The sequence below is a fragment of the Ptychodera flava genome, unplaced genomic scaffold (assembly GCF_041260155.1).
Source record: "Ptychodera flava strain L36383 unplaced genomic scaffold, AS_Pfla_20210202 Scaffold_94__1_contigs__length_393698_pilon, whole genome shotgun sequence".
Taxonomy (NCBI): Eukaryota; Metazoa; Hemichordata; class Enteropneusta; family Ptychoderidae; genus Ptychodera; species Ptychodera flava.
The window spans coordinates 146,336-290,514 of NW_027248416.1; the positions used below are offsets into that span (position 1 = coordinate 146,336).

The 144,179-nt window shown below is 37.3% G+C and overlaps 2 protein-coding genes and 5 long non-coding RNA genes across 9 annotated transcripts; 2 read left to right on the forward strand and 5 right to left on the reverse strand.

The window, feature by feature from the left end:
* Nucleotides 1-6,579: 6,579 nt before the first annotated feature.
* LOC139129132 (uncharacterized) lies at nucleotides 6,580-15,255 on the reverse strand. Of its 2 annotated transcripts, XR_011551527.1 has the most exons (4): nucleotides 14,916-15,255; nucleotides 7,687-7,798; nucleotides 7,360-7,483; nucleotides 6,580-6,877 (listed from the first exon to the last, which is right to left on the reverse strand). It is a non-coding gene; the product is annotated as an uncharacterized lncRNA (long non-coding RNA). The 2 variants fall into 2 exon arrangements; XR_011551528.1 differs by lacking the exon at nucleotides 7,360-7,483.
* Nucleotides 15,256-16,993: 1,738 nt separating this feature from the next.
* LOC139129136 (uncharacterized) lies at nucleotides 16,994-22,452 on the reverse strand. The gene is made up of 3 exons (XR_011551529.1): nucleotides 22,360-22,452; nucleotides 21,286-21,496; nucleotides 16,994-17,718 (listed from the first exon to the last, which is right to left on the reverse strand). It is a non-coding gene; the product is annotated as an uncharacterized lncRNA (long non-coding RNA).
* A 1,093-nt stretch (nucleotides 22,453-23,545) lies between these two features.
* LOC139129124 (uncharacterized) lies at nucleotides 23,546-24,724 on the reverse strand. Its single transcript, XR_011551523.1, has 3 exons — nucleotides 24,650-24,724; nucleotides 24,252-24,457; nucleotides 23,546-23,648 (listed from the first exon to the last, which is right to left on the reverse strand). It is a non-coding gene; the product is annotated as an uncharacterized lncRNA (long non-coding RNA).
* A 603-nt stretch (nucleotides 24,725-25,327) lies between these two features.
* LOC139129142 (myosin-IIIa-like) lies at nucleotides 25,328-35,441 on the reverse strand. Its single transcript, XM_070694791.1, has 4 exons — nucleotides 35,336-35,441; nucleotides 33,220-33,390; nucleotides 31,905-31,980; nucleotides 25,328-25,476 (listed from the first exon to the last, which is right to left on the reverse strand). Exons 1-4 carry the CDS (start codon nucleotides 35,405-35,407, stop codon nucleotides 25,433-25,435), a joined length of 363 nt encoding a protein of 120 aa, XP_070550892.1. The 5' UTR covers nucleotides 35,408-35,441; the 3' UTR covers nucleotides 25,328-25,432.
* LOC139129127 (uncharacterized) lies at nucleotides 29,322-30,483 on the forward strand. The gene is made up of 2 exons (XR_011551525.1): nucleotides 29,322-29,877; nucleotides 30,290-30,483. It is a non-coding gene; the product is annotated as an uncharacterized lncRNA (long non-coding RNA).
* A 14,441-nt stretch (nucleotides 35,442-49,882) lies between the features above and the next one.
* On the reverse strand, nucleotides 49,883-64,591 carry LOC139129140 (uncharacterized). Of its 2 annotated transcripts, XM_070694789.1 has the most exons (7): nucleotides 64,451-64,591; nucleotides 63,904-64,048; nucleotides 59,597-59,788; nucleotides 54,227-54,340; nucleotides 53,747-53,836; nucleotides 51,329-51,554; nucleotides 49,883-50,060 (listed from the first exon to the last, which is right to left on the reverse strand). In XM_070694789.1, exons 2-5 carry the CDS (start codon nucleotides 63,919-63,921, stop codon nucleotides 53,813-53,815), a joined length of 348 nt encoding a protein of 115 aa, XP_070550890.1. In that variant the 5' UTR covers nucleotides 63,922-64,048; nucleotides 64,451-64,591; the 3' UTR covers nucleotides 49,883-50,060; nucleotides 51,329-51,554; nucleotides 53,747-53,812. The 2 variants fall into 2 exon arrangements, 1 of the variants encoding a protein (XP_070550890.1); XR_011551530.1 differs by lacking the exons at nucleotides 59,597-59,788; nucleotides 63,904-64,048; nucleotides 64,451-64,591 and adding an exon at nucleotides 54,650-54,753.
* A 28,564-nt stretch (nucleotides 64,592-93,155) lies between these two features.
* On the forward strand, nucleotides 93,156-96,349 carry LOC139129141 (uncharacterized). The gene is made up of 3 exons (XR_011551531.1): nucleotides 93,156-93,375; nucleotides 94,918-95,047; nucleotides 95,787-96,349. It is a non-coding gene; the product is annotated as an uncharacterized lncRNA (long non-coding RNA).
* The last annotated feature ends 47,830 nt before the right edge of the window (nucleotides 96,350-144,179 follow it).

The window sequence follows — 144,179 nt, forward strand, 5'->3', positions numbered from 1 at the left end:
TCGATTTTCAATCGTGCCTTATGCTGTTAGTGCACAAAATTCCCGAAAGAAGCAGCGCACGGGCTATAAAACTTCATTTGTACTGTTAGGCTAGCTTTGGGTCCATAGCTGTGGTGTTTGATGGATCATGGTTTTGACTTTAACGTCACCACCACAGCCATGGAAACATCCATGTTCTGCCCGACAGCACGCTTGTCGCAACTTTGTTTGTCGATATTTCGAAAATTTTCCTCCCAAATTGCCAACACTTTAAACCAGTCACCATCGTTTCTATTCACTCGCTATTATCTCCATGTCTGCCGGTAACATATCGTTATGGAGAAGTTTAGTTACACGAAATTACGTTCCATCATCAGCTGATCAGTGATAACCATATGTCGCGTACGTATAGAACATACGTTCGGAACGGCAAACAACACCTCTACACATACAAAATGTAGTCATAATTACGTGTAGTATTTTTAGATATTCTTGATGTTTTCCGTGGATTTAGACAAGCAACCTTGTAAAATATCACGGAAAACATCTTTGCTATCATAATATTTCGTATAGTTTGCACCAGCGCAAGAAGTACTTGCTATATGATTTCCTTACATGAACCATGGGTCTATTTTTTACATCCATGCATGAACGAAATGTTGTTGTCTCATTCCACTTGTTATCTGACGCCGCCCCAAAGAGTTCTCCAAACCATATAAAAAACTGTATCGGTTGATTTAATTTGAGGATACGAGCTAGAATATTCCTCATATAAAAATCAATGTTTCTTAAAAGTTAAACGAATTTCCAATGTTTGTGAGAAAAAATACAGCAAAATTATCGAGAACGCACAGCTAAACTGAAAGGCAGAGGCCGTTCCTCCACCCACGGACGGTGGGCAGACAAAACCTTAGCAACACCACCCGATTGAGAGAACCACGCTAAACCACACGAACTTTGACCCTAGTCAAAATCAGACTTGTCCCTGGGAAATATGTTACAAGTTTGCCCACATATAAACAACGTAAAGGTCAAAGGTTTCAACTTCCGACTTCCTGCTTTACGGACGTCCTCATGCCATGAACTGCAGGCAAGGCACTGGCAGGGTTTGCACTGTTCGCGACCATTTAAAACGTTTGAAATTAGAGTAGCTGACTCTCCTCGGCCATCGAAATACATTGGCTGCAGTAGATTGTGGATAAAGGTCATGACTGGCCGCAATTTGGTAATTTCTGAACACATTTCAGGAGAGCTTCTTACCTTCCCGTTTTAGTAACCATTCCTATCTTTCGCGATGTTGACAAACCCGTAAAATCCCTGATAAGTCCACGGATTAGCATAATTAGTTGTGTTGACTAATTAATTACAGCATGTGTGTATGAGAGATATACGTCCTTGTAATGGAGTGTAAAATAAATAAAGAGTCACAGGTTAGGTTAGGTTAGGTTATATAACCATTTATTTTATTTATTCCGATCATTCAGAGCATGAAGAAAGAAGAGAAAATGATAGAGAAAACAGTGTGAAAAACTCAGTAATACTTGGGTCGCCTGTGGTTAACAGTGCTTGACTATTGGGTAAAGACTTTGTTTGATTAAGGTAGTACACACCTTGAAATTCAAAACTTAAAGATTTGCTCAAACTTTCTGTAAAAGAACTTCAAGCCTTTCCCTTTTGAACTGAAGACCGAAAATCAGGGGTTCACCAGGCAAAATTTTGTACAAGAGAAAGAAATGACCAAATAGTTCCCAGCACTTGGAATTCAAAATGGCCGCCATCTCTGTGTTAAGTCTGCGCGGAAAAATTAACCTTTCTGTTTAAACCAGTGAAAATGACATGTCCAAGCAGCTTCAAAATTAGCCCGGACAAGTGGTAGACCAAAAGAGGTATCATAAAAGTTTCAAGTCCAAATATCTGTCCCAGAGTTGCTATCATAAAGGATACTCAACCAATGGGTTCAAACTTTGATGATCATAATGAAAAAAGCTACAGATACAGTTCTCAGAGTTAGAAAGACTGAAACCTAGAACCACATAGCCATTTTCACTTCCTGAAAAGGACTTTTTCCAATGCTATCACATCTCCATGCTAAGTTCTATCCATCCACTCATAAATTCCATCTGATGCTCAATTGTGTAATGCTAAAAAATGAGTTTATTTCCTACCATGTGACAATGTACAATGATGAAACTCCATCACACCAAGACATCTTCAGAGTAAGCGAGTCAAGCTTTTCTTTCATTGTCTTTACATTTGACAGAGAACTCTGTATTGGAAAAATACAAAATAGGATTATGATGAGAAACAACGTGAAATGCAAATCAAAACATCTCTCTGATATCAATTCTTTTCTGTTATAATAATATAATAATAATAAAGTACATTTGTAATGCGCCTAATCTCTGAACAGAGCTCTAGGAGCAATAGTAACATCTCAATGAAGTGATCTAGATACAACCTGTATCTGTATAGGCAACTTCAGTCTCACACTGGTCAGTGTTTTTCACAGAACCTGGGTTATACAGGGAGGTAAACTTTGAATACCTTTTAGGGCATATCAAAGTACTGGTACATGTACATTGGAAGTTTTGTCATAAGTTTTAACAAACTGTACATTAAACTTTAAATCCATAAGTGAGTGTTTTAGAAAAGACAATATTTGATAAAAAGCATAACAGTATTATCAAGAGTAAAATGCAGCACATTGGTTTTAATCTAAACAAAGAGGATAAGCTGGTATCTATAACTGATAAAAATTGGTGGCAAAATAAAAAATGGTACATGAAATTGAACTTTATAGATAGTAATAATAATAATTCATTTGAAATTTAAGTTTGAAAATTGGACACATATAAAGAAAAGTTATAACTTTTGTAGTACTAACTGTTAAAATTCTCATTCTTTTATGTGTTGAAAGAATGTATATCAGAAAAATTTCCTTGTGAATGGCTGCACAAATTCATGATAACAAAGTATTAAAAAATACCGTCAATGACGCTGTACCTTCTCTAATGTGTGGCCAGGTCAGGTAATTGGTTGTTGGCATGGAGTTGTTGGTAAATAGTTGATGATGTAGGGGCATGAGGTGGGATATGGACCCAAAGAACCCAAAAGATGATTAAATACATCAATCAAAAAATTCTAAGCTACAGTATAAACTGCCTAAAATAGTTCAATGTGGGAAAAAGTTAAATAATTCAGAAATAAGAATTCACAGTCCAAAATAGTAATGACGCACTTCCTTACTGACCTGAGTGCATGTGATATACACAACCTGGCATCTGTAACTTAAATGTATACCAAGTGATCATTTTAAGTCACTTTTAACTGTTTTTAATGGATTTTCCAAAGAGTCCTGTGAAAATGATGAAAAACGCTTATCTGGTCTTGTGTTTGTATAACCTCATGGCTGATAATTGTCATAGTATTGAAAAAAAATTGAAAGTGAAGAAATTACTGTTTTTAATAGGCATATTTTCCTTGAAATACATGACCGTGTAAAGAATATATGCTAAAAGTGTTTAAGAGTAAATTTCTTTTCAAAAAATAATTTAATCTGTGACCAAAGGATTTTTATTCTTTGAGTTTACAAATTCAAACATTGCAATTTGTTCAATCATCTTGTGCAGTGCAAAATTTATAAAATGACTGAAAACAAAAAAAATTGGCAGAATTACAGTCTTTGTGATGTAAAATTATGGGTTGACATCACGATAACTGTTAATCTGTTTGAAGTACTAATATACTATAATTTAAAAAAGAAGTCATCGTTGATGACACAGTCCCCACTTGTTAATGGTACTTTGATTACAGGTCCTCAGAGAGGATAGAGTCCTCTTCATTAGGTCTGTGATAAAAATACTTTTGAATAAATTCGCTTGATACATGTCTGAGTTGTAGTTCAGGACATGAAAAAATCGTAATAAAATGGCCACATGGTGGCCATAATGGATCGAATCACAAAACAAATCAATGTGCATATGTATGACATACGGTAGGTCAATGTCCTTGTACCAACTTTGATTAAAATTGGTTGAAATATGCCTGAGTTATGGCTTTGTACATGAAAAAATCATAACAAAATGGCCGCACAGCAGCCATATTGGATCGTATCACAAAACAAATTAACATGCATATGTATGACATTGGTCAATCTCCTTGTACCAACTTTGAATAAATTTGCTTGATACATGTCTGAGTTGTAGTTCAGGACATGAAAAAATCGTAATAAAATGGCCACATGGTGGCCATAATGGATCGAATCACAAAACAAATCAATGTGCATATGTATGACATTGGTCAATCTCCTTGTACCAACTTTGAATAAATTTGCTTGATACATGTCTGAGTTATGGTTCTGGACATGAAAAACGTAATAAAATGGCCACACGGCGGCCATATTGGATCGTATAACAAAACAAGTCAATGTGCATGTGTATGACATAGGTTGATGTCCTTGTACCAACTTTGAATAAAATGGTTGAGATATGCCTGAGTTATGCTCTGTACATAAAAAATCGTAGCAAAATGGCCGCACGGCGGCCATATTGGATCGTATCATAAAACAAATTGATGTGCATATGTATGACATAGGTCAATGTCCTTGTACCAAGTTTGAATATAATCGGTGAGATATGCCTGAGTTATGGCTCTGTACATGAAAAAATCGTAACAAAATGGCCGCCTGGCGGCCATATTTGATCGTATCACAAAACAAATTGATGTGCATATGTATGACATAGGTCAATGTCCTTGTACCAAGTTTGAATATAATCGGTTGAGATATGCCTGAGTTATGGCTCTGTACATGAAAAAATCGTAACAAAATGGCCGCACGGCGGCCATATTGGATTGTATCACAAAAAAAATTGACGTGCATATCTATGACATTGGTCAATGTCCTTGTACCAACTTTGAATAAAATCAGTTGAAACATGCCTGAATTATGGCTCTGTACATGAAAAAATCGTAATAAAATGGCCGCCTGGCAGCCATATTGGATCGTATCACAAAACAAATCGACGTGCATCTGTATGACATATGAAGTAATCCTTGTACAAAGTTTGAATGAAATCACTTAGGGCATCTATGAGATATCTGCGTGAACGGACGGACGGACGCACGGACGCACGCACGGACGCACGCACGCACACACGCACGGACATGACCAAACCTATAAGTCCCCCCGGACGGTGTCCGTGGGGACTAAAAAGTTCATGCAGAAACGGTAAAATATATTGTCAGCAATGTAGTGTTAATTTTGACTTTACATCAAAATATGTCTTTGCTGGATACCAAATATATGGCGAAATATTAAAATCAGCCATGTTCGGCAAAATCCACACAACAGCATTGATCCTTTTCTAATTTGATTTGATTTGCTCATGTTATCCTTGTATGACAGTCAGTACAATATGGAACTTGAACACAACACAGTGAATAAGTATGCTGTAAATGAAATGGTGTGGCTGCATCCACATGCAGCAATAGGAGTGCCTTTGTCTCTCACCCCTCATTTCCAACCTGTCCCATCCCTGAAAAAATAGTTTGGTCTTATATTTATAATGTTAATAATTTCTGTATTTGTTAAAATGTGCGCATCTCAAAAACTTTTGATCATAAACATTTTCATTGTTTTTTATAGCTGACCAGTCAGTTAACCTGTTTATATTGAATATTGCGCATTTTTCCGCAGTATTTGACATTTTCTGAATACCTTCTTATTCAGTTTGTCATTTTCTAAAAGTTTAAATGCTCCATTGTGTGGTCAAGCTTTCCACCAGCATCAAATGTGGTACTTCATATAGGAGGGTCTGCCTCTAGATGGAGGGCATCATGAACAGTGTTTGTGGTTAATTCCTCCACGTAAACTTCTGATTGTACTGTAAACATTGAACATGGCGACGTCCGATTTTCCTGTCTAAAACTTTCACTCATTTTCGTTCATATGACTCTGAAACTCCAGGAAACGATTGGGAAGAAAGGGTTATCTTGAAATATTGAGGTACTCGCCGATATTTTGCAAAATTGAATGAGAAAAAATGCAAGGAAAATGCCGACAGGCTTACACAATGACAGTTTTCAGACTCGGAGGCATATGATCATCTCTGCAGATTATGCAACAGGCCAAGATCACGTGAGGCCATGAGGGGATATCCACGCAACTCAGTACCAAACACTAGCGCTCACAGAGTGAGCAACACAAAGTGAGTACCCCTAACGTCAGCTCAGTAGTCTGTAATAGATTGTAGTCAACTAAGATACCTTGGAGAAAGGCTTACACTGTGGCTATGCCGCTAAAGCCCTTTTGATTTTTGTCATAGCTCAAAATCGTTCTCCCACACCTCAACCTGAGCCATGAACACCCCCACCGTTTATGATATGACCCATCACAATGGCATGACGTCAACGGATCTTGACAGACGGAAGTCTTGACAGACGGAAGTCATTGACAGCAGCATACTGGTTTTCAACTCTAATACCTTCTCTGTCTATAAATAGACACGAGAAGGTAAAAATCAGCACTCATTTTGGAATGGCTGCAGTTTTTTTTTCAGATTGCATTGGCGGTTAAAGGCTGTACTGACCTGTAGAAACCTGAAACACCTCGGTCCATGTACTGTCACCTTTCATCGCTAATTCCATGTCAGACATGTCACACTGTGGAATTGGTGACGGATACACGGAATAAACTCTCTTCTCAGGACAACACTGTAATATCAGTTCAAACTGCTGCAATGTGTCCACAGACATGTCTGCCATCTATTTACCATCTCTGATCCATTGACAGACTTCCTTTTGAGATGGAATTGTGTCATATGTCACCACAGCCAAGTTGTCTACAGCTTTTGTTGTACTCTGGACTCATTGAGGATTTTCTAAAGTGCTCAGGTGATTTCTGGAAAAAAAAAGAGATTTTCTATTTAAGGCAGAATGCACCTCAAAGACAGATATTCAGACTCACAACTTTTTACAATTCTCTTCTAATCTACCACTTGTGGGGGATCATTTTCACCTTTTTACACAATGGTTCGGCCTGAACCCATTGTTATCAATGGAGGCTTTGGACCTGATTAAAGGGAATTGGGGTGAACAGGTCACAGCTCTTGGAGGGAAAAAAAGTTTTACTGTCTTAGTTTTTCAGAATAGTGGCAAATTTGAACATCAAGAATTGCTATAAAATGTTGGGCAATTTGTTTCTCTAGTTCCAAACTTTGCATTGTGACTCCTGATTTTATTCTTGATTTAATAAGAGAATGGTTGAAAGTTTCATTGAGGAAAGTTTAAAGAAAAAGTTGAAGTCTTTCACTTTTGAGGCACATACTAACTTAAGATTCATTTAAGACTCATTTAAGGAATAAGACAATGTTGATGTACTACTCTTAGATATTATTGATGTTGCTCCTTCGACAATTTCTGCAAGATCTTCTCTCTGTTTGTGACATAGTTTTATAAGATGTTCTGAAAAGCCTTTACATCTATCAATATTACTGACACCAAGTTCCTGAAATGAGGGACTTGAATTAATGACAGTTCTTCTGGTAACATATTGGCTGTCATTAAAAAATTTATCGTCACCAGAAAAGCTATCGATCTGAACTGAAATACTTATTTCAAAAAAAGATGTCAATATGATTACAAATGTCAAAGTTATGCCTGTTTTATCATCCTGACGATTTAAGTAAGATCTTTTGATGTATTTCCTACCTTTGATGGCGTCACCATTGCAGCATGCATGGTTGCACTGCGTGCAATACATCTGTAGTAATACAACTGGCATCCTTCCCACAATGCAATTGCTTCAGACGTCACTTGATCACTGCAAATACATATCAATACGACATCAAAACGGGTTCTAATAATCAGTATCATTCAAGGTAAACATTATATAATTTACCAGGTCCAAGCAAAAAATAAAAAAAACCGCAATTATACGGTGTCGCTCACATTTGATCAGAATTGGTACATACCAGTATGGGTACCAAAGATCAACAATAAATGTTGTTTCTATCTGTTCAGTGTAGGAAAATTCTACGTTGAATGTTATGACAATGATTTCCGCACAGTACAACCAGAAAAAATACCGTCAAGGACAGTGTGCTCACATTCGGTTTGAATTGGTAAACTCAAGAAATATTTAAACCAGAAAAAGAAGAAAGACTAAAGCAAATAAGGTCTGCAACTTAGGTACTGGAGGTCATCTTTAGGAACATGCATACGTATGAACTTCTATAGCAATGGGACAAGCAGATCCTAAATATAAGCAAAAGTCAACAAAAAAATTAGCCAGAGAAGCTTGACAAAAAAAAAAGGTGGGAGAATGGCGAAAAAATAAAGAGTGGGAAAAAATGTACAAGGGATCTGGTAAAAAGTAATGCTACCTCATCAATCTTCTAGCCCCTACCCCCTCCTGAATATCAAATGTTCCATTCCTTACATAAGACCAGCTGGCATGGCAGGAAATGAAAGTTTCCCCCAGGAAACATCTTTCTGCGAGAACTCCTACTTACCTGTCACTTTTACTTTTGGGTTATCTCATTTGCTGCCTTCCAGAACGAGGCAAAAATTTAAATACACGTGATCTCATCCCAGGCGGAAACCGCCATGAGATTCCATATTCAAACAGTTCTCAACCTCCATAATAGACTATCAAAATAGTGGGGAGGAGGGAGGGAGGAGTGACAGGTAAGTAGGAGTTCTCGCAGAAAGATGTTTCCTGGGGGAAACTTTCATTCTGCTTCATCCTCCTACTTACCTGTCACTATTACTTTTGGGTTACACAGAATCCAAAGCTTAATTGGAGGAGGGTATGTCAAACAAATACTCCCAACCTAGGTAGAACCACACCTCAAAGAACCTAAAGCAAAACTAGCTTCCATAGGCACATCCTTGAGGTAAAAGTTAATAAAGGTATTTGGAGAAGCCCAAAAACCAGCTTTACAAATGTCATCCACTGACACTCCTTTAAACAAAGCCCACGAGGCAGCCATAGCTCGCGTATCATGTGCTCTGATGGAATGTACAAGTCTACAATGGCCATCGGAAGAATCATAGGCAAGTTGGATTGTATCCCTTAACCATCTAGAAATAGTGTCCTTGGACACTGGACCATGTTGACCTGGAGACACCTTAATGAACAACTGTTCTGTATTACCACGAAGTTGTGCAGTCATCTTAATGTAGTAACGAAGAGCCCTACAAGGACAAATAAGTTTATCCTGAGGATCACTTGAAATATTTTCAAGACTCGGAATGAATATCTCTGTACCAACACGAGATACAGATTCATTCTTTGACAGAAAACCTGCCCTAGGCAACAATCTAACACCTGTAGGCTCCCATCTGAGATAAGCACTGTTGATAGACAAAGCATGAATCTCACTACGTCTACGCCCAGATGCCACAGCTATGAGAAAAACAGTCTTCATAGTTAAATACTTCAAACAAGATTCACTAATAGGCTCGTAAGGAGCTGGCTTAAATGAGTCCAACACTAATGGAAGACTCCAAGAAGGCAAAAGTCTCCTCTGAGGAGGACGCTTAACAAAAAACCCTTTAATCAGACTATCCAAAAGAGGATGCTGACCTACACTATGTTCACCATAACTCGGAAGGAAAGAACTCAACGCTGAACGATATGTTGAAATAGTTTGGGGCTTTAGACCTCTAGCCTCAAAAAGAAAAACCAGAAAATCACCCACAGAACTTAGAGGTGGATGCATGGGATCCACATCATGTTCTTTGCACCAATCACTGAATACTCTGAACCTGTAATAGTATGATTTAATGGTTGATGATCTACGAGAGTTCGCTGCATATTCTGCAGCTCTCGCTGAAAATCCCTCTGAGCAAAAACGTTTCTTGACAGTTTCCAAGCAGTCAACTGGAGGACTGATGGATCTGGGTGAAGAAAACCCGACAACGGTTGGCTCAGAATGTCTGGGGTCTCTGGTAGCTTTATTGGAATTTCTATTAGCAACTCCAGCAATCGAGGAAACCACAGTTGTCTTTTCCAATTCGGCGCTATCAGAATGACAACACACTCCTCATGTCTCATCTTGCTAAGAACTCTAGGAATCAGAGACACTGGAGGAAACGCGTACGCAAACATGTTTGTCCAGGGAACTGAAAAGGCATCCACTGCCTCTGCTCTTTGGTCTGGAACTGGAGAACAATACACCTGCAGATGGGCATTGTGTGCGGTTGCAAACAGATCTATATGAGGCCTGTCTAACACCTTGAAAAGGGACTCTACCATCTGATGTTTTAACATCCACTCTGTTGGGATAGTAGGTCGTCTTCTGGACAGAGCATCTGCTATCAGATTGCACCTGCCTGGTATGTGAGCTGCCCTGATCCTGATATTTCTGATAATGCACCAATTCATTAGATGCCAAGTGAGGATGCAGAGAGATGGAGACCGTGTCCCCCCTTGTTTGTTCAAATATGATACTATGGTTGAATTGTCTGACCTTACAAGAACCAATCTCCCTAAGATATGAGGGACGAAGGCCTTTAAACTTTCCCATACTGCCTGAAGCTCGAGAAAGTTTATGTGCTCTTGTCTCTGGGCTACTGACCAAACTCCTGAAATGGAATGTATTGAAGCATCCGTTGTTATTGTTAACTCTGGGGGCTCCAGGGACAGTGAAACTCCCTTGAAAAAATGGACTCTGTTGGTCCACCAATGAAGATGCTGTGTTAACAGAGCGTCTACCCTTATAGGATGACTGAGAGGATTCTGATGTGGTCTCCATTGAGACAGAAGGAAAATTTGAACTGGCCTCATGTTCAACCTTGCCAAAGGAATGAGCTGAACGCAAGATGCCATAAGACCTAGGAGGCGAAGAAAGTGCCTCGCCGTCTGAAAACTGCCGGGCAAGAGATGACTTACCATTTCGCAAATAGCTTGAAAACGCTCTGGCATTGGAGTAGCAATCCCTTCCTCCAAATCTATTTTCGCCCCTATATAATGAATGCTCTGACTGGGGCAAAGTTCTGACTTCTTTTCGTTTGGTAGCCAGCCTAGACTGACAGCTGTCCTTAAAATACGTGCTGTATCCCGCTGCAATAACCTGATCTGCGTCTGCCTGGCTAGCCAATCGTCCAGATACATGTGGACATAAATTTGTTGCTTTCGAAGAAAGGCACCCAAAACTGCTGTGACCTTGGTAAACACACGGGGTGCTGACGACAGACCGAAAGGCAGTGTCCGAAACTGAAACACCTTGCCCTGCACTGCAAACCTGAGAAAATGTCTGCAGTCTGGGTGAATAAGGATATGTTGATAAGCGTCTGTTAGATCGATTGAAACTGCATAATCCCCTTTTGACAGATCTGATAAAACTGAACGTAGAGTTTCCATCTTGAAGTGTTTCTTTTTGAGAAAATGGTTTAATGGGCGGAGATTTAAAATTGGTCTCCAACCCCCTGATCTCTTTGGAATTAGAAACATTGAGCTGTAAAAATCTTTTGATCTGTCTGTGACAGGCTCGATAGCCCTCTTTGAGATTAATGATGCTATTTCCTGAAGGATAGCGTTTCTCTTCCCTAAATCCGACGGAAGAGGAAAATTATAACCTTGATTGTAAGAGGGGAACTTGAAGAAATTCCAAGCGATAACCTTCTGAAACTACCCCTAAAACCCACGGGTCGTTGGTTATCTTGGCCCAGTGCTGACTGAAAAGAGATAATCTTCCCCCTACTGGCACCTCCGGAAAAGGAATTTGAATATTTAACTGTGCTAGATTTACACACTGAGCCCCTGGCAAACCGTCATTGTTTAAAAGAATGGTCTCTGGGCTTACCCGGAAAGGGCGGCACTGGTGGTCTAAAGCTCTTCTTATCCCTTTTACCCTTAAAGTAATTACTAGGTGTAGCAGAAACAGAACTCTTGACAGAAAGTCTGTTAAGTTTAGCGGAAGGCTGCGACTTGGGCTGAAAAGAAGCAGGTCGCTTAACTCCCTGACGTGGTCTAGAAAGGGAGACTATTTCCCTAACATCTCTAGCTGCTTCAGCTTCCTGGTGAAAAATATCTGAGACTTCTCCATGGAAGAGTTTATCACCCCGAATAGGAAGCTTAGTCAAACGATTCCGAGTTGATCTTGTAGGAAAATCCATCTGATCAAGGAATAATTCCCTTCTGGCAGAAACTGACAAAGCAATGGCACGCAAGAGTTGATCTGCTGAAGAAGTTAGAGAAAACTGCAAAAATTCCAAACCCTTAGACAATTGGTCATCAGAAATATTAGAACATGGCGAAACTGCCGTATGTACAAAAGCGGTTGCCAACAATGAATGTAAAATGCATCTCAGTAAAACTCTGAGAGCTTTATCTACCATAAGATGTCCAAGATCAGCCTTATGGGTAAAACCTCTCAAATCCTTAGCTGAAAAATGTTTCTTATCAGCTGCCAATTTAGTGTGGACAAAACTCTCTACACTAGGCGCTCTGGCAAACTCCTCAAAGTCTTTTTCAAGGAACCTGAAATTCTTGTCTACAGACTTTGTGTACTTAGACACTCGGCAAACTCTTCTCAATAGCTGTCCATCTTTGAGCAATCAGTCCCTCAATGGGCAAACGAGGAGCTCCTGTAACTGTACTATCTCCACCAAGTAAAAAAGACTGACGTTGACCATGACTGCTATCATCTTTTGTACAGCCAAGCACATTGCCAATAATGTTAATAATGTCATGCCATTTCCCAGACAAAGCTTCTGACATGTCAGCAGTACTTTCAAACGGCCTGAAAAACTACCATCAAGCGAAACTGACTGCTAAAGAGAATAAATAAACAGGAAATAATAGACGATACCGTAACTCACGCTCCAAGGAAGGAACAGTAGAGCAAAAACCGGACGTCAAAATACCATATACTGGAAGGCTGAAAAACGGTGTGTTTACACACACCGAGGCAAATGAGAACTGTTTGAATATGGAATCTCATGGCGGTTTCCGCCTGGGATGAGATCACGTGTATTTAAATTTTTGCCTCGTTCTGGAAGGCAGCAAATGAGATAACCCAAAAGTAACAGTGACAGGTAAGTAGGAGGATGAAGCAGAATGCGACTTCCTTATGGGCAGAGATTGCCATATGCTCGTCGGCATGGCATGCAGTACATACATCTTCGACTTATCAAATAACAACCAGTCGCAGAACTCATTCTGCCATGCATGCTGAAAAGATTGCGGTTTTGTCTTTCTCGATTAGGCAAGAAATGAATAAATAAATAAATAAATAAATAAATTGTGCTGTTCCGATAACATGGTTTTCAAAAATAGGGTAGGTAGGTCGGCAGGGATTTTTTCCAAAATATTTTTATTTTTAAATATGCACTTTTCAGGGGTTCAGGGCGGTCAAACACTGGCCACATTTCCATAGAAATGTATCATACATATGAAAGGAAAAAAACATAAAGACATCCTCGTTCAAGCAAAAATCAAATGCCAGGTAACGAACACGTGATTTTACGGTTTTTTTCTTTCTTTTTTTACTTCCGTGTTTACGTAGCTCTAAAAAGTTTAGGGTCGGCAGGCAAAAAATAGGGTAGGTTGGTTATGGAACAGCACATAGTTTTTTTCTTTGGCCTCATATTTCCTTCGTGCTTCTCCTTGTCGTTTGTTTCTGTATTCTTCTTTGGGGGCTCACACCCTTAAAAAAACACGCCACGTATTGGTAGGGTGATCCGAAACAGCGTAGTCAGGTCGCGAGTGTGACAGCAGACTTGCAAGACCTATTACCTTTCTAACAAACTTTGCTAGTATCAAGAATTGTGATTGGTCAAAATAATAGTCTGCACGTGAAATCAGCCAATTGCGTGCGTTATTTTTAAAAGTTTTAGCTGTCGCGGCTGTCGTTCTCTGTACAAAGAGTTTGTAATTCATTAGGTACTGCAGTAGCAAAACTAGGAAAAACACTCATGCAAACGGGAATCGGACCTACAAATAGTTGGATACATAGCCAAACAAATTCAGTTTTCAAAATTATTATGTGAATTTTGCGCTGGTCCGAAGGACCAGTGGTCTGGAAAAAATACTGGTCTGTCTGGATTCTGTTGGTCTCGGACCAGCGGACCAGCGTTAATTTCGCATGCTGGTAGCAAGTTTCATCAACTTTGGTCCAGTCAATTTAAATATATATCTCTAATTAGCAAAGTTCATTAAATATGTAAATTAGGAATTGGCCAAAGTTAAAACGCTTAATGACTTTCAATAATGTTAAATCATAGTATCTTTAATATACATACCAAGTTTGGTCGATTTTGATTGAGTCAATCAGACATATATCCCTAATTAGGAAAGTTCATTAAATATGCAAATTAGCAGCTCTCTTTCATGTCACCCCTTAATGGTTCCCATGCTGATATATCTTGGTGTGATCAAACATTTGTAGCAAATCTCATCAAATTGTGTGTAGTTGTTTTTAATGAATATCCGTTTTTTCTAAAATCATTAATTATGCAAATGAGCAAAAAGTATGCAAGCCAGACCCACCAAAAACTAATCAGTTCTTGCCATTGCTAACTGAAACTATATACCAGATTTGATTCTGATAAGCCGTTTTGAGATATCGGACCAACAGACAGACAGACAGACAGACACACGGACACACAGACATCGCTACGATATCATGTATTGGATCTGTGTGAAGCCAGACTTTTGCACTCAATAAGTAATACTTACAAAAATCATAACATACAACATTGTAAGGGTCAATTCACAAAATTCCTTGTTATCCTTGGTATATTGACACAGAGCTGATCAGAAATTTGTTTTGACGTTGTCAGTTTTCAGTCCTTTAAATTAATGTATTGTTAGATCGGCCTTTTGATTTGTTTACACAATGATGCATCACATGTATGGGGTTTTAAAAAAGTCAATGGTACTGAGTTGAAAACCAAGGTATACCTCATTTTCAATGTCTTCATAGTCCTACCTCTAATTCTTTATTTTTCTGGCAAATAATGCTTTTTTCCATTCTGGCATGTCATCCGTGATTGGGATCTTCTCAATCTTTTTCCCCAGTGGCATATCCATCACAGCACCGGTACTATTATCGTTGAGAACGGCGAGGGTTCTGCACTGGCTGTTGGTGATTTCTTTGGCTTGACGGCGACCGGAGGGGGCACTTTCTTAATTGTGGATGGCTGGTGAGTCACCCGGTGTTGTGAGTGTCGCGACGCTGTCTGGATCAGTCTCTATTTCATCATCAGTACTTTTGCTAAGACTGGTGGAGTCTGTGTCCTGCTCACTGCAGCTGCTGTCAGGATCCGTATCGCCCCTGTCAAAATTTTAACAGAAAAATAAATTAACTTTTCAGAATACAGTCAGCAATTGTTTGAGATTACAAGCAAATCTTCGACTTCTTCACCTTCTTCACTTCCTTAACCCTTTCACGGCATGGTTTAGCCCAAAAGCCATTGTTATCAATGGTAATTGTGGACTCTTTAACAGGAAACGGGGATGTGAACAGGTTAACGAAAAGAGTATGTACTCCAGTCACAAATTGCATTGAGTTCTATGCAATGTCATCGTTGAACAGTAGAACTATGGTCTGTATTTCTATTCATTCGTCAATGCATTACACATTAAGGTATTATACAACTCAAAATGAAAGACTCAATCTTTTGCTCAAACTTTCTTTAAGGAATCTTTCAACCATTCTCTTTCAAAATCAAGAATAAAAGTTTGGGGTCAACATGCAAATTTTGGTACTTAGTTACCAAGGTTTACTGATATTTGAAATTCAAAATGGTTGCACATCTCAGTGTTAACTCTATGGAGAAAAATAAAATTTTGAATTTCAAATACCAAGCTAAGAAAAGTTTTCTTACACAAAGAGCTTTAAAATGAACCCCCACAAGTGGTATATCAGAAAAAAAGGAGAAGTTTGAGAGTCCAAATATCTGTCTCTGAGGCATATTCTACCTCAACATATATAACATGTGGCATTCTGACAAGATTTAGGCAATGAAAGCAACCAACTGCATTTCAAAACTCATGATGGTTGTTCAATTCTGTGATCGCTTTCCGCTCACCTTTGCCTGAATTTCTTCAAACATGGGACCATTGATTTCTCGTAGCAAGGCAGACTGTGTATCATTTGCTTGTGGCTTGAATTATCTGAAATAAGAAATATTAAAAATCCATGAATTAATATCCTTTATAGATCACCATTGGAGTCTCTTGCGACAATGATTTGGAGAAATTGCCATTTGCTGTTGTGGTATCGTTTCATCATTGGTGTTGCCATGACAACTTGTTCACATGCAAAAATGCTCAGTCTCAGTGGATCGGTTAAAACCCATGAACATATATTCTAAAGAAAGCTGCAAAGTTCAGTGCTAAGTGCAAAATTTGACCAACCAGAGGGGTAATTTGGGTAGAAATGTCATGTATACAAAAAAATGGTGACAACATCACTGTTCGCTCCCATATATTTATCAAACAAGTCAACAATTGTATGAAACATGGACATACATATACAGACAGACTGACATACACAGACTGGCACAGAGTGATGACATTGACCCCAAGTGTGCCTTGGCCCATGGAGAGTGATAAAGATATAACAAACAGCTGAATGTAATGATAAAATAGTTAAGTATAGGCCTACACAGGCACTGAGAGTGAATATGTTACAGCAATTTGATTAGTTTTTTCCCTTTTCTACTTCTGTGATAATCTTTAAGACAATCAATCTGCAAGGAAGTTTATGTATTGACAAATATGTTATCTTTTACAAGCACACAGCAACCTGTTCTTGATTTTTTCATGTACAATATTTGACATAGATTGAAATACATAACATGCAACCAATGTTTACACTTAGCCCATACACCAGATACATGGAGAAATTTCAACATACAATCATCAACTCAGAAAGCCTACATGGAAAAGTAAACATTGTTTTCTTCCAGAACAGCTGGTGCATCCACATCTGGACAAAGATGATCACACAAGAGATAAAGTTAAACTGTGGTGAACTTGACTATTCCTTTCGAATCCTTACCTAACTTGACATCTTAAACTAAAATACACTGCATGGTTAATGGTGCACAAAAATACATCGTGGTGGACCATTTGATAAGGGATGATGTCTGGAAGATCGATGAGGTACTTTATCTTTTTTATACGATCCATTGTACATTCTTTTTTCCCCACTCTCCCATCTTTTCTTGTAGCTGCCCTCACGACCTGGAGGAGGGTGTGGAAAACTCCCCCTGGCAGTTATGACACCACCAAATGGGATATCTGGTGGGGGAGGTGGTGGATATCCTTGTAGCTGCCCTCACGATTTGGGGGAGGGTGCTGTGAGGTCCTTTGAGCCGCATGGACACCACCCATAGCATTTTCCGGTGGGGGAGGTGGTGGGATACCCTTGTTACTGCTTTAACAAGGCCAGCTGCTCTTGTCGGACTTGGTGGTAATAATATTGTCAGCAACGCCTCCGCTTCCTTTGGTGATGGAGGTGGTCTAATATCGTGTATGGATGGTTGGGAGCGAGTCAAGTCACCTGGTTTGGGATGCTTGTGTCATCGTAAATGGCTTTAGTCTGTGTTGTTGGTTGCACTGAGCTCAATGATGAAATGCTTGTTGAATATATGGGTTCCTGTTTATCCTGTACTGCAGCGTTGGAAGACCGTACTATATTCCGTGAGTAAATGTGATCACTTGGGTCAGGTGGCAGGTAGTATATTCTCTCTTCTGGAACTGGTTTATCCTTCTTCAGAGACAATCTCCGGTTAGAAAAAATACAGAAAAACAATAATGAGTTTATTTTGACATCTTTTCAATATCTTACGATCTCCTGGAAGATTACCTGAACAGCTGCATGGCCATGTATTAACCCTTTCGCCAGTATATTTTGTTCATCTTCACTGTCTGAAATAGAGTGGATGGAACCATATATAGGGAAATGGGGATGTAGGATCAAGTACCATATTTATCAGTGTTAGCGCTCGTACTGGGGCAATCGTCAATCAACCAATTTGGATGAAAGTTTCAAATCAAGGTAATATTCTGGCGAGCCCAGCCTGATTTTTCAGGATAACATGATGCATCATGTCTGCTCAATTTCCATTAGCGCTATGTTGAAGTTTCGCACCAGTAATGAAACACATGGGAGTTCAAGCAAACACTTTAACCCTTTCACCCTCATGGTTTGTCCCAAATCCATTGTTTTCTATGGTTAAAGTTGGACCCGTATACAGGGAGCTGGGGGTGAAAGGGTTAATGTTGCGTTCTTTGAGGTGTTGAAACAAGTGTTATCGTTCTTTCATGATGTCTATCGATGGAAGTATGTTGTAATCCATATTTTTCTTTCTTCATTTGCTGTGAAATACGGGTAGAAACTGACGAAACTTCAACAGTGCTCAGCTCACACAATACACATCTCTGAGGTTACATTTGACTTTGTAATTATCAGTTATCACATTTCAATAAGCGTGTTCATTTAATGTATTCCTCATATTTACCTTGGTAATATAAAGGAAATTAAGTTAATTTTTTTTAACAATTATTTTAGTAGCAATAGGCAAAAACCACACACCATTGCATAATCTTAGCCAGTCTTTTGATCATGTTGGGCATGGTCCATGGAAGAAAATTCCGTGCTCAGGACTCCAGTTGCATGGAAAAATATGGAAGGATTACTCTCTACATTGGATTAGGTTGTTTATCTGATTTTCCGGAGGAAAAAAATTGTCACACAGGAAATGAGCTATTTCCAGATTCAAGATCAATTGATAAATACAGCAAGTGTTGTGACCTTTTTTACCAGATGTCTGACTATAAAAATAACAATTAAAGGGGAGCAATGAAACTAAGAATACCTTGATGTCTCTGATGTATTCAAGTCTGAAAGTGTGAATATGTCTGGTATCCAAGGGTACTGAGAAAAATTAAAATGATGGAAAATGAAAATGTGGTGTTTCAAAAACAGAAAATTGGATTTAACTGGCTTCCAGTCTTGATAATAAAGGTTTGCAACTTAGTATAAAAACATAGGTGTATGATGATGATCCTATTACACAAATCATGGATAAGTGTACGCAAACCACAGATAGAGAGACTGTTAGCGTTGTTTACTTTTGATTGACATTTTCAAAATGTGAAATGATTTTCTTTTATAGAGTGCTGTCATGGAAAGGGATACAGGATAGTGATGGCAAAAAGACATGTTTGCCGTCTCCTTGATATGGAAATCAATGTGACTTGATCAAATGTCCCAATAAACTTATTTGATCATAATGGTTTATTTTTTGACAGACTGTAGTGCAAGCGGTAAGAAAGATAACTGCAACACTAAATTATTGCAACAATGGAAACACCATGACGCAATTAAATTTTTAATTATCCAAATACAGAGTTTAGAATATTCAATGTGTGCATTCCATCTACATCAATCCTTCAATGAACCCTTTGAAATCTGTTAAGGAAAAAACTGAATTCTCACTCTGTGCCCTGAAAATTGGAAAAGACCAGTTCTATTGACAATGCATACGGTATGAAATATATTCCTATTCTACGAATTGAACTTGCATGGCTTCCCTGTTCAACAACTACATTTTGGTAAGATATGCTAAATTTCTCACAGGCAGGTCCTGTGACTGTATTTGAAAAGGCATCCCTAAGGGTCTGTCTACATCATTCACAGAAGGTAAATAAAAGTATGACTGGTGTTCCTATGAATTTATTTACACACAGTGCCCACATGATTATGAAATCTCTGGCTTCTTTACAGTCCTCACACAAACACAAAATGAAACCCTATTTTACAGATAACCCAGAAATTCCAAAAAAGGTCATGACATGTAACTCACAAGTTCTAGATGAGAATTCCCAGGATGAGCTGCAACCTGACATGTGCCTAGTAACATCAGTCTGTTGCATTGGTGACTAGAACACTGAGCATAAAAACCAGGGTGCCATATGCACTGAAGTACCAATCAACCTTTATGCCACACATGGCCGACAATTGAACACTCTTTAGTATTGATTTTAGGCATTGTTCACAGCACCAAACCTGGACAACCTTTGTTCCACTTCAACTTAATGAAATTTCTTTTTTTTCTGAAACGAACTACAACCAACCTCATTCATGATTTGGAAACCAGTTATTGTTTTTTTTATCGTAAATTTGTGAATGACAAATTCTTTCATTAAGTATGATAGGAAGAGAATTTTAAGATACTGAAACTTAAGGTAGCTTTTTCATAAAAATTGCAATCGGACATTTCAGAGTAAAATTACATCTTGTTTCATGTTGAAAATAGATTGAAAGGGCAATGCTTTGTTTGTAAATAATTATGACATCATTTCAACAAAAGTATTATACCACTTTTTCTAAATGGGAAGTTGCAACGGAGTAGGATGAGCACATTTTACATCATCCCTTTCGCATGTGAACAGGTCTATACTTCACCATTGAAAATGATGAGTTTTGGGTCAAACCATTGTGGCGAAGGGAATGAGATACTCTACAGCATTATCTGCATTGTGACCATCTACACATCCAATGACGGTCAAGATTATACTCTACAACATTGACCATCATGTTCTTCCCCTTGACTTGCCTGGTATACCTAATATTAAAATCTTTCTCTATCACTTTGATCAATTAATAAAGACGACTATTACAAAAACTGACTACCATCAAGACTTCAAATGTTTCCTCTAAATATTTTTCATCAATATCATGTCATTTGTGACTTTGTTTTACTCATTTTTAAAGTTTCATTTTAAACATGAAAGCTCACCACCATAACCTCAATTATTGTCAAATGGGCCAAGATCACCAGCTAACACCCGCTCCATTGACGGTATTCTTAAAACCAAAAACCAATTACAGTGTTTGTACAGATGCAAACATTGGAGAAATGAACTCTCTGATAAACAACAAACAGTGCTTCAAGGTCAACACCAGTTTAAATCATCTGAATACATACATGCAAGAAAGTATACAAGTTATTATGCACACAGATATTGGCCAATCACAGTGTTTTGGAAGACATTTTGAGAAAGAAAGTCATTTTCAGTGTTGAAGTTCTAGTCAAAAGAAGAAAGATCATATCTTTCTAACAGTAGAAATCTATTTGAAACCATTAAAAAGAAACTTGTTCAATTAGAAATACATAAGTGTATACACATCCTTCTTCAAAATTGATCATGCTTTCATATGCAGAACTGAATGATCCAGTATTGTTTTGTTTTGACCATCAAAATCAAAATTTTTCAAATTGGAATGAAACCAATGTTCACAAAAGTGCTATCAAGTATCCATCATCTGTTCAAGGATCTCTCACCTGATATTTTCTTCTTCCTCCTCAGCGACTTCGATGAGCTGCTTCTCCAGGTGTCTGGCGACGTCAAATTCCTCCAAGTATTCCAACTCTTTGAGGAGCGGAGCCTGCCTCTCTTCAATCTCTGCTAGAAACTTGCTGATGAAAACCTGCTGTCTTCTGACGAGGGAACGTCGCCGAGAGAGCTTCCTCCTGCCGATGAACCCCCTGACCACTGTGAGGTAGAGGGGGGTAGGAGGGGAAGACATGAAAGAGAACTTATTTGATGATTTCAATACATAATTATGCACATACAAACACATTCAAAAAGAAGCCACACCTCAGAAATTAACAACAGTAATTTCAAACGAAAATGTTTTGCAAATTTTTACATTCAAGTGCACTGTTCTGATGGCTGTTGGGAATTGAGTGGCAATTGATTTGTTGCTACTGCTGCAAGCAAGCCAGTTCAGAGTCTATTATGGGTAATTTGACAGAAATGCCAAATAACGAAGAAGGTTTCGTCAAGGACAGACAGGACACGTGTCTAAAAAGGGAAACATGTAATCGGAAATGAACAAGTTGATAGAAAACAAATATTTGCCACTTGTACAAAAGTATGTAAACTGTCAAAGGAATGGCAAGCATTGTAAGCATGCGACTAGCAGTGGGAGAACTTCAACATTTTGAGGATATATGTTTTGTAATTTCCATGTGTGGATATAAATATAACAGTGAGAAAATAAAACTGGGTTTGGGTGTTTTTTCTACAACAAAGTCATTGAACGTCCATCCAAGTTTTGTCAATTTTTAGTTTCATTGAACTAGTTAATTTAATCATAAATCCAGACAAGAAAATTCGGTGAAATACGAAAGTGATGTTTACATACCAGTGCAAGGATTTTCAACTTAAATGTGTATACACAAAAACTCAAAAATTTCTCACATGTTTACTTACAGCAAACAAAACCTGGTCTTTCACAAATGTAACTTAAATCTAAAACTAAACGTAAATATTTTACTTTATGTGGCTTATTGACACTGAAACCTATAATTATTTAGCATGCGTTTCATTTCTGACTTCAGTCAACAGCTTACCTTTTTGGCAGACTACAACCTTCTGCTCTGCGAGGGCGCAAATTAGGTTCAATTTCTCTACATGCCAGTACTTCAAAAACACTTTGTCCGTCCAATCTGATGAAAACAGGAAGAGATCATTAGTCATCTATATTTTAAGTTTTTGAAATATCTTCCACAGCATACGTCAAGAACATTGAGTCAAGCTTTCATGTTGTATTAATCAGTATTGCCTAAGGGAACCGTTCATGATGAATTTATACAAACATACCCCCTAGGATAGTGTTAAATTTTACTGTACTTTACACTGGCCCAGTTTTGTTCAGTCTTGCTTCTCCAATTGTGTTTTGAAATTTTTTTGAAATTTTTCGATCAGAGAAGGGATGAACTCACATGAACCATGTTCATTAAGGTAACATGCACCTCCAAATGGAAATCTTTTGACTTTTGCTGAATCTGTCTGTATGGAAACTTTACACCACTCCATTTTGAAATCATAGTAAAATCAAGGATTACCATTCAAAATTTGGTACAATAGAAAACAATTAGCCAATATATACTGACATTTGAAATTCAAGATTGCCATCATCCCCGTGTCAACATGATGACATGAGGAAAAATAAACTTTTTGATTTTTCACAAATATCAGATTTTTCAAAAATATTAGATGGTTGAAAACTGTATTTATTTCCATAAGCTTCAAAATGAGCCCCCACAAGTGGTAAGCGAAAATTGTCATTTCAAAGTTTGGTAGTCTGGATATCTGTCTGAGTGAATCCAACCCTAAACCTGGCCAGCAAGGTCAAAACAGACGAGGGGGGGGGGGGGGGGAAGGGATATATTCATCGCATCATCATATTTGGACTTGAAAATCATACTAAAAATGGGAAAATTTGACGAATATCATATTATTTAAAAATCAAATTTTCTTGATATTTTACAACATAAGCTTTTCTAAAATGGAAGAAATCGCACAGGAAATGACAGCTGATCACGGATAGAAAAGAATTGAAATATTTTGAAGTAAACCAGAACAGATACCACTCATATCATAGAAATGCCTCTTGCAAATATTATGCAATAATCACCAGAATATTTTTGCAAACATTGCAAAATTATCACCATTTTAGTGGGTCTTTTTTTCTCTAATATTTCTGACAGATTGATAATGTTTCTTGAAATGTCACTCTTTGACTTGACTCCATACCTGCAAATCTTTCAGTTTACAATGTTTCAATATTGTGATACACATGTCTATATCAGACATCTTACGACTCCATGGTACCAGACTAAACTTCAAAACTCCATATCTATACAAAAGAAACAATTAAGAAAACAAAAATAAGGAAAAAGTCACTTTTAAATCACATAAGCAAGGATGAATTTAACCCTTTGCACCCTGACCCCTGGTACTCTATGACGTCATCGGACATTTCTGTTCCGAGCCGGTTCAAAGGGTTAATATTTGTTAGAAAAGTGAACACGAAGATGGTTGGAAACAAGAAATGATCGTTTCAAATACAAAAGTTCCCCAAACTTTCTCTAAAGATTAAAATACCATAAATCCAACATGCAAATGAACTAAAAACTTTATGGGCAAAGGTTAACTCTCCATCCAAACTGCCATCTATCATTAATAGGTCCTGGTTCTTTTTATTTTTTGCTTTCTTTTCTTTTCTTAACTAAAATCTCTTCACTATTGGTGCGCAATAAAGGACAAGCATTAACAATAGTCTAGAGAGCTGGCTAGCACTACTTGATGCAATGATAGCAAACTTTTTTTGTTTAATTTAATACTGAGATACTAAATAAGTTTGACCGCTAAGGAATTTTTTTGCATAAAATAACAGCACGACTGTCTTGAACACACTGAAAATTTTTCTTGCGTTAACATGACCACACCATCATAATACCTCATTAAAAATTCTTCAAAAGTGATTCTCATTGGGTAGCCTTGTCTTCTTATCTTTGTAGTTTTCAGCACACCTGTGTACCTCAGCTGTGCAATCACATACTCCGGTGTAAATGAGTTGGGTGCCTTGCCAATGCAGGGTTTGATACAACGTATGAAATGCGGTGAAGAGTATGTCATCTTGTCCATTAACTCTGCCAGGGAGTTCTATCAAGGAAAGGTGGGTCAAAGTCAAATCTTCAGTCAATGGAACCTTCACAAGGCATATCCATCCTACGGTATATTGATCACTCCTCTATTCCCACATTCCCTCTTTTCATTCATCTCTCTCTCTCTCTCTCTCTCATTCCCTCCCTCCCTCCCCAAACATCTCTCTACCATTCCTCCCTCCATAATTACCTTAAAGTGAAATGCCACAGTGGATGCTCCTTTCCTCTCAGTTCCAATCACAGGTCTCTCTCTTTTGTGATATTCTATGTAATAAAGTAGAAAGAAGTGTTTGGTAACAATGGAAAGTTTTCAAGGTATATTACTGCTATTAGAGAAATAATATCTATTGATCTGTCAATATATATATATATATATATAATATATATATATATATATATAATATATATATATATATATATATATATATATCATATATATCAAAAAAACACAAAACATCTTGATATATATATATATATATATATATTATATATATATATAATATATATATATATATATATATACACACAGTATTCCCGCTAAGGCTTATATATATACATATATATATATATATACATACATATATATATATATATATATATATATATATATATATATATATATAAATATATATATATATATAAAACACAAAACATCTTGAGAATTCACTGTTTTTTGCTGCTTTTAATACATACACAAAGAAACTCACACACACACATCCCCACACACACATTCCCCACATACATGATGTAGGAGGTTATATTATGAAAGCATCATGAAATCTCATTACACCCCCATTTGAAAATGGCTTCACCCTCTCAGATCAAGACAGTCTACAAAGATTCAGCTTCAATGTACAAGTACCTTAGCAGTCTCATTCTGGGACATCCTCTTCTTCCTGAAGAAATCGAAAGGTGACGTCTGAGCGTCTTTCTCACTAGAGGATCTCCTGGGCCGCCAGGGAGCCAGTCCTGGTCAGCCGTGATTGGAACATCTCTTGATGAGTAGGCTGCTACTGGCTGCGGTAATTACACCAAGATTACGATATCAGTCAGCTGTACAAGAACTGAATTCATCTTTGAGACTGCGGCCTAGTAGGCAATTTGAAGCTCAATTATTTAAAATGTCAGCCTAATTACTGGTATTACAATACATGTACCTCGTTTTGATCAGGTACAACAATTACACCTAAGATACTTAATCTTTCCAACTGTGTCCAGAAGTCAACTGCAATTTTTTGAAATTACACTAGCTATAAACTTGTACCTACCGGTATATGTGCTAAAGGGACTTTCTGTGTGACAGAAATTGTGCAAAGAAAATTTTACACAATATTTCATTCTTTGGTGGACAAATTGAAGAAAATTGAAAAAAATCTTTGCAGAAAAGTTATTTTGAGCAAAATACGCCGTGCTATGAGCAATGCCACCTTAAGGTTGGATTCTTCTCAAGACGGACTCCAAAGTTTTATGTGACTTTGCTCGCTGACATGCGGCTTTGTATGAACTCACTTCTGAAGTTTGAGGAGTAAATGAAATTTTCACCATTGTGTTTTTTGTGAATACTGAAAAACTTACTTCAACAGATTTAGATGCACACTGCTACAGAAGCCATTTTGAATGTCACATATTGTTAACCCTTTGAGCGCCAAAGTCAACTTTTGTTGCTATATAAAATGTACCTCAGGCGAATTTTTTAAGATTTTGCCAAAATTTTGATGAAAAACTGTAGCCAATGAAATGTGATGTCCATTTGGTCCAAAATAATAAAAAAGTTACAGAAAAATTCATAAAAATTGTCAGAATGTTGCACTAAAATTTTGGTGGGAAAAGTTACAACATTTAAAGGGTTAAACGTCATGTATTTTGTTTTTTCTGCTACCAAACTGTGCACTGTGACCAAAGATTTTATTTTCAATTTTACAAGCGAATGGTTTGAAGTCTCCTCAAGGAAAGATTGGACAAAATTTTAAATCTCTCAGTTTCAAGGCAAATGCATGACTGCATGATGTATCTTTAATCTGAGTACTTTCAGAATATCACTGTACATTCTGTAGTCACGAATATCAAAATATTAACATCAACTGAAAACGCTGAAGCAGAAACCAGTTACTTGTGTCTTTGCAATGCAGCACAATCTCTAATTGAATTCTATGCTCAGTGCTAGTTGATGATGCTAGCAACACTTGTATTGATTCAGTGAACCCTTGCCAAAGATATCATCTTGTGCCATGCTTGTACAACTTTGCGACAACCTTCACACAAGTTTTAAAGGCAATACCTTAACTTGTTTCAAGGTTTGACAAGGTTGTAAGACATCACAGTGAAAACTTACAATTTTGTACCACGCTTGTGATAATTAAATTGCAAGGTTTGTAACAGCAAGTTTGTCACAAGCACTCACAAGCACTTCAGTCAAGCCAGGTTATTGCTGCAAATATGCAGCAACACATGATTGACAGATTGCCGACTATTTCATTACCAGGGAGTATAGTGGTACCATTGCACTTCGTGACCTGTCATATGCAAGCAACACAAAATTGATCTTTCATTTGTATTTTATATTCATTTATTTTCGTAACAGACAATCTCTTGTTAAATAATAATAACTGGTATATAATTGACACTTCAGTTAAAGCGCAGTGGTCGTCGCGCTGCGCATCCTCCTGAGGGGGTCCCCCTCTGTTGTAAACAAATCCAAGAACGCCGCACATGTTACGGGTTGATTGTAATGATCGCCATATTGCCGCTTGTTAAAATGGCGGCTGATCTGTCACAAGCTTATACCAACTATCCAAATGTAACACGCAATAAAAGGTCAATTAATCTAAGTTAAATATCTGCTGAATATTGAACAATGATTGCACGCTGATTGAGATCACACTTGCTCATGATTTTCTTGAATCAGTTGAATGGGGCTCGGCTACTGTTATCGCTCGAGCCATAGAGCTAGACGTACGCATGTATACGCCAACAGACTATCAACGACCGGGCTCTAGTTTTCGACATCGCTAGCAAGGACGAGAGCTTTCATTTCAAGAGGCCGACATGAGTACAAAGACAACAACCCAAACTACAGAAATCTACAGCTCGCAGAGCAATGCCCGCTGCAGCAAGAAGCATCTCTGCATCTGTTCCGTTCCGTGGTCTGTATGAACGTCCGTGTCAAACCGGGTATATGACGCGCTACACTCGGCTGTGGAGAATCCAACTCAACTACAAAGTTTACCCCGTTTGGGGGTGCAAACGAGAATTCCGAGCTGGTATCAAGTCAAACGAAGGACCTTTCATAGGTCTTCTTGTTATGTGGGGGTTATCTCACTTGAAAGAGGATTCAGACCTACCCGGCAATCAGGAGGTACAACAACGAAGTTTGCCCAGCACCGGTAGGCAACACCAGCTAGCGGTTGGATCACTGCCATGACCGTGCACAGGACCGGAGCACAGGATCTCTCGATACGTTTATGCACGGTGTAGCCGTGCAATTTCCCTGCCAAATGCCGCGAAAACCCGCTCGTTTTGTCTATTGTTTCCTGTCATTTTACTATTTCTTACCACGTAATACTAGGAGAAGTAAGACATGGTGATCAACAGTTGGTTGTGGGCCAAGTCGTAGCGGGCCGGTACGTTGTGGGACCGGATTCTCTATATCCGTGTACGTCAAGCGGTGACCGTCTTCCAACAACATCACCGTGTCCTGCTCTGGCTTGCCGATCATGGTCTTGAGTGTAATTTTTGTGTTAGGCATTGTGCTTGTTGCTGGTCTACATATATAGGCAATGTTGATCATTTTAGTTATGTATTTTCACTGTACTGTACATAGCATTGTGTACAACCAGCGTGATCGCGCGCGATCAAAGCTTTTTGTTCACTGTGTCTGCGTGCAGTAAACTCAGCGACATAATGTGCTGAGTGTAGTGTCCCAATGTTCGTAGCTCTACACGAGTTTATAAATAGAAATACACCACTGAAGTTCGTTTCCGATCTTAATATTTTACTATTGCATGATGTTGAGTCTTACAAAGGCCTTAACAAAGTGGGGGACTGCTCCCATCTCACTCTATTGAAGTTGAGAAGACTTATGTTTACAAAAATTTATGTTTATCAAAAAAAAAATCACGCACGCGCAGCGCCCGGCGACCACTGCGCTTAAGCTGGCATAATCGGCAACATTGCATGGTATAAGAGCGCATCTATAGTATACCGTAGTGACATTAATAATAGTAACCTTTGACAATCCGATTGGGTAAATCATGGTAGGATCGACAACTGAATTTTTGGAAAACAATTTTTAAAACAGGGACTTGTCTGTCTTGCAAGTTACACCTTGTATGTTCTACGAATGATACCAAAATGCAAGCAGTTTCGAACGAAATGTGCGTCTGTTATGGTCTGTACGGACACGTCGTAACTTTTGTATACTGCAAATCTGTACCTTAAAAATATCGACTGATGAGAACTTTTCATGTAGAAACAGACAAGTAAATGTCAATGCATTCAATGTTTGGTATAAGCAAGGACCCGCTACTCCCTCCAAGCAGAGTAGTGGCTGTGCTCGAAGCTAGCTAAATATCACATCATAGTAGGCCTATGCCATGGTACGTACATTCAGTCCCTCTAGGCTCTAGGCTCTATCCACAGTGTGTGTCCCATCGATTTCGCTAACAAAATCTCGCCTTCTGATGACATGAATTGAGGTAAAAGGCTTTTGTCCATGTGTTCAGCGTTAGAATTATATTGCCGAGCACAAATTTGAGGTTTAGGATTACACTCCATCCCGAGCCGCTGTACGCAAATCAAATGCGCTACTTGCAACGTCAAACACGTCCTGTGTATCCAGCGACGAGGAGCCCAGTCGACTCTGAGGTCACGGTTCATCAAGTTCAGTTCGCGTATTGATATTGATTCTTCGTGCTGAAAGAATTTGTACTCTCTTTTTAGTCTTTCTGTGGTAAAAATAACCATTTTCATTAAACTAATAAATTAAATGCTATATTAAGTATGATATATAACGGATTGGTGCAGATGTAGAGTCAATTCCAGCGTTTAAAATCGGAACTACATTATCAATCGCGTAATGATATATAGATATCACTTCCGTTAACGTCATCAGGCTTGATCGGCGCGAAGTTAGATTTTGGTACCATCGGCTGTGTACTTGTGATCAGGGAGTTATCTAGTGGACAATTTCGTGATCTTTCTATGGAATCGCCAGCCAAATGATATCACAGTGTTGGAAAAACGTGTATACAGTACCAGGGACAGACGGAGTTCTAATTTTGTGAACGCGAAAAGCAGTAAAGTTGCTGACTATATTGTATGTACGTACAGCCACGGTCGTCGTGGAGGGACCGTGGTACAGCACGGAGACGGGAGACCTGCAACCGAAAATCTTCCAGCGTCTGCGAGCCGTTCACAAATGTAAGTCAATGTACCGTCCGTCTGTACATCGCTATTATGTTCTGTAATCCTTGTATTCCTATGTTTACCTACAGATAAATTTTCGTGAACTGATTCATACTGAATTCACTTTCGTTTCACAACAGTTACAGTAACCATGGAGGTGGTACTACCTCCATGCAGTAACTAAGTGCTGAGATTTTTGCAGATTGTCGCCGTCGTGTATGTAAACAACATACGGCGAGTTGTCGGTTGTCGGACATAAATCATTATTAATTTAATAACGATCGTGAATATTTATGCATTTTTCTGCATCAATTTTTCAACTTGACTCTGTCTCATTTTCAAATAATTATTGATTTCTTTCATGAAATTTACGTTTGGTCAAACGGTAAAAGACTTACACTCTTCCCTGAACGATTTTATTTTTCAGAATGCATTGCTGGTTCTCTAATTAAAGCCTAAAAGGGACAAGAAATTCAGAAAACAGAAAGCCAAATCGCAGCCTTTGACAGTAATGTAAATATAATGAAACTTCTCAAGCCAAAAGAAAATATCTTGAAGACACTTATGTGGCATGAAATGAACATGGCATATAAAATAAATTGTACCACAATTTGAATTTAACCTTTTTATTTCTCTGTTGTCTTTTATTAAATAATAACTATTTGCGCTGACCATTGTTTCTCGTGAAACTGGTATTTAGAGCTTAGTTGGATAAAACACATCTTGTGCTGTCCACAGTCTGTCTTAAGATTTGTCAGGTTTTCATTGGCCATGTCTACAAGTGATTTTACAACTGTGTGTACACATCTGAGCTGAACTTATTATATTTTTGGAGAAGATAAAAATTTTGAAACTTGTGGTACAATACAAGAAATTTTGCTGCCTCTTAATTGTGTCGCTTCTTTGGTTTTCAATATGTATTCAGTTTTCTTACTATTACTGATCCAGAGCTGACTGTTGTGGAATTATACCAACTTTTGAAGGCAATTTTGCATGTGTAATTTGCAGCAAATTTGCAGTAACATGGAAAATAATGTGCTGTATGGAGTTTGCGGGAAATTTTCAGTAACATTGAAATTAATTTGGCGGAAGTTGCTGCAAGGATTGTGCCGCAAATTTGCTGCAAAGAGTTTGCAGCAACATTGCAGCAGGGAGTTTGCTGCATATTTGCAGCAAGTTCACAAGAAACCTAATTTGCATCTGAAAAATGAATCGCCGGCTTATTTGCAGAAAAAGTTTGCTGCAAATTTACTGCAAAGCTTGCGGCAAATTTGAAGTAATAGTTTGCGAGAGGCCTAAAATTTTGGTAAGGTAATTGAAATTGAGATCTGTTGATGTAAGAGGTAAGTTTTAAGTCCAACGATGTACTTTGGATTTTGGGTAGGGTAGTTCAAATAGAGGTTTGGTGATGAGAGCCATATTCCAGCCATAATTGAGGACATACTTTGTGTACACATACTCTCTAGCATGTTGTTGTCTCATTCTTGATTGCCAAACCTACACTCGTAACACATACAATATTGGTTCTTTTAATAAATAATGAAGTCACTGTGTTATCAAATCAGTCAAATCTGGTTAATATCCCGCAAATGTGGCACTGAGTGCCTGTGGCATGATGACCCCAACTGGGCTCCATATAGTTGCCTATGGCAACGAGCAGCAATAATGCTGGCAATGAAGCAAAGGCTTATGGGTAATATACAACCTTGATACAACCTTTGATAGATGAATATACCAGCAGACACACATAGTGTTCCACAACCTTGTTAAAAGCTTGTAATTCTCAACCTTCCACTTTCCTGAACCTTTTGAATTGTTACAAGCTTGTAAGATTCAAACTTGTCCCACGCTTGCGTAAGTTTCATGTCAAGCGTGTTGACAAGCTTGTTAACACGGATGTGACAAGGTGGAGAGTCATATGGTCTGTACACTTGTCACAAAGTTGAAAACATAACTTGTCTAAAGTTTGTTACAAGATGATATCTTTGGCAAGGGAAGAGTCTGTGACCAAGATATGTGTGCGTGTATGATAAAGAACTTACTTTTCATTGTAAACTGAATGGAATTTGGCAGAGTGTCCCTGTTCTTGTTCAGAACTCCGACCAAGTTGTATGTCACCTTTGGAGAGAAACCAGAACACACACTCTTATTGTTTCACCCTTTCAGGCCTAAACCCTATAAATATATAGGTTTATCTCTGGTCAAATATCAGAGTGTCAGACCGGAAAGGGCTAATATCAATTGCTTATTCATAGATGAACCTATTTCTTATAAACCTGAATGTATATCATTATACAAATATTAGCTTAGCGAATATTTCTGCCAAAAGAAACATTAAAATTTCAGTCGGCAATATTACACATTTTGTTTATGTATGTGTCACTTTCGCGAACAAAAAAATAATATCCAATCATAAAGTGATTAAATAAATATGAACGCCTGTTCATCATGGCTATTTTGATTTTTTCCATATCTATCATTGATGGAATATTTACTCAGCATAAAAAAGAAACGGCACTCCATATCTGCAACAGCAGACAGAAGACTTATAATTCTGGAGCCAAAAGTATATATTATGTAACTTTGACAAAATACAGACGTTGCATTTACTACAAGTGGACAATTTCTGTTCAATTTTTTTAAAACCCCACAGACTAAATTGTAGCTTTATACTCATCTTGAGCTTCAGATCTGATCGGCCTTGATTTTCACTGGCAATTCTGATCATAAAATTCAATCAGCCCATTTTGATCTGACATTTCTACTGCAACAGACAAGGCCCTGTTGAATGAATTTCTTTTTTTAATTTTGATGTAGACAACATGTAATTATTATTTCCCAAGGGAAGCAATTATTTTCTGACAAATTTGAAAGGTGATGAAACTCCATCTAATTTCTTCAAATCACTGGGTAGGTGTGAAAAGATGCAAAAACAAATTGCTGAGTGTAAATATACCTTGAGTAACATACTTATATCAAAAGCATAGAACTGTACACCACATGCCATCTGGTCTAATTTTTCAGTCTCAAACAAAACTGCCTCTCATTTGGACTACAATTCATTTTTTTCAAAACAAACTTGCGAGCGATAGTCACAAACATGGGAGGAAGAACATATTGTCGTCAACTTGTTTACGATCAATGCACATCACAAGAAGTAGAGTACCTTGTAGACATCTCGTCCATGTACAAAGTCAACTTCGGTACACAGGCACAACAAAAGTGATTAAATATAAATTTCTAAACCTCTGTTACCATGGCAACAAATCTTGAGCCCCTGACGGAAATATCTTAATTGGAGGAGAGATGACAATTGCAAGATTATGAAAACATTAAGCAGTAACAGAAAACACCCACCTTGCCGGCATAGTGCATAATAGCAAATGAAACTCCATCATCCTTCGGGGCGAAATATACTGTGTTTCCCGTCTTCCCTGGGCCGCTGTGGAGTTTAGTTGCCAAGGATTTGTCTGTCGCCTGAGGAAAATGGCTCTCCTCACCCAGTATTGCTAGGATACCACTGTGTCTCTGCAAATCAAAGGACAAGCCTTATAAGGGACTTAGTATCTCTTTATGATATTTTGCAAGACTTCTGATGTTTGATGAGTTTCAAAAAATAATAAAGGTGTGCCAAACGTAAAATGGCATCCCATGCAAATATAGCAAAAACAGTGTACACCGTGCATATATCATTTGAATATTCACGGAAACAACAGAGTAGTCCAATGTAATGCATAGTGTTGAATATTTTCAACTGGGACACATATGCTTTGTTTTCTTTGTAGTATGGCGGGCAATCAAAATAATGGTTAAAATGTAAATTTACTTGTCCAATTTTTCAATAAAGAATGTTTTGTAAAGCAGTAAAAGACTATATCCTGTAAATGGGTAGAATTTAAAGAAAACCACAGAAAATAGGAAGCCTTTTTTAGATCAACAAATTTCAAAATTTACAATTATTGGGGCTTTCATATTCATAGAAAAAAATTCTAATAGTTCATAAGTTTGTATGTTTACTTTCTTGGGGCTCAATGTACAAATAATAACAGCCATTTCAATTGTACCTTCAAGATATTTTTGCAGTTAAAAGTTTTAACTTATCTATACTGAAAGAAAAAAATCTGTAGCTATAAAGGTATGTTTTGAAGCTTCTGAAAAATAATGTACTTTTTTGTCATGTTTTTACTGCGCTTATATCATACACCAGCCCTATGAAGTTTGGATTACCATTGCACTATATACCAGTATCCTATATTTTTCTAATAACCTAGGTGGTCTTTAACGCTCATGCGCAGACTAAATAGAATTTAAACCAACAACCTAAGGCGTCAGTGTTTTTCAATGTATTTTGGAAGTTGAATTTCTCGATGTCAAATTCGATCCAATTGCTTCTTGACAGTCATTTTAGAATGGGAAAATTCACAAACAGAGAGGTTGGTTGCCACGGACAAGTAACTTTTGGCTTATTGACCTGAAAATTAAGTCAATGTTCATTGAAAATTCAAAGACTGGACCCGTTGACACCTAAGCTTGCTCATGACTTTCATTGCATGCGGTCTTGCCATGATGCCACTCACTGTCACTCAACAAGTTAACATTGAAGAGAACGTTTTAGTAAAAGTCCCATTTTTTGTGGTGATTTTTCACCACTGGACTTTATTTTTACCTTATTATAATCGCTCATACAAAGCACAAAAAACGCTGTTTTTTTTTACTGTATCGACATATTGTGAGACACCGTAACCTCACAGTCAATGCAATGAACTTTGGTGATCGTACGCTCGACCAGCTGAACAGCTTTTTCGTATACAAAATCAGCGTACGGTAATTGACCGATTGTTTGAACTGTATTTTATTGGAAGCGATTATATATGATTCTTTTCATCAATTCTGCATGCAATTTTATGAAAAATCTCATGGAAATGTTCACAATGACATAATATGATTATTTTTTGTTGTTTAAGTCCGTGTTCCCTCACCAGAAAATCGCTCTTGTGAATTCGATTCGTAGGTAATGATTTTTTTCACTTGTCCCGTCGGGCAAGTGGCATCGATGGTTCACTTGCCCGAACGCGACTTTCACTTGCCCCGGGCAATCGGGCAACCCTTAGTGTCTTTCCCTCTCAGTACATGCAAAGTCCAGTCTCACATCTTCACGTCATACCACAACTCTTTTCATGGCAACGAGGTAGACTTTTTCTCGACAGGTGAATGAGTATCACTCACTGAAAACTTGTCACAATATGACATCATCACACAGTTTGGAGGCAGCTCCTGATGCGAGATCATGAAGTTACAAGAATTCCAAAGTATAATGTCTTACAAAGTCTTACAAATGAGGGAATGGGGCAAAACATCAAACATTAGTGAGAGGTCAGAACATGGTGATGGCTGGATTATTATAGCAAGTTAACAGTGGAAGGTCTCTGAAATAAATGTGGACAGTACGATTATTTTTAAGTTGCCTACTTACATCTCTTGTGAAACCAACAGCTCTCAGACAGTCCCTGATTTCATTGAATTGTTCCCGGGTGCTCTGCGTCATCAGTGCTTTCAAGTTTACACCGCTGCCGGTCAAATACCTGAAAATGGTGAGATTTGCCAGTCATGATGTGCTCACTCCTACCTCTCCCAAAGTGATGGAATGTTCCAGTGTTGTATTAAACAATAGAGCATCACATTTTTGATTGAGAAGAGGGGTAATAATGCAAAAAGCCAACACACCAGACATCAAACAACTGTTCTTTATAAACATGACTGATCAAGGGCTGTTCAAGAGAATTTTCCAAAATGTAATTTTTGTTTTCAGTTTGCTCTTCAATCGTGGATAAATTGATGTGAATATCATATGCATTAGAGCTTTTGTTAGAGTTCAATTTTTTGGAGTTAGAGTTACATTTCTGCGCTGCAATTGCATACTATGAAACTGCTGTGATATTCCACAAAAAAAATCCCCGTAAAAATGACTCACGGAAACAAGGTAACATTTTACAAGCCTACCGCCCTCGGCAAAAACGTTGTCTATGAAACTATATTGTACAGGATGAATGTATGCATGAACACACACATGCATCTGTCCTTCAATCTACACATACACATTTGTCTGTGTGTCTGTCTGTACGTGTATACTTTTAATACACATCTTCCTATGCCTTTGAGCTGAAGCAATGAAATGTTACGGTATTACGTATGAGCCTATAGTAACTGTTCAAAAAAAGACTTGGCATTCAACTAGGGGGTCTCCAACATTCACACAGAACTGAGAGCCTGTTTCCACAGTAAGCTAGGGAGTTTTGCTATTCCACTGTCACGTTGCAATTTCATTCAAAATAGGTAATTTGACATAAATGATAGAAGACAGTGCCCTCTAGGCTATATCGGAGAGGCTTTGATCTGTTTCTTAGGTATTGAAATCAAGAAAAGTGATTTCATCATAAATAGGCCATCATTTACAGTCTCCATCAGTTTTTTCCAAGCTTGGAAAGATCAAAATTTACTGATTCCAAACATTTTTCGGGGATTTATAAATTATCAATGTTGTAACTTTTTGAATTATCTTTCATCCAATTTCAATTTCACCTGACAACAGGTCTTGCCTAACCAAGATGGCACACACATATGTGTCATGCAGACACATTAAAATCACATTTCTGTCCACACCCTGGCTATTTCATTTGACACGCAGGGTGGAGTCTGTATGTCCATCGATGCTTTGGTTTATACTGATACACAGAGGATATATGGCTTTATCAAGTTACATTTAACTGACAACATTAGAAAATTTAGAAATATTTAAAAATAAATCTGAAAAAAGCTGAAATACGAAGTTCTGTTTAAAAAGCGAATTTCTGCCCATTTAAATTTTTCACTCCCTTCATTCCCCTCTTTTTTAACAAGTGCATTAATCCCTTCATCCAACTCAAAACAATGGGATGTACAACAAGTACTGAAAGAGCTAAAACTTACCGGTATATGGCTTGTATTGCTCAAGGTGTTACTCAAAGTATGAAACATGTATAATTTTTTTGATGGAAAAAAATCTGGTAAGTAAAAAGGCCCCACCCATAAAGTAAAACTCTACCATTTTCTATTGCTAAGGATACCCATTGTTTAATGGTGTACTTCTAGCACTCTGTGTATGTGTAATATGTCTATCACACTGTCTATTACACTGTCTATCACACTGACATACCTGAAAAATATCCACTCAAAGAAACAAACAAACCAATTAAAGTGATGAGGCAAGACATTCCATGCAGCATAAGCATAAGTAAGTATATTTACGCTCACAAAACAATTATTTTGCCCTAAGGGTCACAATCTTTCCCGCCCATCACAGCAAATCTATAAGAAGCTACATTGTTTTTTGTTATCGACAATTACAAATTTGCACAGATAATGGTACTGCAATTACCATTAAAAGACACAAGAAAAAAATTCCCATATAAAAAATTCCTCTCATCTATATATGTAACTATCTTTCTAAACAATTATAATCACTTTCAATATCTGTTAGTCCCTTACCTGCGTTTTTCCGAAGACTCAAGACCGAATTTTCGATATTCATCCGGAGAGAGACCAGCAAACATCAGATAAAATATGTGGAAATTCCGTTCTCCTTTCCCCTGGTATACCACTCGTGATTTTTCCAGAAGGTACTCGTGGATCCGTGCTGTGAATATTTAAAAAGTCACTGATTTAAAGATATACAGTCACCTGTAATCTAAATATGCCCATATATGGTCAAAGGGACGTTCCTAGGTATTCAAAATGCCCAAGTGGGGGTGCTGTATTTAAAAAGCGGCCACCTGCTTAAAATCTGTGATTGGTTGGATTTTCTCTTTCCATGGTAACTGTAGCTAAATTGGAACAGGTGACAGTATACCTTTAATTATAACTTGTCAACTGTTAAATGGTTGTTATGTATGGAGTTGCGATAGAATATGCCTTGGGGAGAGATCAAATTTTTACTGTAACAATACTTTTTTAGAGCTACTGTTTGCGTGGGCTTCAGTATTTTAAAGCTCTTGGAGCAAAATGAAAAATTTTAATGGCTGATTTTTTTGAAAATTGAAACTGCTAGTCTGCTGCCTTTGGGATCCATTTTGAAAAAGAAGTTTTCATTGACTCGTTTCTGTGACATGTGCAAATTTAATTTTTCCTCATAGTGTTAACCCTTTGAGTGCAGTAATTTTTTTTTCCATGCAAAATTTTAGTGCAACATTTTACCAATATTTATGTATTTTTCTGTGATAATTTTAGACCACACAGATATCTCATTTCATTGGCAACAGTTCTCTGTCAAAATTTTGGCAAAATTCTGAAAAAATTGACGGGGTTATATTTCACAAAGGCAACAAAAGAAGACTTTGATTCTCAAAGGGTTAATAGTATAGCTTTGCTAAGGTAATTTATTTCTCTGATACTGAACTTTTCCCGATGGCCCCAGATTTTTATTCTTGGGAATGAAAAAGAATGGTTTACAGTTTCCTGGATCAAAGTTTGAGCAAAAGCATGATACATTAATTAACCCTTTCACCACCATGGTTTGGCCCAAATCCACTGTTATCAATGGTGACGGTGGACCTGTTCACAGGCATTTTGGGGGTGAAAAGGTTATGTTTGGAGGCATGAGGTACCTCAACCACTCACCACCTCGTACTTTGCCATCCAGGCTGAAGAGCAATTCTAGGAATTTACCAAAACGGCTGGTATTATCATTCATAATTGTCTTTACATTTCCAAAGGCTTCCAGAAGTGGATTTACCTGGAATGGAATACACGAGTACATTAGCAGGTCAATATATGAATATTTTTCTGGGAAGGGGTTAATATACAGGTCAATAATAGATTGAGACTGAGAGAATACTTTGAGTTCTGGGATTAATCACCTAAGGAATATTGGATAGGTTCAACACAGGGGAAAAATGCTCTGTAAATATTATAATATTTTATATTAATGTACTGCTATGTTATTGACAAGTCAATAATAAAACTACATTGTCTTGGTCTCTCATGAATATTCATCAACCGGCATATTGTGTTGATTTTCGCCGCTAGATTGTCACTGTATTTTAAATGTTGACTACAGTTTCAACTACAAACCATGACTCGACTACACTGCTGTGATCCTGGTCTGTATTTACAGTACAACTACGTACGCTTCAAGACATTTTACGTTTGCTTGGAATACAAAGAGTTTGCGTTTTGACTGTACATGTTTGCCTTTGGTTACATTACATGACTTTCAGTGCCTGGTGTCAGTAGGAGTCTGATAACCATGGTGATTTCATGAATCCATGGCACATGAATGGAACAAACATTTTTTAGAAGCCTTCCGGGACAAAAAGTGTGTTCTAGAATCGCTGCATTCAGTGCATCAGTGAGTTTTTTTGTCACTTTCCTCACTGAAAGAGAAACTGAACATTAATAGTCAGGACATATTTGTGTGTCTACTTTTTTTAAGTTTGAACGGTTTCAGGTATTTTATCAGAGTGACTAGAATTTTCCTTTTCAATATTGTCCATACAACCATTAGAAATAGTTCAATGAAGTCTGACATTTTGTAAAACAAAGTCATTATAACAGCAAATTATTACAAATTGGTGTAACTTTAGTGAGAAACGCTTTGGCTAAGATGACCGTGATATGATCATATGCCATACGGTAGGTACGTTTCAGTCAGAATCACGCAATTACGTCACTCTATTGCCATAACTCCACGACATAGCAACATCCCTGCTACATCACATTCAAAAAACAGTATCATTCAAAGACTTGTCCCAAGTCTATACATATAAACAGAAAAAAATGGAAAATTGGTGGTGGATATTCCTGAGTATTCAGTAGAAAAAAAAAGCTACATGATGGCACAGTAAGGAGGCTGTGATACAATTTTTGTGGGTGACCAGTACAAGTTGACATCAGAAAATGGGTGGGGAAAAATGTGGACTGATAGATGGAAGCCTCTTCCAAGGACAACATTTTTTTTTCAGGTAAGAAAAAGTTGCATGAGAACTGGCAAGGACAGAATATCGGATAGGTGACAAAATTACAGCTCCAGATCAGGTGTACCTTGTATATCTAGACAGAAAGTACAAGAAATGAGGTCGATATTTGGCATTGCTGGGCAGTGAAGGAAGTGATTCAAGGAAGCGATTCAAGGAAGTGATTCAAGGTCAATATAGAGCCTTATTGGCTCCCTATGAAAATAAAAATATCACTGTAAACAGCAGTACAATTTACATACATCTACTACATAGCCATTCTACACAAATGTGGTGCATTACAGAGGAGAGTTTTTACACATGGAATATATTACTTCTAAAAGTGTTCATGTAACATTACAGGATAGTATGCTTTTGCCCTGATGCAATCACTGTTGACTTAGAAGAAGAAGTCAATATACTTAGTAAAGTTACAGAAATAACATTATTATTGCCCTGGTTTGATTCAACCAGTGTTATGTAGAATCGGACCTCTGTTAGTGCAAGATGTCAACCATATACAGTATAATGGGGGAATAATAATGTTTAGTGACCTGATGAAATCCAATCACATGTTAACTTAATGGAGAATTCTTTACCACTGTTATGAGAAAATGCCATGATATTTCATGTATGACCTGATCAAATGTGACTCGGCCACAACACTTGGTCAGTATTGGCACTTTACTATGGAGTACATGTTATTAGCAATGTTTTACATCACATGACATTTCTGTATTTATATAAAATATTGTAAGTTGTTAGTTATTTGAAACGGCAAACATGAAGCCTGCTCACTCACCACCCAGCTGAGGAGAAAGCGCTAAATATTGTGGAAGAGAACAGTTACACATGGTCAAACCATGAAAAGAAGCCAAGAAGGATATCACAGAACTAGGAACTGATTCTAATGGTACCGGTAGGTTTGTTACTTAGTATAATGGCTGGTACTGCAAGAATTTTGGATGATTTCTCTCTATTTTGGGTCTCTATTTTTATTTCTACTGCCTTGACATGTGATCTTTATATTTATAGTGTTGATTATAATATTGATGGTAAACACAGCACCATTTCATCATTAAGTGTAAGGAGTCAGCCCTGTTTGGAATGAGTAAGAATTTAGAAGGTAAAAGTTATCTGATCTTGTCAAAAAAATTTCATGAGGGTAAAATTAGGGATTCTTTACATAATTTAATAAATAAAACACAGCAGTTTTAAAGTAATTTTGACATTGATTCTTTATAAACAAGGAGACTTCCTGGACAGTCTTTCTTCAGTGAAAATAATCAAGAAGACAAAAAGTTGAACTCCTTCCAAATTATGAGTTTGTAAAATGTTGACATTTGACCTGGTATTCAAATTTGAAGTGTGTTCATTTATGTTGGCAAGATGATATCCAGATGTGTAATATCTTGAAGTGAAATATTTGTCTATAAATGTAATTTGGATAAACTATTCGCTATTATAATAGGTATTATAGTGAAGCAACATCTTCAAGTCTATGCTAGTGATGTCAGACAGGAAGAAATTCAACAAGTCATCGTTGATGACACAGTCCCCACTTGTTAATGGGGTACTTTGATTACATGTCCTCAGAGAGGATAGAGTCCTCTTCTTTAGGTCTGTGATAAAAATACTTTTGAATAAATTCGCTTGATACATGTCTGAGTTGTGTTCAGGACATGGAAAAATCGTAATAAAATGGCCACATGTCGGCCATATTGGATCGTATCACAAAGCAAATCGATGTGCATATGTATGACAGAGGTCAATGTCCTTGTACAAAGTTTGAATAAAATCAGTTGAGATATGCCTGAATTATGGCTCTGTACATGAAAAAATCGTAACAAAATGGCCGCACGGCAGCCATATTGGATCGTATCACATGAAAAATTGACGTGCATATCTATGACATTGGTCAATGTCCTTGTACCAACTTTGAATAAAATCATTTGAAACATGCCTGAGTAATGGCTCTGTACATGAAAAAATCGTAATAAAATGGCCGCCTGGCGGCCATATTGAATCGTATCACAAAATAAATCGACGTGAATATGTATGACATAGGTCAATGTCCTTGTACAAAGTTTGAATAAAATCAGTTGAGATATGCCTGAATTATGGCTCTGTACATGAAAAAATCGTAACAAAATGGCCGCCTGGCGCCCATATTGGATCGTATCACAAAACAAATTGATGTGCATATCTATGACATTGGTCAATGTCCTTGTACCAGCTTTGAATAAAATCAGTTGAAACATGTCTGAGTTATGGCTCTGTACATGAAAAAATCATAATAAAATGGCCGCCTGGCAGCCATATTGGATCGTATCAAAAAACAAATTGACGTGCATCTGTATGACATATGAAGTAATCCTTGTACCAAGTTTGAATGAAATTGCTCCAGGCATCTCTGAGATATCTGCGTGAACGGACGGACGGACGGACGGACGCACGCACGCACACACCGCACGGACATGACCAAACCTATAAGTTCCCCCGGACGGTGTCCGTGGGGACTAACAATAGATAGACTCCTTGACACATTGGTGACGTATCCACAATCTGTACATAGGCTGAACAGATGGTGTTTTGCATTTCCGGTAGACTGACGAGCATCTTGTGCTTATCATCAAGAACATATTAAGCATTTTGAACTGTGAACTTTTATGAGTGTTCCTCTCTTTAGGAAAAGGTAACGTTGTGCAAGAACCATGGATGCTTCATTGAAGAGGCAAGCCTCTTTATCAATAGTATGGATCATATTGCTGTACTCATTGAATATACTTATTTTTAGAAATTTTCCTTTAACATACATCATTGATATCGTTTGATAATTCAGACAAAAACCATCGTTACATTTCAAACAACTGGAAATTAAACAGTAGTTCATTGTTTTAATTTATCTATTTTGTTCAATTTCTTCAGAAAACAACTTTTTATGTTTTCGGTAATGCTATTTGGAACAAAATAAAAAGCAAATGGCGGTTCGTTTTTTAATGTCATTCTGTACACTTATTGTGTTCAGGTTCTTAACCTTCAAAGACAGTCCTGGAGTTCTGGCTGCTTCACACATCAATTTTTATTGATTGAAATTAATTCAAACTCTGCAGGTAGTGGTGCTGAACTTAACACAGAACTCTGTCTTCCTGTCTATTGTTGAAAATCCAGGATATCCGAGCTCCAAACAAAACAGGCAAGGACGTGGTATGTCAGAAATAGAGCGGAGGTAAACGACTGCCAAGCACAGATGACAATATTTGACAGCACGGAACAAAAACTAGTGGGCTGCTAGCTATTGAATTCAACGCTCACTGAATACGAATACTGTGAATACATTCATTTCATCACAGACATGACATCCCTAAAGACGGCCTTGCCTTAGTAAGGATTCCCTTCCAGAAATATTATCTAACTCTGATTCATCGATGTTCAATTCATTACGGCTAGAGAAGTAGATGTGAGAGTCCATTAGGTGATTGTATACATGCGCTGGGTGATTTTGTGTCACATTTTGTGACAAAAATAATATAACAGATTTGTCACCAAGAACTATACAATATTACTTTTATAGCACAGTGACACGAGTACACTTAACAACCTATGTGCCAACAACTATATCACCTTCAAGAGAAATTATATATATATATATATATTATATATTATATATATATATTTATTTATTTTATCACATGAACTGGCCCGTATCTCCACCTGTGTGAGTACACCAGCACAGATAAGAATCCATATTACCGCTGTTGTACGTCATCAACCGGAACTTTTTTCCTGCAATGGTACCGTTCGTACGTGCACGTCGCGACACAGACCGATTTGTCGTGATCGATGCCGTGCTCTCATGGCATTTTGACAAAAAGGTGACCCGATAAATCCAGATACGGAAACATAGAAGGCATGCCCAACGAAATTTCGAGTCGCTAAAGCTTTACTATTCCCAAGAATCGAATGAGGATACCGTCGATCGTTTGGCTCAGTAACGTCACGGTTCCAGTTGCAAGGCTAATGTGGATATCGTTGTACCTGGGGATCGCCAAGCGACGTCGTACCTGGCGATCCCGATTGGCGATAAACCCGAAAGATACACCTCAACGAAAGTGCAACTTATATAATGCATACTGTATAAACTTCGGGAAAGCGACATAGAACGCCAAATATCGACGAACAACGATAAATTTCCTTCATCACACAAATACTATTCCGTTGTTTCTCGATCGGAATCAAGCCTAAGCTGTCGAAACTGTACAGCGTAAACTCTGCAGTGCAGCGCTGTAGAATCCGATGCATTTCGAAAGTTGACTCGGACAACACTCACAACAGAACAGTTCCCGTCAAGTACAAAATTGGGAAGTACCTACGGGCGATATATGTGTTACAGCAAATATCAAAGTCCGTATGACGAAAACATTGACGACTGAGATGGCCACCGGCGGAGACCGGGACGGCAGTGCCCACTACAAGCGTACATTGTGTGTGTCATCGATCTGAAACTTTCGGGCTCGCCAGGCCGTAAACTTGTGATATTTTAAAAGCCACAGCATCTCTAAGAATGATAACTACTGTTTCGATCGTGCCGTTGCTTTCGCTTTATAAATATAATTCTAAATATTCTAAATAACTCAAAATACTATCGTTATCAGTCGCCAGCGCGGTGAAAGCTATGCCGGCGATGGCAGACTTGCCCTGGCATCGCTCCAGCGCGAGACAATGATTGACACGCGCACGTGACCGAATCCGTATGTCTGATTGGTGGAGATACCATTCCATGTATCAAAGTTTTAGCTTAATGGGATTTATGAATGAAAGTATACCTGTAAACATTTGCACATCTCCTAGGTGACGGACCGCTGTACTCATTAAATATAAGTAATCCGCGTAAATAAAACACAAAATCGCGATAAAAATCAGGCAATTTGTTACAAATATTTTGATCCATCCACATCAAAGAAAAATAAGAAGACTTTTCATGTGATAAATATATAATCCCATGGAATTTTTCTCTGTTTGACGTCATCGTATACTCGTGTTTTTCGCGGAGCTGCACAACTTCTCGCCTTCGGCTCGAAGTTGTACGGCTCCGCGAAAAACACTCGTATACGATGACGTCAAACAGAGAAAAATACCATGGGATTATATATAAATATATATATATATATATATATATATATATATATATATATATATATATATATATATATATATATATATATATATAATTTGTACTTCTTGATTTATATAAATATATATATATATATGTAATATATATATATATATATATATATATATATATATATATATATATATATATATATATATATATATATATATATATATATATATATATATATATATATATATATCCGAGGTCCAGTTACCACTAAAAGTACTTTTTTTAGAGTTTCGCTTTTCAAGTTCGTTCCAATTTTTTAGCTTCCTGTATTTTCTTTCACATGCTTTATAGTCTGTTATCCGTTTATTTCAGTTTTAACCCTGATGAAGTGGGATTAAGCCCACGAAACGTCGGACAATAAAATTTAATTTGTAGTGAAGAACACTGTGTCCTAGAGTTGGTGCTGCTTGACCTATCCTGTCAATATATATATTTAAAAACTATCTACTGTTGATTGACCAATCAGAGTGCTCAATTCAGGGTGTTTTATTACTCATAAAGCCTTGGTCACCAAATTCCAGAAACGAATGACAGCGCCATAGTAAAGTACTGTCACAATCAAAAGTGAACATGTCATATTCTGTAGACATCTGGTACGTTTTATATTAAAATTTGGTAACACAGCGGAAACCAGCTGCAACACAAATCTGCTGTGCCCTAGGGCATTTATATAATGTGCCCTAGGGCATTTATAGGATGTTCCATTACATTGGAAGGCTATTTCACAAATAAAAGTTTTAATTCATATCCTAAACATGTTACACTGACAAAGGGGACGGTTGACGTAAACACATTGAAAACGAAAATATATCAGTTAGGGGCGATAGTTTTTAAGTCGGATAAAACCCTCGTACTTGGGCTCTTCTGGTATATAAAGTCCAACCCTACGATAAAATGTCTCGGCCTGCGGCCTCGACATTTTATCGTTGGGTTGGACTTTATATACCAGAAGAGCCCTCGTACTCGGGCTTTATCCTATACATATACATATATATATATATATATATATATATATATATATATTATATCTATATATATATTACTAAATAATTATTTGTCATTTATATTGCATGTAATTTATTGTGACTGACAAAGTTACATCACTTTGACAACAGATCACCACGGATACATCTTTATAAGCCATGAGCAACCCTACCTGTTTAATTTTGGCATTCATCATACTGGGTTCCAAGAGAAATTTTGGCACATCAAACTGAACAGAGATATCAGTGGGTGAGAAATCGTGTGTGTGAGAAGAAAGTGGAACTCGTGATTCCACACATACCGGTACAGTGAATGACCCAGACTGATTGGGATATGTTGGGTGTAGTAATTTCTGCATCAAAAGAACTCGTGAGTCAAGCCAGAGAATTAATTCAACCCCTTTTAGTATCATGCTTTGGCCCAATGCTATGGTTTTCTATGGAACAGTTGGACCTCCACATGTCGGGTGAAGGAATTGGGAAGAAAGTGAAATCTTTCTACACATTTGTAATCAGAGAAGAAACTTTTTGGTTGGGCAAACTTTCCATTTACGTCACCGCTGACAGGCGTTGTGAATCATGAATAATTATGAAATGCAGATATTTATGATGTTAGTTAGAAAATGAAAAGAGTACATGTATAAGCAATGTTAGTCAATGAGTTAATGAAATGGCCTTCTCCCCCCCAAATTTGTGAATGGAACAGTCCAATGCTTTACATGTTGGCACCATCAATTTTCTCATGGGGATTGCAATATGTCACATGGAGGGGATCAGAAAAACCTACCTGTTGAATTTTTTCGTTTAACATATTTTCTTCACTTTTCGCCCTCGTCGGAAGATGCTGAATGAGGTATTTGCAAGATTCCGTCTTGCCCGCACCACTCTCAACACAGATAACGCAACACTGGGGCTTCTGGGAGCGCAGTAGCGACTGATAAGTCCAGTCGGCCATGGCAAAGATGTGGGGGCTCTGCGTCTTCCTGTCAGGAATGTTGGTGTAAATTATGGAGGCCTTTGCGGAGTAGATGGTCAGCTCTTTGAACAGATTGACTGCTATGAGGATGTCACCGATATACGTCTGCTAGTGAACGGAACAAAATTTGAGTTATGTACCATTCGGCTGGTCATAGCAATTTGACTTGTTAACCCCAATTTCCTGTAAACAGGTCTAAATTCACCACTGATAACAATGGGTTTGGCTCAAATAATGTTTGGTGAAAGGGTTAATTTACAGATTGTACATGAAAGATTGTGTGGAAAACACCTGAGAATTAATATATACAAAGTTTTATACATTGAATTGAGGCAAGTCAAAAACTGAAATCTGAAAGAGTTTACAGAGTGGGTTTTAGACTGTAGTTGGCTAAGATTGACTTGAACAAGCTTCCTCAGTATTGTAGTTGTGCAGTGCAGGCGACAATGCCATGCCATGTGTGACACATGTTACAATAATTCCTATATTCCACCGAGGCATATTGGCTGCACTACCAATAGTATTAAACAAGTACCCCAAAACAGAAATCAAGCCAATATCATCTGGAGTTTTTTTTACACAAAAGATACGACTGATTCACACATCATCCATGATATATTCCATGAGCATTCTTGTGAAAAAATTTGTATGACATATAGTCTGGGGGCAAGACTATGATTTAAGATGATGCCATCAACTCAACCACTCGCACCAAAGCCTAGATTATTAATCTCTATACAAGGTACCCTCATCAACATCGCAAATAAGGATGACTACGGCCTCTTTTCTTGTCCAACAAAACTTACGTAAATTTGGTCAATTTTATATCTCTTCATCAATTCCTGCAGGATGACCTTTTCTGAGAGTTCCGGCAAAGATGCCAAATCATCATTTGGAGCCACTGCAGGCAGTTTCACCTGTGAAAAGAAAATACACAAATCAAATTCAAACCACTTCTAACACTATTAAGGCATCAAAACTGTCATTTTTTAATACACGTTATCAACACTTACAGAAATTCAACAACGAATCATCCCCTTCTGTGGTGAGAAACTATTTTTTTATGATGAGTATAATATAACAATGAAATCTTGCAAAGTTTTATGACCTAGGCTTACGTGACTACTGCAACAGTCTTTGCTGTCCATACATATGATTGGTCCATTCTATCAATAAGACCTGAGGTCAAACAACTTAGTTAGCCAATCACATGACCTCTTACAAAAGCAAACTGTAGGATGTTTGGAGCTCACCATCTCCTTCGCTATGTCAGCCTCTCTCTCAGCCTTGTCTTTCTGACTTGGACTTCTTAGTTTCTCTGAGGTTTTATCGTCTTACAGCCGTGTCTGAGCCTCGTACAGTTCATCTGACTTGGACAAGGTGATGTGTCTTGACGACTGCTCAGAACAAACATTATACACAAATCAGTTTTAAGCTTTTAACCTCATTGCAAGTAGTAGAAAAAGAGATTGCTTATTGTCAAGCAACCTTGAAAATATATACTCCTGCAACTGCTTCAGATTACTGATACAGTAATGTGATAGCATATCACATACTACATTAAACAACATGACACGATATATTATAGTGTATACATTTGTAAAACAGTCATGAAATGCATCGGCAATATGAGATGCAACATGTACCCCGGTACATATAGCTATGTGTCCTATGGTGCACATAACAATTTATCACACTTTAAGTAAGGCTGAACAAAGAAATTATGCTGTTCTGATAACCCAATCTACCCTACTTTTTACCTGCTGACCCTAAACTTTTTAGAGCTACGTAAAGATGGAAGTAAAAAAAAAGAAAGAAAAACCCACACTACTTGGCATTTAATTTTTGCTTGAATGAGGATGTCTTTTTTGGGTTTTTCCCTTTTATTTGTATGATACATTTTTCTGGAAATGTTGTGGCCAGTGTTTGATCACCCTGAACCTCTGAAAAAATGCATATTTAAAAACAAAAATATTCCTGAAAAAAAATTCCTGCCGAACTACCTACCCTATTTGATGCACGGACGCACCGACATGACCAAACCTATAAGTCCCCCCGAACAGTGTCCGTGGGGACTATTAAATAAACTATACACCAATACAGCTCTGTGATGATATTTCAAAACCAGACAAACAGACAGACATAACTGACTGATCACATCTGCCCATTATTGTGCCTCTGGCAAATACAGGCAAAATTCTTTGTAAAAAAATCTTCCTAGTATTGAATAATTTGCAGATAATGCTGTTAAAAGCGTCGATAGCAAATGATTTTATGGAATGAGAAAAACTAAATCAACTCTGTAAACTTATAAATCAAATGTGAAACCTACTAGGGTAGGTGTTCTCACAATCTGAACAACTGAATATATTTTCAAATATAATATTTTCCTGAATAAGAAAAGTCAATGAAAACTGTGGACCAAATATCAAAGATGACTGTCAAACACTTTACAAAAGAAGACATTTTGAACAGAAATGGTCCAATTAACTTAAAATGATACAAGTTGAAATACAGAGATCAAGAAAACGTACATACAAACAGGTACACTTTAAAATACAAACACTGGCACAGACATACACTGTCACACATACTGGTGCAAGACACTTGTACAAATACAAATAAACATACACATATTGTGATACTGGTGAACTTGTACAAATATACAAAAACATACATAAACAAACACAAACGCCACTGCACACATACAAATATATGCACACACATAAACAAACACCGATGCGCACCTACAAATATATACACTTATAATACACAAACCTGCACAAATAGATACACATAAAGATGGGTGTTTTATAAAGTAGGAAGGGACTTATCTATGGAAATACAAAATATGACACTTTTCTGTTTTGCAGCAGTAACTTACATGTACATCCTTCTGAGGTGAAGTTGTAATGTCCTGGTTGACATCGATCACAAGTTCTGCCTGTCACTCCTGGTTTACAGAAACACTGCCAAGTGACAAAGTTGCATGCTGGACCAACAGACCCATCAGGATCACAGAAACAAGATCCACAACCTTTTCCAGAAATAATACCCCAGTAACCAGGCTGAAAGAAAAAACTTTTGGTCATGATTTTTTTTGGCTAGTTTTTCAAAAAAAATCATTACATACCACAAATGGTTATATTTTGTACATTGTTTCAACAATTACCACCTGTATATTATATATGGAATGATGGCAACTATTCTGATTGGTGTACAAATCATCTGAATTATCAAAGTAAAATAATCTAATTTCTGACAATTTTCAACAGTCATTGACATAATACACAATGTAAAGAAGAGTATTTCAGTTGTCAATATCATAACCAAATTAATTAGAACATTTAATAAACCTAAATTTCAGCGGTAATCATGCAGTAGATTTATATTATACAGTTCCTATATACACATGCACACTGAGAAGAAAGGGTACTACTAATATCTGCCCAGAGATAGAAAAGATTGACATTTGACATTTCATATCATTTATTAGGATGGTACAAGGACAGTCACCTCAGAGATCAATAGCCATCAGACACTTACCCTGAATGGTGGGTGGGAAATATCTGAAAGGTGAATCTCCTTGTGGAAACTAACTCAATACTGTCAGATTATTGATTTTTTCACTGTATATACCGTGAAATACACCTTGGGGTTAGATAATCTGACTCTCAAATTTTTAAAATTATACTTTTCTGGTCTACCTCTTTTGCAGGGAAAGACACTTATTTTTTTATCCACTTGCCTTTCGGGCAAGTGGGGGGTTCAGTTCACTTGCCCGATGGTTACTACGGTGATGCTGAAAAACGATCAAACTGACAGACAGACATATGTTGCTGTTTGCAAATGGCAGGTCATTATTCTCTCAGTACTATGTAAAAATATTAGTCTGCAAGTTTAATTACTTTTTTGGAAACACACATGCATGAACAACAAAAATACAGTACACAATTGCTACTGTTACAATGACCTCTAGAAAAGACAAAGTTAACAGCTCAGACTACAAGATGCAACAACAATCATGCATGCAATACTGACTCAATGTGTCTGCATTTCAAGCAGTAGTGTCTCATGTCACACCAGTGTGGCTATATTTAGTAACACCCATGTAACCGCAAACAGCACTGTTGATAGAATGACGGCATAGGGTGCCTAGAGGGCCTTTAAAGTCTCAGTTACACATGGTGATTTTAACTATTCCTCCTTTGCTCTACAGTTCATGCCACCAACTTAGGTTTACATCTCAGTTGATCTATCACAAAAACACTTCAGGGCCAAATTTAGACAAACTAAATGTCCCTGCACAGACATAGTTTGACTCGGCACAACTTACGTTGATAATTCTTTTCAACGATGGCATCACTGTAGTTACCATCAGTACATCGGTTACAAGTTGGTCCAGCTGTGTTTCCTGCACACATATAAGCATTCTCCAGTCAATGTATTGCAGTTACTGTCCAAAGCTAGGTTCAGATTACCATAAATGATTGCCGATGTTCATACACGGTTTACAGGTGTTGTTCAAAACCAACGGATTACCGTAGTAACCATCAGCACACCTGTAGTACACAGAAAATTAACAAAACAAAATGAGAAATTTTAAAGGGAGAGACAATTAGATCAGAAGCCGAGTAACCCTTGTAGAATGGATATTTACTTGTCTGGCTATGCATAATAGTTATATGGCTTACCGTACGTCAAAATACAATACAAGAGCAACGGTTTGTTATGGGGTTCACATCTAGGCCCAGGGCCGGCCAGAACTAATCCGGCAGAATGTGAGAAGATAAGCTAATCTTTGTCCGCGTTCACATTACGTTCAACGCTGTCCTAACCTAGATCATTTGGTAGCGTCTGCAACTGTCCACACCGAGCCTGCAGCGGGATTTACTGCAGGTCTGCTGCCCATAATCTGGCTAAGTTCTTCGTACTAAAACATACAGGTCTTTCTTCCCGACCGCTTGTCCTATTATTATTAAGAAACTTTTTTGAATACGGACTTCAAATGTTTCATCTTACGTTTGCATTGATCTGGGCTACTGTTATGATGTTTCTATAATTTGTACCGGTTTCTTTAAAATCTTCATTCTTGTAATTCGCCAAATTTCAACATTTTGCCACTTGGGCTTGAATTCCCACGATTTACCGGAGTTGTAATTCTTCAAAATTGGCGGCAAGTTACATTTTCAAGTCTCTTCTGTTTAAATTCAATAGCAGCGCATTCCAGCATCCGCGTGTCTCGTGAATTCCTATGATTATGCATGAAATGTCTCACGCAAGGTTGGACAATAGAAAGAAAATGTAGTCGAACTTTTATCAGAACTGTAGCTGTTAAGTATAGCTTTTCATATTTTCACAGCTTGGATATAAAACAATGGTGTTTCGACATGTCTCATGCATACTAGGTATTAATCATTGTGAAACTAGCGTTGGCAAGTTTTCTTGTCGACAAAGTATTGTAAATTTTGGAGTCGGACTTTGGGGACCTTGGAGTGAGCATATCCCCAGGCTCTCGGAGCTAAGAGTTGCCCCAGGCAGCCATCAGGCTGACCTGGGGAAATAAAGTTTCGAGCGCAACGTTAATTCCTGTGTCGCCTGATCTATATTCACTCAATCTACGCGTACTGTGGTCTGAAGTTCCCCTTTATCCGGACTCAGAACAGGATGGACACTTCTTTACAATTAGATACTACGATCAAACCCATGCTCTGACAAACGCTGTGAGATGATATTGTAGGCGATTCGATCCCTTGACGTGCCGTCCATCAGATTTTTCACCATATCTTCGTTCCAAATGCCTAAAAGACACTTTATTTCTTCCGTAGCCCAGTTGACTCCTCGACTCACCATGTCTAAAATGATACTGAATCGTCGAATAGGTCAAAGACTACACTGCATGTCAACTACAGAGGGCGTCAACTGGGACCTGAGTCGGACAAAACGCGTTCACATACGCTGTTTACTGCTCGGCCAGAGACCTGGGTCGGCCACAAACCACCCCTCTCGACTAGGACAGAAATTGTCCGGACAGTGGCCGGCCAGAACCGTTCACACCTGTTTTTTTGGTCGGCCACGAACCTGGCTAGGACAAGGGCGAGTCTTTTTTGGCTAATGTGAACGGCCCTACTATCCATGAAATTATTGAGTTTATCAGTAGTGTTCTGTCAGCTTATCCTATCAACATTTGAATTGTGACTAAGTGTAAAGACTTGGCAAAGTTCTTTGTTAAACAAGTGTAAAATAAATGGCATAACATTTAATACACTTTTCCATACATCAATTTACACGAGATAATTGGAAAGTTTTTACAGACACCAAAAGTTCATGAATGGAACTTCAACTTCACACATATGCCCACTGTTTCATGTCAACCTAGGTCTGTACACAGCTGATTAGCTCACCAGATCATACTATAACTCAATGCTTGTTATTCAACGCGATCAATTTTCATCAATATAGGAATAGGGGCCTTTTACACACTGATCCTGTCTTTAAATCATTAGCAGATGACGGAGAGGAGAAATTACTTTCAAGCATTACTGATCATACTGGTAAGACTTTGTTGATAAGAAATGAGAGGAGAATCATTGACAGTATTCCTGGTAAAAGCTATCTAGAATGATAATCTGAACTACAATTTGGAGACCACACAAGAATACTCAATTGATCAAACACCAGTAGAGCACACAAGTTCAATATTTGTCACCATTTGAAAGTTAAGACTGAGGGAGACATGAAATGTTTTTCTCACCTGTCACAGCGTGGTCCTTCGCAGCCAATATTGCAGTATAAGTCACAAATAAAACCACTGTTGCCATCAGGTATACATGTTGGGCTGAAACTATACCAAAATATATTGTTGTTAATGGAAGAACTTGCCATTGATATAAGGAAACAAATTTAAAAAATAGTTACAGTATTGGCCATGATGTAAAATTTAAGTCAGTCTATATTACTTGTTACGGAATTATCTTTTTAATCTCACTAGTTTCAAAAGTCAAACTTTTTAGTCTCTTGCGTCAAAGTGTTTTACTTAAAAGTTTACTGACTGATGTAAAATGTTGTGGTAAGACACACTGACAGCAAAGTTGTACTTTGGAGCAAAGGAACACTTCACTGGTTTCAGAAGCACCTCTCTCAAAAAGCAATGTTTTTCCTCTTTGCTTATTAATTTTTCTCCCACCTAACATCCCCAGACCTTTCTCCAGCCTATTTCAGGGGTTATACTTACAATACACGCTCCGGTGAAATCATCACATTCCACGGCATGACCATTACATTCACAGGGAACACACTCTCCTTCAAAGATTTTTCGATCAATACGTCTGTAGCCTGGTAAACATTCCTTGGAAAATACAAATCATAGACGAGTCAATAAGTTTCATTTTTGTAAAGCTTAAACAAAATTTATGTGACACTTTGTGAACTCAATCAGCCATCATTGGTGATGAGATATCTGTCTGCATCATGTCATTTCCTTACAGTTTGACATTCCTCAGCTTCAACTGTAAATATAACACTAGCCCAAGTTGAAGTTCATGGCCTTCATTGAAGAAGGTATGTACATTTTCAGAGAATGCTTTATCATTGTGAGAAGGGAAAATGGTGAGAATATCCTGTACAAAGGTATGTACCCCGGTATGTCAGTGTTTACCTTACATGATAATCATTCAAATCCAGGAGGACAACTGCACTGTTCTATAGATCCATAGCTACTAGTGCTGTTCTCATCAAATACATCGTAGTCAAGGCTGACATCATATAAACTGAAACTGACAGTTACCACAGTTAGCAAACAGGTAAAAGTTTCATGGCCACTTGAAGCCTTTTACACCATAGTAATATTCATGAAAGTGTAAATTTTATCTCACATGGCAAAATTAGAAACTTAACCCTTTCAACATTATGGTTTGGTTCAAACCAATTGTTATCAATGGTGACTGTGGACCTGTTTACAGGGACTTGGGGGTGAACAGGTTAAGTTGCACCTGTGTTGTATGTCAATGGCTGCTCGATGAACATGAATGATGTTCATGAATTTCAAAGCATACATACTTTGTAAAAGGACATTAACAATACTGTTCTGTCAGCATTCAGATTACATGATCATATGACATAACAATCATCAATGATTTCATCATTACAAAACTACAACTTTTATAATTTAAGTAGAACGCACCTCGGGGACAGAAAATTTGGGCCTTCAAATTTTTTCAATTTTCTTCTGACCTACCACTTGTGGGGGCTCATTTTGAAGCTCTTGGCGAAAGAAAAGTTTTCACCGTCTTAGTTTTTTGAAAATCGAAAATTTTATTTTTTCCCATAGAGTTTACACAGGGATGGCGGCCATTTTGAATTTCAAATATCGAGAAATCGCAAGATATTTGTCTCTCTAGTACCAAAGTTTGCATGGTGACCCCTGATTTTTATTCTTGCTTTGTAAGAGAATGGTCAAAGTTTCACTGAGGAAAATATGAGCAAAAGTTTAAGTCTTTCACTTTCGAGGTGCATATTACCTTAAGGTGATATGCGCCTCGAAAGTGAAAGACTTAAACTTTTGCTCAAACTTTCCTCAATGAAACTTTAAACCATTCTCTTACCAAAGCAAGAATAAAAATTGGGGTCACCTTGCAAAGTTTGGAACTAGAGAATCAAATTGCCTAAGATTTCTCAATATTTGAAATTCAAAATGGCTGCCATCCCTGTGTTAACTCTACGGGAAAAGATAAAATTTTCGATTTTCAAAAAACTAAGATGGTGAAAACTATTCTTGCATCAAGAACTTTAAAATGAGCCCCCAACAAGAAATAGGTCAGAAGAGAATTGATAAAATTTGAGAATCCAAATTTCTGTCCCCAAGGCGCATACTACCTTAATCTGAGAAAAATACCATCAAGGACTGTGTGCTCATATTTGGTTTGAATTGGTCCATCAAGAAATATTTAAACCAGAAAAACAAGAATGACAACAATAAATAAGGTCTGAAACTTTAGGTACTGGAGGTCAACTTTAGGAACAGGCTTAGCAGAAGAATGGTTCAACACAGTCCTTCATGGTTTCAGCAGGTCTGCCAATATGTATCAGTTCATGAACAATGACAGGAAATGACTCAAGGTCAGTGGTGTAGCCTGTTTCAGTCATTGCCACCACTCCAACACATAATAGGTATATTGCATACAAAAATGTTAAAGATTACAGAATCTCCAACTCAAATGTGTGGGCTGTTTCAGTTAATGCTACCACTCTCGCACATTTGCAAGATTTCCCCTTTTTCTTACCTTATTTGCATATTTTTGACACTAACATGTTCATTTGAACAACCCCTTACCGAAATTTTAGGCCTCCCGCAAACTGTTACTGCAAATTTGCCGCAAGCTTTGCAGTAAATTTGCAGCAAACTATTTGCCGCAAATATGCGGGTGGTTCATTTTTCAGATGCAAATTAGGTTTCTTGTGAACTTGCTGCAAATATGCAGCAAACTCCCTGCCGCAATATTGCTGCAAAACTCTTTGCAGCAAATTTGCGGACAATCCTTGCAGCAAACTTGCGGCAAATTAATTTGAATGTTACTGAAAATTTGCCGCAAACTCCATAAAGCAAATTATTTTTTGCGCTGACCATTGTTTCTCGTGAAACTGGTATTTCAGAGTTTAGTTGGATAAAACACATCTTGTGCTGTCCACAGTCGGCCAATATATAAATATTATTTATCCAACTTAACTCTGAAATACCAGTTTCACGAGAAACAATGGTCAGCGCAAATAAAGTTATTATAAACAAAAAGAGACAGAGAAAAAAAGGTTAAATTCAACTGTGGTACAATTTATTTTATATGCCATGTTCATTTCATGCCACATAAGTGTCATGATCATGTCAAGATTTTCTTTTGACTTGAGAAGTTTCATGTTACATTTACATTACTGTCAAAGGCTGCGATTTGGCTTTCTGTTCTCTGAATTTCTTGTCCCTTTAGTGTACCAGCAATGGATTCTGAAAAATATAAATCGTTCAGGGAAGAGTGTAAGTCTTTACCGTTTGACCAAACATTGTAAATTTCATGAAAGAAATCCATAATTATTTGAAAATGAGACAAAATCAAGTTGAAAAATTGAAGCAGAAAATGCATAAATATTCATGATCGAAATTAAATTAATAATGATTAAAATGTCCGACAGCGGACCGCCGTATGTTGTTTACATACACGACGGCGACAATCTGCAAAAATCTCAGCACTTACTGTAACTGTTGTGAAACGAAAGTGAATTCAGTATGAATCAGTACTCAACGAAATTATCTTTAGGTAAAGATTGCAATACAACGATTACAGAACATAATTATAGCGATCGATGTACAGACGAACGGTACATTGACTTACATTTCTGAACGGCTCGCAGACGCTGGACGATTCCCGGTCCGGTTGCAGGTCTCACCGTGCTGTGTGTAAATACCGTACTCAGAAAATATAGTCGGCATCTTTACTGCCGCTCGCGTTCACAAATTTAGAACTCCGCCTGTCCCTGGTACTGTATACACGTTTTTGCAACTATGTGATATCATTTGGCTGGCGATTCCATAGAAAGATCACGAAATTGTCCACTAGAAAACTCCCTGCTCACTTGTACGCAGCCGACACTGGCCGAGGGTACTAAAATCTAACTTCGCGCCGATCAAGCCTCATGACGATAACGGAAGTGCGATCTATAAATCATTACGCGATTGATAATTTAGTCCCGTTTTTAAATGCTGGAATTGACTCTACATCTGCACCAATCCGTTATATTTCATACTTAATATAGCATTTAATTTATTAGTTTAATGAAAATGGTTATTTTTATCATAGAAAGACTAAAAAGAGAGTAAAAAATTGTTTCAGCACGAAGAATCAATATCAATGCGCGAACTGACCTTGATGAACCGTGACCGGAGAGTGTAAACATGTCGGCTGCTCGCAGCTGATACACAGGACGTGTTGGACGTTGGTGAAGCGGCGCTTTGAATTTTCGTACAGCGACTCGGGATGGAGTGTAATCCTAAACCTCAAATTTGTGCTCGGCAATACAACTCTAACGCTGAAAACATGGACAAAAGCCTTTTACCTCGACCCATGTTATCAGAAGGCGAGATTTTGTCAGCGGCATCGATGGGACAGACTGTAAGCTGCTGTGCATTGTACGTACCGTATACATGTACTATATTGATGGGATGAATAGCTTGGAGCACAGCCACTACTCTGCTTGGAGGTAGTAGCGGAAACATTCAAGATTACTGTACAGATTTGCAGTAACAAAAGTCTACGACGTGTCCTTACAGACCATCATCAAACGCACATTTCGTTCGAAACTGTTTGCATTTTGGTATCATTCGCAGAAAATACAGGGTGTAACTTGCAAGACAGACAAGTCCCTGTTTCAAAAATTTGTTTCCCTAAAATTCAGTTTTCGATCCAACCATAATTTACCCAACCAGATTGTCAAAGGGCATTTTTATTACATCATGTCACTACAGTATATACTATAGATAGATGCACTCTATATCCATGCAATGCTTTCACCAGCATAACTGAAGCTGTTCATTATCTAGCATTACCAGTTATTATAATTTAAAAAGTGGATTGTCTGTTATGAAATAAAGGAACATAAAATATAAATGAAAGATCAATTTTGTGTTGCTGACATATGACTGGTCACGAAGTGCAACAGTACTCAGTGTGTAGTGTGTACTCCCTGGTAATGAAATAGTGGGAAATATGTCAATCATGTGTTGCTGCATATTTGCAGCAATAATCTGGTTTGCCGCAAATTTGCAGCAACTTAGTCGTTTACCGCAAATTTGCTGCAAACTGACTTAAGGGTTTGCAGGAGGGTCACATCTACCTGCAAACTTCTGCAACTCCTTCCTGCAAGCTATATGCTTGCTGCATATTTGCAGCAAACTTACGGCAAATTTGCAGTAGAAATAATTTTCGGTAAGGGACGTCACATCTCAATCCCTGGGTCTACCTGTACACCAAATACTGTGATGGTAGGTGCGGCGCTTTGGGAGCTTTTGCATGTGACGGACATACATCAGTACATATCGGTACATACATACATACATACATACATACATACATACATACATACATACAGATAGACATACATACAGATGCCACTGACTCACCATATAAGCTCTTTTTTGGTATTTATACACATAACAAAAATGAGCCAATAAAACTCTGACTTAAACAATTTCCATGTTGGTAAAAAAAGTCACATCTAACTACAAATACATCAATTTCATTTTCAGGATAAAATAATTTTATCTGTGAGTACATGGAGTCTTCTGCCTTCACAAAATTTTCTGATTATTTTCTTTTGAAACTGTTAACATTAAAAGTTTTGTGAGTCAGTGTTCTTTTCTTTCTGGAATTGTGTTCAGATTGGAATCAGTCATGTAACACCCTGCACAATAGCAGCAGCACATCTACAACGCTGATGTTGAACTTTCAAAGTCAAAGAGGTGTAGCAATAAATCCACTCTCTTGTGTGAGAAAAAATTCAGCACCAAAAACAATGACAACTTTGACGTGAACCTAGTCACTCAAGAAGTACATTTACCTACCTGGGCAAAAGCCACTCTGAAGAATCTCTCCAGGACCATCTGATGATGGGCTTTGGTTACAGCTTGCTTCAACATCTGGTCTTGTCTGATTTCTAACCCCTTGCTTCCAGTGCCAACCTCAGCTGTACCAAGGAAGTCTTGAAGCTCTTTGACAAAACTCTCTCTCTCTGCTTGATCATCAAACTTCAATACCTGCACAAGGTATAGACACATACATGTACTGTTATTATGAATGATGATGGTGAATCTGTTTACAGGGATAAGGGATGAACAGGTTAAACATTTTATCACCTAAATTTGATATATCCTGTTTATTAATAACAAAAGCTAATGAGGTATGGTATTAACAATTGTTGATATGAGCTTGAGAACGGACTTGTAAAATTCTCAAAGATGTCTTGTGAATGTGTCTGTGACAGGTAAACTTCATTGGAAAACCAATTTGATAACAGATGTCAATACATGGTGTGACATCACTAATAAGGTTAGACCCTCTGTGGTGATGCATGTTGTTATGTAGGTCATTTCCCCCCCACACTCATGAGCTGAGTTTAATTAGTCTAGAACATTCTCAAGGTCACTGTCCTTGACGACCTCACAACCTTGAATTCAATTATTCATGTTTGGAATGTTCTGGAAATTTAACGGCGGAGCCTCCCTTTAAAAGGACGTGAAGCTATGACGGCGTTCATTGTGTAAGTGGACACAAAACAGGCAACACGCGGGCGCACGCTCCAGAAAATGCCACTTTTTAGTTTTTTCCGGCCGCAAAAAACATTGACAGACTACCAAGCGGTCAGCACAAATTTGCTGCCGATCGAACTCTGTGGTTATATTCAAAGTCTAACGCGACTGGAAGACATTTTTTTAGGAAATTCAAGCGTTTGTGATTGGGAATCAATGACCATTGGCGATTTGAACTGACTGTTGATCAAACGCTTGTATAAACTCTGTTTGTAGGATTAGCAAAAGGTAACAAAAGGTTTAGATCAGTTTGTGTAATTAATGTTATAGAAATCAAACATCGTAGTGGCCAAGTGTTTGACTGGGCGGAGAACTCCACTTATGCGAGAACCTGGGATTGAAAAGTGCAGCTTTAATTAGTTATGTAAGAGAGATAATTTTAGAGCTGCAGTAATTAGCATGTCAATAAAAGTTCTAGATTGTTCTTATATGCTCTTATATAACCACATGAGTATAAATAGGGCACCGGCACAGCTTGCAGTCAGACATTTGGGATTGTGTCTCTTGCATGTTACTTCAAGTCTTTGGAAACTCCAGCAGTATTAATGTCAAGACTTTTCAAGACCTTCACTGCCATGCTGGATTCATACTGTGGATTTTGTGCAACTTCAAGCCTGCAAGCCAAAGGACTGTTCATTCATCCGACTGACTGTTACAACTCTGAGACTGGAGCTTTGCTGTTCCAGCCGAGATAAGTAGCCTGCACACTTTACAGTTTGTATTCGTTCCCTTCACAGAGTGATTAGTTTTATTTTTCGTAATAAATTTCATTTTAAAAGGAAACTGCTGAGTTCACCCTTTTGTTCGTTTTCTCGCACGTAACAAAATTGGGGGGCTTGTCCGGGATATTTTGAGTCGTTTCACAACATTTTGCAAGCCTTTTCTTAACTACTGTATATTGTGAACTCAGCGAAATTTTAATCATGGCGGAATTCAAACCAGACAAAATGGAGGACCTTGATCAGGACACGTTTGATTCCCTCAGAAAAGATGACCTAATTGCACTGGCCAATTTCCTTAAAGTAGAAGTCAAAAGATCTATGCGCAAGAGGGAAATACAGTAAAATATTGCAAAACATTTAGTTAATTTAGGCAAATTTGAGGAATCCACCTTGAAAGATTATGAGCCCAAGTCTACCTTTGAACTCATAAAATTGGAATTAGAAATACAGGCAAATTCGGAACTTAAGAAAATGGAATTGGAAATGAAAGAAAGATTAGAAATGAAACGTTTAGAGCTTGGAAAGTCAGGAAAATTCTCCCCTTCCGACAGTTTTGACATCACTAAGCATTTCAGGTTAGTTCCCCCTTTCCAAGAAAAGGATGTTGATAAATATTTCCTTCATTTTGAGAAAATTGCTCAGAGTCTGAATTGGCCTAGGGAGTCCTGGTCTATGCTTTTGCAAAGTGCTTTGGTGGGTAAAGCCAGAGAAATTTACATTCAGTTGTCTGTAGAGCAGGCTTCAGATTATGATTCTGTGAAGGAATTAATACTTAAGGGCTATCAATTCAATTGGTGCCTGAAGCTGAGAAAGCAAAGGATCAAACTTATGTTGAATTTGCTCGAACAAAAGAACAACTGTTTGAGCGTTGGTGTTCCTCTGAAAAGGTCTGTCAGAATTATGAAAAATTACGACAACTTGTTTTGATTGAGGAATTTAAAAGGTGTGTTCGAAGCGACATCAAGACATTTATCAATGAACAAAAGGCAGATACATTGGAGGTTGCTGCACGTTTGGCCGATGATTATTCATTGACCCACAAATCTTCATTTCTCAGCAAACCATCCCAGTCCTTTTCATACAGAAACAATGCAGGGAAATTTAACTCCACCTTTTCATCCAAGAATTTTTCAAGGGAGAGTAGAAAATCAAATGACAACAGTTCACAGAGTTCAAGTAAGACTCCCACATCATCAGATCCCAGGTCTTAATCTCCTTATGGCAAACAGTTTGGTACACTTTCTTGTGGTTATTGTAAGAAAGATGGCCATTTAAAGTCAGATTGTTTCAAATTGAAAAGAAAACGAGAAGGTCAGGGTGGTCAAAGTGGATCTAAGCCCACTGGCTTTATTTCTTCATCAACTCAATTAGAGTCTAATAATGTGTGCAATACATTTTAATGTAGAAGACTACCCAGGGGTTATGCAAAATTAGTCACTGCATTGGATTGCATACATGTAGAAATGTCAGAAAACATACTAGGAATATTGTCCATTTTATATAACTTTCACAAATGATCCACTGAAAGGTGCATTATTGAAAAATATAAAACAAATACCATGTTACTGTGCTTTATTTTTAAAAGAGAATCATAATTGTATGTTTTTCTTTGAAAAATCACTGATGCAAAAGTGCTGACTCAGCATTTTTCATAAAATTTACTACATTAAATAAGGTGGCATCTTTGTAATTGGATGAGTAACTTCATATTGCAAATATACATGTAGAGAATACGTAAGAATCAAGAGTGTAACAAAATAACAATATTTTTATCCACCATGACTATTGTTTTCTTTGAACAAGTCAAATTTGAAATATAGTCATGTGTAGAGCTCAAAATCATGGGGTAATGGATAATTGATAATTGATATCTCAAAAAGTAGATTGGGAACAGCCATTTTACAAGCTACAACATATGTGATTTCTAGAATATTTCTTCCACTGATTATGAGTACTTGCTACTGGTATGTGATGTTAAAAACAACTTGGCAACACTTACAACCAAAGTGTTTGATATAGACCACTGATATAACAACATCTGAGACAAAGTAGTCAAAATAATCAAGAAAAGGGCTCTAAAATGGATCATTTATAGTGGACATAATGAAAGAAGTATTCATGTTTAATAATTAACTTTTGAAGTGTGCCACTTGCAGTCCCTGCAAAATGTGCTTTTATATATATATATATATATATATATATATATATATATATATATATATATATATATATATATATATATATATATATATATATATATATATATATATATATATATACATACACACACACACACACATACATACAAAGTGTAATTTCCCACGAGGACATCTGTATACTTTGATATATATATATATATATATATATTATATATATATATATTATATATATATATATATATATATATATATATATATATATATATAAAAGCAAGTTTTGCACAGACTGCAAATGGCACATTATATTATATCATATTATTACATTATATTAAGTGGCATATTATAGGCCACAGGATCTATACAATTCATGATATAAATAGTGATAACAGACAACATTTGGGAAAGGAAGAATACTTGCAGGCTATTTACGTAAAATCTGCATGATGTCTATGAAACTTAGCACCGGAAATTTACTCCACTCAGAGTCTGGGATTATCAAAGTGAGCCAGCTGGCTTGGATTTTACAATTCTGTTTCACAAACCTGCCTGATCACAAATTGACTTGGTGAACACCCTGGTACACCGGGAGAATGATGATGAATTGTATATAAAGAGTAAGTAAGGTTTGATACACTAACTTATGTATTTATGAAACACAGATCAACCATAGACTAAAACTTACAGTAATATCTATATCCATGAATTACTGGACAAGGCCTAATCTAAGCTGGCTTCTACGTTGTCTCTGATTGCCTTACCAATGCACACACTCTGCAGGAATACCAGCTTTTCTGATTTGTATGTCCTTTTGACATATGACTTGCCATCTGTGATAGAGTTTGGAAGGATAAACATTTAATCCTTGATCCTGTGTGTCAACTCCATTGACGTTCTATATTGCAGTGACATGCCCATTACTATCACTATCATGTCAAGTCTGTACGAAATCTCTATACTGACCATATGTCACAGCTGAACAGGCTATTGAAAATCATGTTTATGTTTGTTTTCTGGGATCATTGAAAAGTAAAGTGTGTTAAAATGTGTTATACAGGATATGAAGCCATATTTTTTTGTTAACAAACCTGGCCTTATAGAGTGAATCTACCTTATAGGAACTGTCAGTATAACCATCATAAGATGTTGGCATCAAAGAAACATTATGGAAATAAAAACAAATCTGTAACTCCCTGTAGTATTAATTGACTGTTCAAGTCATCTGAACTCACCCAGATATCCATTTTGTTTGTAGAATGAATCCATCCAATCATTCTGTGTCTTTGCATAGATATCAGGGACATACGATGACTTGTCTGGTCTTCTTCCCACAATGCTACCTTTTAGCCTACCTTGGTTGACTAGATCTTCAACTACAGCTGGCAAACAAAGTGAGGAAAGAAATTGGAAAATTTTAAATGAAGTCTCTCCATGCAGGTTATAAGAGGGCCTCCTTTATACAATCGTAAGTCCAGCATTCTGGTCTAAGTTTTCTATGCAAATGTGTTCATTCTGTGGTAAATCATTCCTATTTAACTCAAATCCCACTGAACTTTCAACGTGGTCTACAGGTAAACCTTCCGATTCAGGTACCCTTTTCCAGAATAACCATTCATAAACACTCCTTTATGCGACATGCTTTAAGCACTTATAATAATGTATCATAATTTAGTTGTAGTATTCAGATTTTCAATAGATATAGTCTTTTCAAAAGATTGTACACATTTCTATCAGTCATAATCATTGGCAGATCACTCATAAACATGGTTAATGGAATGTAAACTGAGTATCTGCTTGATATTTCACTTATTGATAGGCAGGAAATGTTTTCTTACCATGTTAGCACCACCACATCCTCCTATAACACGCAGACATCCATCATTTACAACAACCTATAGCAGAAAAATATGCATTTCCAACTTTTTAAAAAAACTTTTAAATGCAAAGCATAATAGAGAAGTTTTTGCATCAAAGTGAGAACATTTTTGAAAACACAACCTGTTATACAGGTATTCAAGTTTGAAGAATGAAAAACTTTATCGTTAACATGAAATGACAAAGGCTAAATTTATGTCAAGGGATAGAGATTTCAAAGTCTATCAGTTGTAAATTTGGATGAATATTTCTATTATTTGTTGGTGTCAAAAGTTACAGCTCAAAGGGCTTTAAATCACCACCTTTTAGCATTGGTTTTTTTGTGAAAAAGATCAAAAAATGTCACCTACATACTTCCCATTATTCCTTGACTTAAGAGTGAGTGTCAATGACTCTACTCCACGAAGGGAATCAAGTGTGACAAACATTCTAACTTGGAGGAGATATTGTGAAATACAGCTGAGATGTTGACTTTACCTGAGAGTGTCCAAATCTTGGTCTTGGCCAGGGTCCATCAATCTGTACCAACTCCCATACCATGTCTTGCAAATCTAACACCCATATGTCATTAGACCTTCAAAACAATGAAAAGATCACAGACATGCAAGATGCATGAATTCAGTCTCTTGTTGTAATTAGACCATATCAATATTTATCACAGTAATTACAGTTTTGTTTTTAATTTTGGACCAGTTGAAATTGAATATCTAGCAACATTCCAGGCCACTGTATGCATTGCATAGATAAACCAATAATGTGTTTCTTGTACTTTCACATGCTTTACCTCATCAAAGTTTAATCGCTATTCTACAGTAAATGTAAAATTTAGATTTAAACTGCTCACTCCCTGTTCTAGTTGAACAGGTCCACACTCTCCATGATAACAATTGGTTTGAGCCAAACCATGGTGGGAAAAGGGTTAAGACTAGCCATGCTAGAGAGCAACACTAAATCCGACTTTGTGATTTCCAGAAAAACGCTCCATGTGGTACAGTTGTTGAGGATAAGTATATTACAAACCATCTGATCATCATGAAAAATGTAGAGCTTATTGCTGGAAAAAATTAACACATAGAAAGTAGTGATTTACAAATCAGTAAAATGCCCTTAATAGTGATAATCACAGGCGCAGGGACTATTAGATGATACATGTTTCAATTATTTATGGATTATTAAATAGATATGGTTATAAATGACAGTAGGGACATAATTCAACCATCTTTTAAGAATTTTTTGTGGCTTATTAAATCTTCTAACTTTATTTTCAAATATGTCCTTCATTTCTGTGACTGGTAACTTGTGAAATCCCTCACATACTGACAAATGTATTTGGGTAGTTGGATGTTTATTGTGAAATCATTAATTAGATCTTCAGTTACTTAAAATTGAGAGAGATTTCGTACCATTGGAAACATAGTATTACTGATTTTAATTGCATTATTTCAAACCGATAAATTTAAAACTTATGACAGGTGAATGTGATTCTATGAAAATATGAAATCCATGCTCTGGTAATTATTATTTAGAGTACCGGTACCGGAGTAGGTGCACAATACTACATGTGACAGCGCCATCTATAGGTGAGTATTGTTTACTTAACAACAGCGTACGGTTCAAACCGACACTGAATTAATTACGGGAAAGCAATATGGTGTATGAATGTATTAAAGCTAAATGTCGAGTACCTATCTTTGGTGACCACACAATCCACTAAATACTACCATTTTATCACCTACAACACTAGCGGTATGACTGGCTACAGGGGGTGGGGATGGACTGGTCACCAACGCACACCATTTGTTCTCACTGGGTACATACATGTGCACTTCATTGAAGAGTCTTGGAGCTTGGTGGAGCGGGTACGGAACAGGAGGTGCCCATCCACCAAACAGGAGAAGTGTGTTCCTGTGTGCTACCATGCTGGCACACGCTTTGGGTGATGGGTACATTCCTGAAAATAACAAAAATAAAATTTACATTAATTATGAAAATTGATTGAACATAAAATAGAGTTCAGAGATGCTGTACGGACCAAGCAAAGTTTATATTTACAAAATAATAATGCTATTATATTAAAACCACTCTGACACAGATATTATTACACTGTGTTAAATGTAATGGTGCTTGGTACCCAGACTGTTCTTCATACAGGATCATACCGGTACTGCTCTGAAGTTATCAGAATCTGACTTACAAATATCCCTGTGATAGTGTTCCCTATGATAGGACATTAGTACCATATTGAGCAAGATGCATATACCGCTACAGTGAAACCTGTAATTACAGACACCTCTCTAATCAGGACACCGTTTTATTAAGAACAGATTTATCAAACTGAAAGTTACATTTTGAATAGAACTTCACCTGTCTAATCAGGACACCGCTTTATTACGGACAGATTTATCAAACTGAAAGTGACTTTTTGAATAGAACTTCACCTGTCTATTAAGGACACCTCTATATTAAGGACAGATTTATCAAACTGAAAGTTACATTTTGAATAGAACTTCACCTGTCTAATCAGGACACTGCTTTATTAAGGACAGATTTATCAAACTGAAAGTTACATTTTGAATAGAACTTCACCTGTCTAATCAGGACACTGCTTTATTAAGGACAGATTTATCAAACTGAAAGTTACATTTTGAATAGAACTTCACCTGTCTAATCAGGACACTGCTTTATTAAGGACAGATTTATCTAACTGAAAGTTACATTTTGAATAGAACTTCACCTGTCTAATCAGGACACTGCTTTATTAAGGACAGATTTATCAAACTGAAAGTTACATTTTGAATAGAATTCACCTGTCTAATCAGGACACTGCTTTATTAAGGACAGATTTATCAAACTGAAAGTTACATTTTGAATAGAACTTCACCTGTCTAATCAGGACACTGCTTTTATTAAGGACAGATTTATCAAACTGAAAGTTACATTTTGAATAGAACTTCACCTGTCTAATCAGGACACTGCTTTATTAAGGACAGATTTATCAAACTGAAAGTTACATTTTGAATAGAACTTCACCTGTCTAATCAGGACACTGCTTTATTAAGGACAGATTTATCAAACTGAAAGTTACATTTTGAATAGAACTTCACCTGTCTAATCAGGACACCGCTTTATTAAGGACAGATTTATCAAACTGAAAGTTACATTTTGAATAGAACTTCATCTGTCTATAAACTGGAGCGCCTTTAAAAGCTATACTGAAAGCTTTGAAGACTTTTAATCTGACATTGATATCGAGTTCTGGCTGTTTGCTGATAGTGAGTAACTTGGTACAGTGGGGGGGGGAACAGCTGACATTGGCCATGACATCATGTAGCCTAGGCAAAGTAAAGTTCTACTTTACAGACTTTGTGCAATCATTGATCTGTAAGGCGTGGTTCAAGAATGTATTCCATTATCTGTTCGCTATCATCGTTTGGTTTCATGTTGTTTTATTACAGTGTATTTGACCCAGATACAGTGAATGACAGCCGCAAAGATAATAATAATTGAGCAAGTGTAAAAATAGTGTCTGCTATGGTTACATACCAATTCACATATCACCCTGACTGTTCATGGTACATTTGATTGTGTGTCAATAACAGGTCAGGTATATTTGCCTGCAACCATTTGAATCCTCTTTTTCCCAAGTGTATTTATGGAGCCTGGTAGAAAATGGATAAATCAGATTTACCATTGCTCTCATTTGTGAAGAAAAAAAATTACAATAGAACTTCAACAGTCAAACAGGCAGCCACCATACACTGCTTAGTGCTATGCACCTTAATTTCAATCAAGTGAAATTCTGGCAACAAAAATTGTTTGTCAGACTGCCCTCTACAGGTGGGAATACCAGTGTGGCAAAAACTGTAAATGAATAACGAGGGCGCCATCTATGTATGCATGATCACTTTTTGGCGAGTAATTCGATACTTCAACATCGCACAATTTTATCACTAGTCATTACACACTTGATGGATTTCATTGTCACATCATGTGGAATTGTGATATACCATCTTAATAACCTCTGAAAAGAAACCCAGTTTATTTACGGTATAATAATTTCTGCACATCTGATATAGGATATGAATATTCCCTCTCCTTATTGAAGAATAAGAAATCATGACTGAGGTTTAAAATCTTTATAGTTTGTTTCACAATGTCTTTTGGCTATTTTTTTACTGTGTTCACATTAGACTTGTATATATACTGTACTGTATAACATGTGTGTGAATGCAATATGTGTGCATGGGATGTGTTTAAGTTTGTACACAAGCATGTAGGAAGCATATCCCATACTCCTTGGTATTAATGGCAAGTAGATGTAACTTTTGATGAATTTTTTCACTAATTTTGTTTTTAATGTTGACTGCAGTTTCATGTTCTACTCTCTAAAGCATGTTGAGATACACAGTATTCAGCTTGTAAACTCAGCCTCTACATGTGTAGACTGCATAGTTATTGTTGACAAATGAATTCTAGTAAAGATGGAATTCAAACGTAAATAAAAATAGAGCATTTTACTTGTACAGACGCTGTGTTAGCAACCTGGGTTAGCAAGCTAGATAGAGGTGTTTCAACATACTTTGGGGAGTAGAACAAGAAACTGTAGTTGTCATTGAAAACAGAAATAGTGAAACAATATCATCAAAAGATTCAGCTATGGCCTCTCTGAATAACTTATAGCCATGCATGATACGGCTCTACACTGGTACATGACTGTCCATCTAATATTTGTTCATTACAAGAACATGTGGAAACATCCAGTGTGGTACATGTTACAACTGCCTTGATTCAGAAATTTGTGTCAACGAATAAATTCATGGTCTGGAGTTGAATTCATTTGTCAAAAATGACAATTTTCACATCAGACGTGTCTTGTCAGAAGTGAAAAACTAATTATGGGGCATTTCTCAATCCTCACTGAAGCAGACAGAGAAACTGATGTTGATGAACAGAACATGTATAATGTCTTTGTAAACTGTCAAAATTCACAGTTACTGGGACTTTCTTCTGTGCACATTTTTTCTGTATGTGCTAGCCTGCTCACACGCAACAAACATTCTCTCTGCCCATACAACCCCAGGGGAAAAACCAGGAATCAAATAAACAGTGATTTAACGATGGCCCTTAGCAGAATAATACCCGACACACAGCACACCATATTAGCTGAAGGATTGAAGGATTCTTTTTACGATTCCAACAGCATGGCTAATCTACACACACACAAACACAGCAGTGAAGTGTGCAAGGTATGTGATATGCATGCCAAGTACCGGTATAATGAATTATACTGATTCATGATTTGTATGTTCATTGTAATTGTGTTTTTTGGTTGTTTGTCAATTGTAAGTTTGTGTGTAATTGTATGTATTATCTATGTTCTGTTGAGCCTGTAATTTGGAATTTACTCCTGTTGGTCATCTGAATAAATAAATAAATTAATTAATTAATTAATAATTGAATAAAATGAAGAGTGTTTTGAAATATGAATATGGCCAAAAATGAAAAAAATCTGATTGGATAAGTTCATGAAGAACCTGGACTACAGTATGACTTGAAAACTGTGCCAGAGATTATACATTGGTCACAGTACCAGATACTAGATTCACACTCAGGTCTATGGCCGTAACCTGGGTCAGGTGCAAGACTGTGATAAGAGAGGAAAATATTCCATCTGCGTTCACACTGCATTTGAATCTCTTTTCTCTCAGCCAACTGTTTGGGCTTCAAAGGGCAAAGGACTGACATAAATGTTAACACACACAATTTGGACCCAGCTGCAAATTTGTGTTGACTCTGAACTGACCAAACATAAATAAGGCCAGCTCAGGGCCAACATGGTACATCCATGTTGGTTTTTTGAAACCAGGGCCTACTCAAACTTGACATTCACTCTGTAGTGTGAATCATAGAAAGTAGAGAAACTCTACTGTTTATGTGTGAATGAAATGCTAATGACTGCACTGTCACATCACAATACATGTATTGTAAGCACATGTCATGTGAAATTTTCACTAAATGAAAAAAACTTCTCGCCTTTTCCAATCTATTTTCCAAAGTACATAAGTCAAGCAATCCTACGAAGTGCAATGAAGATGAACCAAAATCTTCTTTGAAAGGTTGAATCTGATTTGAAAAATGCAGGATAGAAGTTTTATCTTGTCATACTGGTCCATCTGACACTGTATGATGGTGCCTGTCCTCTATCACCTGGTGAGCCATGATAATGAAAAGAGCAAAAACCGCGTCGGACAACACAATCACACGGTCATCAAAGGTCAACCCACTCACACAAATGACTAATAAAAAATGATACTCACTTTGTACTCACTTTATCTATGTGGATGCAGCATTAGACATATGTACGAACAGCAGCATTAGACGTAAGTACGAACAGCAGTTGAGGGATGCGCTTGCCTGGCCTATGACCTTTGATCTCATACGCCGTGACTGAACCAGCTCGAACCAGACGCATGCACAAATCCACTGCGCAAAGTTGGTTCGTCGATTGTAAAAGTAGGGGTGCAGGGTCAATCAGTATGAATTACCGTCATCATATTTAATAAAATCACATTTTTCCGGCTTATGATGAACAACGAAATAGATACTTTGTAAAATCGCTAAATCACGAAATGACAAAATTTCCACAACCCCCAAAGATTTTTTTCAATAAAATCTAATATTTAAATAATGTCCGTGACCACAGCAGTTTTACTGGGGAACGGATTAGGTACGTAATGGAATATTTTGAAGTGACTTCAATCACGGTCGAACTACAAAGTGATACATGGCGAAATCATGGGCCGCCGGCCGCCATGAAAATATCAGTATGAACACTAGCCCTGCGTACGATGCTGTGTGTTCCGCTACAGCTAGTCGCCCCCGCTCGCTATTAGCTGTAGCGGAACACACAGCATCTTACGCAGGGCACAGTTACGAGTGGAGTGATACGTACCGGCCGCCGCGTACTATGCATATAAGCATATGCATAGTACGTGACAAAATCATGACTGCGACGACCATCCACAGGCGGCCCAATCACTATTAATAAAGCTTATTATTGAGTTTTTCTCAGTTTTCTCTGTCACTATCAGTCCCTCTCCTTTTCTCATGCTCTGACTGATCGTAGTAAATAAAATAAATGACTATATAGCCTCCCGCTAACCTAGCCTCTTGACTCTTTATTTATTTTACAACCCATTACAAGGATGTTTATCTATACACATCTTGTAATTAATTAGTCAACACAACTAATTATGCTAATCCGTGGACTTATCAAGGGTTGGTCAACATTGGAAAGAATACAGATGTAAATGAAAAAGGAGTTTTAGTAACCTTTCCTATCTTTCGCGCTGTTGACTAACCTATAAAATCCCTGATAAGTCCACGGATTAGCATAATTAGTCATGTTGACTAATTAATTACAAGATGTGTGTATATGAGAGATGAACGTCCTTGTAATGGGGTGTAAAATAAATAAAGAGTCAAGAGGCTAGGTTAGGCTATAAAGTAATTTCTTTTTATTTCCTACGATCAGTCAGAGCGTGAAGAAAGGGAGAAGAACTGATAGAGAAAACTGAGAAAAACTCAATAATAAGCTTATTAATAGTGTTTGGGCCGCCTGTGGCCCATCTAGGAGAGGAACAATTAACTGCGACGCAGACTTTGAATGCGGAGACATATGTGAGAGAAAAACATTTGATTGCGATGCAGACTTTGAATGCGGAGACATAAGCTTATGTGAGAGAAAACATTTGATTGCGACGCAGACTTTGAATGCGGAGACATATGTGAGAGAAAAACATTTGATTGCGACGCAGACTTTGAATGCGGAGACATATGCGAGAGAAAAACATTTGATTGCGACGCAGACTTTGAATGCGGAGACATAAGCTTATGTGAGAGAAAAACATTTGATTGCGACGCAGACTTTGAATGCGGAGACATATGTGAGAGAAAAACAATTGAATGCGACGCAGACTTGAATGCGGAGACATATGTGAGAGAAAAACAATTGAATGCGACGCAGACTTTGAATGCGGAGAACAGGTAGTTTTGGGCCACCGTACTGTGCCTTTGTGCGTGTGATTGTGTTGTCCAACGTGTTTGACTGCGTCAGGTCCGTCTTTTGTTCAGTTGTATCAATCCTGCCATACTATATAAAACTCACAGTGCAAGTGCTTGTTTGCGTCCTTCAGCGGCATACGTACAATTCCGGCGCGGCATGTCGGCATGTCCTACGTAATCCCAAATCATGAATCAGAGCACAGGCCTACGGAACGTTTCGTAGATCGTCGTCGGATGGGAAGTGACTGACTCTGAGAGGCCGAAGGCCGAACCTCGGTATTCTTATACAGTACCGAGGTTCGGCCTTCGGCCTCACATAGTCAGTCACCACAGGCGCTCCTTAGTTGGGTAGTCTGCTAAGTGGATCGATTTTCGGATCGATTTATTGATCCCGTAGTCGATATGCCCGCCACTGCAACCTAAATACTCACAAGGTGTGCAACACAGTCACTCAAAAAACACACCACCCGATTTGTAAACTGGCCGTGCGCTCGCACAAAACATTCAGAACTACACTCCCATATACCTAGTTGGATCACAAATTTAACCATCTCCTCAAAAAATCACGCCGATGAATGTGTTACTCGCGTCATCTTGAAGAAATCGGCCGTGTTTTGAGACCAAGCGCAGTGAAATGTGGCCTGCAGAATGATTCTACCATATGATGTAATTTTTTCCACTACTGATTGGCTAATCAACGGCCAAAACAAAGGTCATGGCAAAAAGTCACTGGTGTAGTATAGTTGAACCAATCAGCAGTGGAAAAAATTACGTCATATGGTAGAATCATTCTGCAGGCCGCATTTCACCGCGCTCGGTCACAAAACACGGCCGATTTCTTCAAGATGACGCGAGTAACACATTCATCGGCGTGATTTTTGAGGAGATGGTTAAATTTGTGATCCAACTAGGTATATGGGAGTGTAGTTCTGAATGTTTTGTGCGAGCGCACGGCCAGTTTACAAATCGGGTGGTGTGTTTTTTGAGTGACTGTGTTGCACACCTTGTGAGTATTTAGGTTGCAGTGGCGGGCATATCGACTACGGGATCAATAAATCCACGGTCCTTTTGTGGAGGGACCGTGATAAATCGATCCGAAAATCGATCCACTTAGCAGACTACCCAACTAAGGAGCGCCTGTGTCAGTCACTTCCCATCCGACGACGATCTACGAAACGTTCCGTGGGCCTGTGAATCAGAGTAGGATTTGTGAAGCTTCACAACCTCAATTAGATTTTATTGAAAAAAAAAATTTGCGGTTGTGGAAATGTTGTCACATTACCCGTACACTGTATTGAATTTGAAACGCATAGTATAGTTAGGCTGCAACGCACATGTATAGTTAGGCTGTATTGAATTTGCAACGCTTAGTATAGTTAGGCTGCAACGCACATGTATAGTTAGGCTGTATTGAATTTGCAACGCTTAGTATAGTTAGGCTGCAACGCACATGTATAGTTAGGCTGTATTGAATTTGCAACGCTTAGTATAGTTAGGCTGCAACGCACATGTATAGTTGGGCTGTATTGAATTTTGCAGCGCATGAGTATAGTTTACCATAAAGTCTGTATTGAATTTTGCAGTGCATGAGTATAGTTTGTCTGTATTGAATTTGCAACCCATACTTTGTTCTTTTCTACAAATACTATCAACAACCGGGGGGGGGGGGGGGGGTAACTCCCATAGATGGCTATACGGGGAGGGTCCGCGCGAAAGGGGTCGTTTTTTTGCACTGTTTGGTATCAGAAAGGGTATACTTTTCACGAGGTGTTGGTATGAGAAAGGGTCCGGTTTTAAACACAAACTGACATTTGTTAAAAAATCATGCTGTCAACACTGGAAACCCATGTATCTACATCCCAGATCTACCATCAATATTTCCGATCTGTCGGTTTGACTGTTGGTACATGTAGCCTACCCCTGGTACGCAAGGCGAGTGAGTCGTATCTGTATACGTATGGTATTGTATGGTATATCTGTTGGCGGGGTAGCGTGAGTTGCTATGCGGGTCAAAGGTCAACCCCACGCTACCCCGCCAAGAGATAGCTACGTTTCGACAACTAGGTATCAGAAAGGGTAGGTTTTTTTGCTCAAAACTGGTATCACAACAGTTTGGGTTTCCATGTTCGTGCGGAGCCCCCCCCCCCGTACTATTAGCCATGGAGTTACCCCCCGGGTATCAACAACAACAATAACAACAACAACAAACTTTACTGAGTCCGATTATATTTTTATTTTTCTTCATTTTTAATGTTTAATCATCATTGTCACCATCTGATCATCATCATCGGAGCCTATGTGTATATGACACAGTATAACCATAGAAATTTCAATAGGGCATCATCGGGTAAATACAGGTTGGGGAAGTTTCTCGTCCGCGGCGTTTGCTGCAGGAATTTACATAACAACAGTGAGGTTAACGGCGCGAAATCTGAACAAACCATATCGGCGTCATTAGCAACGAACGGTCCCTCTCTAGCTCTCTCATCATGTTTGAACTTTCACTGATTCAGCAAGTACCATAAGAGCAAGATCACGAGCAAGTAGTGACGAAATAACGATGGGTACCTGATGTGCATCCAATGTCAGTATCAGTATCATTAGCTCTGCATGGCAGGGCTTTGTGTTACCGGCGTTATACGGCCTCCCACCACAGGGAAAAAGAAGCCTTTAACGCCGGTAACACACAGCCCTGCCATGCAGAGCTACATCATTAGCAATGTCTGTCATTGAGAATAAACTTTACAGTACAGCTGGCTGGGTAGCATAGAGTGACAGAAAATGCGGCAAACGATGAAATATTTCCGACCATTAAAGATTGTAATTATATTTTCCTGAAAATTTAATATCTACTTGATCTGTCATGAAAATTTATTTTCAAGACACTGTAAAAAGTGTTATTTGAGTTACACAAGTATGGAGTACAGCATTATGTCATGGATATTGCCTGTTGATAACTTTTCCAGTGTTAAAAAATAGCTGTGATGATTTGCCAGTGTTGCAACATCTTTGAAAACAATCATTAGGCCTACATGAATGTTTTTGTGTGCAATAAAATGATTAATTTTTGCCTTTTAAACATGCAATAATCTCTTTTATTTGTACTACTTAAGGTACAGTGTACAGGGAAGTGATAAAGCAATCAAAATTAGCATAATTAGTGACTTGCGATTTGGGAATATTGCAGTCAAATACATCATACAACCAGTATTGTGACTTATACATGACAAAACTAGCGCTCAGTGGCTATTCTTTTTTCATTGAAAACTGAAGGTCAGTGTGCAAAATGTCATAGAACTTTAGATTTTCTTCTTTTTTCCACCGTATAAAGTGTCAAGAAATTAAGCTGTACTCTGGAATCAAATACTAAGTAGGAAAACATACAATCTGGAGTCATTCACTTTCTTCCCAAGTTTGTAAACATTTCTTGCACTTTGCTCACACAGTACAAGAGTGCAATTTCCAAGATGTCCACAATACAAATAAACTATGCAGTAGAGCTAGTTTCATGAATAAAACATTTTAAACTCTAGACTCAAGTTTCATTTATTCATCATTGACTGTATTATAAAGAACGCCAATTGCAAATTGATATTATCAAGCGAACTTCAGATAAATCAAATTTTCATATTAAGATGTAATCCATGATCTCATGGTTTTTAACAAAGTAGCACTTTCATAATTACATTTGTTTGCGATGAGATCTAATAAAATTCTAAGGAACAAAATCTTTGAAAACAATCTTTACATTTGTTTTTGAGAGTAATAAAATGATTTGACCTCATCACCAGTCATAGCGCTGCCAAAGGGTTTTGCTTTCTATTTATCTTTAGATGATTCAAGCAATATAGTATTATTTCTCTGTAAAATGATGGCATAGATGAGAGCTAGTTTGAGGCAAGTATGTTTGTTTTATTTTCTTTACATAATTGCATAATGGACTCAATAAGTGTGTATATTTCATCTAGGTTGTTGTCACAAAGACATCCAACTTGGTTGCAGACAATCCATACTCTTGTTGTTCTTAAAGGCATTCGTTGGCCCCAGATTGTCTCATCAGAAAATTTACCACCAAGATTATAATTTCAATGGAAAACAAAAGGCTATCACACCTCCATAATCCTCTTACAGACCAGAACAAAGGCGATCCCAGGGGTCGCCAGAAATGGCTTTAATTAAGTAAATGTTTTGAGGAAGAAAAGGGGAATTTTTAAAGGCCTTTGCCAGAGTCAGAGTGTCTCGCAGGGAAAGCTACTTATTAGATTACAATTTCAATGGAAAATTAAAGGCTATGACACTCCATAATCCTCTTATAGACTAAAACAAACTTGATCCTGGGGATCAAGTCTAGGGATCAAGTCCCTGGCCTTTATTAAAGATATACGTATAAACAAACAAACAAACATACCATATCATAGGACCATATAAACAACAAATATACAAACAAATAACAAATGTATACACACGTACACACACACATATATATATATATATCTATATATATATATATATATATATATATTATTATATATATATATACACACACATATATAATATATAATATAACATATCTATATATACATATATAATATATAATATATATGCTTGCATGTATGTACGTATGTATATATATATATAAGTATATATATATATACACATATATAATATAATATAACATATATCTATATATACATATATAATATATAATATATATGCTTGTATGTACGTATGTATATATATATATATATATATATATATACATATATATATGTGTGTGTGTGTGTGTGTGTGTGAGTGTATGAGAAAGCATATTGAAAAAAAGATTGACATATGACTGAACAGCTCATGCAACATATTCACACGCGATGGCAGTACAGTGAGTAGTGGTTCTGCCGTCGGATGTTCAATATGTTGCATGAGCTGTTCAGCCAATCATTTCAATCTTTTTTCAATATGCTGTTGTCTCATACACTCACACACATAGATTATATATATATATATATATATATATATATATATATATATATATAATATATATATATATATATATATATATATATTTAAAAACTATCTACTGTTGATTGACCAATCAGAGTGCTCAATCAGGGTGTTTTATCTACTCGTAAAGCCTTGGTCACCAAATTCCAGAAACGAATGACAGCGCCATAGTAAAGTACTGTCCAATCAAAAGTGAACATGTCATATTCTGTAGACATCTGGTACATTTTAATATTCAAATTTGGTAACACAGCGGAAACCAGCTGCAACACAAAATCTGCTGTGCCCTAGGGCATTTAAACTAGGGCATTTATAGGATGTTCCATTACATTGGAAGGCTATTTCACAAATAAAAGTTTTAATTCATATCCTAAACATGTTACATTGACAAAGGGGACGGTTGACGTAAACACATTGAAAACGAAAATATATCAGTTAGGGGCGATAGTTTTTAAGTTGGATAAAACCCTCGTACTCGGGCTCTTCTGGTATATAAAGTCCAACCCTAGGATAAAATGTCTCGGCCTGCGGCCTCGACATTTTATCATTGGGTTGGACTTTATATACCAGAAGAGCCCTCGTACTTGGCCTTTATCCTATACATAATATATATATATATATATATATATATATATATATATATATATATATTCATGCATGTATACATTTGTTTGTTTATTTGTCTGTGTATTTGTTATTTATTCAACGGTCTATGATATTGTATGTTCATTTGTTTATCTATTTGTTTTTGTTTGTCTGTGTGTTTACTATTTATTTATGTATTTGTATGCTTGAATGTATGTTTATAAATTTTTTGTTTGTTTATTCGTTTGTGTGTTTGTTTATTTGTTCGTTTTTCCTGACCCCCCCTGTGGTCACACCCCTAGGGAATTTAAGCTGGCATAATCAAAAGGACAGGAAGCAGTTAAGGTGCGTTTACGTTAGCTTATGAATCGTAAACGCCCGATTTCATGCAGAGAATTTCACTGGAGAAAATTTAAGGGGTATGTATTACCTCAAAGAGTCAAATATTGAAGGGAGAGGACATTGACAGAAAATAAATGTCCGCGTAATTTTTTTCATTTTTAGGGGGAAGGGGGTGGTTAAAGTCATAGTGTATTGTTGTATGATATTTACGTAACGATAAAAAAAAAGTACCAGTCTTGCGACTTTTACTGGTTTCATCACTCACGACACGACTCGCCTGCTGCTGAAGTTTTCAATTCTCAGCTGGTTTAGCCGTACAGGCCTGGGCATACAATAGAATAGTTCGTGGCTAGAGGGAGTCTACGTGCACCCCCCTCACAGGATAACAAACCTGTATTTTTCAGAAGCCTTGGGGTCCCTAGAATACGAAATGAAATTTTAACAGAAAAATACAGGGATGCAATAGCTGTTACTGTGATGTTTTAAAGGTTACTGCAAAATCACGATTTCGCTACCAACATGCATTTTCGTCAAATCTGTCTTCTTGTAAATCACCTGCTGAGCTTATTGTTCATTATAACCTCACTTGTTTGGTATCATTAGAAAGGCAGTTTATTCTTCTTTAAGATGACGTATTGTACTATGCAATGACTTGTTATCTTGTACACTGTACAGTTTTCATAAAATATGACCACTGAAACTTACCCCATACCCTAAAAGTTGATCAGGTGTATGAAATCTGCGGTTTTGTTGCAGAAGTATGTCACAAATATGAAATAAAACTTTCAACAGGAATATAACATGATTTAGTAGCCATTTGGATCATATTGTTAGGGTACCTATAGGTATCATGGCAAATTTGCTGAAAATACATACATTTGTCATATGGGTACCACTCCAAAAATAATCCAAATGGCTACTAAATCATATTATCTTCCCGTTAAAAGTTTATTTCATATTTGTGACATACTTTTGTAACAAACAAATCAGATTCCATATAAGCATTGCATTTTGTATTATGTGTAGCAAGACATATAAGCTGTAATTTTCGATTTGAACTTTTAGGGTATGGGGTAAGGTTTGACCCTATTTCATGAACACCATAAATAACATTGCATAACCATGTGTCTCCTTAAAGAAGAATAAATCGTCCTACTAATGATACCCCACATTAGCCAGGTTATGTATAAGTTAGGCTAAGTAGATGACTGACAAGAAGACTGGTTTAACAAAAATCCTCGTGGATCGCAAAATCGTGACTTTGCGGTTACCTTCAAAACACGACCGTAACAGCTATTGCATCCCTATATTTTTTCTGTTAAAATTCCATTTCGTATTCTAAGGATCCTAAGGCTTCTGAAAAATACAGGTTTGTTATCCTATTGGGGTGCACGTAGACTCCCTCTAGCCCACCGCCTACAGAACAGGTTATCGAAACACTGGTCCGGGAATCACAATCGTCGCGTGTGCGCGCGTGATTGGAAAGTACGCATTATACAAGGCGCGTGGCTGGTCGCGTGTCTCGAGATCTCATGTGTCCAGTCACCCAGTAGACTCGATTTTCAATTTACGATTGATTTGCCAGACTCGACTCGATGGTTCAGGCCAGCTCAGACAGACATCGCCGATCGCTGTCTGATTTTGAGATATCGATACTATGTTTGCGCTGAACAAAAGCAATTTGATACAATGTTTAATTTGGAACGGTGACCTCGCTCTGTGCCCCTAGTTCTGCACGTTATTTATGTGAGCTGGAACTAGCTTTATGATTGATCTTTGATGAAACTTTGAGTATTTTTTTTCCAATACAAAAAAAGGTAAATCTCTGTTTTATGTATGCTTGATTATTCGTATTAAAATATTTGATAAGACTAGGGTTGTTATTAAAGGATTGTGACAAGAGATTGGATTTTTGAATTTCACTGAAATGCTGACTCACAATACACTGTCGTCTATGAGAGGCACTCACCGGCCAACTGAAAATTGATAGTTTAAAATATATATTTTCTCATAAATATTGAAAAGAATAAATCGTTATTATCAAATATATTTTTTCATAATGATTAAGAACAATAAATCTTAATTATGAAATATTGGTATCAAATAACCGAGTATTTCATCTGGGTTGCGTTCTTTAGGAGGAGGAGACCTCTCCGCTAGCCTGACGGCCTCAGGGCCGGACATGCGCGCTGGGCGCGGCCGAGTTCTCCTCCTCCTAAAGGAAGCGCAACCCGGATGAAATAGGAACTCAGTTATGTGATATCAATACTTCATAATTACGATTTATTTTTTTTAAGTGTGAAAAAAATATAATATTTTAAACTATCAATTTTCATGCAGTTGGTTAGATTTAGATTAGAGTTAGATTTTGATAATTGATATACACTTTATACCATCGGTCACATATGTTTTTTTTTTCTCTTGTCTTTCATCAGTTTTAACTTTTCAAGCAGTGTTTCATCCAGAATGGCATCATCAGGCCCCATCGAGGGGGGGGGGGGATTTTCCCCCTTTACCAGAAAATTAACGGGGGATTTCACCAGTAGATGTGTTCTACTTGTGTCTCTAAGTTGTGACTGGCATCATTACATGGGGGGACCGGGGGCGGTGGCTGCCCCCCTTGACAAATTATTCGGGGTTGCAACATGTCAACAGAGGGGGAATCCCCCATGCCCTGTCTAGATGAAACACTGTTCAAGGTGTTTAACGTAGGATACCACTGCATCTTCTTTGCTTGTGAAGCTTGTCGATAATGTGTATGTATTTAAAAGAATCAACGTTTTTCGTCGGCAATTTCCTATTCAGGAAATATCAAATAAACATTAAATACAATACAATACAATACTTTATTGCTCAACAACACATTCAAGGAGTGCGGTAAGGCAAAAATTACAAAACTCAGCAAACACTGGATGATTAAAAGGTTTAGCTGTAAAATCGTCTTCTGTTAAAAGTGACCCTCCCCAAGATAAGTTTATTAAAATGACCGTCTCCCTTGGACAGTTTTCTAAATAGTGAACCCCCAATTCCCCGGCTAATAACCGCCTGTAATTACTGAAGGCTCCCTAAACCGGAGGGAAAATATCAAATGACTGGCATCCAGCAACACATAGCCCTGCCGCGCCGTTCTGGGCTAGAATTATCAACTCAGTGTATTCGGAAGAACGTCACACAATATCACTGATAAAAATAAGTTGCCATTGGGAAGTTGTACGCCCACACTATTTAATCCTCACTCAGATATGCGAAGAGGGAAAGAAATCAGTTTTAAAAATCATATTTAATATTGTTATTAATATTTAATATTTAATATTGAGATCAAACTTAATATTGTTAAACACTGGCTTCATATCGTACAACTGCCACATTATAATCTCACTAAAGAAGCTTTTCTGGAGCAAATGGTAAACAACACTAACAATAGATCCTGGTTTAACTGTTTAAGTGCTTTAATTAAAGACAATGGAATGGACTTTCTCCTTGATAAAGCTCCATCACTTAAACACCACAAAGTTATAACTGGATTAATGAAAACAAATTTAACAAACAATTATGAGGTCTTTTGGAAAAAAATTGATCACTGATGAAATAGTAAACTAAGAATGTATGCCAAATAAAACATAATTTTAGATTAGAACCCTACTTAACACAGTTACAAGGTGAGAAAAGAAAATTACTCACCAAACTTCGCATTAGCAATCATGATCTAGCAATTGAAAAAGGAAGACACACTGTTCCAAAAACCCCAATTACTGAAAGATACTGCAATCAGTGTAACACCAACAGTATTGAAGATGAAACACACTTTTTATTAGTCTGTCAGAAATACAAAGTCCAAAGAAAGAACTTTTTCAGTAAAATCAACTTCCCAAACGACAATACTGAAAACAGCTTATTTCTCTACTAACAAAACAAGAGTTCTCTTTTAATGAACAACTTGCAGATTATATTTTTACTTTATACAAACAAAGAAATACCTAGTTATATTTATTATTAGCTACTATTATTATACTGTAATACTTTATCTTTATTGAAGAAAATTTTAACTTATTTTTGTATCACACTTTTATTGCCACAAATGTGATGTAAATCCTATATTTACAAGCAAGCAATAAAATATTATTATTATTATTATTTAGATTACTCGGACTTTGTATGCTGTATCTGTGTATGTAGACATTCGCATTTGCGGCTTTCAATTCTGATGACAAAGCTATGAATATGTAAATACAATGCAAATGTTAAACCAATCCGGCGGAAGTTGCACACGGTCGAGTCCCCCATGATATGAGCGTACGGTATGCGGCATCAGGCATGTTGTCGGTAAACACCCGACTGTAAATACTTACTAATAAGTTAGTACAAGAGCGGTAACACTAGGTAAGTAGGCAAACATTACTCGGTCTCCATACTCTGAAAAATATTTTTGAATCGTAATGAATCGTAAACTGCCGATCACTTGAACCACAGACCTTGTTGTCTGTGTTTGAGCCTTCGCGATATTAAAAGTAGTAGTATAGGAAGCATGCGATTTTCGCGCCATACTCGGCCGCCTAGCCTCTCTCTCTCTCCAGTCTCTCGTGCTAATTGCTGCGAAAACGAGCCCTGCCACTCCTTGACGTGTTCTGCTGGGAGTTACCAAGCTACCCGAGTGGTAGAGGCTACGGATTCGCAGCAATCGTGCTAACGGAGATGAATAATTTCGTATCCCCAGTGTCACCAATGGGTGATCTTTTTCATCATGCAGTTTTAATACAAGAAGACACACCTGTTACTGTTATTTAACGATAAAAAAGATATTGAAGGAGTTAATACTTGTATTCGGGCCAATCACATTTCTGAACCCTTCTGAACTCGCACAGTTTTTAATTTTAATTTGTAAATAATGTGGTAGACGTTTGATTGCTCCGTATACTTTACATCGCGTACGACCCACACTCGGCCAAACCCACATCGCATCTGTTTAATAGAAAGTGCAACGTGCATTTCAAGGGATAGCCCTGCGTACCGTGCTGTGTGTTCCTGGCGTTATACGGCTTCCTGTAATGGGAGGCCGAACACACAGCACGGTACCCAGGGCTATTCAAGGTATTCAAGACTTTTGCATCGCCGCCGATTGTAGTTTGTACATACATGTATCTGATGTATGCACTAAGAATTATTGCAGCTCAATGATGGGTAAGACTTTGAGTTAGCTGCAAAATTGTAGCTCTACGGTGAGGCGGTCGGTGAGTTTTGGTTTTTGCGACCTCGCTCAACAATGCCGATGGCCCTGTTGCGTTTCAAATAAGCGCGACACACATACTGAGGCGTTTAGGTGTGACATCCCACTTATTTACTGCCTTTGGTTGTACCGATTTATATCACTATTGAAGACTGAACACTAAGGGTGCAGTTTGGATGCACTGTTCTTGCGATTGGAATCAGGCCCTCATCGCTGCAATACGATACATGTTCTCGTTACGTTCGCCTAAACGAAAGCAACTTTGTTCTCCTATATGGCGGCGCCTGTAATGATCGGCGATGATATTACGAGCGTATATTTTCTTGAAGAAATTCTTCAGGATGATGTTATTTTTGACATCAACGGTCGCACAGTACCGATGGTGATAGCTCTTTACTTTAATAGGAGAGAGAACGTTCTCAAAATTATTTCCTACAAACTTTATGATTTCCGGCAACATTTCGCCTATGCAGGACGACTTTTGAGATAGTTTTTCAAAGCGTTGCTCCATTTTTAACTCTGGCAAATAATGAATGTCACCTACCAGTAGAGCCAACCAAGCAGTTTTTAATTTTTATTTGGTACATAAGTAACAGGTTTTGTAGCGAGACGTTGCTGAACGCTTTGGCTTTCAAAGTATACCATCCACTTTTGTTGCCAGAGGGTAATGGATGTTTTGTTAACTTTAAAGGTAAGTGGGATAAACGTGCAAAACCACTTCTTGAAATATAAATAAGGTAATTTGGTGAAATGCAAAAAAAATAGCGATTGTTTGTTTGTTGTTTTATTTCTATTCCTGGTATTTTTCACATAGTGAAGCCATGCTTAAGGTGACCCGCAAGGTACTCAGAAGACATTAATGTTAATAAAGAAATATGAAAATTATTGTACTTGGGCCTCAGCCCAAGTACATTTGTTTCATTCCGTGGGAAAAAACTGTAAGGTATAACCATTCTGGCTGAGACCAGGGAGGGCAAAATGTATTGGCTTCATCTTTCTTGGCATAATAAATGGCGTAATGATGTTAACTGAATGGAAGTGCTGCTCTCAGCCAGTCTTGAATAAGTGAGATGTGAATATAAATGCTTCTCTATCTGAGTTTTTGCCACAAAATCTTCTGAATATAATCAAAATGTGCATCGAAATGCAACAATTAATGCACCCTCCGTTTACTAGGCGATGGCACGACCCTTGCTACACCCACTGGACGAGCCAAAGTGGGAGGGTAATTTCGGTTTGGTCGAACAGGAGGGCTCGAGACCAGAATTTAACATTTAAACTTGAAACATGTTTAATCACTGACAAGATGTGGATTAGTTTAATCAAAGAGAAAGTTTGAAAAGGAAAGGTTTTATATCCCGGACACAATGAAAAACATTACGACTGGAAACTGCACCCCCGGTTGAGAATAGTAATGCCCACAGCGATGGAGAACACTTATCCTTGAGCTGAGAAAACCAGACCATCATTTCGAAATAGAGCTGCAGATTCGAGAAGCTCGTTAAAAATAGCTAGGTACACCCCATAAAGGGGTGGTTTCGAGTCTTGAGGGCAAATTTCGCCTCCTTCATTTAGAAATCGTACGTTTGTTTTTCCAGGGGAACACATCATTTGACACAAAATTTGCATGAAAAGGGGTCGCCAGTAAGCACGTGGTCAAATCTGGCATAAGAAACAATATGAAATGTTGGGTAAAGCCAGTCCAAAATAAACTGATTTGAACTTTTGTGTTTTGTAATTTATACCACTGCAGTAACATGACTTTTTTTGACAACATCACACAATGTAATACGTTTTGAAACTGAATACTCCGACGTATTCTGTGTCCCCTTTGCTAAAAAATACGGTATGCCGATTACCATGTAAGGAGATGATGACGTCAAGACAGATTTGTAGTGCGTTTGGTCTTGGATGGTGCACGAAGTTTTGTCGAGGTAGCTTGTGTATTTATTTCCTAAATGGGAGATATTAGGGTCGATCTAAAGAAGGCCGAAAAATGTTATGATACTCTAAGCGAGCTGAACTCCAATGCGAATGGTTGGATAATTTGGAGGATGTCTAGACTGATCTCGTCTCATTAAGATTATTTGGCGGTCAGTATATTGAATTTCAACTGCGTCACAAGTTTGCGTCGAACGGTCAACGAACGATATTTTAGAAATCTGGAGACATGGCACATCGCAGTTTTATTTTAGTATTTTATATTTTACAAAAGATGTAAGAAGCAATGATTTTGTTGCAAATTCTGAAAAAAATATAGGAAGATTTGATCGCGAACACATTTTCACTTGGGGTCAACTAGCCCTGCGTACGATGCTGTGTGTTCCGCTACAGCTAACCGCCCCGCTCACCACAGCCCTGCAAAGACCCGTACGTTGGGTCGGTGACTTCAAATCCATTTTGGGACTTGACGTAAAAAGCCAAATTACTGCCGAAATTCAGCGTTCTTGGGCCCAAGTCGTATCCCAGCCTACCTCAGCTACTCGATCGCTTCCAAAAATGACAGTCTTTTATTCACTTCTCGTAAATACCGTCGATGTCGGCAACTCTCTCGCTGGCCCTGCGTACGATGCTGTGTGTTAGCTGTAGTACATAGCATCGTACGCAGGGCTAGGGGTCAACATGGGGTCGCAGCCATGTTGCCTCAAAACTTATTTCTGTCTGCACTCAAAACTCAAAAATGTCGCATATGAACCTGAAAAATCGATGTAATTTTGTCAAACTTCGGCGAAATTTCAGCCTATAGACAAAATTTCATCTAGGTAAGGTAAATTTACTGAAATTTGATCGACAAATAATCCTGAGCTTGAACGTGACAGCTCGCCTTCTCCGGGAAGTCATGCATCCGGCCAGCTGCCCATATGGCGGGTGCATGAGATTGTTTTCAAGCGACGGCGGCAGACCGTACGGGGCTCTGGATATGAACCTACCGCCGGTGTAGCTGTAATAACTGTTGCGTTGTTTTTAATCACCACGGACGAAGTCCGAGGGGACTTATAGGTTTGGTCATGTCCGTGCGTCCGTCGTCCGTTCACGCCTACAGTACCCAACCCCATACAGATGCACGTCGATTTGTTTTGGATAAGATCCAATATGGCCGCCAGGCGGCATTTTATTACGATTTTTCATGTATAGAGCCATAACTCAGACATGTTTCAACCGATTTTATTCAAAGTTGGTACAAGGACTTTGACCAATGTCATAGATATGCATGTCGATTTGTTTTGTGATACAATCCATATGGCCACCAGGCGGCCATTTTATTACAATTTTTTCATGTACAGAGCCATAACTCAGACATGTTTCAACCAATTTTATTCAAAGTTGGTACAAAGACATTGACCAATGTCATAGATATGCAAGTCTATTTGTTTTGTGATACGATCCAATATGGCCGCCAGGCGGCCATTTTATTACGATTTTTTCATGTACAGAGCCATAACTCAGACATGTTTCAACCAATTTTATTCAAAGTTGGTACAAGGACATTGACCAATGTCATAGATATGCACGTCAATTTGTTTTGTGATACGATCCAATATGGCCGCCAGGCGGCCATTTTATTACAATTTTTTCATGTATAGAGCCAAAACTCAGGCATATCTCAACCGATTTTATTCCAAGTTGGTACAAGGACATTGACCTATGTCACACATATGTACGTCTATTTGTTATGTGATACGATCCAATATGGCCGCTAGGCAGCCATTTTATTACGATGTTTTCATGTACAGAGCCATAATACTCAGACATGTATCAAGCGAATTTATTCAAAGTTGGTACAAGGAGATTGACTACTGTCATACATATGCATGTCAATTTGTTATGTGATACGATCCAATATGGCTGCCGTGCGGCCATTTTGTTACGATTTTTTCATGTACAGAGCCATAATACTCAGGCATATCTCAACCGATTTTATTCAAAGTTGGTACAAGGACATTAACCTATGTCATACATATGTAGGTCTTTCTTGTATGTAGGTCATTCTTGGCCATTGAGCGCTATCTGTATCAAAGTATTTTTATCACAGACCTAATTAATGAAGAGGACTCTATCCTCTCTGAGGACATGTAATCAAAGTACCCATTAACAAGTGGGGACTGTGTCATCAACGATGACTTGTTATTTATGATATTGTATGTATATTTGTTTGTGTATCTATTTGTTTATGTTTGTCTGCATTTTTGTTTTTTTAATTTGTTTATATATGTATATTTATGTATTTGTATGCTTGTTTATATGTCTGTGTATTTTTTGTTTGTTTGTTTATTTGTTTGTTTTTTCCTGCTTCCCCTGTGCATAGACTGGTGAAAAAAGTCTGGTAAACTTTCAAAACATTAGGTTGAACTGATCGTCATGTTGTACGTGTATATCAACTCAGGAATGCAGACTATGCAGATTGACCGCTGTCTCAGCATGCTTGATCGGTTCTCACACACAAAATAGCCCTAGGCTGGAGCGTACAGCTACCTTTTGGTAGCTCCATGGCTAGAGTATGATGACTTCCCCCCCTATTTTTGGATGTGCACGACTGTGCACTTTTTCAATTGTATAAACCATAGCCCCCACTACCCCAACACAACCAGCCAGGGAGTGGCAGGGCTACGGAACCGCAGCACCATGAACAAATGTTTCATGTTAAACTGAAAAGCTGCTGTAGATATTGTTGATGATTTATTTATGAAAACTTTAAATTTATACAGACTAAAATTCAGTTCTGGAAGTATCCATTGGTAAAGTCATCAAAAAGTTAGAGAGTACAGATGTTTTAAACAACCTTAGGGCCATCATCTACAAGTCTTGGACAGGGAAGGTCAATGCTCAGATGTATGATGATTTCATCAGAGCGCCCTCACAGTTATCAAAATAAGTGGGGTTTTTCTGTTGTTGTCAATATGCAACTGGCTTTTCGAGCAAACTAAAATTTTCCTGCACTTATCCACACTGCAAACCAACACTCAATTTATACAGGCTTACAAACAACCCAATGACAATGAAGCTTTCAGATAGCAGAGCAAACTGTTAAAGGAATCAGAAATTTATGATAAGTGTTTACCAAGTTGTGTAAATGTTGACTCTTCAGAGTTAGGATTGCAGAAAGGACCAAATGAAATCTGTCATTTTCTAGCACCTGTTGCATTTCACCAGAACAATTGTTGGTTGACTGGTTGGGAACAATACCCCGTTTTAATGCCTTGATAGTTCTTTCTCACATCATTTATCAAAGATTAATAAGATTTAGAAACATTCCATCGAATAGAACACCTCTTTAAGGTACATAAAAATATCAAACTGGTTTTACACACCAAAATATTGATCTATTTAACAGCATAGACAAAGTGATAACTTAGATAAACCCCAGTGTCTATCAACTATGGCCTATTTTTTTCACCCTTTTTGTTCCTTGCAGAAACTCAAAAATTAATAACTTTAAAGGGTTTGTTAATTCTTTTGTAACATCGTCAAGCAAATATTACTTTTAGATTAGTTTGTTAATGCCTTGATAATGATAGCCGGTTAAATTAAATTCCTTTCGGAACATTTTACAGGATTAGACTCAATATGAATATTACTGCATAGAAAGAAAATTAATGACTATTTCACATAATATTAAAAAAAGATGCAATATGGGTAACAAAACCTTTTAAAGTTGGACTCAAAATCATGTCAATCTTTTATTTAGTTCTTGACAACATTGCTGCATGTCAGGTCAATTGCATGCTCAAGTTATACTTGACACATTTTATCTTATCTGTCTGACACTGAATGTATAGCCGAACTTTGAGGGTGACAATATAGGGAGATGTTTTTGCCGTATTTAAGTACATTAAGAGATGATATGGAGACCAAATCCTTAAATGATGATTGGTCAGCGATCACTTTTGATGCTTGGATGCAGCACTGAAGTACAGTCACCTGATGGATGTACTTATCAGTGCATATGCAGACTTTTGAGAAAGCATCAGGACGTTTCTGCGACATATGTTTTGCTGAAAAGCATTTATATCAGAGAAAGATTGCACATTGAATTTGTTTACAAGCTTAGTATTGTTGTTGCACGTTATTCACTCACTGTAAATTCTACATGTCATAATGATTGACAGCTGCCATTTAGCTTTTGTAATGTTTTGTCAAAAAAGTAACTTCATGACTTAGAACGATACTGCTGTTTTTCCCACAATGTGAAATTTCCTGAAAACTCTCTTCAAACTATAATATCGGAGTCGATATTATCACTGACTACACGTTTTCCTAAAACATTGATTTGTTCAAGCATATCAAAGTTGCCACTCTTCTGTCTCTTGAATGTCTCAATGATGACAGCAAGTAAAACTATTATGGTTATGAAAAAAACCTGCGTACTGATTTTCTCTCGTTGGATTTCACCATAGTCTTTCTAAATTTATAGCCTTTACTGCTATTTTTCCTGTTAGTGTAATAATTAATTCACCAAAACATTGTTTTGTTTTGAAATATGCCCTTTTCTATGTCTTTGAAAAGGATATAGATATGTTGCAGGATTTATTTCAATAAGTTACACCTGAGAGTATCAAGATCGTGAAAAAGCTTTCAAACATTACAATTGGTGAGGACAGACACTTCTCTTGTATTTTATCTTGGTATTTCTTCATCAGCACGTTTTTCTATCTGTCGAGAACATTCGTTTCTCTACCCAAAATAATTCTCTTGAAAACCCTATTGAGTATGCTATAATTTCATATCGTAATAGTCAGTAGTGAACATTGGTCATCAGGTATTATTGTGTTCAATTGCTGTGACAGTTTTCCCTACAGTGAGAAAGAACAGTGCACTGAGAAACTTATCCTGTAGCATTTGCATAAATCATTGCATGAGTTCTTGACTTTATACATGTAAATGTACATGTAATTCTCAAAGTGTCTGTGCCTCATTCAATTTTCTGCCCAGTTTAAGCGTACTATCACATGCTCAAACTGGTACCAGCATTGCTATCGTCTCTTGCCTTTTTTATTCCATGTAAGGGCAGAATTGCTTAGTTTTGTCAAACAGTTAGCAATTGATGTGTTAATTACTGCTGTGTTGTTGGACCTGTTGCTCAGTTATTTTCTCACTCTTGACAGTCACTTACAGTTTTCCAGAATTTTTCAGACAAGGATTTTATTATTATTTTTATTATTATTTTTCTTCTTTCTTTCTGTTTCCTTTCCTTTTTCATATCATGTTTGATAGCTTTGCCTTGGTAGGGTGCTTTGTAACTGATTTAAGTGTTTGGATTTCAAATTTCACATCATGTTTTGCCAGACATGATGTGAAATTTGCGTTTTTAATGGTAAATTTGTTTAAATTGCTAGGACAGGGTTGTGGTGTAGGGCGCCCTCTTGGGGCCATCTCTGCCTTGTTCCAAGCAGTGCTTAATTCTTTTACCTGCCTTCACTTTTTCCAAGTTAGTGTTTCCAACCCATTTCTGTTTTCCCTCCCTCTTTCTTTGTAAGAACCTTGTATTTGTCAGCATTGTCAGAGTTATGAATTAATAACTATGGTTTGTTGTTGCAGGAACTCTCAGTGTTTGGCTTAGGACAAGTGGCAGCTGAGTCAGGTATTGATATGGACGCAGAATGCTAGTGGTGACCATTAGGAGATGTGTGAAATTTTGGCAGAGTTCCATTCATTTCAACTGGCTCCAGTTACCAGGTAATATCTACAACTTTAATCTGCTGTTAGGCCAACTATTTTGTAAACCACATTGTTTTCAACAGGATTGTCTGATTCACAAACAGATGAAAGTTGGGGAAAGGTTAAAATATCCTTCTCCTAATCTTCATCAATTCCATGAAACAAACTACCAGCTAATTCAATCAGCTCCTGACATTCATACCTTCAGATCTATGCTTAAGACTCATTTCTTCAAGAGAGCTTACCTGTAACCTAGAGTAAATTTAAGTGCCAGTGAACCGTGATTGCTGATGGATACTAGGAGCTATATAAATTATTTATCCTATCCTATCCTATCCCAAATATATGTGATCAGAGTAAACATCTTTCAGTCATCTGCATTGTTGACTTGTCTTTTTTGGTGTGTTGTGAATTGTATCACTGATTGATGTGCTTAATACTGTCTTTCTACGTGTCCAAAGTTATTTTTATGTTATGGTAAGACATATCTACTGTCACACATGGGGTATACTATGATTATCTTTTAATTAGGCTTTTGCATCTTCCTCTTAAATACACCACAGTCACTCCACAAAATGTCATCGTCTACATACAACAGAGTTACCGTATTGTATTACATATAATAGGTGTAACTTGAATTCACCTCTAGAGCTAGCTAACTGTCTTTCAGTATTGGAGGGTAACTGAGTATTGAAATTGATGCAATATATGATTTCATCACATCAAGCAAGACTGTTCATGGAAACTGTATAATCCTTCGCATCACTTGAGCACATTTCTGTTTTCAGTTGATAATTCAAGGAGTGTGTGGAAATGGATATACTGGAGACATTGCTATTGATGACATCTACTTCACTAGCTCTGGCTGCTCCATTCAACCTCCTGTGGCAACATCAGCACCACTAACATCAGCGTCACCTGTGACACAGCTCACAACAAGATCAGTCAAATACCGTAAGTCCTTGATCTATCCTATTACTCCTGCTAGCTCATCGGATCACAGAAAAAAGACCAACGGCCATGAAATCCTAAGTGAAGGCGCTGTCCATTTGAAAATATTTTATGTAAATGTATGTAAATTAGGTACCTTGAATTCTGATTGAGATACAGAGTCACAAATGTTGTTACATTGTTGTGGTATGAAAAGACCAAAACTTAAACATTGTTTGTTGATTGTTTTTTAACAGGGTACAGTGGGATTCAAGAATACGATGAATGCTTGTCCAATCCTTGTCAAAACGATGGCTTCTGTGAAAACCTGGTGAATGACTACAGATGTCAGTGTCCACTGGGTAACACTGGAGAGCACTGTGAAAGTAAAGTCAATCTCTGTGTGACTAGTCCATGCCATATGAAGCCACTCACAAGACCTGGGACACATGTATGCATGTGTTTGTAAACAGGGTTACACAGGTGAGAGAGTCATTAAGTGTTCTTGATAGACAACGAGTTTCATAACATATGTGTTGATATTCTGTCACCATGTTATTTTAGAAGTCAAATTTTGCCATATGGTACAACAGAGTTGTGCAAAAAAATAGCAAAAACCTTATATATATATATATATATATATATATATATATATATATATATATATATATATATATATATATATATATATATATATATATATATATTGGGCTCAAAATCAGCTACCAATATCCATGAAATGGTAGCCCACACGGACTACCAAAGCCTGAGACTTGAAATTCAGCCAGTACTTGGCATGCCATGTCCGTCTGTCACTTGGGGACCAGCTTAATGCAGTCAAACCCAGCTAAACAAAGAAAGGCCATACTCTGACTTTGTTATGCAAACTACAAAGACGACCATGTGGAACTTTGCAACAAAGTTTCTATATCTGGGCTACGGTACTTGAATGACAGGCACAGAAAATGAAAATGCATTTTTGTTTCATTTTGGTCATAATATATCAATCATAATTACACAGAAATTATATGCCTCCTCCCTATTGAAAGCCCATGATCTATTTTTAGCCATGCTACAGTATATCTCAGTGCTGAGGTCAAGTCGTTGTCATGACGATTGTCAAAATTTGCATGAACTCTGACAGTGAAACCGGTTGTCAATAGGTCACCAAACTTTCACTATTGTCAATTATACCTATTTCCTTGGGTATTTAAGGTGTGCTATATTCACGTCAAATGACTAGAAAATTCACTTTATGGGCAGAATCTTGAAACATAGCTTTTTATATCAGGTTAATGAAAAAAGATATCACTGAACTAAAATAGCTACAAACCAACCATTGTCACTGGACTACTAACTTCAGAAGATGGTAGCCCAAGTGGACTACCAGGGAAAAAAGTTAGCCCTATGTATATGTGTGTGTAAACATACATGTACGTACACACACATTTTTGTTTTGTCACATTTGTTACTGAATATAATCTAAAATTGCCGAGAGTAAATGATTCACACCTTCATTTGCATAAATTCAAAGGTAGACTTTACCAGCGTGAGAGACAGATACAAGTTGATAAAAATTGAATATTTAAGCAATAAAGCACACCCAGGGATGGTATACCTAGAGGTTTTGACTAGTTCACGACATATATGCACAAGCGATAGCGAGTGCATATATGAAGTGAACTGGTCAAAATCTCATGGTATACCGTCACTGGGTGTGATTTATTGCTATTATATCATAACAGTATATTGAAATTCTCACATAGAACGCCCCCAAAAAAAGGATTTGGGCTCTTGCCGAGAGCTTGCGTGTGTGCCAGCCGTGGTATATCGCCAATATACCATGGTTCTTTTTGCGTCTCGACCAATCAGATCACTGCATTTACGTGTTCAATATACTGGTATGATATAATATAATTTATTTCCATGATAAAGGTTTCATATCGTGCATTTCCACAGTGCAATACCACACTCAACAAGGGAGACACTCATTTGTCAATAACTGAACGTCATTGTTCATTACAGGAGTGAAATGTGAAATTAACATCAATGACTGTTCTCCCAACCCCTGTCATAATGGTGGGACAATTAAGGACCTCATCAATGGGTAGCAAGTGCTACTGTCCTTCCAAATTCACAGGACTCATGTGTTCAGGTAAAAAAAATAAATGTTTGCTAAAATGATATGAAAAACACTGACGTTATATGAAGTATGCATTATTTGAAATAGAACACACTTGTTTTCGGAATGAAGTTTCACCGTGTTCAGGATTGTACAGCATTTGCTTAAGTACAGCATTGCTTTCCTTGCAGAATTGCTTATTGTTCCTCTATCGGTCAATTCATTTTCAGTAAGTACTATATGTCACATGTCAATAAGAATAAACGTATTTATAAAACACCAAAAGAAAAATGTTATGATTGATTTCTACAACATTTAAACCATTATTATTAAGATCATATGAAAACATGGAATGCTAAATGTAAGTCAAAATCATATGAGATCCATCAGACTTGTTCCATATGTATTTAATGGACTGAAATTCAGAATTGTAAGACAAAGGATATCCTTGCAAGCAATTACTATCGGGCAGAAAACTGTTCCATAAGATTGCTATTGGATTTGTACACGACAACAGGACTATGACTTTGTCAAAAATTGCCACCAAAGTTCAGTTGATTCGAGATGAGTCCAAATTAGCTTCCTGTAGGACTTTATCTCATACTTTGTTCCTGTAGAATATGTTTCTATATTAATACACCTGATACAGTAAAGTCATTGTAACAGATACCGGTTGATTCTTAATAATATTCTGTGCCTTTGTTTGTATGACATTCTGTCCTCAAAACTTGTAAATTTTAATGTTTTTGTTTTGGTTTTGTTGCACAAATAGAAATGACATTTGATAGTGAACCTAATGTGACAGAACTTCCCCCAAATCATAGCCAACACATCAAGACGTTGTACATCGTCAGTGGTTGCCTAGGAACAGCATTCTTCATAGTCATCATCACCATGGTAGTGTGTGTCAATTACAAGGACCTAGTCCTGGGGCATACGACTGCTACACAGACATCTCAACACCAATAAAACCAAAGGATAAAAAGAGTAGTATCAAGTAAGTTAGAATATTGATATATTTAAGGAAGAATATGCCTTAGGGACAGATATTTAGACTCACAAATTTTTTCAATTCTTTTTTGACCTAACACTTTTGTGGACTCGGGAGAGATACCGGTTATTCAGACTCACAAATTTTTTCAATTCTTCTCTGACTGAACACTTTTGGTTGGCTTATATTAAAGTTCAGTGGAAGTAATTATTTTTCACCATCTTAATTTTTCAAAGACCGAAATTTTATTCTTCCCCATTGAGTACAGGGCTGCAGCCATTTTGAAATTCAAATATTGATTAATGTTAGCTAGCTTGTTTCTCTTGTACCATACTTTGCACAGTGACCCCTGATTTTTATTCTGGATTTGGACATTGAGTCTATGATTTGAAGAAGAATGGTTGAAAATTTCACTGAGGAAACCTTTTGGCAAGAAGAATCTCAAGCTGTCAGTGGATCTGTCAAGTATCAGTAAACCACGTCCATCAGTGCAAGCCATCTATGAAGTCACTACAGTGGATTACAAGTCTGACCCCATGGAACCGTTAGTTACATCACTGAAACCAAAGACTGTGTAGAGACTGCCCTCTATGGCAAATTATAGATTTACCATGACAGCACAAAGTTCTCAATCCTTGCAGAATCTGATGTACAATTGGGAGGGGGGGTTGGAGGTTGGGGTTACCGTCTGATTTTATATTGATCCAAGTTACAACATTGAAGAAATGTATGTTGAAGAGATGTATTTAACATTCCCAACAAAGCCTGAAGACAGCAATGTCAACTCCTCACCTCACTTTAAACATCTGTAGGAATATAAAACTGTTTTATCATGTATCTTTCACATCTTAACATCAAGTTAAATAAGAATGTCTGCATGTTGGATAACTTAAACGTCAGATACTACTTTCTTTATGAACCATCTTCGTGGGTAGCAAGGCACACCACATGACAGTGAATTAATCTCCACAAAGGTTCCACCGACACGTATTGGGACTTAATTAAAACTGATTTCTCACGAATCTATCAAATCTGAAGTTCGAATTAGGCAAGTATTGCTGAGCTTAAGGGAAGTTGAAGATGCCAGGGTTCTCTTCGCAGATTTTTCATCTGCCTTCAATACGATACAGCCTCATATTCTCGCCAACAAACTTATCTCGAATTTTAGGCCCGATAATCAGTTGATGTTATGGGTTATTGAATTTCTAACAAACAGATCTCAACGAGTGCTTGTTAATGGTCGACTGTCAGATTCTTTAAAAACATCTACTTGTTCTCCACAGGGTTGTGTTTTGTCTCCTCTGCTCTGTATACTGTATACAGATGATTGCAGAATTATGAAGGTCGACACATTGTAAAATTTACAGATGATTCAGCTCTCGTATCGCTTCTCGTAGGGCCTGAAGAACAACAACATGGTCCCGTCCAAGACGAGTTTGTTAATTGGTGTGACAATTCATAGCTGAATCTGAATCTAGCCAAAACTAAGGAAATCGTTTTTGACTTCAGGAGACAGAAAAAGAAACCTGTGGAGAGCATTATTCCTGAACAGGAAGTTGAAATTGTTCAGAATTACACCTATCTCGGTTCGATTGTTGATGACAAATTGAGGTGGGACGCTAACTCAGAGGCGATTGTAAAAAAGGGGGAAACAACGTTTGTTTTTTCTACGGAAATTGGAATCTCTTTCAGTAAATAAGACAATTTTATCCCTCTTTTAAGTCTTTTATCGAAAGTATTGTAACTTTCTCATTTATCAGCTGGTTCCAGAGTTTAAGTCAACATTACTGTAAGTTCAAAGATTATTGGCGCACCACAGAGGAGTATTTTATCATTTTACAAGCAACATTGTCTGAGGAAAGCACGTTCCATTTTAAATTCAGATCATATTTTAAATTCAGAATTTCAACTGCTTCCCTCTGGAAGATGTTTTAAGTATCCTGTTTGACAAACCAACAAGAATTCTTTTATCCCTACCTCTGTGCGGTTTCTAAATGATGTGTCTTAATGGTCGTTGTGAGTTGTTACTGTATTTTATTTTAGTTTTAGTCTAGTAATTATTGTTTTGTTGTGTTATTTTGTGTGTTGTCAGCCAAACTGAATTGCCCTAATGGGATGAATAAAGTATAATTGAATTGAGTTGAATTGAATTGTCTCCATGAATAATCAAAGCACTCCGCATGGCAAAGATTTCATGTCCACAAAGGTTTCACTGATATTTATAAAAAGTTTAGACATGCTCCAAAACAAAATAACAAACCAAACCAAACAATTTTCTACAATGAAGATCATTGACCTTACAAGTTCAATGCAGTAAAAGAGTTTGAGGCATACCTTGCTTTACTGTTCTTTGTCCCAATCAATTTGAGGATAATATAGAACCGATGTCCGATTGCTTTGTGGCTAAATGTCCTCTAGAAAGAATTTAACACTCTTAGTTCTTTGATTTTATTAAAGTTTACGTACCTGTTGAGGTTTTCATCCCAAAATTGACCTGATAGGCGGCTGCATATTTAAAAACGGTCAGTGATATACTTAAATATCAGGTATATCTGTAAAGCTAGTTTATTCACATGAATTTGAAGAGGAAAACAGGGAAAATTCGGCCAATTTGGGAACTTTTTGAGCTATGTTGGACATTGGGGGCTAAGAACGCCCTCACACGGCCGACTACTGGACTCTGCTTCCTTGCAGTGGACAGCATTTTCTGACACCAACTCCTTTTTTTTTGAAAAAGATAAATTTATTTCAACATAGTAACAAATAAAACAAATCTACATAACTGTGAATGCATTAAAATTACAATGCGTCTCGTCTGAAAAAAAAACCCCAAATAATTAGCAGTTTAATTACAAAGATCATCATATGAATGCATTCAGGATGCATTCTTCTCCTTCAAGTCTTACAAGGCTTGAAAACTTTGTGATAAAATCCTCAGTTTTGTTCATCATCTTATAAGTGAAATACAATGTATTCATCCATGAGGAGAGATAACATTTTAATTGCATGACATAAGATTGAAGTCATGTTGGACTTTGGGGCTAAGAACGCCCTCACACGGCCGACTACTGGACTCTGCTTCCTTGCAGTGGACAGCATTTTCTGACACCAACTCCTTTTTTTTGAAAAAGATAAATTTATTTCAACATAGTCACAAATAAAACAAATCTACATAACTGTGAATGCATTAAAATTACAATGCGTCTTGTCTGAAAAAAAAAACCATGAATGCATTCAGGATGCATTCTTCTCCTTCAAGTCTTACAAGGCTTGAAAACTTTGTGATAAAATCCTCAGCTTTGTTCATCATCTTATAAGTGAAATACAATGTATTCATCCATGAGGAGAGATAACATTTCAATTGCATGACATAGGATTGAAGGGAAACTTTAATCCCATCAAGAGTAACCGAATTTCGAATATTCCAAACTGTATATTTTACAAAGGAAGTAATACAGTAAATAATGTCAGATGTTGCATTATTATCATTTTCGATTCCTGCAATTGCTAATCTTTTGATATTGATATTATTATCAAAGTTGTGTTCTCTGACAAAGAAAGAAATACATTTCTGCCAGATTTCTTTTACATATTTACACTCAAATAAGATATGTTCCAGTGTTTCTTCTTGGCCACAAATATGGCATTTCCCATCACTTAAATTGAAAGTTTTGGCCAGGCTTCCTGTGACTAGGCCTCGATGGAAAATCTTCCAATTTAAATCATTTACTGAATTGCTGACAATTCCTGTTGAATTAAGACGGCTGAATAAAGTAGCTTTGTAACTGTCAGTGAGAGTTAGATTCTCAGCCCATTTTTGACCAATTTGACCTTTGACTGCATGCCATTTCTTATCAACTAATTTCCAATAAAGTGACTTGGTTTTGACATCACTTTTTGTCAGACCATAATTCTCTAAGTCTAAAATATCATAGTTCTCTTCATTTTGGATGTTTGAAGTGATGATTTGTTTCCAGGAATCTGGAATAGCATTGAGGAGTGTTTCATACTCTGTCTTAATTTCCTCTTGCACATGTCTATTTGTACCTCCTCTAATTTTTGCAATTATTTCCCATTGTTGAAGCCAGTCATTCCTATTATCATTCCAGATGTCCTTAAGCCTTAAAATTCCACTCTTTGACCATTTTTCATAAAAGAGGACACTTCCTTCATTCTTAATATTGTCATTATACCACAGAACTTCACTAAGAAGATTCCGTTTTGATGTTGGTAAATTCACTCTTGTAAGTCTAAGTGACTTCCAGGTATTTAACATATCCCCATACACCATTGGGTTCGTTTGTTGTTGACTTTGAAATTGAGATGGAGGTAGTGATAATCACTATTCAGTTTATTGTCATAATTCGCTATGAAATATTTTGATAAGCTGGCCCATTTAGGGGTCCCTTTATCTGGATTTTTCTCAAATAATTTCATAAGCCACTTTAATTGGAGTGCATTAATTTTTTCTTCAATGTCAACAACTTTTTTGCCACAGTCATCATATCTTTGAATGAAAATGCCCCTTTTTATAACTTCTCGTTTGCCTCTCCAAATAAAATTCCATAATTTACTATTTGCTTCATTAATAATTTCCTTAGGTACGTGATCAAATGATGCCAGGTACCATAATTTTGATGCAGCCAGCATATTAGCTACTATTGCCCTGCCTTTAAACGACAGATTTCTAGTATTCCAGATCTTAAGACAATTCGTAAATTTTTCCATCACTGTTTTCCAGTTTTCTCTAGATGTGTTACTGTTTCCAAACCAACTCCCAAGATCTGCAAAACCTTGTTTGAAAAATCGATCCCTTCCACTGAATCAGTGCGGTTTTTAAAACTCCCAGCCCATAAACCTTTGGATTTCTTTTTGTTCAGCTTTGCACCTGTTGCTTTTTCATATTTGTTGAACATTTTCAACGACACCAACTCCTGTTGGAACTTTGGGTGCTAAAGAACGCCCTCACATAGGCCGACTACTGGATCTGCTTCCTCTTGCAGTAAGACAGCATTTTCTTACATCAACTGCTTACTTCACTTAAAACGTTCGTAGGATATAAAACTGATTTTATCACGTATCTTGCACACTTTAATCTTCAAGTTTAATACGAATGTCCGCATGTCAGAAAAGTTAAACTTATGCTTGCTATCCTTGCTGACTATCTTCCTTGGTAACCAAAGTACTCTACACGACAGTGAACTAATCTCCACAAAGGTTCCACAAGATTGAAAAAAGTTAGACAGGCCAGAAAACTAAAAACAACAAAGAAATCAATTTTCGGGAATTTAAAATAATGGGGTCACTTAGGGACATGACCTTATAATTTCACAGGAGTAAAAGAGTTTGACGCATTCGGTCAACTTTCTGCACGGTCTGCTTCTCTATAATTATATTTTGTTTCTCTCAGAAATCCCATCGACTGGTAGTAATCTTAACTCATTTATCGGTTTGAGCAGTGCATTGTTAATCTATTGCACTGGCATACAAAAATAAGGTGAAGATGAAAATCCTTTTATTTACTCTTATTTTCCACCTACTATCATGATTATTTTCAGAGAAAGTATACTTGACAACTGAAATTGTACATCTGTCTTTGTCAAACCTTTACGGCTGATCGTATGACGTCAAATTGGTCTGTGCAGTGTATCTGTCAGCTGAGTCTGAACTATCTTTTACATACTTAGGAGTAACTCTTAGACCCTGTCTTGTGCTTTTCTGTACACTATTTCAGCTCCATGAAAACTTCTTTCAAGATTGGAATAATCTCTCTGTAGCTGTTGTTCGAGCTTTGCGACGTCCATTATATAAGCATTAAAGAATATATCAGTCAAGGCAAAGGGCTTATATAACTTTTACTTTACTCCAAGTCTGGTTCCTCGTTTCTTAACAATGCATGATGGGCGTCATATATGAGGGAAATATCTCTAGTGTGCGACTCAATTACTATATAATCGTAAAACAAGATTTTCTGTAATTTGAAATTCATGATTTTTGAGGAGACATTTGGGGACGGCCGTTCAAATAAATCTCTTCTTTTATGATTTGTAATGAGCTGCTGCCAATAATTCCATAATTATCTACACATAATCATCTTTCGACTTCTCATCACTTTCCCTCTTACATCCAGGGCCATATGAATGCGATACCATTATCCATGTACACTTCTTTCAAATCTTATTCCTAAAGCATTGTGGGCTATGTAATTGCGTTTTTCTGACTGCAACCTCTCAACAAGTTTGTAGAGTTCGTGAAGCTTTCATGCTCGTACACTCACTATCACACATCGCACACGAACTTTATCGAAGCAATGAATACATCGCTTAGATGTAATAAATGAATACCGGTATCACTCCACACACACGCATACACACTTACTCGTGCTATTATATACGTCGAGCACTGTACCACAATCTCATGTATATCAGCCGAGGGATATCACAATAAGAAGCCACAAAGCACACCAAACAAGGTATACTAATCTAACCAAATTTAACGACGAGTTTCACAATCGGGCGAGCTTTATACATCGCATACAGTATCTCTTGAAACTTCACCGCCCATTTCAAAGTACACGAAGTGCGGTCATTATGCCTCATTTATGCACACTTCATACAAGAAGTGGTTTTATGAGGTGTTTGTGAAGGCGCACAATCACCACATATTTGAAGTGCTGAAATTCCCAGTATACTTATAATATAATATAATAATAATAATCTTTTATTTGCTTTTCAAGGCCACCGGTCCGTATATGCAAAGGGGGTACATTTAGAATTTTTTTCCAAAAGAAAAATACTACAAAACATATGAGTAGAGTGCATAACAACATATATCAGAAAAGACTATGAATAGACTCGCAACTGACAAAATACGCAGATCACATCACTGTGAGTAAACGTACATTACAGCTTTTTCTCGAAGTCTGAAAGCTCTGTGGACAAAATTACAAAGACTGAGTAGGTCATCTGAAAGAGATGACCTCATAAACCTTACAAATTTACAGAAATCTGGTTCCAGAAACAAATCCTTTGGCAAGTAACGAAGTCTCAAATTATTGTACAGTGGACAGATTACAAGAAAGTGGTATTCATCTTCTACCGTATTTGTGTTACAAACTTTACAAAATCTAAAAGCTGGAGCAATGTTATCTCTTCTGCCTTCTTCCATCGCAAGAGGGAGTACTGAACAGCGAAAATATGTAAACATTCGGATAGCTTGGTGATTACAACGAAGGTACATATATTTCTCAGGCTCTAGTAAACTTTTGAATTGGATATACGTACGGAGTTTGGGTTTCAGTGAAACCTTTTCGAGCCAACGTTGTTTGTATACATCTTTAACTCTATTTTGTGAAAATAATACTTGTTTTATTGTAGTTTAAATGGGCCGGGTTCGAGGCTGTGAGTGGGACGGTCTCCGGACGAGGCCACTTAATAGTTAATCAGTATTGGCTTCGACCTCAGAGCGTTCCCCACCCTCCCTCCCTATTCTACTAGCTTGCAATTGAATTTGTTTTCTTTCTTCTTCTTCTTTCTTTCTGCTTTTCGTCTTTAGAATATGTACCTTATTACCCCTAGAGTGGCGGAAATCGGCTCATAGCCTGTCAACATCGGAATAAAGTTGTTGACCTTGACCCCCAACACTTGTGTCTGTCTGTATGTTGTCAGTATAGGCATCATTTAACGAAGAAGATGTGCAGAAAATGATTTTATTACCAACTTCCTTGGAAACCCAGGCAAACCCAAATCCGAACGAAAATAAAATATCCTTTACAGAAGTTGCCCAAGTATTTCTACCCATGCTGTCTAAATTACACAGCATCAAATATGCCTGTCTTGGAATTCTATGGGATGGCATTTCGAGGAGTTTTAACCAGTAAGCGATGCAGCGTTTTATGGTGATACAATAGATAGGGAGACGTCCACATTCTCCAATTACTGCTTCTGTAGTAGTGTGTTTAGGTACTCCCAACAGGAGCCTACACCACCTCCTCTGTACATTCTCTAAAACCTCAAAATATTGAAATCCCCAAATTTCTGCCCCATATGATAAAATTGGTACAATCATTGCATCGAATAATTTAAAATGAGCATTATATCCAGAAAATCTAATTTCCGTCTGGAGGCGGACAATATATTCAAAGCCTTACTGGCTTGATAAGCTAAAGTGTACACCGCTTTCGACTAAGTATTCCTTGAAGAAAGAAGAAGACCTAAGAAGGAAAGACCTAAGTATTTGTAATACGAGACTATTTCAAGCATTTCACCACGGAAATACCACTTTTCTAAACGAGAGGGATGACCCCTTTTCGAAAAATCATAACCTTCGTTTTGTCGAGGTTAATCTCCATACGCCATTTTGTACAAAATGCAGAAAAAATATCAATTAGACGCTGGAGATTTCTAATCGAATCGGCAAATATTACCGCATCATCTGCATACAGGAGGTCAAAAAGGTCGCACATATCTTGTGTTAGCTGAATACCCATTTGACCAGATGACATGAACATATGATTGAGTTCTTCAATAAAGAAACTAAATAGTATTGGACTGAGAATGCATCCCTGTCTCACTCCAGCTGAGCATTCAAAATACTGAGACGATACATTGCCAGCCCGCACACAAGATTTGATACCACTATACATAGAATGCAAGATTTTAAATATTTTGCCTTTCATACCCAGTGACAAAAGTTTATATAACAAAAGAGAGTGGTTAATTCTATCAAAGGCCTTTGAAAAGTCGATAAAGAGACAGTAAATTTTACCGCGTCTTAGGCTTAAATATTTTTAATGATAGAGTGCAGAGCAAAAATATTGTCAACAGTACTATGATTCTTTCTGAACCCTGATTGGCAATCTGACACTATATTTGAACTGTCCGACCATGTGGTTAAACGAACATTAGGGACTGCGGTAAAGACTTTACCAAGAGCATTTAGGAGGGAAATACCTCTGTAATTATTGGCGTCCCCCGTGTCTCCTTTTTTGAATAATGGGATCACAATGGCAGAGGACCATTCGGAAGGGAAAATACCAGAATCGAAAATTAGATTGAATAATTCTACAAGCACTGGTAAAATTATATCTTCAGTAAACAGTAAGAACAGTAAAACTCATTGGGTATGCCATCTGGACCGGGCGCTTTCCCAGATTTCAGCTTTTTCAGACATTTTAACACTTCATCTTCAGTTATTGGAGTATTTAAAACGTCATTTGTATCATGATCGATCTCCTTTGGCCCATCCCCGCTTACATAATTAGCCAATTGATCTTCGACAGATTGCAAGAACTCCAAACCCCCCGACTTTAAATCGTTGCATTTCTGTACAAATCACTGAAATAGTGAAACCATGTCTGAATGTCAATATCACTCGTAGAACTTTTCTTACGGCCAGACACTGACTTTAAAATGGTCCAAAATTCACCCGAATTATTTAATGCAGCCTCTCGAAAGCGATTTCGAATAGACTGTTGATAGTTTGCCTTGCAGTTCTTGCAAATCTGCCTGAAGGATTTTTCGCAGTTTTATAGTGATTTATAGTGAATCAGAGCACCCCAGTTGTCTAAAAAACTTTAATTTATCATAAACGCTATGTTTAGCTTGTTGGCAAAGATCGCCAAACCAAGGTGGCTGAAAAGTCGTTTGTTTCTTCTGAGAGCTCGTCTGAATGCGCCCATCTGCACCTGCTACCTTTAAAGCGTCATTCAGGATATGAATAGAACGACTTATGTTTGGCAATGCCCTTTTTGAATCTTCCAGCAGATTGTGCACAGAAGCAGAACGTAAATTATCACTGAAATGATTTCTACATTTCTCAGTCATACGGTAAACTATAGAATTTGAAACAGTACCAACTGGACAGTTTGTTCATACTTACTTGAGTCGTGTTGACAGGAGTATCGACAACAAATATGTTACACTTCGTGCATATAGAAAGATCAACCTAACAACATTCAGAAATGATATGCTATTGTCTGCTCTTTACGACCCAGTTATTTTGCAGAGTAGTAATCTGGATACGTTGGTTTCCACATATAATAGTGTATTAGGCAAACTCTTAGATAAGCATGCTCCAATGGTTTCGAAACGAGTAACAACTAAACAGAGTTTACCCTGGCTAAATGAGCATATTACACTTGTCAGAAGACTGAGGAGACGTGCAGAAAGAAAGTGGAGGCTGCATCAAACCGTAATCAGCAGACAAACTTTTAAATAGTTTAGAAATCGCTTTTGCCGGGAGCTTGATTTTGCTTGCTCTGAATATTACAGAAACAAAGTCAATGACTGTCATGGTAATCAGAAAAAGCTTTACGGTGTCATTAACTCATTGCTAAAACCAGCTTGTATTACACCTTTACCAGATCACTCCACAAATTTTGAGTTAGCTAATAGATTCAACAGTCATTTCTTAGATAAAGTTGACAAAATCATAGATGATCTTGATTGTCAAATGGGAAGATATGTACTGACAGGAAGGTGTACTTCTAGAGTAATTACTCGGAAATTTGAAATTTTCCAATCAGTCACGGCTGATGAAGTAAGGAAGTACATATTAAGATCACCATCAAATCATTGTAAGAGTGACCCCATTCCAACCATAGACCCTCGAGAAAAACAACTTGGTTGCTCAAAGAGTGTGTTGAAGAATTACTTCCTATTATCACCTGTATGATAAATTGTTCTCTTCAAAATGGCATTTTTTCTGATAGCTGGAAAGAAGCTATTGTAATACCATTGTTGAAAAAGCCAGGTGCTGGTACCATTCTCTCCAATTACAGACCAGTCAGTAACTTAAGTTTTGTATCAAAGCTTGTTGAGCGGGTCGTTGTTGACAAATTAACAGCTCACATGCAAGCAAATGCCCCATTACCTGTATCTTATCTGAGTAATAGAACACAAAGAGTACTGATATCTGATAGTTTGTCTGAAAAGCGTGGTATCAGATTTGGTGTTCCACAGGGATCTTGCCTTGGACCGGTTCTGTTTACAGCTTATTCAAGTACATTGTTCCACGTCATAAACAAACATTTATTATACAGTCATGGTTATGCAGACGATACACAGCTGTTGAAAGTGTTTGCACCGAGAGCTGATGATGAAACCACAGCTCTTGAATGTGTACAAAACTGTGTTTGTGATATTCAAAATTGAATGTTGGAACATAGGTTGAAACTTAATGATAACAAAACAGAAGTTGTGAGTTTTGTTTACACAAACAACAGCTCGCAAAATTAACTTGTGACAATGTTCAAATTGGTAATGACAGAATCAAATTGTTAACAAGGTTCGTAATTTAGGAGGATATCTTGATTCGACCTTGTCGATGGAGCACCATGTCAACCAGATTTGTAAAAAAGCCAGTCACACCTTATACAACCTCCGACGTATTCGTCATTATTTGAATCAAGACACTACTGAAATTCTTGTTCACGCTCTCATTAGCTCCCACCTCGACTACACCAATTCAATCTTATACGGCATGCCAAATCAGCATTTTAATAAATTACAACGTGTTCAAAATGATGCAGCAAGAGTACAGTGGAAGTGCATCTGAGAAAGTATGATGGTGTGACTGACTCACTGATCCAACTACACTGGCTTCCGGTGTAATTTCAAAATTATCTTGCAGGTTTTTAAGGCTCTAAATGGTATGGCACCACAGTATATTTGTGACTTGGTAGAAAGAGTCAGCGTTTATAGGTATAATCTGCGGATAAATTCCGGTATGAATCTTGTAGTATCAAGATCTTTCAACAAGTATGATGATCGTGCATTTGCAGTCTGTGGTCCAAGGTTATGGAACTCACTCCCACTTGAATTAAAGTGCATAACAGAAATTCAACCTTTTAAATCAAAATTAAAAACATTTCTTTTTAAACAATTTTATCAACTGCACTGATTACTTTTTAATATTATTGGACATTTTATGAGATTTTTGTTTAAATCTTGTTTTGTATTCTTATTGTTTGCATACTTTTTATTTTTTTACTTGATGTAAATCGCTTTTGAATACTTTATTGTAGAAAAAGCGCTATAGAAATGTATTAAACATTAAACATATACTGTACAGGTAGCTTTCTGCAACGAACAAAGTTATGAAATATCAAAATTGCATGCGAGAGTGACGTCATACATTTTATATCATCTTCAACGGGTGTGGGGGGGGGGCAATAAACGTGTTTCGAGTGGTTGTGGGGTCTTATTATTTTGACGGTGATGCAAGAAGAATTTGTCGGACCAACCTCGGCTATAGTGACTGAACACTCTCTTATTATTTAAGATGAGATTCTCTTGCTTGGACCGCAGCATTTATTTATTTATTTATTTATTTATTTATTTATTCGGAAGACCAACAGGAATAAAATCCCAATTACAGGCTCCGCTCGACATAAAAAGAAATACAAGCACAATCACACAAAATAAACAATAAATACAATATATACAATAAAAGCAGACAATTGCGATTCACAAACGAGATCATGTATAAAAATAATTCTTTACACTAGTTTTAAAAAGACTAAATCTGTCAAAAATATCAATATTTGGATAATATTTTGCAATTTCGTTAAAAGTGGACAGAGCACGTGGAATGAAAGAGTACTTGCGAATATTAATTCTGGTTGCTGGTACCCGAAACGGACAGTTAAATCTTAAAGTTCGTTGAACATTCAGTGGGATTTGTGTTAAATAAGAACTGTTAACCACAGAATGAATACATTTCTATAAAAAACAGAGATCAGAAACTTTTCTACGATTAAAAAGGGGAGGTAGTTTGAAAAATGTGCATAATTTTCTATACTCTGAAGAACAGTAAGGTATGTTTTGTTTAAAGCATAAGTATCTGATAAATTTCTTTTGAACACGTTCAACTTTATCAACTAGGTTCTTTGCCATGGATTCCATATAACAGAACAGAAATCGAGGCAGCTCCGTACCAAAGAAATGTACAAGGCCTTCACCGACTTTACATTATGGAAATCTTGACAGTTGCGTTTTAAGAAACCTAGATTGCGCATTGCTCTCTTGACGACAGTATCAATGTGCTCGGAAAAAATCCATGGAGCCACAAAGTATGACACCAAGGTCCTTGATTGACGTAAAACGTGTGATTGGAGTTGTATTAATTGAGTAATTAAAAAGAATCATCTTAGTCTTATTAGTGAAACTAATGAAGCCACATTTGTCAATGTTTAACTTAAGCTTCCATGTTGAACACCAACAAACAACTCTGTCAAGATCATCCTGCAACAATGTGCAATCAGAAATTGACTGGATAGTTTTATAAAGCTTCGAATCATCTGCATATAAAATAACATTTGATGACCGAGCACATGTTGACAAATCATTTACGTATAAAATAAAAAGCAGGGGACCAATAATAGAACCCTGGGGTACACCAGATACAACTGGGCACCATTTGGAAAAACTTCCCTCAATGACAGTTCTCTGGGAGCGATCAGACAGATACGACTCAAGCCACTTAATGCAATTTCCGGTATAACCGAAAGAAGAAAGTTTGTGAATAAGTAGTTTATAAGAAATGGAATCGAAAGCTTTACTGAAGTCAAGATAAATTGAATCAGTTTGTAATATATTGTTGAACGCTGTTGAAATAAAGTCTGTGTAAGTGGCTAGATTCGTCTCGACGCTTCTCCCAAGAACAAAACCGTGTTGATCATCAGAGATAACGTTAGCAACATGGCCATATAAACTCTTAAAAACGATCTTCTCGAAGACTTTACTGAATAAAGGTAACAGTGAAACAGGTCTGTAGTTTCTAATATCCTGCTTATTACCTTTTTTAAAAATGGCACCACATTGCTACGCTTAAAAAACGTCGGAAAGATTCCGGATGAAAGGGATTTATTATAAATATAAGTGAGAGGAAAAGCAAGTTCCTCAGCGCACTTTTTTAAAATTACACCAGATACATTATCAACTCCACAAGCTTTGTTACATCAGTGGAAAGTAGTAATGTCATACGTCATCGTAACGTGCATGAATATTGCACAAGACGTCATGCTCGTCATTATATTTAAATTTAATATCATGCGCCCTTTTCTGTATGGAATCATGATTCAGACTTAACTGTTACTTCGAGTAGAAGAAAAGAAAGGCAAAATATCAAAGAAAAATGAAATTGATACGGCAGGGAAAAGAGTTGCCTAGGAATAAAAAAGAAACAGCTTAAATGTTAGGCTAATTAAAGTTCAGCCATATTGGAGAGTAACATTGTACAAATGTAACGTGCTTCTTCATTCAAATGATACAAGCCAGGCTACATTTATTCTTAATGGGTTAGCAGTCAATCTGAATTTACAGCATTTCAACACGGTCACTGCCGAACAAGGATTTCAAAAAAACATCAGTATAATTCGTATTACATTATTAAAAGGCCAGCAATGCTAACTTTTGATGATTTTTTTCATCATGTTTATTTTGTACATTAATTGCAACTTATTCTTTTCCGCAAGGAAAGTTGAAACACCCACTATTTAGCTTGTTAACTTAACATCTACATGTGTAAAATGCACTGTTTACATTTGACTTCTAGTCCGGACCAGAAGTCACTTTCGACAATAACAATACAGTTTACACACGTACGTGCTCGGTTGGTAAGCTGAACACTGTGTATATCAACATGCCTTGGGGAGTGGAACAAGGAATTATGGATGACATTCCAAACAAAAATGGTGAAAAAATTATCAAAAGTTAGCCTACTGGCCCTTTAAGGAAAGGCTGTGTTTCAAAAACATGCTGGTGACACAGTCACATCAAAAAGATATATTACGATCTTCAACCTTAAATTACAGGAATAATAATATATGTAGGGAAGGAGAATGCACAGTACAAAATATCACACTACATTATGTCATGCTCACCGAAGGCAATTTTCTTTAGCAGAAATAGAACGAGAGTGCTGTTTGGCGGAAAACACATGCCTATAAGCGGGGCTTTGAAAAGTTCACGGTCCTTCCACAATGCACTGGGAACAATTACCTTGATCGAAATGAGGGAAGAAAAGCAATGAACAAGTGACTTGAACAATACAAAAACAATAATGTGGTGAGATGTTTGAAGTAGAAGACTATTGCGTGGCACCAACAATGATAGAAAAGTTTCGGCTGAAATGTACCCACAGGAACGAAGTCTTGTAGGCAATGTACCACGGCTCTGAAGGTTAAAGCTAATTAGTAGATTGATATTATTTACAGCAACTTAAGGGGTCCGAAACTAAGGGTACTCTCTATCTGATTGGAGCTTTGGAAATGATTTAGTAAGAACAATGATTTTCATCCAACCGGTCGGACAAAAGCTATCGATACGCTTCACATTAGCCGACTCTTGTGATCTTGTTTGCCGAGTATTGTTTTCGGAGCAGAAAGTAAACTCAATTTGCGCATAAACCACATAATGATTCCTGTGGTTGGACATAGGGTCCAAATATGGTCCACAGCCCAAAAGTATCGTTTTAGCACTTCACACTTGTACAAAATTCATCCTTTATTTTTGTAGAAATGGGGCAGACTTGTTTCACTTGTGACACACGTTTTCGAAAAGTTTATGTGAAGTTATTTTGAAATAAAGTTCGATGGCTAGATTCATTTTATTCCAAGCTTCCTACCACTTCCGGGTATCTAATAATTCCCTACAACACTATCACTTACCACACATCTCCGAATCTCGACTTATATAGCTGAATTTCGTTATGAAAATGACCTTTCAGTAAATATCATCTTTCTTTCATGTTTTTCTTAATTTTCAGTCAACGTCGCCTTTAACAAGACCCGTGACAGGCACTTCTCTGAGACAAAATAGATTGCATTCTTTACATGGAGATTTGACAACTTGTGTGAAATCTTATAATACTGAAAATCCTTATTTTTGCACTAATCTTGCTGAAAACTACTACATAGATCGGATGATAGTTGTTATCGGACAGCTGGATGTGAGTATCTTATACCTTGATAGAAGGACTAAACCGTTTCTGTGATGAGCTGCAAGCATTTTCGCATACGACAGATCTCCGTTTTATTGTTATTTGACAATCTCCAAAGGTACTGGTTGCCAAATCAGCAGCAGCTGTTCCAGGACTTATAAGAATTATTTTCATTTTATACTTAAACTCCCGAAGGTGTTGTAGGTATTGTGGGGGAACAGTTGCGGATATTTCATACTGCAATGACTTTGATTGTGGTTAGCAAGTTACTAGCGAGGCTGGGTAGCCAGGGGGGGGGAACAAAAGCTGCTTGAATTTTTCTATTGCCATCACACTGTGGGTAGCAAGGACAGTATACGTACACATTGCAGCTACCATTTTGTCTGTAGCAGAACACTATGGTAACGATGAATTTTCAATTCTGGCAACCCATGCCATTAAAAATCAAAAGGCTCTGTAGTCCGTGGGCTAGAGGGGGTCTACGTGCACCCCCCCACAGGATAACAAACCTGTATTTTTCAGAACCCTTGGGATCCCTAGAATACGAAATGGAATTTAACAGAAAAAATATAGGGACGCAATAGCTGTTATGACATGAATTGAGGTAAAAGGCTTTTGTCCATGTGTTCAGCGTTAGAATTATATTGCCGAGCACAAATTTGAGGTTTAGGATTACACTCCATCCCGAGCCGCTGTACGCAAATCAAATGCGCTACTTGCAACGTCAAACACGTCCTTCAAAATACAGCTGTTACAGCTATAGAATCCCAATATTTTTCTGTTAAAAGTTCATTTCATATTTCTGATATGGCCAAGTATAAAATAAAACAGATTTCATACAAAAAATTGCCTAATTTTTTATGTTGCGTAAAAAATTGCTTGAATTTGACATTAGCTATGACAGTAGTTTTCGATGTAAATTGTGGGGTATGGGGTAAGTTTTGGTCATATTCATAAAAATCTGTACAAGATATTGCATGTTACAATATGTCTTTTTAAAGACTAGTAAATAATCTTACTAATGATACCTAACAAGCCAGGTTATATTCAAAAACAAGCTCAGCAGATAACTTATAGGAAGACAGTTTTAACAAAAATGCATGCAAATCTGCAACACTGTTATTTTGCGGTACCCTTCAAAATATGACTGTTACAGCTGTAGATTCCCAATATTTTTTCTGTTAAAGTCTATTTAATAATTCTGACATGTCCCTGTATCAAATAAAACAGATTTCAGACAAAGCATTGCATTTTTTATTATGCCTAGCTAAAAAATTGGTAGAATTTGAGATTTTCTGTAATTTGTAATGTTAAATTTTGGGGGTAAGGGGTAAGTTTTGGTTATATTTGACAAAAACTGTAAAAGATATTGCATAATGCAATATATCATCTAAAGAGGAATAAATTCCCTTTCTAATGATACCAAACAAGTGAGGTTATGTTAAAAAATGAGCTCAGCACATGACTTACAAGAAGACAGATTTGACGAAAATGCATTTGGCTTGGAAAATCGTGATTTTGCGGTACCCTTCAAAACATGACCATAACAGCTATTGCGTCCCTATATTTTTTCTGTTAAAATTCCATTTCGTATTCTAGGGATCCCAAGGGTTCTGAAAAATACAGGTTTGTTATCCTGTGGGGGGGGGGTGCACGTAGACCCCCTCTAGCCCACGGACTACTGGAACATTCATGATGGCACAGTCACACTGGAGACCGTAACACTTGTATCGCCAGTAGTAGGACTTGTACACAGACTGTATCGATCATTTTCTCAGCCCGAACACGTCGGTGAGGGTTGATTTTTAATTCTGGCAGAAATTCATCCGCATAATCTTACCTCAAATTACCAGAGTCATTATAAAGAAAGTGCAAAGCTTACAGTGCCCTCCTTTTATATTTGCGAAGTTTTCACGAGTTGAAGTGCTATCAACACAGCACCACGGGAAGTTAGCTTAAGGTTATCTTGGCTCAGTGGCTCCATCAGTATGGTAACTAGCTTTGCCATAACTATTGATCTGAGCTCTTTTGTGTTGTCACAATTGTTGAATTCTAGATAGTATGATATTCAGTCATTCTTCCTATTTTTAGCTTTGTCCAAAGTGTTAATGTCTTTCAAAGCACTAAGTCTCGGAGGTTTTGTGCTGGTGTATCTTTTCTTGTGATTTCTGTAGGATCCCAGGAAAATATATGATGTCTATGACAATAAGGCATTTGAGAGTAATAACTGTGATGTCAAAAGTTTGTCTCTGATTCTGACTGCAAGTGGCAGAGAAATGTTCACTGAGTTCCTTTATTTCACCCGTGAAATCAAAATCTATGCCCCACCATCCGCCTCCCAGCCCACATCAGCATGTATGATTATAGCAACTGTCACAGCTCGGTCTTATCATATAAAGTTAGTATAAACCGACTGTTGATTCTCCTCCTCAGTTCTTAACTTGGTACTTTTGAAAACTAATCAGGATTTTTTATTTGCAGCAATACACCCCTTGGAACACTGAACGATTTAAGACGATTTCACCTGGTTCGTTGTCAACTTTAAAGGGACAAAGTCGGCCATTTTTCATGAATTTTGTTTGATACGAGATACTACTTATATTGTTTGACATGTTGAAAGATAATAAATGAATGGGTGACCATGCATATATTCGATCCCGGTTTTAGGCAAATTAAATGAAACCATGGCGAAAATGAATTAATGGTGACCATTCATTCACTTTTGCCATGGTTCCATTTAATTTATCTAAAACCAGGGTCGAATATATGCATGGTCATCCATTCATATAGTATCTTTCAACATGTCAAAAAATATAAGTCGTATCTCGTATCAAACAAAATTCATGAAAAATAGCCTACTTTGTCCCCTAAAGCTCAACAGCTTTTTTGTTATTTTGCCAAGAAGGACAAGGGCTTGGGTAGTGTGGTCATTGTAACGGTAATACCGTTATAGACCGACTATTACTGTAGTATTTGTAGTGGCTAGTTCAATATCTGCTAGGTCGGTTAGGGGTAATGGCAGATGTTCATGTTGCTGTACTGCAGCCTATACTAAGAACAGACTGACTTTCAGCATGTTTGCGTCAAAAACTGCAATTCTTTGTGTTTATCTTCCCAATCTGTGTGCCCTGATTAACTTTCACATATCTAAGATCTACGTTTCACATATCTAAGCTCTTGTTACGAAGATATTTTATCTCACACAAAGGTTACTGAACCTAGCGGTCATTGATACCAGTAAAATAATGAATTAAAACAACAAGATCTCAATTATAAGTCGATATACATACAAACCATATTTAAGACAAACGCACAATAACGCTAATTACGTTTTACGAGGATGTTTACGGAAGTCTGGAATATATTTAAATTATATTAAGAATTATGAAGGTAGTCAATTACGTTTGCATATTAGGGTAGAACGCGCCTCGAAAGTGAAAGACTTAAACTTTCGCTCAAACTTTCCTTTAGGAATCTTTCAACTATTCTCTTTCAAAATCAAGAATAAAAACAGGGGGTCACCGTGCAAATTTTGGTACAAGAGAAACAAATAACCCAAGATTTACCGATATTTAAAATTCAAAATGGCCGTCACCCCTGTGTTAACTGTATGGAGATAAATAAAATTTTCGAATTTCGGAAAACTAAGCCGATGAAAAGTTTTCTTGCACCAAGAGCTTGAAAATGAATCCCCATAAGTGGTAGATCAGTAAAGAATTGTAAAATTTTGAGAGTCCGAATTTCTGTCCCCGAGGCGCGATTTACCTTAATGGAAACCTGTCAATTTAAGATCAAGACCTGCATTGATATTTATGATTGGATGTATCATTTTATCTTTAATTCATGTCTATCGTATGATCAAAGCCACGCCTTAAAGATAACGTTTAAAATCCCATTCTAAAACAATACAAGTAAGATTGGAACATTGAGAGAGGAACACAGCGGACCCAAGACATTTAGACTATGGGAGAAGCGTATCTTGGGCGATGGCAACTGTCAAGCTTGTCTACAAAGAAATAAAGTCTATGTAGTACCAATGAACTCTGAACGTCTCGTGTAGTCAATACACTGAAGATCCCCAGGTTACCTCTCAGCAGCCAAGGCGAGTTCAACGTATAAACTCCACATGAAAGAACGAATAGTAAAGAAGAAAAAAAAACGATTAGTAACACTCTACGTTTCACATATCTAAGCTCTACGTTCAAAACTACTTCAATTCAAAAGTGTTTGCTATGTTCATAATCAGTATAAAATTTAATATGTTTTGTTTGCAAAATGTGTGCCATACAAAGTGTGTTTCAGAGTAACGGTGAGGCTAGAAGTGCTCCTTATATAGTAAGTTGCACAATTTTAACCATTACTGGCGTGAGAGAGCAGATTTAAACCAATCGGAATTATTCAACTAGTTATTAAAGATGGCCAATTCAGGGATATAGTAAGTGAGATATATTCCTCTACTTCCATTTTTGTCAATCAATCAATCAATCAATCAATCAAGAAAATTTATAAAGCGCCAGTATCCAATAAAATTGTTCAAAGGCGCTGCACATAAAATCATTCTGTAAAAAGGGTATGTAACCAAAAGGAAAAGCTCAATAAAAACACGGTGAAATAAATAGATAAAAAATAAATAAATAAATAAAATGATATGAAATCATTCTGTACTAAAATAAAATAAAATAAAATCATTCAGTAAAAACGGCATGTAAGCAAAAGGGAAAGCTCAATAAAGACATAGTGAAATAAAAAATAAATGAAAATTGCATTAAAAAAAACAAAAAAAAACAAAAAAAGGTAAACAACTTTAAAAGTCAATCAATAAAACCGTCTATCAATAAAACTGTCTATCAAACGATAAAATTCAATGAATCAACGAAGTGGGACAACTGTGGCAATGTCAGAATGCTCTTGAGAAAAAATGGGTTTTCAGATGTTTTTTCAGAATGTTGACTGTAGGAAGTCGAAGTGTCCGAAAGAGAGAAAGACAGATATAATTTTTCAAATTTGCATACATTAAATGAGTAATGAAAACTCCAAATATTACAAGCAGTTTTCGAATGCAACAACATACCACTCAAATATTCGATGCAAATACGAAAAGATTTGCCGTGTTTGTTTACGATTTAATAAGTAGTCTGTTTTTCACTTATCCACATTTCAGATGTTCATGGATCAAATTGACAGATTTCTGGCGTATGATCTGGAAAAAATATGGAAACAGATTTTCCAGGTAAAATTATTCCATTGAGATAGATCGCAGCTGACACAGGACACGGATTTTACACACTACATGACACTTGACGTCATTGGCATTAACTTATAAGCAACAATAACTATGTTTCATTGCAAATCGTAACCATTCTGCATGCTATAAAGTTTGCATCTCTCTCTCTCTCTCTCTCTCTCTCCTCTCTCTCTCTCTCTCTCTCTCTCTCTCTCTCTCTCTGTTTTAGAAACGCGGGCCAAACAAGGGAATTGTCGACTTATTCTCCGCCCTCGATATGTTCGGTGATACAGTCTATGACTTCATGCGTCAGCATGGACAAGACGTGGTTTTGTCAAGTAGTGTCATCGGTGAGAACAAGTTAAGAAATTATGAAATCAAAGTAAATGAGCTCATTAGTTTTTTATTGGTTCCATGGTGGAGTACACGCTAGGGTATACAAAGCGTAAGTTACTCCTAGAACTTTTAGCCGTAGGGTATAAGCAGGGTGTGTTACTCATAGAACACTATGGCAGGTTACACCCTAACTTATATTGGCATCGTAAATTTCTGTCATCCATATATAACAATCCGTTGTACAACACAAAGTCAATATGTTCTTTAAAATTTCCAGTGAATCGAAATCAACTATTTTGATAGCTGTTTAAGTATAATATGCTTCCTTTTTAACTGCTTGTAGAGGGCTTAGGTCTGGAGTTTCTTTGGTGTTCGTGTGCAGATCACAGTCCCTCGTAGTTGAATTAATGCCGGAGACAATTAACGCATAATTTGTTTATTTTTATTCTTGAATACCAAAGGAAGTGGCTTAAAGTTTCATTATGGCAAGTACGAACACGAGTTTCATTAGGGCAAGTACGAACACGAGTTTCATTAGGGCAAGTACGAACACGAGTTTCATTACGGCAAGTACGAACACGAGTTTCATTCTTTCAACTTTGAGGCGCGAACTACTTCATTAAAACTTGTTTTGAACAATTTTATCTTGTTGGAATTACAAAGAATTACTTCTAATCATCTGGCATTTCTCAAAATGCCAACTTAGTTGATCACACTTTTGATAAATACTTTGTCAATTACAGCATTCGCTCTTACTTTATTTTCAGAAGTATAATGAATGAAGATGTTTTGTTTAATGGGAAATGATGAAACACTTTCATTGGTTGCCAATTGAATTTTTTCAATTAATGATTAGTGTATTCAAATGTTATTCTGTGTCAATTTTTAGGTGAGCCGCTTGCATTAATCTCCTACGTCTATAGAAATCCAGGAAACATCTTACCGACGAATGAAGTGTCAAGGTGAGACATAGAGATGTAAAACAAACACATGCACTTCAAAGATTTCAGAAATAGGAGATAATGGAATACACCGTGAACAACGTTAACAAGCTCATGGACAGTCGACAGTCCCTCGTGCCTGTGTTGTCTATTATTGATGTATGGCGGCATTTGCAAGCGTAGCGCCCAAGGAGCGAGCTGGGAATACCCCAAGCATTACAGGTGTACCCTACTGGCGCCGCCCGCGGTTGCGAATCCCACGTATGTGCGAGAGACTACATCAATATTTGATAGAAAAAGGCACAAGGGACTATCGACAGTCTTTCATGACGTATAGTAAGGAGTTATGCACTCTGTTGGTTGTTTATCTAGGAATAAAGCACGTCAATTGGTGACAACAGTAACGGCCATTAGAAGAATTAAGAAAGTTAACACGCCTGTACTTTCTGCAACTGTTCATCCACGCATTTATAACACGATTTGAACTAATTTGGGATAATTGGGTGGAGAAGTATACCGATTTAATCTACAAATGTCATCTCATCGCTTTTCTTTTTACATTAGTTGATACATTAGGTTTAAAATGTTGTTTTGAGCGCAAAGTGCCAGAAGGCACATGCAGACAGATACGCTCTAGAATTTCAGAGCTGTTATAAAAAGAGAACATAAATCTGTAAAAGAAGGTGGCATCCAGAAAACTCCTTACGCTTTTGTAGAGATGGGATTTTGAGGTACAGAGTTGGTTGTAGTAGCCAGATGAGTAGGTTATGCCAGTTTTACGGCACAAGTATTTGAGAAATTTACACTGAACTCTTTCGAGACGTTGAATGAGATACAGCTGGTGTTGAGACCATACTTGACTGGCATACTCAAGCTGGCTACGGACAAGTGTTATATACAGGGTTTTGAGAGTGTATTGCTAAAATTACGTGAATTACGTTTTATAAAACCTAGCAGCTTGAAAGCTTTAGCAGTAATTGTATTAATGTGCGCAGGGTAGTTTAGATTTTGGATGAGAAGAACACCAAGGTCTTTAACTGATGTTACTCTGCATAAATTGTCACCATTAATACTATAATCATACAGAATCGGAGTTTTCTTGTTCGTAAAGAAAATAACCATACACATTTTTTAAAATTCAGTTTTAGTTTCCATGTCGTGCACCATCTCTCCATGTGGCTAAGGTCTTGTTGAAGAGAACTGCAATCCGAGATGTTAGAAATTTGCCTTAACAGTTTTGAGTAATCTGTATACAATGACATGAAACTTGAAACTGAAGAACTAATATCATTAACATAGAGAACAAATAAGCAGTGGACCTAACTGAGACCCTTGAGGTACACCAGAAGTAACTTTACTCCATGAGGAGAAGTGCCCATTAAGGACCATACGCTGGACTCTATTACTAAGATATGAGTAGAACCAATTCAAAATGTTACTATGAATGCCAAAGTGTAAGCTAATACAAAAAATGACATGTTCGGTGACACTACTTACAAATTTGTTATTGAACATTTCCATTATGTTGTCGTTTTAAAATGACAAATGTGTACCACAACCACTTCTACAGACAATATTGCTCTTCACCGTTTCGTCAACGTTCGTCCTGTGATGAAAAACGATGACTGTAGAAATTTGACAGATGGCAATGCTACAACATGTTTGACTTTACAATCATTTTCGAGCAAACTATACTGTATGTGCAATTGACTTTGAACAGAGCGTCACTGTCGACCATGTAATTTTAATTGCGGGCGAAGACGAGGCAGCCTATGGTAAGTAGCATTGTGTTATTCCTTTAGACGATCAGCTATATTTTTATAATGACTAAGGAGTTTCAAACTTTGGAGAGTAACGGAGACGTTACCAGCGAGTTCTCAAAACTATTGAGAGACAGGCCATGCTTTTGAAATCTGAGACTTGTCTTCAAAACGTGACATCAGTTGTTTTTCAAATCGAGTCATCATGCTTGAGGAATTTCGAAAGCCAATTTCATACTTCATTATGTGGAAGCAACAAGTAATTTAACGAAGTAGTGAGGATTTGGCCATCGTATATTTAACCATGTACGTACATCATGTACATGTATTATCTGTGCTACTGGTAGAGCCTTACTAAGTGGACACTTCAAGATGGTGCCCCATCCCTAAATTTTCTGGACACAGTGAATACAGATTGAAACCACACCCTTCCCTTCCATTTGTCCCGTATGTTCTTAAAAGGTAATTTAATCCAATCCTTTAGACTATCTTATCAGTTTAGTTTACAGTATTGTTGAAGTCCCGTGTCTTTATGAGTTCGGGTCTTCGCTTACTTTCTTTAGAGATTTTCTGTAGATCCAAACATCTGCTGGTAAACATTGCACTAGTTTTAGGACACACAAGGTTACCAAAATAAGGTATATGGTGAGTCAAATGAAAATATGTTTCTCTTATCGGAAATGCCCAATGTACGATAAACATCTTTTGACAGCGAGATTATCTACAGCAAGAATATCTACAGAGAGATTATCCACAGCGAGAGAAATAACATTCGTATCGTATAGGATGAGGAGAAAACAATTTCTTGGTTATTTAAATTAAATTTACGTGGCAAATGTTCAGAGGGTATTCTTGGGCCTTGGAAAACTAAGCAAACACTTCATATGTCAGAGATAGCGTGCTCGCTGACATGAATTGTATTTCCGCAAAGCCGGAATTTTAAGGCCATATGCTTAAAGGTATACAGTCCCTGTAATCTAAGTATGCCCATATATATTGTCACAGTCCCTGTAATCTAAATATGCCCATACATATTGTCAAAGGGGCGTTCCTTGGTATTACAAATGCCCAAGTGAGGGCGCTGTTTTTAAAAAGCGGCCACCCGCTTAAAATCTGTGATTGGTTTGATTTTCTCTTTCCATGGTAACTGTGGCAAAATTGGAACAGGTGACAGTATACCTTTAAGAAACACTTGTTCACTTTCAGTCGCTGACAACATACACCTCACATTTATTCAGCAATTATATTTGAGCTATGGAACTGGGCGGGCAAATGCGATAATTTTATCTGTTCCTATGAACTGAATGTTTTTTTCTTTTGAAACATGGAAAATCCATCAAAAGGGTTAGCGTACATCCTGTCAACGACATGCATTCTTAATTGTGAAACTGTGCACCTGTTAGCAGTTGGTAGGTATGAACAATATAGGACGAAATTTGGCGATAGTACGGCCAACTGTAGATGAGTTTCAATCTGTTCAAAATATTTTGTAAACTACCAAATTTCTGGTTAGGCTTTAATGTAGAGATTTTTTTTCTACTTTTAATGAACATTGATTGTAACCAGACGTGCCCGGAGACTGAAAAACTCATACAGAGAGCCCTCAGGCGATTGCAATCACTGTGAGGGGAGAAAAAATCCAACTTGATCACTGTTCATTACAGACTATTTACAAAAGTAAACCTAAATTGATATCATTATCTTGAGTATGTTATATCAACATAACACTGTTGGCAGAATATCTGACAGTGCCGGTGCAAAACGTTTATGATCACTATGGAAATATGACGAACTGTCTTACGAATACAACCACAGCTGTATGGACGAATGGCAGGTGGCTGATAAAATGCCGCGAATTACTCAATGAACGATACCTGGACTTTGTACGTTATAGGCCATTCAAATTTGGAGTTGCTGATTTTACCATATGTAAACTTACTGTCATGGGAGGAGCTTCGCAGTCAGGTAATTAGATATTAGTTCTGTTGATTCTTAGTTGACACACGATGCAAACCCATCACATCCACATGCCTCACGGCTTATTACATTGCTTCTTCTACATTGACCACTTGTTGCTGTTGTTTGCTGTTGTTGTTTATTTTATTTATTTATTTATTTGTTTGTTTATTTGTTTATTCATTAACGTGTCCTATGTTGACTATTAACGTATCCTATGTTGACTAAGAGTTTACAAATACAACACATCACCGGTATACATCTAAAACATACAACATCAAGTCCTATGGGCTTATAAGACAAAAACACATCCCATCGCTAAGTAATAAAATAAATAAATACATGTGAAGAGGTTAACTCACTTATGATACATAGTCTCATTTCGGTGTTATATTATACACATCGACAATACAACTAGTCACCACGGCGGGAATTTAGATATTAGAAGTTTAATCTAGTCAGTGAGATGAACGGTAATAAATTCTGGATATATCGCACAATATTTCTGAAATAAGATATCTCTGATTGATTTGTACAGGCGACAATAAAAGAAAAAGTTTCTTGTCTTAAATTTTTGGATCTCGACAAAAATTACAAGTTCTTTCTTCTACTGCTAACAGCTGATATCTTCATAGTTTCTACTGTTTAATGTAGTATACCAGCTAGAAACTGTAAAAGCATCGAACATTTGGTCGCGACAAAGTGGCTACAGTAAATAATTCTCTGTCATGCACATATAACTTGGGTTTCGTACATACACTTGTAAGCCCTTTTCTCGTAAAGATATCTGTGAACTTACATATAGTATCATCCAGGTTTAGGGTTTCACAGTTTAGAAAATCATTATGCAATTCAATGTCCTGAACATGTTTGCAATATCGCATGAAGACAGTTTCTAAATCCAAAAAGTGTCTGCTCGTGACATTATCAGAAGTGGTGATCTCAAATTTGTATGGGAGAGGCGCTCCAATGTGCGCCAGCACAAGAGAGAGGGGAAGAGAGAGGGAGAGGGTTGAGGAAGAAAAGAGGGGGAAGAGGGTTGACGGTAGAAGAGCCAGCTCATGCACTTACAACTATCTAGCAGTAACCTGTTTTATGCAAACAATTACATTGCATGACGGATTTGTTATAAATGAGAAATTTGAAATAAATGAGAGAGCCTATCCGTACTTTGTAAGGATGTGGTGAAACTAAAACATCAGTGTCTCCTTATTTTCCCTTCTTTGTTTTTGATTCGATTTTCAAAACATTGTCCTCGTCAACTAAAGTTATTGATCGCATGAAAATAAGGAATTTGAACTTGTCGTTCTCCCACCTTGTTTTCGGTTAACTATTTAGAGCCACTGCCAACTCCGACAGCATCACGTGACAACAAACTAGCATCTGATGACACTCACTCGGATATTTTACCACTAACAAGTCTTGTATCATCAGATGTCAACGCCAAGTCATGCTCTCTACACGTTGAGAAGATCGCGCCTGGGATATTGATTGAAACACAGCATGGAACAACTTTGACATTCATATGTCCAGATGGGCTTAAACCTGCCAATATGTCATTGAAAACTACATCAAGTTTCAGACAAGTACCGCCAATGTCCAGTACATGTAACGATGGCTCTTTTGACTTTCATCAACAACACCTGTGTACGGGTAAGGAACAAACCAGCCAATTCATGTTTTCTCTAACTGTTTGAATGATGAACATATGGCGAATGGCTTGTTCCATTGACGGTTCATGGTTTTTGTCTTTGACAGACGTGAATGAATGTGTGGATGGCCACAATGCGTGTGATTTGAATAGACGGTGCAGCAGCACAGTTGGTAGCTACAGATCTGTTTGTCACCATGGCTACAAAGAGGAGCGCGGTCTTTGTGTTCCAAAATTGTCGTCGACAGAAGATGACATCCACAACGATGAAACAGGTAAGGTATTGATAGTTACTGCAAACACTTTCCTCAAATACCAACTTCGATAGATATTATTGGATTCTTATATGTATCCATGCTTTGTGTATATTTCAGGGACTATGAGTAAATTCTGCCCTGAGGACGGAGCCTTTGAAGCAACACCATCTAGACGTTATTCACCTTGGATTTTATGTTCAAATGGTTCCCTGGGTAAGGGGCACGTTTTGTTCAAAAGAAAGTCTGCGGCTCGATATTATGGAGCGGGAATCATAACTACTAGAGCAAAACATTCTTTTCAGACTGGTTTGTCTTTGTCTTATTCTGAGACACTTTCTTTGCGACTCTCCTGACATCTATTTCGTCTATCTATCTATCTATCTATCTATCTATCTATCTATCTATCTATCTATCTATCTATCTATCTATCTATCTATCTATCTATCTATCTATCTATCTATCTATCTATCTATCTATCTATCTATCTATCTATCTATCTCTCTCTCTCTCTATCTATCTATCTATCTATCTATCTATCTATCTATCTATCTATCTATCTATCTATCTATCTATCTATCTATCTATCTATCTATCTATCTATCTATCTATCTAACTAACTAACTAACTAACCGTTTACAGCTATAATGTAACATAAGAAAAATCTGGTTCCCTTCATCATCAATCGAGGTCGCTGCATGTATATCGACAAACCTTGTGAAATCTTACTGATGAAATGTATGCTATGGGATAAGGGTAGGCCATCCTATAGACACATACTGCGCCATTTCTCAGATCGCTCAATTATGGTTGGATAAAAAGTGATGCGTTACAGTTACAGAGGAGATAAACAATATTTATCCGCTTTCCCTTACAATGAAGTTGGGTAAAAAGAAAGTGTTGACCACATGCTGCATCGTACAGAGCGACCACAATCAATCAATCAATCAATCAATCAATCAATCAATCAATCAATCAATCAATCAATCAATCAATCAATCAATCAATCAATCAATCAATCAGAAGAATTTATAGAGCGCCAGTATTCACTACGAAGTAGTGTTCAATGGCGCTGTACAAAGTTATGGCAAGGTGTCAGTAGGCTCTTTCCAAGAGATGGGTCTTGATGCTCTTCTTGAAATTGTCCAGAATGGAAGACTGCCGTATTTCTAAGGGTAAATTATTCCAGTTAAGTGGAGCAGCACGCGAGAAGGCACGTTCACCATAAGTTTTCAGTCTGCATTGTGGAACATGAAGAAGATCCTTGTCATTTACCGGAGAGTACAGGATATAGGTTTACAGTGGATTAAAGTCTGATATATATGTTGGAGTGCTGTCATGAAGTGCCTTATAGGTGATGAGTAGACTCTTGTACTGGATTCTGAAGACAACTGTAGATTTATAAGAACAGGTGTGATATGATTGAATTTTCTGGTACGTGACACCATTCTAGCTGCAGTGTTCTGGGCGTGCTGAAGTGGTAAGATGTCTTTGGCAGGTAATCCGTTATAATAATGAGTTGCAATAATCGCGTTTTGTGGTAATGAGGACATGAACAAGCATTTTACAGGCTTCGTCGGTAAGATAGTGGCGAATGCAACCTATTGTTGCGATGATAAATGGATCTGCAGGTCAAGACTATGTGGTGTTGTAGACTGTGCTGATCGTCAAAAGTAACGCCAATATTGCGGGCTGATTTTGCGAGTGAATGCAGGAGGATCCAATGTCTATGTGGTCGATGGGACGAGGCAGGCGGTTGAACTGTGACCGGATAAACAGAACTTCTGTCTTGCTGTCATTGAGTTGCAGTTTGTTTTGTTTCATCCCGGTTTTGATTTCTTGAACTGCTGATTCCATCTTGCTAACTGTGGTTAATGTGTCAGATTGGGAGAAATACTGGTATAGTTGATTATCATCGGCATATTGGTGGAAATCAATATTAAGGTGACGGATGAGTTGACTAAGAGGTTGGATGTATATGCAGAACAGAAGAGGGCCGAGTACAGAACCCTGAGGTACTCCGAACTGCAGATATTGAGGCTCTGATTGACAACCATGTATGGATACTGACTGGGTTCTGTTCTTTAGGTATGATGAAAACCACTGTAATGTGATGCCGGTGATGCCAAGTTTGGATAATCTGGTGATGAGTATATCATGGTCAATGGTGTCAAAAGCAGCAGACAGGTCGAGCAGAATGAGAAGTACACATTGACCTCTATCCAATGCAGTGCAGATGTCGTTATGAACTTTGAGTAGTGCTGTTTCCGTGCTATGATGTTTCTTGTATGCTGACTGCAGTGGTTCCAGTAGTGAATTGGTGCCCAGATATGTGATCAGTTGAGATGCAACAACCTTCTCGATGACTTTGGATAGAAATGGGAGGTTTGAAACTGGTCGGTAGTTTTTGAAGATATTACTGTCTAATGACGACTTCTTTAGAATCGGTGAGACAACTGTGATTGGGGTGCAGTTCCAGTAGTGAGTGATAAGTTGATGATAACAGTTAAAATTGGCATGAGTTTATCAACACATTGCTTGAGAAGTGAAGTAGGAATAGGATCTAACAGACATGTCTTTGATGGTGAAATGGATATGATCTCCATGATACTGTCCTTGCTTACAGGATGATCTCCATGATACTGTCCTTGCTTACAGGATGATCTCCATGATACTGTCCTTGCTTACAGGATGATCTCCATGATACTGTCCTTGCTTACAGGATGATCTCCATGATACTGTCCTTGCTTACAGGATGATCTCCATGATACTGTCCTTGCTTACAGGATGATCTCCATGATACTGTCCTTGCTTACAGGATGATCTCCATGATTTTTTTTTCAAATAATATACTCTTTATTTCATAACAAAAAGGGGTATAACAATATCATTTCCAGTCATTAAGAAATTTTGAAATGACCTTACTCTTCTTTGAATAATTATTACAAATCAATTCTTCAATTAACAATCTCTGAATATTATTTCGCTGATCACTCTCGCTTTATATACTGAAAAAGTTGCAACCATTATAATACAATTCAAATCTTCTAGATTCTTTTGTTTCAGGAAATATCCATAAATTATGTGTTCCACAATACTTCAAACTTATTCTATAAATTCTATTAATTGTCTGTACAACATATTTCCGAAAGTCTTTCACAAAGATACGTTTAAACAAAAAAATGCTGACAATTCTCGATGCGCTTACAGTATTAACACATGGGTGAGTCAACTTGTTTTCCATTTCCATAGATTGTCCTGTGTGGTATTTTATTATACAAGAGAAAAATGTTAAATTGTGCATATTTTCTAACTGTCATAGTTTTCACCTTTACATTCCAAATCGTACTCCAATCACAGCCTGTTCCCAACTGATTTTCCCAAATTACCTTTGCATATGAGTCGTCAGTGATTTTTGTTATGAGGCATATGAGTCGTCAGTGATTTTTGTTATGTACACCCAATAGAAATCTTTACATGAAAAATCATATATGTCTGAATATTTTCCCTGATAATTCTTTATCATTATTGGTCTTCTTTGTCTATTGACAAGTAAATTATATTAACAAATTCATACATCGTTTCCATTGATGTGGAATAGCTTTCTTATTTGTAAGGTATTGTACAATCCAGTTTTTCTTGTCTGAAAGTTTTTCTATTACATGGTCCTGATGAATAAAATTACCATCTATAAAAAGGTCTTAAAACCAGCTTCAATCCACTCTCTGAAAATAACACCTGTTTATCACTTGTTACAAAACGATTTCCCCAAATTTTTTGTTCTCCAACTATGTTTGGTTTCACCTGTATATCTTTGTCGTTCATTGTTATTTCGTACCAACTATGTAACACTTCTTTGTAAAAATTTGGCAGCTGTTTTGTAATGAACTTGAGCGCTCGTTTGTCCAGGTTGAGCGTAAAAATGTGCTTACACCTCCAAACCTTTCAAAGTAAAGATTGACAACTGCTTTCCAAGTGTCATCACCACTATTAATGGGCCGACTCGCAGCGATTTCGAAGCTGTTATCCAATTGGGTGGCTGAATCTTACCAATATAATGAAAACAATACAAATAGACTCCCTAAGTGGCTGTGAATAGTGACAATCGACCAATAAGATATAACCTTGCAAACACGCTGCGAGTCAGCCGCTATTAATCAGTCTTTTGACCCATCTGCAATTCAGTGCCTTATTAGTGACTCGACGTCAATCATGTGAAGCCCACCATTTTCTAATTTGTTAATAACTATACTTCTTTTAATTTTTCCTTTTTTTCCATCCCACAGAAAATCGTAAAATAAATTGTTCAAACGTGTGACCACATATTTTGGTGTTTCTATCATCGAGGCTAGATAAGTAATTTTGACATTGCAAGACTTTTTAGAATCGTTATTTTACCAAATACGGTAAGATATCGTTTCCTCCAGCTATTCAACATACTTTCTATTCTTTCAATTTATTGTCCCAATTAAGTTTTAACACTTCACTTTCATCATGACCAAAATAAACCCCGAGGGCCTTAATAGGTTTTTTCGGCCAAGGAATAGAACCAAGACTATCTAAATTTTTCCATGTCCCCAATTTTAGTCCCTCTGACTTGTCTCTATTTAATTTGAGACCAGAATACTTTCCATACTGGTGAATTAGATTGAGCACCCTTGCTAATGACTTTTCTTTGCTAATATAGACTTGTGTATCGTCAGCGAGCTGGGTTATTTTAATTGTTTTGTTTTTCACCTTAATTCCTATGCTATTATCGTTTCTTATTATTTGTGCTAAGACTTCAGCAACTATTAAAAACAATAGAGCCGATAGCGGACATCCTTGTCGAATGCCTCTTTCAACCTTAAAAATTGGTGTGTGATCCAACCATTGTTTACAATAGCACTATTACAGTCGGTGTAAATTGTCTTGATCCATCTAATGAACGAACTTTCAAAACCAAATTTTTCTAATGCATGAAACATGAACTTGTGATCAACTGTATCGAAAGCTTTACAGAAATCAAGAAATAAAATCGCTCCTCCCCTCTTTTCCTTTTCAAAGAAATCAATGAGGTCTTCAATCACTCGAACATTTTGCCCACCAAATCTTCCTTTGATGTACCCAACTTGGTCAGAACAAATGAATGCTGGAAGAACCCTTTTCAGTCTGTTTGCTAACACACACGACAGTATTTTATAGTCGTGGTTAAGCAATGATATTGGCCTCCAATTTTTTAATGCAAGTCTTGAATCTTTTTATGTATCAAAGTAATTATGCCAGTACATTGTGAGGCTGGCAACTTTCCCATATCAAACCCCTCATTACAAGCATCGACAACAATTGTTTTCAAAGTATCCCAAAAACACCTGTAGAATTCGATTGAAATTCCATCGAGACCTGGAGTTTTGTTGTTTTTCATTTGCCATACTGCTCTTGTACACTCTTCTTCTGTAATGATACCTTCACATGATCTAGCATCAGTCTTATTGAGGCCAGATTTTATATTGATATCATTGAAATATTGTAAAAAGTTCGTTCTCGTCTGTTCCCTGCGACTTGTATAAGTCTTGATAGAATTCTCGTTCTGCATCTAGAATTTTATCTAATTTTGTAACTATCTTTCCATTCACCTCTAATTTGTTATTTGTTTTGCCCTATATCTCTTCTTTTCCAACCCTAGAAAATAACGACTATTTCTTTCCCCTTCTTCGTACCATTTCACTCTGGATCTGATCTGGATACCCCTTAACTGCCTTACGTAAATTTCCGCTAATTCTTTCTTTTTTTCTTCATATGATTTGATTAAATCCTATTATCCTGATTAATTATGTATCCTCCAAGTTAGCTATTTCACTTTGTAGGACATTTTGTCTGTTTTTCATTGTTCTTACTTTCCTTTTTGAAAACTTCATACTAGCATCTTTAATTTTAATCTTAATCATGTCGAGTAATTTCTTTTATCACACTGTTTACCATAGACATTAATGGTATCATTTATAACACCCCTTATTAAAATTTTATAGTTTTCATCTTTCAGCAAATTTGTGTTGAACTTCCAGTAGCCAGGTCCTCTAGGAAAATGAGACAGACACATTTTTAGGGATATTGCATTTGTGGTCTGCTCTTACGGCTGGTCGAATATCAGCAGAGTCAACACACGCAAGTACTTGTTTTGACACCAACCAGAAATCAAGCCTACTTGCAAGACCAAGTGAGAATTGTCTCCAAGTGTACTGTAACTTGCTTGGATTCAGCTCTCTCCAAATGTCACATAACTTGAAATATTTAACAATACTCAATAATTTCTTTGAAATACATGCATGAGACTTTGTACCATGTTATCTAACTTGGGGTCAAACACAGTGTTGAAATCCCCTCCGACAAAAATATAACCATCGGTATTTCCATATTTGTGAATCCAACTTTTCAACGAAGTGAAAAAAGATTCTCTATCTTTGTATTGGTTTGGAGCATACACATTTACTAATGTCAAAATTTCGTCATCAATTTTCAAGGAATGAGGATTTTCCTTCCATCATCGCCACACTTTATTTTCAATATTTCACAATCGATCCTTCATCAATAATTATTGCAACACCTTTGCTGTGATGAGAGCCAAAAGAATTATACAAAAGCCCTTTCCACTCTCTTTGGATTTGTGTCGTAATAGACTCATCCCAGTATGTCTCCTGAAGAAAAATCACATTTGCCTTTTGCTCTCTCATCCATCTGAATATTTGTTTTCTTTTACCCACTTCTCTTAGACCTCTACAGTTGAGGGATAAAAAATGCAAATTATTCAGAGACATGTGGAAAAATCAACTTTACAAAAAGAAACATTCCACCTTTATCTCCTTCTCGATCTCTTCTCTCCTCTTTTTGCTTCTCTAGCCTTGTTTTCTCTGCTTTGAATGTTCTTTGATTTTCTCGAGGACGCTGAATCTTCGGCGTCAGAGTCTGATTGTTCAATGTCAGATAACTGAGTTGAAGTTGATAGTTCTGTTGAAGTGCTGACATGTTTTCTCTTTGCATCGTTCGAAGCGACTGCTGTTGTTACCTTCTGTTCAGCCCTCGGTTTGCTGGGAACAAAGTCAGTGATTTTTGGTTGCTTCATGGCACGGCGTGATCGTCTTTTGCCGCTGTAGATCTCCTGCACTGTTGTCATGCCCCTCGACGGAATCGTCACTGCCCGTGACCTCCATACCAGCGGGAACAGCACCAACATTCTCGTCGACACTTTCCATTCCACTTATTACCTGCTGTGGAATTTCTGCGCTGTACATCGGACACCTTGTTTGAATGTGGCCACTTTGTTTGCAGCGCTTACACACTACTTCATTTCGACACTCAGGTTTTACATATCCCGACTGTAGACATTTGAAGCAGAAAGGTGTGCTGCTTGAACTCCCAGTGTTCTGGTAGCTAAATCTATCTCGATAGAGAACGTTGACAATAAATCCTCCCATCTTAACCTGCCAGTCTGATGGTATCGGTTGTTTCAGTTTTTCAACGAACACATACCGATCACCATTGTCAACATTTGTTAATTTACCATCTATTCTCCATTTCGCTTTTGTTATTGTCTTCACTTTTAGTCCGAGTTCTGTAAATGTGTTATGTATGACAGAGTCGTCCACTGATAACGGCAGATTTCTAACTATCACTCGATCAGAAGCCTCTTTTCTGGCTGAAATAAAGGGGTTTTCATCGTACAAGTTCGCTCGCTTTCCCCGCACATTAATTCCGCCTGTAAGGAGAATAATTCTATCGGCGTTGTCTTTCACGTACAACCGCCACAGACCCCTAATTCTTTGGATACCAGTAATACCGGATGGATCGATCGTATCAGCCATCGCTTTATACAGCTCCGGACCGGAAAGAATTGGGCCATTACTGTCACTTGAGATGGCTTCGTAGTGTTTCAAAAACACTGGTTTCACATCGCTGTTTCTGTCACTACTTCTATTGTTGGGTACATTTGCATGTACCGCGCTTGCATAACTCTAGCTGGAGGCCATTGTCTCTGTCAATGTCGAGTCTTCCTGAACTTGACCGACTTGCCCGAAACTTCACCACGAAAGTTTTCGTCACGAACAATGATTTCTTATAGAAATCCCTACTCACCGGATCGTCGGTGTATTGATGTGTTCTTAGACAAAGTCTTTGTCGATATAAAGAGTAGTACACGGCTTGAAAGACCAATAAATCGCAGAACGAAACGACCAGACTTGCTCCTTGGTGCAGCCTCGTTTTCGTCTCCCTGGATGATCTCCATGATACTGTCCTTGCTCACAGGATGAAATGCAGAAAACGATGATGCGGGCGGTGACAACTTCAAGGAAATCAAGTCTGTTGATGTAGTGATAGAGTCCAGGCTGGAACGGATATTACAAATTTTGGCGACGAAGAAATGGCTGAACTCTTCTACAAGTTCTTTGATTGAGGTGTGGACAGGTAGAGCATTAGCTTTTGGTTTACCTGATAGAGAAGAGAAGATCCGGAGGAGCGATTTCTGGTCACCCGAGTTGTCTGCAATGAGGTTGTTGTAGTATGACTTTTCAGCATTCTAATGGCTTGGCTGACAAGATGACACTGTTCACGAAAGATCTGGTGATGAATTTCCAGCTTGGTTGTCCGCCACATACGTTCAGCTTTCCTTCTTCTTTCTTTGCGTTATGAATATCTTTATATATGTCATGACGCACAGTGACAATTTTCTTCTTTGAGGGGAGCATGTGTTTGAAGGATTTCTGTGAGGTGTTATTGTAGACTGATACAGCTCTGGGAAGATCAGTTGGCGGTGCGGTAAATTCAGGCTGCCTGCCCAAATTAAAGATGATATTGTCAACACAGACAGTGGAGATACATCGAAATATGGAAGGATGCTGCACTATCAAGTACGCACTCAGCGAAATCCAGATGGTATTAATAGGGACAGCCAGTTAATGTTTCATTCTCAATAATATACAGAAAAGACACCCTATTACATCACTGGGGAAATAGTACTTTTTATCGTTAAAATTTATACTTCAAACGGTACAAACACCATCGAATGTTTTATAGAACAAATATTTCACTCAAATGTGGCAGTGACATGTAATCTACAGAGAACGTACATGGGTGTAGAGCAAATAAAGAAAGTAAGAATACATTGCCGATTCGTTAAATAACGAGTTGTGGACTTCAGCTGGAAATAACATTACAAAAAACAGATTGATTTGATCTTCATCCACAGGAGGGATACTCTCCACCTTAGAGCTAGCCATGGGTATGTAGACAGCTAAAATAATTACACTGAAGATTTCCGAGATCTAACTGTGATGTCACTGCGTCCCCCCCCTCTCTCTCTCTCTCTCTCTCTCTCTCTCTCTCTCTCTCTCTCTCTCTCTCTCTCTCTCTCTCTCTCTCTCTCTCTCTCTCTCTCTCAGTATACGGCATACCGACGATTGCAGAGTGATCGTTCACGGTCAAAATAGTAAATTGAGTAAGTGTGTGTGTGACCGTCTTGGCAATTTTGCTGTCATTATGACCATGGGAAAAGAACCAAAGGTGAAAATCTCACTTGACAAGATTCTAAATACTTCCGTTTTGGACAATCAAACATTTCATTATGCTTGGAGCATGAATGTTTTGGGTTTTAGTACGTTGTTATTGATACGTGGGGGAAGTATAAGGCCCACGACAATTTGGCAAGTACATGGAAGTTTGTTTTTACAATACGTACGTGTGTCTGTTTTCCGACAGCTACATCTGAGATTTACTGAAATAACACGATTGGAACTAATTTGGGATAATTGGATCTTCATTTTTTCAAATTTCTCAAAAGTGTTAGGTGCGCTATAGCTGAATGTTGCAATATTACAAATACTCATAAAAATAAGTGTGTAACTGAAAAAGAAAAGTGGATGACGCTACATTTGCGGATTAAATCGACAGTACTTCACCATTCAATTATCCCGAATTAGTTCCAATCGTGTTAAATGTTTTTGAACACAGAATGCATAGCTTGACTTACCAGTATAATTGCGAATTATGATGAGGAAAAGATTCGTCAATAAACACGTCCAAATAACACTGTTCACTCAATCTTAGCTCGGTTATTGAACCGCTATACTTTGAGGTTGGGGATTTGGCCGAGTGGTCTGTCTGTTGCTTCTCCGCTCGGTGGCTTGATAATGTGAGTTCGAACCCGATTGAAAACACCGTATTTTCTTGAACTTTGAATATCGATGCTTGGAGGAAATAATGTTCTTTCTTCATCTTGAGAGCCTTTTCTTCAAACTGCAGTAGAAGTTGTTTTGACAATATGCTGCGTGGGGTCGTTTATGCTGATCGTCATTAGTTTTGTTGGCGTGTGCATGGCAAACTGAGTACATTGACACGGCAGTGTTCTGAGGTCACGTGACCTTATTAGAGGTCGTATACAGGGCGCGTGCTCCAGATGGTATTAATAGGGACAGCCAGTAAATGTTTCATTCTCAATAATATGCAGATTAACATCAGATTTCTACGTGGTGCTTACACAGGCTATTCTATCGCTGGCCTTCTTTCCACTCATAATTGCCATCGATACTCAGCTAGACAGCAGGAAAAATCTGGTAAGTGAACGTCAGTGCCTTTTGCAAATTTCACATCTTTCAATCACTTTTGTCACCAGTACGGTCATATGCCCATAATGAGAAAATTTAGCCTTCACAGGGGTTCATTAAGTTTTGAAGTAAGGGGCCAGAATGAAAAGTAGGCGGCTTGCAGCTGCCATGACCACAAAGCGGTCGTCGTTGGGAGGGCGGGAGGGTGGGCGAGCGAACCAAAGGCTGGAAATCCTGAAAAATGAGCTAAAATTCACTTTTTACAGCTCGCAGTCACTTGAATTTCTAGTATTTTCAGGGCAATTTGTGTTCATATCATAAAGGCCATTTTCCTGGGAGATTAGGCCTAAATATGATAAAATTAATAATTAAAAATGATAAAATGTGGTAATGTTGACGATATTTTGAACAAAGAAAACTGAAGTCTTTAGAGCCTCTATGCTTTTAGGAGGTAAACTATAATAATTCACTATTATTAATGATGTAAATTTGATATTGTAGATGATATTATACTGTGTTACATCTGGACATGGCGATAGGGGATTCCCCCTCTGTTGAAATGTTGCAAGGGGGACCACTCACCCCAATGAAATGGTGCCAGTCACCCCTTAGAGGTACAAGTAGAACACATGAACTGGTGAAATGCCCCCGAAATTTTCTGGTCAAGGGGGAAAATCCCTCTTGTTGATGCCATCCTAAATGAAACACTCACATTTTAATCACAGTAAATGAGACACTTTTCATTAATGTATAATGTTATGCTTAAAATTAAGAACCATAATGTTTGGTATTGAAATCTGTAGATGAAGAACTTTTATACCACTGGGGAGGTAAAAAGGATGATTTATATAACAATAATGATAAAAAAACTGACAATCATTACCATATTTCGCAAGTAGAATCAAAGACCCTCAAGGTTATTTGAAGTAAGAACCTTGATGTAGGATATGAAAATTTGTACGTTCAGAAGCTCACATTCGGATTTAACCTGACGACGGTTTTGAATTGAATTTAGAGGTTGATCGTATTTTAACCACTCTGGGCGACATTCTTATTGGCGTCGATAGACCGAAAAGCAGTACATATCATACGTCCAGCTGGTTATTTACCTTCACATTAAGCCTACCGCAGTGCAACGCACGTCGGCTTACTAAAATTCGAACTGTAATTGGAAGTTTTTTCGTGAGAAAAAAATCAGGTCATTGCCTCTCGAAAACAGTTTAAATCCACGTAATTATCCTTCTCTTGTTTCTTGGTCCACTTCAAAACCGAGATCGTACAGCGAAGCTGACCTTGCGATCGCTTCCGTCTTCATTTGTTCATCGACCATTTCGAGTCGAGCTAACGACGGCCGACAGGTGTAGTATGCCCGTTTTCATTGGCGTATGTAAAGGTCACCACATAGGAATCAGCAATTCAGGTAGCCAATAGAATCGTCCGTTGCAATTCCGATTTTTATTGCGGCAGTATACGCAAGATTAAGACCTTGCTCCATCGTAGAACACGGCGATCGTAGTAGTCGCTCGTCTTCTAAATTTTGTTTCACATAAAAGCCGTTGAAAAGTTTGATTACACAGCTTGTGAAACCTGTGCGTATCATTTCAGAAGGTAAACAATATTTTAGCTATGAAAGAGTTCAATTTTCCGAAAAAGTAGCCGGCGAAATCGTGAGAGTAACCGGTCAATTTCGCCGGCTGCCGGCTCTTAATGAAACCCCTGAACAAACGGCGACTCATGCCAATTTGTAAATCCACACAACTGTCTCTTTTTTACCCCTTCTACTTAACGTCTTCAATGAATTCACTCCAGAAAACTCCTGAAATTATAAACGAAAATGTTTTTTATAGGAGAAACATATATAAAGCCGATTCATTGAAGTATCATTTAGCTCACTTTTTCTAAAACAATCATCTGCAAATAGCGAAAGACGATAAACATATACTTGTACAGATTCACCAGATACTTTACATCAAGTACAATGATGTCCTCACAAGGGAAGGCAGCATGGTTTTTGATACCATTGATGTCATGTTAAAATGTTGTCAATATTTGTTAGGAAAGAACAGATAAATAAATGTTGACATGACAAACTTATCACAATGAAATTGTGTAGTTTTTATAAAGTATTACTTAAAAGTTTCTGCGGCGATTGGCGATACCTGAGCTTATAGAGATGTCATAAATTCCTATACGATCCGTCCATAAATCGGACTATTTTCTACGTTCTCATCTGCCTTTGTTAAGTGGATTGTTTATTAATGACGTAATTATAATGTTTCCTTCAAGTTTCTTCGAATTTTATATCATCAGCAATTAACAGTTTTAGAGTCAAGTGAAATAATTTCATTAGAATGTTTTCCTTGTGCCAGAATATGTCTGTCGTCACGTTCAATAAGAACGTGAACGATTTCCATTCAATCAAAGTCCTATCTTAAACACTTCGTTGTTGTTATTGTTGTTGTTGTTGTTGTTTCAACAGAAACCATGTGAATTACTAGTGATATTCAATCAAGTGGTGTTACTGAGGGGCTAATGTGCAGCACTGAATAAGATCTGACCCAATTGGGTAGCTGAATCTTACCAATATAATGAAAACAATACAAATAGACTCCCTAAGTGGCTGTGAATAGTGAAAATGGACCAATCAGAGAAAGAGCTTATTCAAGCTGCACATCAGCAGTTACTGAGCAATACCTTCTGGATGTTGAACTTAAGTTTTCAATTCTTCATTCGTCTCAAGTACTTTGCGTATCGGCGTAAAACTGCAAGGTGATCATCACATTTCACATACTACAATGAACAATGGAACAGTTCAGATGGATTGGATGAATATTTACAGGTAGTACTGCGCATATTACAACAAGGTTTCGTCACCTAATGTCGAATTGAAACTGTTTATAGTGGTTGGATAATACCGTGCGTTGCATTCGGGTATTTTAAGGGCAGCTGCCAGTGAATCGACACCTGAACAGGTGATCAAAATTGGCATTACATTCCTTATCTCTGAGATGATATTTTATAATCATAATTGCTTGTTGAGGAAGAACGCACCTCAGACAAAATTGACGTGTGGTGCTCCGTACCTCCGCCCCCGAAAATTCTCGGGGCAAGGTACTGAGCGCCCTCACACGACTGTGCTTTGCAGTCTAATTCAATTCAAAACTAGAGAAAACAAATCATTGTTAAGACAGGCAGAATACTGTCATTGCCAGGTTTTTTTCCTTTTGATTTTTTATGAAATTTAAATTTTCTTTTTCTACAGCTCTTTATTTTATGAGTGAACAGGTCAAAACATTTAATTATTGAGCGGAGAAGTGAATGTTTGTTTTGTAAAGACAAACTGTCAATGAAATTCCAAGGTTTGCGCGGCGTAGAACATTTTGTTTATAGAGAAATGTAATAGATTACAATATTGTAACTTCACTTGATGTAGCAGTGTTTGGTACGGAGTCAAACGAAAGTAACTGGACGTGTCAAACTCAGTGCATATAGTCGGAGGTTCCAATCAATTGCTAGATGGCTTATGTATTTTCGTTCTTTTTCCTTACAGTTGTCTAGAAGCACATCCTGCGAGTGCTGTTATCTTCATTGAAATGGCATTAGTGATGATAACCATGGTACGTATAGAGTATCATCGCTGTAACGTAAAGAAATCGTTTTACAACATTTTCTTTTCAGGTCATAGGTTAAGGTAACTATGAGCTGAGAAATCCAAAGGTTTCTCCCACACAATCAACATATTCAGTAAACACTACTGGGATAGAAAAAAACGTAGATTCGAAACAAAATCATAAACATGACTAAATGCTTTCACCATATAGACAGTGCGATGCGTATGTCCCCTGAAAAATTGTTTGTTAATACATGGGCTAAGATTTACCAATGACCACATTATCGGACTTGGCCGGTATTCATTCTCAGCATGATTAAATATTTCGCTTCTTCCATTTCAGGCAGCGGTACTGGTATAATAGAATAATTGTAAACTGTGCGGTGACTTAAAAAGGTACTTCGCGGACCGGAAGAGGAGATATTACAGTAAGAATGGTATAAAGGTCATCTTTGAAAAAATAACTTGAATCTAACGATATATTATTCTAAAGAAGAGAAGGCATTCCACACTTAATGAAAAAATGCGGACCCCTTATTTCAATACGGTGGACCTCTGGTTTATATAGAATTGTGGGCCTACCTTTTCTAGAGAATAGTGGACCCAGCAAATTAAAAGAAAATAGTGGACTCTCGAAGAGTAGTGGACACCCAAAAAATGAGATAAAATAGTGCGACTCACAATTTCTTAAAATGGTTGACCAAGTGGACTCCCAAAATGAAAAACAAAATCACTGGACCAAGACCCACTCCACAAAAAAGTTGGAAACAAAAAGTGGACCCATCATTTCTAAAATAGTGAACAAAATCAAATTTAGAAAATAGTGAAGCCACCCAAAAAATTGGTGAAACCAACCCCCCCCCAACATGATCAGTGTGTTGAGAGCTCTCCCATTAATTTCTCACAACATATTGTTGCAGTGCATGCATCCAAGCACATAAAGTAACACAGAACAGCGTGAACACCTAGCCTGTTATGAAACACCTATAAACCTATACTCTTTCTTGTGGACAGCGCCGTTTATTACCCCTACCCCTCCTCCTCCTTGTTGGCCGTGCGTTACCAGAACACAGCCTTGGAAAATACTGATGTATATGCAGCCCATCTGTATAATAAATGGGTGATGTACTCTTCATGACAGACAATAAAGGTATTACAGGTCATCATTAGAGAGCAGTTTTTCCAATCAATTTAGAAAATTATCCATCATAATTGAGACGCTGCTCCCGGAAGCCATGATATTGATGCTTTGGATAAGTCCATCTCAGAAAGAATGGGGTATTTTAGAGTGAGAACTTTCCTACTACTGGGTCCACTGTTCCGCAAAAATGAGGTTGCTCATTCTATAGAAATGTGGTGTACGTCTGAGAGTATATCGTTCCCAACTGCTTTCCATTTGCAGTGAGAAAATTGCATCTGCAATAATATTATTCATGGTATTCTCAACGACACGAGTGGTGCATCTTGCGTGGTAATAATAACCAATCCGCTTCGGGTTGTCTACTTTGCTTGCAGTTTGCATTTTTGCTGACGTAGTGATTCTTTTAGCTCTTTCAAGATTATAGAGGATGGTATCCTATGCAAAGTGTTGACTCATTCACAATGATGCAATTGGAAATTACATGTTTTAAAGCATGGAGTGTTCAGCTTTGACATTCTTTTAAGCATGCTGGAGTTCACGCGAAAGGAATTTGCTGTTAAAACTAGAGAGATGGTGACAATTTGAACAAATGAACAAATATTTCAGTCTAAAGCTTCCTTTAACCTTTTATGTTATAAAATTATCAATCGACAATGTCCTAACATTTTACTTTTCTGTTTTTATTTGCCTGTGCACGCCAAGATATCTATTGTTATAGCTTTGTACTAGTAAATATTGTGTCGTCATCCACCACATTATTACCGATAATGTATTCGATTATCCAGGATTGTGGCCCCGTATATTTTCTATTTCTATAAATTAAATGGCATTTACCAAAACCAAAATAATTATAGCATAAACATACCCGCTCCTGGCCAATAATGGACTCAAGCAAACTTTGCACTCCGTAATGTAATCGGCTCGTGCAAAGTTTGCTTTCACCATTAGATGGGCCGGAGAAAGGGGTGTTAGTTACATTATTGATTAAACATACACTTTTCACTCATTTATTATAGGGCGCCACCATTTTCCTTCGATTGTTTGCCACCAACAAAGAGGTTAGTACAAAGTAAACTTTCAGAAAAGATGATATTCAAACTCCACTGTTACATGGTAGGAAACGAGAGATTAATTGTCCAACAATAAATTCATGCTAAATTCACAATTGAGCAAAATGTGCAGCGAACACTGCTGTAGAATTCCAGAATTCCAGAATCAGTAAACGTTTTCATAGACTGAAAGGTCCGTCGCTCGAGGACGCTCCCTACGCCCACCTCGTAAGAGGGGAGCGTAGAGAGCGCCCTCGAGCGACGGACCTTCTTGTCTAACGTCTTCAATAACTACAAGTTTACAATGTAACTCACCCCTTTTTCTAGTCAGTAGAAACGAATGAAGTGATTTTGTTTACGTATTCACTTATGGAAATGTTATCATGGAAACACAGCAAAGTAACTAAAACATACAGGAAGTCAACATAGCACTTTTTACAAATGATACATATACATTGCATGCATGGAAGGCATAATTAAAGTCATTTTAAAGAAATACAGTCGTCGGAACTGAGCTCAAAGGTCGTATGGGGCCCATACGACCAACGTAAACGCTCTATCCAAGGTACAATAGTGATTGATGAAAGTTAAAACATATCCGTCATAATCTACATCGTTTAATTTAAATGTTGCAGCTATGATGATGAGATGCATCTAGATATCCTGCGTGAACTACATTTTTGTAAACAAGAAACTCGCTCAGTTGAAGTTCCGACGATGGTTTCCCTTTAAGCCAAATTTTACGATGATAAACAGATGACTACATGAAACTAAAACACTGTATCGGTGATTTTGTGTGATTGTTCACAACTCTTTCCATCTCTGTGTTAAAATGATTATGCTTTACAGATGTTAATTGTCCAGAGAGCTCGATACTTTGAAGATGATGAGGAATACAAAGCTGTCAAGGATTTTGAGTTGGAGGATTCTCAGAGATTGCAGATCCAGAAAGAAATACTAGGCAGATGCCGAAGTCAAGAACGACATCAAGTTGAGAATCCAATACCCCAACCAAGTGTAAGTATTCATCTACAGTATGTCACTTAAGGGACTGTTCAGAATTTACTTACATGGGGAGGCCAGAGGATTTTCTATTTTTCCCGGTGATTTTTTTTCCATGGCACACCCTAGTAAATTATGGAGAAAATCTATGGTACCCCTCATCTTCCCTGGTTTTTTTCCATCTTCACCCAATATATACATGCATGCTTACACACTAAGACACAGAGAGTCTGACAAGTTTATCACACTTTGTAGGAACAATACAGTGGTCGTTTAATCAATGATATAACTAAACTTTCAGAGTTACAATTAAGTGGCCATATAGCTTGTTTTGTAGGGACTGCAAGTGGCACACTATTGGGAAGGCTAATGAACAAATCAAGTTGTAAATTTCTGAAGAAAATTATTAAACATGAATGCTTCTTTTGATACGTCCACTATAAATGATCCATTTTATAGCCCTTTTCTTGATTATTTTGACGATCACTTTGTCCCAGATGTTGTTATATCAGTGTTCTATATCATCAAACACTTTGGTTGTAAATGTTGCCTAGTTGTTTTTAACATTAAATACTGCTAGCAAGTACTCAGAGGAAGAAATAATAGAAATAATATACAAAGCAGGGTGTGTTCACTGACTAGACAAGAACTCTCACTTTTTGCAGAAGTACACTCCCATAGGTGCAAATGAATGAAAAAGTTTGCAAACATTTGACTGTGGCAGGTACAGACTTTCAAGGTGAAGGACTACCCAATACCAAGAATATTGTCATTTTCCAGAAATCAGATACATTTTATGTTGTAGCTTGTAAAATGACTGTTCCCAAACACTTCTTGAGATAATTACATTCAACAATCCATTACCCTGTGATTTTGAACTCCACACAATGACTTTATTGCAAATTGACCTGTTCAAAGAAAACAATTGCCACTCTTAATTCTTAAGTAAACACGATTGGAACTAATTTGGGATAATTGGATGGTGAAGTAATGTCATTTTAATCTGCAAATATAATCTCAACTGCTTTTCTTTTTAAGTTAAACACTTGTTTTTTATGAATAATTCAACTGTACGACACCTAACACTTTTGAGAAATTTAAAAAATATGAAAATCCAATTATCCCAAATTAGTTCCAATCGTTTTAGTATCCACTACATTTTTCTAGCCATTTTTATCCTCATCCTTTCAGCTACAACAAATGTGATCTCTAGAAAATGACTGTATTCTTGGTATTGGATAGTCCTCCATCTTAAAAGGACATTTGCTGTAACTTTTGGCATTTGTTCAATGTTTTACTTTCTATGTATCAACAATTATTTCTTATTCTATCTACATAGAACACCCAATGCTGTATTTAGCACCATACACTAGTACATACATACGTAAATGACCATTGTTACTGTTTGCAAATGAATTCTAGTCTGGACTTGATTCGAGATCTCTTTTCAACAATGACAACACTGACTGTTCACTGTATGGTCTGTGTTGACATGCTAAATACTGGACATTTCATGATGCTTGAGGGAGGAGAACAAGATGCTGCAGTAGATGCATAAAACAAACCACTGTGAATATTACCAAATTTTGTAGCTAAAGGAGTTTATGGGCACTGCTCACGATTCCTGGGATCGCCTTTGTTCTAGTCTGTAAGAGAATTATGGAGGTGTGGTAGCCTTTTGTTTTCCATTGAAATTGTAATCAGGAGGGTAAATTTTCTGATGAGACAATCTGGTGCCAACACAAGCCTTTAAAGCCCCTTACACTTGTGGAGTTTATCTGTCACTGAGGTAGCTACTAAGGTTCTCTTTTTAAAGATCAGGACTTCTGGGCAAATATTGAATTGATGTGGTTTTTCCTAAGTCCCCCTAAAAGATTGTGGTATTTTGGTCTGGTCCCCTTAATTTTTCTTTGGGGAAATGGGTGGTTCCCCCCCTCCCCGAAGTAAATTCTGAACAGTCCCTAATCATCATAATCATTTCAAAAACATTGTTGCCATTTGTCAATTAAAATCTGTGTTAGGTGTAACTTTTCATGTACTTTCTAGCCTTTTTTCATAGAATATATCTTTGTCTTCTTCCAAAATTTAATTGGATAAATCACATGTAGAGACCAAAGTGACCTGGAGACTATGAGGAAAGCTGAGAATAAGTAAGGTTGGAAATTATAAAATCATCTCTGCATTTAATTTTAATCAGATTCTGCAATATTTTTGAAGGCCATGCTCTAAACTTGTCAAAACAGTGCAAATTTACCGGTTTGTTTTTAAAATATAAATTATGGTATTTTGGCCAGCTGAAATGTATGTCACAACCAGAATTAATACTGGATTTCAACAATAATGTTGTGTATTATACACAATACATTATAGTGGCAAGCTAGTCCTTGTATTTTGAACATACTTTCAGGAGAAAACTGAGAAAATGCACTTGTTTCGTTAAACAAAATAATAGAAATAGCGAAAAAATTACAGCTATTGTGTATCGATCTCTTTAGCACCTTACAGCTTTGTAACCATTTCAGATACCACAATTACAGTTACTCTGTGAAGTACAGCAACTGTGCTAAATAAGTCACTCCATGGGGTACAGTTACTAAGCCAAGATCATAGTCACTCCATGGTGTACAGTAACTGTGCAAAGATTACAGTCACTCTATTGGGTAGAGAAACCATGCAAAAATGTACTGATTATTTGTCAGAAATGGTTAACTAGTATCCTGGTTGCCTTTCATTG

Bases quoted from the DNA above. Each gene is read 5' to 3' on its own strand.
- LOC139129140 (XM_070694789.1), bottom strand. The intron at 54,341-59,596 runs GTAGGTAAATGT...GTATTTTCCAAG, and splicing joins TCAGAGTGGCTTTTGCCCAG to GAATGTTTACCAGGCTACAG. The intron at 53,837-54,226 runs GTAAGTATAACC...ATTTTGGTATAG, and splicing joins ATTTCACCGGAGCGTGTATT to TTTCAGCCCAACATGTATAC.
- LOC139129142 (XM_070694791.1), bottom strand. From the start codon at position 35,407: ATGACGCAGAGCACCCGGGAACAATTCAATGAAATCAGGGACTGTCTG. The intron at 31,981-33,219 runs GTGGGTGTTTTC...TTCTCTCCAAAG, and splicing joins TTATGCACTATGCCGGCAAG to GTGACATACAACTTGGTCGG. The intron at 25,477-31,904 runs GTAAGTTCTTTA...TAATTACCGCAG, and splicing joins CATTCAGTTTACAATGAAAA to CCAGTAGCAGCCTACTCATC.